This window comes from Heloderma suspectum, chromosome 7, assembly GCF_057233095.1.
Source record: "Heloderma suspectum isolate Gila_16-S chromosome 7, 16-S_ref, whole genome shotgun sequence".
NCBI classification, from domain to species: Eukaryota; Metazoa; Chordata; class Lepidosauria; order Squamata; family Helodermatidae; genus Heloderma; species Heloderma suspectum.
Window position 1 is genome coordinate 41,718,096 of NC_139464.1, and position 144,179 is coordinate 41,862,274.

The following is a 144,179-nucleotide window of genomic DNA, read 5'->3' on the forward strand; positions in this document are numbered from 1 at the left end:
AGCTGCACTTTGTACAAACTACGCAATTACGGCCAGAATTTGCATAAATCACACAAACTGCACCCTGCAATTTGTGCACATTTCCATTTACATACATTTTTAAAACCCAGAAATATCTGTGAGCTCGCCCCACTCAATGCGGATCAAGTCAGGCCAGGGAAATGAGATGAAGTCCAGGGAGCTCAGCTGATGAAAGCTTAGTGAGCTCTACACGAGCTCCACACCTCAACGGATTCCTCCAACATCCCTACAGTTAGTCCATGAAACACAGACTGAACAGATGTAACAACATCTGTAGGTCCCTGCTCCTAATGCATGGATATTGGGGGTGGGGTAACAGCATTGTGTCACATTGGGGTAGGGCCGGAGCAGTTTCTTTCTTTGAATGATTCCCCTCCACACAATGTACAGATGAAGGCAACTATTGTTAACAGTGTTTCTTGCTCCCCTTCCAATCAATATGATAGCTGTGAATTTAGATCGGCTTGTGACAGTGGAGGCTGGTGGCTCCGATTAGGGTGGGGCTGTAAATCCATTCTGGGTTTCAGTCAGATCCAGCCAGAACTCTAAAAGAGCTATCCAAAGTGTTCAACCCTATCCCTAAAATGGGTTCAGCACCTTGCATAGCTCCTTTCGTGTTCTGGCTGGTTCGGATTAAAACCCAGAATGGATTCACAGCCCCACTGAAACTAAAGCCTCCATCATCCACAGGGTTGCAGAGAAGGCAATTTCTCTCCCCCAACCCCCTCCAGGTTTTTCTTCAACTCTTCTGGCTTATTTATTCAGCCCAAATCAGATATTCTTCTATCCCAAGGTTGTTATCCTGAGATAACAACTCCTATTTGAATGAAAAGGGGATTCCTATGAGTTATGGCCAGACAGTATCAGTGATGTTGACTCTCCTTCAGCTCACTTCAACCTTGTATTCACTTCCTTGAATGTGTAAACAAATCAGGGAAGAGTATTGGCCCAGCCTCACTGATCATCAGGGCTGCCCCAAGACATTTTGTTACCTGAACAGCAACAAATGGCTCCCCACCACCACCCAAGTGGTGCCACAATACGTAAGGGTAGCCAATGTGCACAATACATAAGGGTAGCCAAGTTATTTTGATACTTGAGGCAGAAAATCCCACAAACCCCTCTTCCCCCTGCCTGGCAGTAAAAACACAATAACAATGATACATTAAATTTCTAACAATCTGCTGCCCTTTCATGATACCCCAAACCAGCTGTCCAAGGTAACTGCCTCACTCTGTCTAATGGTAGGGCCAGGCCAGCCCTGTGCAGAGTGCAGACAGACCATCTGTCTATGAGAAGCACTCTTCAATCACAGTCCTCAGCCCATTGCTTCAGAGTAACCATATATACTTCAATAGGATTATTCTGAAGTAAATGAGTGGCAGATTGTAGATTTCCACAGCTTTAATTTACATACTGATCACAGTTCCAACTTGAAAGACTCAATAGGAATGCATGTATCAGGACAGCCAGGCTAAGGGCGGGTACCTGAATCCAGACCTCATGGGTGTATTCTAATCCAGGGTCCCTGGGATCAGTTTCTTTATTTGGAGCATGGGCTAGAGCAGAGGTGGCCCTCCAGAAGTGTTCGTGTACACCTCCCATCAGCCCTAGCCAGCTTAGCCAATGGATGATGGGAGTTGTAAGCCAAAACATCTGAAGGGCCACAAGGGGCTCACCTCTGGGCTAGAGCCTGAAGTGCAGAAGGTCTGACAAGGGCATTAGGCCAAGCTTCTAGTATGGATAGCTGTCTTCACTAATGCAGAGGTTTCATATTGCCTGCCAATCACAGGAGCCAATGATACACACCCCTATTCTTTTTCTGTGCATGAAGAGGGATCTGAAGCTTTTTATTAGCATTGTGTTTTTAAACAAGTATAATTTTAATGTGGTGTTTTAATCTTTTTATTATTTTACTGGGTTTTTTGTGTGTGTTCACCACTCCAAAATCTGTTCTAGATATGGAGCGGTATATAAATATTGTAAATAAATAAATAAATAAAGCCTAAATAGGGAGAGCTTTTAATTTCAAAAATGCTGATGCCTGGGTGGGGCCTTGGGTTGGTGGTGGGGTGGAACCCAGAGGTCTCCACTGAGTCAGGAAATAGAACAGAAGTTGATGTTTTTCTATCTGCTCTTTTGACTGGGGCTGGCAGGCATGGTGACCTCTGCCTGTCCTGGGTTCTAGTATGGGATGGAGGAGCTCTGTAGAGAAGCTACATCGTAGGATATCAATCTTACAATCTTAGGATATCACACAAATAGATGTTCTTAGATAGTGAGAATACCTAGAGTCACTCAAGGGATAAAGGGCAAAATCCTCTGGGAAATTCTTCATCAAGAGCCCCACTGAAATGAATAGGATTTGCCGAGAGCACAGAAAGGTGGGAAATTGTTTCCAACGCCTTTAATTAATGGCACTTCGAGGTTGAATGCAACTTCTATGAAGATCCTTACGCTGATCCAAGGGGTGAGGACTCAAAGCTTAGAGCAGCCTTTCCCCACCTGGTGCCTTCCAGGTGTGTTGGATTATGGGAGCAAATCTGGAGGACACCAGGTTGGGGAATGCTGGTTTAGAAGATGCAGAGTGTATTTTATTGTTCCTTCCTTGCAGGCAGCCACAGGCAGAGGGGCCCTTACCTTGCCAGTCTAGTATAAATCCTGGAATGGACTCTCTGTGCTAAGACATCTAGAATTCTTGACCTGGCTCATGGAATGGATCTACCACAAGCATTGCAATTAGCAAGAGGCCAGTGACCATATCTTACTCTCCCCACCTCCTTTTCTGGTTCCTCTTCATCTCCCACCTATTATGGAAATTAAATCCAGCCTGAACTATGAATACTGTTTTCGAATGGGATTGTTTAACTAAAAAACTAGTGACTGCAAGATTCTTAATTACAGCTGGAGAGTACAAGATTTCTAATTAGAGAATGACGTAAGACTTTATGTAGGTGGCATAAGGGCTTTTGAAGTTTCATATTTATAAACAGTAACGAACACTGAGTTATCACAGCCTCCCTCTGCCAGTGATAATACATACAACACTACACTCTTGAACTCTGTCTTGCAGCACCTTTGTCCTCAAAGTTGGCTCATCTGCCACACTGTGAAACACATATTGCATTTCTGCACAATCAGATGCTTGATTTTGAGTGACTAACAAGAGAATGAAACTAACTGCATTTAATAGTTTTGCCATTGATTTGGGAGGTAAACTGAGCCATGAATTTGCTACTTATTGACTTCTTTAATTGAATCAGTATTTCTGACATTCTATCATAAGCAAATCATCAGATTCTATACAGGTAATGCAAAACAACAAACAATATTTTGAGTAGCATACATTACTGGAAGCATTTATTGCAAAACAAAGCCCTAAACAACTTGGGACCAGGATAACTGAGAGAGTGCCTCCTTCCTTACCAACCTGCCCAGTCACTGAGGTCATCAGAGGGCACATTCCTGGTAGTTCCACATGGACCCATGGCCCGGTTGCCATCCACCAGGAAAAGAGCCTTCAGTGTCGTGGCCCCCTTCCTGTGGAACTCCCTGCCTTTGGAGGTCAGGCAGGCACCAACGTTGTGTTCTTTCCAGCACTTCCTGAAGACATTGTTATTTCGGGAAGGCTTCCTTGAGTGACCAGCCGCGGTTTATTAAATTCGGCCTCATTGGAACTTGTCTCTTCTAAAATGTTGTATTTGTTTTAACTTGGTGTTTTCTTCCTTTATCCATGCTGTTCACCACTCTGAAATCTTTTGATGTGGAGCAGGATACAAATATTCTAAATAACAAACAAACAAACAAACACATGCATAAATACTAATACCACTCTCCTTATTTCTAGGATGAGGAAAACTATCCTGTTTTGATCACCATCTGTCACAGAGGTGGGTGACACATGACCCACAGTATGCATGTGGTACCAAACTTCACTGCTCCCCACTACCCCCAGAATTCCTTCACTTTAGGGATTTTTTAATGGCATCCATAGTACCGAAAGGGTCAAAATTCACTTTCAAACAAGCTAATGTTGTTGCTCCATATATGCTACAGGAAACATTTATTTTATTTGGGGGTCATCTGTAGATGGGTGTAGCCTGCAAGGGGTTGGTCCAGGAGATGAAAGCCCCTGGACCTCCTGCAGTTGCTCACTCCTGCTTTATCATCTCTCTACCTCACTGTCATGCTCTAGTATTATAGATAAGTAAAACAGAGTGGGGCTATGCAAATTGGGCTGAACTAGATTCTGCATGATTCCCATTAAGTTCTATGGGACAAAGTAAACAGGTTTCAGTTGGTAAGACTTGAGGGAATGGAATATAATAGCACTGAATTAGTTCATAGACAATATATCAAAAGACTTGAGGGAGGGGTAAAAACTACTGCTTGTAGGAAACTGTCAGGGATAAATCCAAGTGCCTTGAAATGTCTGAAAACTCTAATTCTGAATCAGAGTTGGAACAGCTAGATCAGAGGCTGAGGGAGGGACCCTCCCTAGTGAGCCAAGACACTGGGAGAGATTCCTCTAGGGATGGCAGAGAATTCCGCCATGGATTCTAGTGAGGCCGGATTCTAAAGAATTCTAAACCCCCGGAATCCATGGCAGAATAGCCTCCTGCCCCCCCGCCCCCCCCCCCGTGGAATCCCCCCAGGATGGCACTTACCTGGGGCGGATGCAACGGCTCTGGTGGCAGTGGCTCTGGCGGCTGGTCTCCTGGCTGGCCGCGGCCGGGCTGCTGCCGCCGCCATTGCTGTCCTTGCAGCCGTGATAGGCTGTGTAAGAATTTACATAGCCTATCACGGCTAACCCCCCCCACCCAAAAAAACCCAGCGTATGCAAATGGTGGTGGCTACGGTGGCCACTATTTGCGTTCCCTATTTTTCGCCGTTTTATCCTACATAAATATTTACGTAGGCTAGAACAGCGAAAAATAAAGGAACGCAAATAGTGCCCACTACGCTATTTGCGTTCCCCCTTTTTTTGCCATTTTATCTTATGTAAATATTTACGTAAGATAAATTGGCGAAAAATAGGAAACGCAAATGGAGGCCGCCGTAGCTGCCACCATTTGCATACGCTGGGTTTTTTTTGGGGGGGTAGCCATGATACGCTACGTAAATTCTTACGTAGCCTATCACAGCTGCCTGGCTGGATGCAAATGGCAGCCGCTATCACGCAAATGGCGGCTGGACGCTATCACACAGTAGCCTGTCTGTGGCCAGAAATCCGGCTGCAGATGGCCCTGGCCGGCTGCTCCATGGCCTGGCTGCAGAGCAGATTCTGGGGGGGAGGACCGGATCGCCTCCCCCCTCTGTCGAGGATTCTGGGGGGAGGGATGGAGCACCTCCCCCCCACCACGAAAGATTCCGTGAAAAGGTAAGTGAGTTTCATACATCCCCCCGAAGACCTTGACAAACAGATGGCCCAAGCTGAGTCCTTGCCCCCTTCGAAAGAACTGAAGTTTCTGAAGAGGAGAAGGAAGAGTGGCATGACTTGAGAGATGCTAGGGCATGGGAAAAAGGAAACAGGAAAGGTTAGTGGCAGGGCTCAGACCCTTATCCAGGTTAGCCACTCTTGGAAGCCAACTTAGGAGGGAGCCATCCTGGGGGAGGGGTATCACTGCAGAGCAAGTCTGGCAGAGAGGTTCACGCCCAAACTGTCACTACCCTCTGGTTCATCTTCTCTAAATAGGGATCACAGATTAGTTGTTTAGGGGCCTGAGGCAATCTGAGAGTTTCCTAGAATCTGCATTTGCAAAGACACTAGTCTCTAGCAAAATAAAGTAGTATTAGCCCGAAGCTTTGTCTCCTTGTGGTGTTGATTGTGAAGGGGGAAGGATGATCCATTTCTGACAGAAACTGGGGTTGCACAGACAGGGGACAAATGAAGCCCCTATTCCAATAGTATCCCCAAGTTCATCCACCAATTTTCTCCTATACAGGTGAATGGCTGCCATTCACTCATATGGGGAAAGCAAATGAAGCATTGCCTACTTCAGGATGCTGTTCTGGTGGGAGTAGGAGGGGCATGAAAATGACATCATAGAAGTTTCTTTAGGCAGGAAACCTCCAAAATTTCAGAAAGCTAAGGGTGAGGGGTGGGGAGTTATAATGAATGAAAAGCAATTAAGGGGGGGTGTTTTTTCTTTGTAATGGCCCCAGGCCTGTAACCAAGTCACCAGCAGTTTTAGAGAGGCCTAGAGATCCATAATGCTTTCTGCTTTGGTGCAATTCCCTTGCTAGTGGGACTCCTAGCTGGTAAGATTAGTCAAAGGTCGGTATCGCCGCCTCAGCACATTCCATGCTAACAAGCTCTGAATCTTATCAGGGCCTAGGATGCACCTGAGAAGTGAGGCTATGTTTATCCTAAGCTACAGGTGTCTGTGCTGTGAAAGTTATGATTGTTTTCCTTTTTGTTTTGTTAACAAGCACTGTTAGCTTATGCTGGGAAAGTTGCAGATGAACACTAATTAACACTTGCTTCTGTCATGCTGCCTCACTGCTAACATGTATGGTATAAAACCCATTTTACCCCTTGGCTCTGGGTTCAGAGAAGCTGTCTGATCCAACTATTGGGTATGCCTGTGTGCTGTAAGTACTCAGTAAAGTCTCCTTGTAAGCAAACCTGAATCTGGCTTATCACTGTCTCAGCACCTCCAAACCTTAGCAGCCCATGGCCAGGGCATAAAAAGGTAAAAGATAAAGGTGTCCCCAACCAGTTGTGTCCGACTCTAGGGTGTGGTGCTCATCTCCATTTCTAAGCCGAAGAGCCAGCGCTGTCTGAAGACGCTTCCGTGGTCATGTGGCCGGCATGACTGAACACCGAGGTGCATGGAACGCTGTTACCTTTCCCGCCAAAGTGGTACCTATTTATCTACTTGCAATTTCTTGCTTTCGAACTGCTAGGTTGTCAGGAGCTGGGACTGAAGACGGGCTCACTCCGTCATGCGGCACTCGGGTCTCGAACTGCTGTCCTGCCGACCTTCCGGTCTGCAGTTCAGCAAAGTTACAAGAAAGTGCAATAGGACAGGGGAGTATAAGAGGCAGATGGACCTGAACATATGGCATTTTTCACATAAGCCCCTAACACTACACCCACCCAGCTTCCACAAACTCCACAAAAACTCTTTTAACATCCCTGCTCCAAGAAGATGGACTAGCAAAGAGCACTGAATGCTGAAACAGTCCTGTGACACATGACTTCACCATCCCTGCCCCAAAGTGCTTCAATTGAAGAGCCTTGCTAAAGCCATCCACTCTGATTAGAAGCTAGAGCTGTCAGTTACAAAACTACAATCCCTCATCTCCCTTCCCCCTTGCCCCACCCTGGTATTTTCCTTCTCTGGAGAGGTTGGCAAGAAATGTGTCTGGTTTTGCAGACACAGTCTCTGGGTACTCTGAAACTGAATTGTTAATGAAGCTTTAGGAGTTGTTCAGATTTTGATTCAGTCTGCTTCTCCAAATCTTTCTGAATTGGGAAACATTCCCCAAATCTGTCCAATTTGGTTTGGGATTCAGGATTTGGCTGAATCCACACCCCTAATAAATACCCCAAATGAATATCCCAAATAAATAAATAAATGCCTTCCGTTCCATGACGCCCGAGTTCCTTTGCCAGCTGCTGTCCAACATGAAACTCAAAGCAGTGATTAGATGAAGAGAAGCAGCATCTATGGCAGGGGTGTGCAAAAAGTAGATTTCCAGATGTTTTGGACTTCAACTCCCAACATTCCTGACCATTGGGCATGCTGGCAGCGGCTTCTGGGAGTTGAAGTCCAACGCATCCGGAGATCTACCTTCTGCCCACCCCTGATCTATGAGATAAATACTAATTGGGAAATTGAGAGAGAAGCAAAGTCCCAGTGGGGTACAGATGACATGTGTATCAGAGAAGAAATAGATCGAGAAAGGTCAGGAAGGAAGAAAAGAATGGGGCTGAGGAGGAAAGTAAACCCAATACAAGAGAGGGAGGGCAGCATCTCTACATTCCAGATTGGCTTTATACTATGATAAGTGCCATGGTTTCCTCAAGGTATCCTGGGAGTTGTCCTTTGTGAGAGTGCCGAGAATTCCAATTCCATCGAGTCCAATGCAGGAATCCAAGTCAAAGCATCCCTGACAAGTGGCTGTCCAGCCTCGTCTTGAATGCCTCCAGTGTGGGAGAGCCTACCACCTCCCTAGGTAATTGGTTCCATTGTCATATTGCTCTAACAGTCAGGAAGTTTCTCCTGATGTTCAGCTGGAATCTGGCTGCCTGTAACTTGAGCCCATTATTCTGTGTCCTTTGGGATCCCATTCTCTGGGATGATCAAGAAGAGATGCTGGTCTTCCTCTCTGTGACAACCTTTCAAGTACTTGAAGAGCGCTATCATATCTCCCCTCAGTCTTCTCTTCTCAAGGCTAAACATGCCCAGTTCTTTCAGTCTCTCCTCAAAGGGCTTTGTTTCCAGTCCTCTGATCATCTTTGTTGCCCTCCTCTGAACCCTCTCCAGTTTGTCTGCATCCTTCTTAAAGTGTGGTGCCCAGAACTGGACACAGTATTCAAGATGAGGCCTAACGAGTGCTGAGTAGAGGGGAACTAGTACTTCACAGGATTTGGAAGCTATACTTCTATTAACGCAGCCCAAAATAGCATTTGCCTTTTTGATGCAAGGACATGGGGCGAAAAAGAGAGTTGGAGGGATGAAGAATGCAAGGGGAGAGGCCAAGGTCAGAAGTAAGGGATTGGTGTCATTGCAGAAAACTGTTCAGATGTGAGAGAAATCGAAATTCCACCTGACTTGGATCAATGTGGTGGTGGAAGAGGAAATGAGGAGGCAACAAAGCAAATGCAACCAGGGCAGCCCACCTCATCCCTCAGCCAGCTTGCTTTGCCCCATTTGATTAGCACAGCCTGCCTCTGACAAGTCAAATCCATTTGGGGCCAGGATGGGAGGCCTACAAGCTGATATTGCAAGGGAGGGGGCAGGCCATTGCCTGGCCTGATCGCTTTATCATTCTATCAGCAGCCAGGATGCACAGGGAACATTTGTTTACAGGGTTCACTTTTGACCTTTCTTCTTACCCTCTTTATCTCTAGTCACTGTCTGGCACATCCTAGTTACCATGGTGATCCAGATTAAACACCCTGCATCTCCCCATTCCATCCCAGTTGCTGCTTCACAGTTTGATTAGGTTATGATGGCATTTCTAAATGAGACCCCAGGGACCCATAAAACATATGAATGGGCCCTGGGATCCAGTGGTTCATGCATTTGTGAGCCTCCTAATCATACTATTGTTCCTTCTGCATCAAATCCCAGTGGAAATGAAGAGGCCTGGCTCATTGGTTGTAGCATACGCAAATGACTGCTGCTTCAAGGACCAACTAATGCCCATTGCATGAAGGATCATAAAGAATGGGACACCATTTCACAGAGTTGAAAGAAGTGGGGTTATATTTATTTGTAGCCTCCCTGAGCATCCTTGCTGTTAACTGCCATTTTCTACATAATGGTTAGATTGATGTCCTCTGTCCAATGGGAACTGAGGTGCATTTAGCATTCAAATATTGCAGAACTAAATGTTGTGCCACAATCGGTGCTGTCTTTCAGGTTTGGAGAGTCCTTGAGCAAAACATCCTCAGACGAGGAGGGGGGGACTCTCCTTCCGTGAGTCTACTTTCTTACCAACATTATTGCCAGCTGCTGAACCTCCTCCTTGTCCTTATTATTGCTACCCCTTGCTTGCTTGCCAGTCAGAGAGCCAATGAGCAAGTAGGCAGCGGCATCTCCAGCTCCTCCTTCCATCACACTTCCACTGTCGTCTGGGCCAGAGCAAAACCAGGGTGAACAAGTGGGTTGCACTGGTGAAGAGGAGCAGGTCCAGGAGGCTCTTGTCAGTAGGCCCCCTGCTGGGGTGTAAGCCCTCTGCAAGTGGCCCTTCATGCTGATCCTGGATACCAGCCCTGGCCACAAGTGATGCCCTTCTGGATTCCCCCATTTTCAATTTTGGCCAGATCTGAAACTTTCAAAGACAGCAAGATCTCCCAAGAGATACTTTAACTGGAGGAATGGGACAGGATAGAGGGCTGGGGTTACAAGGCAGGCTGGGCCCTAAGCCTGAGACAACATGTAGATTGCCAACTTTTAAGCTGTCAAATTATCAACCTTGTGTGTCTTCCTGCATCAGTGGGGGGAAACAAGTACAATACTAGATGGCTCATTGAAGCCACATTATAATCCTATGTGAATCATTTTACTTAAATATAAAGTTAGAAAATTGGTCACTAATATCTAGTGGTCTTTCTAACCCCTTATTTTTATGCACAGCAATTTCAGGGTTCAGAAGCGGAAGAGTGACAAAAAGAATAACATGCCTTATAGTTCTATAAACTGTTTCCCTCTAGAGCTCATAGAAAACCTCCTTTTTCTTTTGAAACTGAACTGAGTCTGAAGGCAGGATTAATTGAAGTTTGCCTAGACACCCAATTCTGCCTTCACACAATATGGAAGGAAGGAAGGAAGGAAGGAAGGAAGGAAGGAAGGAAGGAAGGAAGGATCCTTTCTCTCCATAAGTATGTTTTCTACCTATTATTGACAAAGCTCCTGAAATATGAATGAGTCATAAAAAGGGTGGTATATTGTTCACAGAGAGGATTGATCAAATTATATAAATTACATATAAACAATTTCAGACTGATCAGCTTTTTAAATATAATTTAAATCTTTAAACAATCATGCCCCCCTTCTAAAGCTATAGGTCAATAGATACATCCCAAATATAACCAATTTCCAAAACAATATTTTCACATCAAGCATTCCCAAGTTCATCCAGCTTTAGAAATCAGCTCAGTCCAATAAAAACTGCCAAACACATTATGGTGCTGTCAGTGGCTTCAATCCATCATCTTCAGTAGAAATTCATAAAGGATCACCCGTATTGTCTTCAGCCACAGGAAATATAACAACCTAAATAAGGCTTAAAAATTCTGGAATTCCCAGGATAGAACATAAGGAATCTTGTCGATAACACTGGGAACTAAATTCAAAGTTTCCATGTTACCAAAGCATGTTTGCAGCAAGGTTTCCTAAAAAATTTGAACAGACAGCAATCCTATGTGGTGATCTTTTTTTAGAAAAAGTATATACACAAGAACATTTCCTTAAATGGCAGCCAGGACTTGAAAGCTAATAGAACAGACTATTAGCAGAGTATGAAGGAATCATGTGGGGTAGGCAATGTTGACAACTTTCTTGGTGCCCACCAAGGTGCCCTCCCACTCCCACTTTTTATCTTTTGATGGGGACTGCTTCCAAGCAAAGTGAGGTCCTCCAGCCTATGAAGAGAGACTGAAAGAATTGGGCATGTTTAGCCTTGAGAAGAGAAGACTGAGGGGAGATATGATAGTGCTCTTCAAGTCCTTGAAAGGTTGTCACAGAGAGGAAGGCCAGGATCTCTTCTCGATCATCCCAGAGTGCAGGACATGGAATAATGGGCTCCAGTTACAGGAAGCTGGATTCCGGCTGAACATCAGGAAAAAATTCCTGACTGTTAGAGCAATACAACAATGGAACCAGTTACCTAGGGAGGTGGTAGGCTCTCCCTCACTGGAGGCATTCAAGACGAGGCTGGACAGCCATCTGTCAGGGATGCTCTGACTTGGATTCCTGCATTGAGCAGGGGTTGGACTCGATGGCCTTGTAGGCCCCTCCCAACCCTACTATATTCTATGATTCTATGATTCTAGCCACTGCCATCTTTACTTCCCATGAATGCCTCCAGGGTATATATGGGGCTCAGATACATTTTTAGGGAAAGATGCTGATGCATGCCCAGCCACCAAGGAAAAGAAGGGGAAACAAAAAAAGTTATGCCTGTCATTTTTATCTGGTTAAACTGGGGCTGGGGGGGGGGCTTAAAGAGAGGGGTCTAGATAGGATAATGGTAAGCCAATGGGGGTCATGGAAGCCATCAAGAAGCCAGGGGGAGGGGAAAAATGGGGAGCTAACTTTAACATCAAATCACAAGTGCCTGCTGATACCAAAAACAAACCATTTAACCCTGTTTTTGGCTTGCCTGCTCCCTAAATGAACACAGAGCCATGTTTCAGCTGGCCTTTATAAGGAAGGAATTCCTTAATTGGGGTGCTTCAACCAAGAAAACTCCCACTCCACATACAGACAGATTCTGGTGCCAAGAGCCTCGATAAAAAGCTTCATATAGGAGAAGAAGTCACTCCATAAGGTTTGCTGGTCCCACACCATGTAGACGGATCTCATCCATCAATGTGCCTGCATACTTAGGAAAGCTGCACCTATTAAATCACTACCTGTCATGCAACATAGGTATAGTGGCCCAGGCAACGGCAATACACGCCAGTAGAATCAACTCTCTAGCTCCCTGGTAAGAATGCCTGTACGTTCTATATAACCTGGAGGTCAACTCAATACCACTTCCCCCCCCCCCCGCATTAGCAATTTCTCCCAGGAACTGAGCCCCAATCGGTTTGCACGGGAACAATCTCCCATTCCTGTTTTATGCTCGTTCTCTGCAGATGAGAGAGCACAGGTTGCTGTGATTTTGCAGCTGCCTGTTTCTGTCTTGATTTTTCACAAATGATTATTGGAGTCCGATTTTGTCAGCCACACAATAAAAGGAAAATTGAACCTTTAGTGAGTGAAATGTTGATCAACCTTCCCGGAGGGGTGCCTAGGAAAAGAAGTGAAGGGAGGGGAGGAGCAAGGGGAGGGAAACTGAGATAGCAAAGCAAGACCAGGGGAGGAGAATGAACCCCAGAAAACAGTGAAAGGGACAAAGAAGAGGAGAGGAGCTTCAAGGGATCGATAGATGTGCCCTCCAGATGCATTGGACTACAGCTCCCATCACCCCAGCCAGCATGTGCCATGCTAGCTGGAGATGATGGGGTTTGTAGACCAACCCATCTGGAGGTGCCAGATTGGGGCAGACTGAGACAACATATACCACAGAGAGAGAATTAATTGTCTAGTTACACGGACATCTGTAAGAGACCACAACCTGCTTTGTTTATGCCCTATTTTGGGGGTCGGGGTGAACTGAGGACAGGGTAGGCATGGTTGGGCACCTGCCAAGTGCCCATGGACAAGAGCCCCCTGCACTGCTCTTCACCAGTGCAACCTGTTTGTTCACCTGCCTCGCCCTCCGCCCCAGACAATGGTGGTGACGAGGAAGAGCAGATGCCACTGCCCACTGGCTCACTGGCTCTCTTCTTGGCCAGCAAGCAGGTGGTAGCGGTGAGGAGGTGCACAAGTAGCAGCAGAAGGTGATCATGCTGGTGAGAAGGCAGACTCACTGAGGGAGGGGCCCGTTGAGGACGTCTTGCGCAAGGGCCCTCCAAAACCTGGAGCTGGCCCTGATTGAGAAGGTCTCTTCCAGAAATGCATGTGGACACATTGGGGCTGGCAGTCAGCCTCCAGTCCCCCACCCCACCCTGCCTTACTCTGGTTTGAGGGAAAGCAGTTGGAGCCTTCCAACTTCCACGCCCTCTTCCACCCCGTTAGAGACAGACAGAGCTGTTGGAGCTCCCAGAAGATCTTCCCTCGTGCAACAAAACCAGCTCCCCTCTGCTCAGTAATGCTGCATTGCTGGTCACAGTCCTCAACTCTCCCCTCCTCCCCTCTGCACCACACACACACACACACACACCGACCGCACAAGATATTATGTTAGCTACAACAGCCCTCCCTCCTACTGAGGGCTCCAGATGCTTTGATTCATTCCTGGCTGGCTGGGTTTTCACAAGCCCCAAGCAATTTGGACCTGTTTTATTTTTTTATTGTTTGCAGGTAATTATTTCATGCCAGGGGATTGCAGCGATGCAGAAGGAAATAGAGGCACCCGAGCAATTAGGCTGGGGGGGGGGTTGCGGGAGGGGGGTAGATATTGTCAGGCAGCCTGTTTCCCATCCAAAGCCCTCCTGCCCAAATCCAGGCTGGGCCAGCATCCCTCCCAACTTTCCTCTGGGTAGGGACAGAAAGAATGCACCAAGAGCCAGAGACCTCAAACTGCAGGGCCGCCTCCTCGCCAAGAGCACCTGTCACTGCACTTGGGTCGGCTTTGCTCACACTCTGGACTGGGAAAGTGCAGGGCAAGTCATGGCACATTGTCTTGCATCCACGGGGCTTCTGGTCTTTGCACTGGAGACCAGCAATAGGCTGCAGACATGAAGGGAGAACCATGGCCAGAGGAGCCACCATGCTGAAGAGCCGTTTTTTTGTTTTCTCGGTATCGCACTCTCTTTCTCCTCCCAATGTATTGTTTGCATCTGTCATATATTTGCAGATGGTTATCTCATGTCCTCTTAGTCACTCCATAACAGAGCTAAATATACTTCTTTTACGTTGCGCTCATAAATCAGTCCTTTTCATGCCAAACATTCTTCATATTTGTTTCTCATCTTCCCCAAATGCCCTCTTGTTTTACTCTAGATGCCTGCTAAAGCATTGAGAAATAAAAAGGCTGCCCTAATGGTAACATAGCAGCCCAAATTTGCTGCCCTGATGACTGATGAACTCAGGTCTGATTTGCTGTCTGGTATCCCCCATGAGCAACCTAAAAGTCTGCTTTTGCTGATACGATACAGTGACATTCAATATAAGAGGCTATTCTAATGTCAAAACATGGGCAGGAATGGCCTTACCATTAGGGTAGCTTTTCCCCAACTTGGCAGCCTCCAGATGTGTTTTGACTACAGCTCCCATTATCCCTAGCCTGATGATGGGAGTTGTAGTCCAAACACACACCAGGTTGGGGAAATTATATTAGGGTGTGTACAGAGACACATCATTTTAGCAGTCAGCCCACTGTGTAGGCACACTCACCATATTTTGGACCACTGTAGAAGTTCAACCTACTCCCCTTGATCAACCTCAGGAGAAACCTGTTTCTGCAGTTTCCAGCTGAAGTTAGATTTGCACCACTGTGATTGGTTGGCCCTTGTGTCAATCGTCAAGCTACTCCCTCTTCTTCACAGAGCAGAGTTGTGTATGTGTCTGTGCTGCACAATTGCCTTAAAATACAGGTGCTTAGAAAACAAATGAAAAACAATGTGGACAAACCATCTAGAGTTCAGGGAAGATGCACCTCTCCTGGACTCTAGGTGCTATGTATTCAGTTTGGAGCCAGGGATATGTGGCCTCTGAGGAGTGAAGGTGGGTTTGGGAAGAAGGGCTCACATTACAGCAAATGAAAAAAGAAAAGCCTACACCTTTCATGAAGTAGCCAACTTGAAGTAGCCTACACCTTGAAGAAGCCTTCATAGGCCTACATCTTGAAGGCTACACCTACACCTTGAAGCCTATACCTTGAAGCCTACAGCCAACACCTTGAAGAAGCTCACACCTTGGCGCCTACAGCTGACACCTTGAAGAAGCTTACACCTTGAAGCTTACAGCTGACACCTTTAACCCTACAGCCTACATATTGAAGAAGCCTACATCTTTCATGAAGCAGCTGACATGAAGTAGCAGATTTTTGGCAGTATAAATAAAGTGCAGCAAACAGTCTGTTATTTAGCTCAGCATTCCCCAATCTGGGGCCCTCGAAATGTGTTGGACTACATCATGCCCAGCCAGAATGGCCAAATGATGGGGTGATGGGAGCTGTAATCCAACACATCTGGAGGGCACCAATCTGGACTGGGAAAGGCTGATTTAGCTTATTAGTACTGTTGTAAGACTGGGGGTTTGGTCAGAAGAGAGTGAATGGAAGGACACCTGAGTCTTCCTTAGTATTTTGGTGGCAAAATTGCCAGGTACATCTTTTGTTAGGGAGATTGCTGAACAATTGCTGTCGATATCTGGATGTACTTCAAGTCTTCTGAACAGGGCAAAAAGGCATCCCTTCCCCACTCCTATCTAAGGATGATGTCTCTGTCTGAGAAAAACAACAAGAGAAACTGCAGTTTTGAGGTGTGGAGTAAAGACAGGCTAAGAGAAACACAGAGATAGAGAGCTGAGTTTGGGGCTCTGAAACTTAAGGAAGCATTTTGGGCTGCTGGCAGCCTCTCTCTGGAGATCAGATGTGGGGCAGTAGAATAAATTCAAATGGGACAAAACACCTACATTTCGTTTTCCTTGGATGGAGGACACTGAGGCCTAGGACATTTGGGGCACAAATCTATGATGTAGGACTTTTTTTCTGTCTAAACACACATATTTCACCCTTTGTCATATTTGAGTTAATTTGCAAATATATAGGTTGTGCATAGCAGGAGGCACACAGATTAAACATTCCAAAAGCTATATAACCACTGTTGTAGGAGCTTTCTGTAGCAAGCACTCAGAATGACCCAGTCTATCTCTGAGAGGAGGCAGCCCCTTAGATCCACAATGGGGGAGAGGAGAACACCCAGGTCTGCGCCTTTGCTTGTGTGTCATGCCTCATTTTTCTTTCCTGCGCTCTCTACTCAATTTTGTTGCTTTGCCCCTGAAAATTCAGCATAAAGGAAATTGATTTCTGAGCTGTAATTCCTTTTGATTTCTTGAGAAATGATAGTTTCGGAAAAGTTTGGAAGTGCAGAAAATGGATGGTGGCTGGTCTCTTGTGTCGTATCTTTTCTGTGTCATGTCAGCCCTGGACAATGGTCAGGCAAGCTGTCTGTGCAAACAAGGTAAGCGCATGCCTGAGCACAGCACATGGAAAGAGAAAAAGGTGTAAGGTACTCCACTAACACTGCTTGGAAGCACACACAGACAGAGGATTAACACCAGATACAGAAAAGCACACAACGCATGGTAAATAAAGATACAAACACTATTCATATGATCACCCATGTGCACCATAAACATGCATATAAAGGAGTGGACTTGTGGCTCCATTTCCTGCAAGGGTTTTTTTTGTTTTTGTTTTTTGCACATCTTCAGCATGCCTACATACATATAAAACTGTATATGTGTTAGCTCTAATGCACTGTCAGGGACTGTGCTTTTTGCAGCATCCCTAACTGCATGTGTGAACCTGCAGCCATATAGTTTGTACACATGGAAGCATATTCCTGATGTGCAAATGAAAGCGTGTATGCCAGGAACAGGGCTTGCTGTTGTTGCCCTACTCCCCTCTATGTGTGTTTAATTATTATTTTTTAAAATAAAATACAATGTTTTGAACAACATAAACCAACAAAAAAAGGGGAGATCTCAAATAGGGAAAGGGGATATGTAAAAGATGGGTCAAGGTGTGGGGGGGCATGGGGGGTGTTTTACCACAGATTGTCCTCTATGTGTGTTTGCTGTGCACATGGGTATTAGTTGGAAGTGTTGCAGATAGAAGCTAATGTACTCATTAATAAAATACAAAGCCCATGCATATATAGGTTAGAAACATATAGGGTTAAATGACCAATGTTAGTCCAACTTCCATCCCATTCATTTCAATGGGTCGATTCTAAGACTTTCTTCACACTGAGTGGTTGAGATTGTTCCTTCACAGAAGTTTGCGGGCTCTTTACCTGCTGCCATGACCCTGCCGTGACCCCCCAGGGCATCTCCTGCACTTAGGGATGTCAGAGAAATCCGCTGCGGACCCCAACGAGGCTGGATTCAAAGGAATCCAGCCTCTGGAGTCCTCAGCGGAATGGGGCACTCACCTCCACCACTACCCCGGAATCCGCTTTGAAGCTGGCTCCTCTCCATTTATGGCTGCATTTAGGTTAATCTAAGAGCTTTACAGCTGCAAATGGCATAGTGGATGCCATTTGCGTCTGGATTCCTTCTTCCTCAACGATATGGCACGGCAATGGCGGCTGTATCACTGGCTATACGGAGCCAGCCAGTGGCTCCGTGGAATTGCTGCAGAGCGGAGCCAGACCACAAGGATTCCGGGGGGAGGAACGGATCGCCCCCCCTCAGACCCCCCCCAGGATGGAAGGTAGGGGTTTCATACATCCCTACCTGCACTAAATGCCCTTTGTTCTGTTTTTAAATAGATAGCAGATAATGAGCTATCAAATTACCCCTGTTGGGTTCAGTTTCCTCTGTGAAAAGAGTAAAAGTGGCAAGAAGAGGAGTGAGATCAGTGAAAGATAATGGAAGACTCAGAGGGCATTTCTACACTAGCCTAAAATCCCGCATTTAAAACTGGGCTTTCTGCTTCCATTTTAAATGCAGGATCACAGCTGACTACCTTTACATGCACTTCCTTCCCCCCACCCTCCTCCTATCTGAGTCTTCCATTATCTTTCATTGAGCTCACTCCTCTTCTTGCCACTTTAACTCTTTGCACAGAGGAAACTGAAGTGGAACACAAAGGGGTAATTTGATAGCTCATTATCTGCGATCTATTTAAAAATGGAACAAAAGTGCAGGAGGGTCACGGCAGGGTCACTGCGTTATGTAAAGAGCCCGTAAACTTCCGTGAAGGAGCAATCTCAATCGCAAGATAAAAGCCCAGCATGAAGGAGCCCAGATACTGGGAGAAGAGGGGGAAAGGAAGCACGTGAAAAAGGGTGTCATTGTGATCCTGCACTTAAAATGGAAGCAAAAAGCCCCATTTTAAATTCAGGATTTTAGGATGGTGTAGGGATGCCCTACTCCAAGATCACCACAGACGGTGACTGTAGCCATGAAATTAAAAGACGCTTGCTCCTTGGCAGGAAAGCTATGGCAAACCTAGACAGCATAGAAAGAAGCAGAGACATCACCTTGCTGACAAAGGTTTGTATAATCAAAGCTATGGTTTTCCCAGTAGCAACATATGGCTGTGAGAGCTGGACTATAAGGAAGGCTGAGCACCGAAGAATCAATGCCTTTGAACTGTAGTGCTGGAGAAGACTCTTACGAGTCCCCTGGACTGCAAGGAGGTCAAATCAGTCCATCCTAAAGGAAATCAACCCTGATTGATCATGGGAAGGACAGATACTGAAGCTGAAGCTCAAATATTTTGGCCACCTAATGTGAGGAGAAAAGTCACTGGAAAAGACCCTGATGCTGGGAAAGACTGAAGGCAAAAGGAGAAGGGGACGGCAGAGGATGAGATGGCTAGATAACATCACCGATGCAATGGATATGAACTTGAGCACACTCCGGGAGAGAGCGGAGGACAGGAAGGCCTGGCGTGCTACGGTCCATGGGGTCACGAAGAGTTGGACACGACTTGACGACTGAACAACAACAACAAGAGATGCCCTAAGTTGGACTACCATGATTGGGTTCAACCCATGATTTCCAGGAACAACCCCAGTGGATACCTACTCTACTCTACATGGTGTAAAGTTGTCATGATAGTTTAAAAAACAACAACTGAAAAAGCTTGTATATGCACAGTGAGTGTTGTCCGGTGGGCAAAATGTTGGGCCAGAGCTAGAGGGATGATAGGCAGAAAATCCTGGTCATCTGTAGGAATATCTGTCATTTGCAATTCCGGCCCTTTGGGAGCCTGATGATGGATTCCCACTACCCACCTGGCTTGGCTTGCATTTGCAAGCTGAGCTTCAGGTTTTCCCCAGAATCCAGGCACTTTTTCAGGTTTCTATTTACAAAATAGCAACTTCCTATTTACAAAAAAACCTCCTGGAAAATCCACGAGCTTGCCCACCTTGATGCAGCTTGAGTCCGGCCATCTCATTGGGAAGTGAGCTGAAGTCCAGGGCCAGAGCTGATGAAAGCTTGGTGAGCAGCACTCCCCAGATGGATTCCTCTGACATCTCTAGTCATCTATGGAATCACTGGGATGGCCTTAGACGAATTTTGAAAGCTGTATTCAGACAATCCAACAGATACACAGTGAAAGTGAGCGAGTGGGTCAAATGGGATTAGAATGGCATCCCCTGCCCCCCAACTGACACACGTTCACTCAACCATCTTACAGTCTACTCACACACATTTTGTATGTTCGTCGGCACCATACAGATGGCTGGAAAACATACCTAGGTCAGAGCCATGGCTTGCTGCCGCAAATCCTGCTCCCACCCAACACATTCACTGTTCACACATAGTGCTTCCCCCTAAGCCTGAGTTTTCCTCCTACAAAATGAGAACATTATAATGTCACATTCAGCCGGTGTAAGGGGGAATTCTAGCCTCCTGGTTCTCCTCACATGCAATTTTTAAGGATTTTTAAATAAACCTATCTACCGCTTAAATTTACCCAATTGGTGTACAATACAAAAACACAATGACAATTAAAATGCAACATAAAATGTCCATTTCAACATACACATATCTGAAAGAGTAACCAGCAGCATACTCGATCAACAAAAATCAAGCTGGAAAGGCTTGGGTGAAAAGAAACATTTTGGCATGCACGTAAAGATCACAATAATTGGCACATGCCTTCATTCTATGGGCAGATTATTTCAGGGGGCAGGGCCAACTAACTAAACACCCCTTTTTGGGTAGCAGCCAGGTGTATCCAAGGAGCATGCAAAGTGAGCAAAAGGGCCTCCCCTAATGACCAAATGAAGCAGGCAGGTGTGTAAGGGACAAGACAGTCTCCAAAATAACCTAGTCTTAAGTAGCGATAGGTAAACTTACACTGTGTGAATTCATTATTTCCTTGGAAAGGAATCGATGTGAGCTCAGAGTGGAAAAAAGTGCAGAAAAGGGCAACTAAAATGACCAAGGGGCTGGAGCATCTCCCCTATGAGGGAAGGTTACAACAGCTGAGATGGCTTAGCTTGGAAAAAAGGAGGGTAAGGGGAGACATGGTAGAGTTCTGCAAAATTATGCATGGTGTGGGGAGACTGTGGGTAGGAGAAGATTTCTCCTTCTCTCAGAATACTGGAACCCAGGGTCATCCCATGAAGCTGATTGGTGGCAGATTACTGGGGAACATGGGTGGGAGGGTGCTGTTGCACTTGTGTCCTGCTTGTGGGCTCCTGGTCAACAGCTGGTTGGCCACTGTGTGAACAGCATGCTGGACTAGATGGACCCTTGGTTTGATCCAGCATGGCTCTTCTGATGTCTTATGTTCTTAAATGAGAGTTCTCTAATATAAGATCTTGTTCTGTGTATATGAGCTTTTGTGCATGCGCGATAGCAAAGTGCAGCTTGGGAGGTGTAGTTTGGAATTGTATAGTGGGGCATGACATCATGCATGATCATGTTATGTTCCCTGCCCCCTCCTGATTGGTTGCTTTCATGTTGCCTGCCAGCATGATATGATGTTTGCAACAGTTGCCAAGCAACCTTTTGCCAAGAGGACTAGAGTTCCTCCCTTCCACCAGTCTGAACTTCCTCTGATTATGTTTTATTGGACAGTTCTGGTTTGTAGCTGCAATTTTAGTATTGTCTAGGAAAAGGAAAGGTTCCTCCTGTGCAAGCACCGAGTCATTGCTGACTCCTAGAGGGATGCTGCTTTCACTGGCGTTTTCATGGCAGACTATAGCAGAGTGGTTTGCCATTGCCTTCCCCAGTCATGACTACCTTTCCCCCAGCAAGCTGGGAACTCATTTTACCGACCTCGGAAGGATGGAGGGCTGAGTCGACCTGAGCCGGCTACCCGAGACCCGGCTTCCGCTGGGATCGAACGCAGGTCGTGGGGAGAGTTTCGGTTGCAATACTGCCGCCTACCACTCTGCGCCACACGAGGCTCAGATGTTTTATTGCTGGTATTGACCTTTTTTTTTATGATAGTTTGCTGTTTTGTCATTGTATCATTTTTTACTATATGGGATTTTATTGTTGTAAGCCACCTTTCCTGCCCTGAAAGTCAGCCTAGAAATATTTTAAATAAATGAATTGTTGTTGTTGTTGTTGTTCAGTCGTTCAGTCGTGTCCGACTCTTCGTGACCCCATGGACCATAGCACGCCAGGCCTTCCTGTCCTGCGCTCTCTCCCGGAGCGTGCTCAAGTTCATATTCATTGCATCCGTGATGCTATCTAGCCATCTCATCCTCTGCCGTCCCCTTCTCCTTTTGCCTTCAGTCTTTCCCAGCATCAGGGTCTTTTCCAGAGAGTTTTCTCTTCGCATTAGGTGGCCAAAATATTGGAGCTTCAGCTTCAGTATCTGTCCTTCCAATGAGCACTCAGGGTTGATTTCCTTTAGGATGGACTGATTTGACCTCCTTGCAGTCCAGGGGACTCGTAAGAGTCTTCTCCAGCACCACAGTTCGAAAGCATCAATTCTTCGGCGCTCAGCCTTCCTTATAGTCCAGCTCTCACAGCCATACATTACTACTGGGAAAACCATAGCTTTGATTAGATGGACCTTTGTCGGCAAGGTGATGTCTCTGCTTCTTACTATGCTGTCTAGGTTTGCCATAGCTTTCCTCCCAAGGAGCAAGCGTCTTTTAATTTCAGGGCTACAGTCACCATCTGCGGTGATCTTGGAGCCCAAGAAAGTAAAATCTGTCACTGCTTCCATTTCTTCCCCTTCTATATGCCAGGAAGTGATGGGGCCAGATGCCATGATCTTCGTTTTTTTAATGTTGAGTTTCAAACCAGCTTTTGCACTCTCCTCTTTCACCCTCAACAAGAGGCTCTTGAGATCCTCTTCGCTTTCTGCCATTAGGGTGGTATCGTCTGCATATCGGAGGTTGTTGATAATTCTCCCGGCAATCTTAATTCCGACCTCTGATTCATCCAACCCGGCATTTCTCATGATGTACTCTGCATATAAGTTAAATAAGCAGGGTGACAATATGCAGCCTTGTCGTACTCCTTTCCCAATTTTGAACCAATCGGTTGTTCCATGTCTGGTTCTTACTGTTGCTTCTTGACCCTCGTACAGGTTTCTCAGCAGACAGGTAAGGTGGTCTGGTACTCCCATCACTTTAAGAATTTGCCACAGTTTGTTGTGATCCACACAATCAAAGGCTTTAGCGTAGTCAATGAAGCAGAAATAGACATTTTTCTGGAATTCTCTTGCTTTCTCCATGATGCAGCGAATGTTGGCGATTTGATCTCTAGTTCCTCTGCCTCTTCGAAACCCAGCTTGTACTTCCGGTAGTTCTCGGTTCGCATACTGCTGAAGCCTAGCTTGTAGGATTTTGAGCATCACCTTGCTGGCATGTGAAATGAGCGCAATTGTGCGGTAGTTTGAACACTCTTTGGCGTTGCCCTTCTTTGGAATTGGAATGTAAACTGACCTTTTCCAGTCTTGTGGCCACTGTTGAGTGTTCCAGATTTGTTGGCATATTGAATGCAGCACTTTAACAGCATCATCTTTTAGGATTTTAAATAGCTCGGCTGGAATACTGTCATCTCCACTAGCTTTGTTGTTACTAATGCTTCCTAAGGCCCACTTGACTTCACTCTCTAGGATGTCTGGCTCAAGTTCAGTGACCGCACTATCATGGCTATCAGGGACATTCAGATCTTTCCTGTATAGTTCTTCTGTGTATTCTTGCCACCTCTTCTTAATCTCATCTGCTTCTGCTAGGTCCCTGCCTTCTTTGTCCTTTATCATGCCCGTCTTTGCACAAAACGTTCCCTTGAGATCTCCAATTTTCTTGAAGAGATCTCTAGTCTTTCCCATTCTGTTGTTTTCCTCGATTTCTTTGCATTGTTCATTTAAGAAGGCCTTCTTGTCTCTCCTTGCTATTCTCTGGAACTCTGCATTCAGTTGGGTATATCTTCCCCTTTCTCCCTTGCTTTTCGCTTCCCTTCTTTCCTCAGCTACTTGTAAAGCCTCCTCAGACAGCCACTTGGCTTTCTTGCATTTCTTTTTCTTTGGGATGGATTTCGTTGCTGCCTCCTGAACAATGTTACGGACCTCCGTCCATAGTTCCTCAGGCACTCTGTCTATCAGGTCTAATCCCTTCAATCTATTCCTCACCTCCACTGTATATTCATCAGGGATATGATTTAGGTCATACCTGAACGGTTTAGTGGTTTTCCCGACGTTCTTCAATTTAAGCCGAAATTTTGCAAGAAGCAGCTCATGATCTGAGCCACAGTCAGCTCCAGGTCTTGTTTTGACTGACTGTATGGAGCTTCTCCATCTTTGGCTGCAAAGGACATAATCAATCTGATTTCGATATTGACCATCTGGTGACGTCCATGTGTAGAGTCGCCTCTTATGCTGTTGGAAAAGAGTGTTTGCTATGATCAGCGTGTTCTCTTGGCAAAACTCTATTAGCTTTTGTCCTGCTTCATTTTGTACACCAAGGCCATGCCTGCCTGTTATCCCGGTGATTTCTTGACTTCCTACTTTAGCATTCCAATCCCCTATGATGAAGAGGACATCTTTTTTTGGTGTTAGTTCTAGAAGGTGTTGTAGGTCTTCATAGAACCGATCAACCTCAGCTTCTTCGGCATCAGTGGTTGGGGCATAGACTTGAATTACTGTGATGTTGAATGGTTTGCCTTGGATTCGTACTGAGATCATTCTATCATTTTTAAGATTGTACCCCAGTACTGCTTTTCCCACCCTTTTGTTGACTATGAGTGCTACTCCATTTCTTCTAAGGGATTCTTGCCCACAATAGTAGATATGATGGTCACCTGAATTAAATTCGCCCATGCCTGTCCATTTTAGTTTGCTGATTCCCAAGATGTCGATGTTCAATCTTGCCATCTCATGTTTGACCACCTCCAGCTTACCTTGATTCATTGATCTGACATTCCAGGTTCCTAAACAATATTGTTCTTTGCAGCATCGGATTTTCTTTTCACCACCAGACACATCCACAGCTGAGTGTCCTTTCGGGTTTGGCCCAGCCGCTTCACTCTTTCTGGCGCTACTTGGAAATACCCTCTGCTCTTCCCCAGTAGCATATTGGACACCTTCCGACCTGAGGGGCTCATCTTCCGGCGTCATCTCTTTTAGCCTTGTGATACGTTCCATGGGGTTTTCTTGGCAAGAATACTGGAGTGGGTTGCCATTTCCTTCTCCAGTGGACCACATTTTGTCAGAACTCTCTGCCATGACCTGTCCGTCTTGGGTGGCCCTGCACGGCATAGCTTATGGCTTCACTGAGTTACGCAAGCCCCTTCACCACAACAAGGCAGTGATCCAAGAAGGGGAAATAAATGAATAGATCTCAGCAAATCTTTGGCTGCATAATAGCTATCAACAGCTGTTAAGTCATGCCTACGCCTGTGAGCTGCTAACCACCATATATGTCATATGGTGTCTATGGTGTTACTTTAATGTGTTTATTGGCCAAATCAAAAAAATGGCTTGACACATTTTTGCAGAATTTGAGTTGCTCAGCTCTACACTATGTGAGGAGAAAGCAAGCAAATCATGGAGAAGGGTGACAAGAAATTCACCTTTCATCTACTGCTCCAGCTTTTCACGCCTGCACACTGTCCTATTGAACTCCATTTGATGTCAGCTTTTGTAGGACCCAAAGGAGGCCCCCTCATTAAGAAACCAAGGTATGAGAGGACTGACAGAGCTAGAGTCTGGGAACACTCAGAGCTGAGGTGGGAGACAGACTGCCAAGGGATCAGTTTCGTTAAGGTGAATATCAACAAAAAGCTCTTTCTGAGCTGACACGTGTCTGTCAGAGCAACCTGTGTATCTAAGACAGAACTGACAGGGAGCCAAGAAGACTCATTACTAAGGCTAAGAGGAGGCTCCTGTTGAAGGAAAAAATGAGGGAGCTCTTTTTTCTCCCCAGGCAAGAGCACTCTTCTACCTGTCCGTTTATTTTCTTTCCCAAAGCGGTGACTGAAGAGGATGGAAAACAATGAAGGGCAGAGAGGCACCAGCTTTAAAATATGCTGAGAAACTGTGTGGAGAAAGGGCTTAATAATAACTGGCCCATACAAGAGATGGCCACCTAGAATTTGGGGTACCATTAAGGACAGAAGAGCAGGAGAGAGAGAGAGAGAGAGAGAGAGAGAATCTCTTGGGCGAAGTTATCTCCCAAGCTTCCTTGAAATGACTAGGATCTGAGCAAGAGCATGGGAGAAGGAGGTGCCATTTGGATTTTCCATCCCTGGCTAGGGTGGCCACTTTTGAATTGCCAAAAAAGAGGACATGCGTTACTGTAGAAAAATTCTAAAGGTGACAAGTATTTCCGTAACATTTGTGATGGCTAATTTAATGTACAGATGCAAATGTAGAAAGACGTATTATAATTTCCACAGAAATACCATACATCTCACCATAGTGTGGAAGACTGTGACCAGGTGACCTGTGAGTAGGGATGGATGGATCACCCATGCCTGCCAAGTGCGGGTGCTCACCGAGTCACCTCTGCCACCTGCTCCTGCTTGCAGGGCTGTGGGAACCCTGGAGGGCTCAGCGGGTGGTCCAGGACCAGGAGTGCCCTGCAGCTGCCCGCTCCTTGATGCAAGCCACCATTTTTATGGGAGGTGTGGGCGCCATAATTTCCGTATATTTAACATTGTGCAGAAGGGCAACTATACAGGGCCCTTTCCACAACATTAGAGGTGGCTCGGCAGGTGGGGTCCGGGAGTGGGGGAGTCCACTGGACTCCCGGACCCAGTCGGGCACTCACGACATCCCTACCTTTGTGCCTGCTCAGTCTGTTGTCCAGGTGCTAGCTGAGGATGGGCAGCTTCAAGGGCCCTGCTGGCTCTCCCTCCTTATGGTTCTTTACCTTTATGTCAGACTTGGATTGGACAGCCCTTCAAATACAGTCAGGGCCAGAAATATTGGAACAAGGATAACTGTTTTGGCAGTTGGCGTCTGTACACCACCCCATTGAAGATGAAAGGGAACACACCCAGATGGGAGCAGAGTCAGACCTTTCAGCTGTAATTCAAGGGGTTTGACAAAAGTGGGGCACTAACCATTCAGGTTATGCTGGAGGAAAATTCTGAGAGTGCCTTGGACTGCAAGAAGATCAAACCAGTCCATCCTCCAGGAAATGAAGCCAGACTGCTCACTTGAGGGAATGATCTTAAAGGCAAAACTGAAGTACTTTGGCCACATCATGAGAAGACAGGATACCCTGGAGAAGATGCTGATGCTAGGAAAGTGGAAGGCCAAAGGAAGAGGGGCCGACCAAGGGCAAGATGGATGGATGATATTCTGGAGGTGACGGACTCGACTTTGGGGGAGCTGGGGGTGGCGACGGCCGACAGGAAGCTCTGGCGTGGGCTGGTCCATGAAGTCATGAAGAGTCAGAAGCGACTGAACGAATAAACAACACCAACAACCATTCAGGAAGTACAGCCAGTGGCATACACACACACCCATCGTTGGTGGCTCATAAGTAATGGAACTAATGGCTGACAAGCAGCCACATGGCCAGGTGTGGCCTGTTTCCTGGGTACCCCATGACCAATCAAGCAGATAAAAGGCCTGGAGGTGGTTCTGAGTGTTACATTTGCATTTGGTAGCTGTTCACTGGAACTCCCAACATGAGGTCCAAAGAGGTGTCCATGAGAGTTAAGGAGGCCATCATTAGGCTGAGGAAACAAAATAAACCCATCAGAGAGATAGCAAAAACAGTGGGAGTGGCCAACACAATAGTCTGGATCATCCTTAAAAAGAAGGAAGTAACTGGCAAGCTCAGCAACAGGAAAAGGCCTGGAAGACCACGGAAGACAACTAAAGTAGATGACCACAGAATTCTGCTCATGGTGAAGAGGAACCCTTTCACAACATCTAGCCAGGTCAAGAACGCTCTTGAGGAGGTAGGCATGTCATTGTCAACATCTACAGTCAAGAGACGGCTTTATGAATGTAAATACAGAGGCTTCACAACAAGGTGCAAACCACTGGTAATGCTCAAGAACAGACAGGCCAGATTAGCCTTTGCCAGCAAACACCTAAAAAAGCCTGCCCAGTTCTGGAATAAGATTCTTTGGACTGATGAAACCAAGATTAACTTGTACCAGAATGATGGGATGAGAAAAGTATGGAGAAGGGAAGGAACAGCTCATGATCCAAAGCATACCACATCATCTGTCAAACATGATAGAGGCAGTGTTATGGCATGGGCATGTATGGCTGCCAATGGAACCAGGTCACTGGTGTTTATTGATGACCTAACTGCTGATAAAAGCAGCAGGATGAATTCTGAAGTGTATAGGTCTATACTTTCTGCTCGGATTCAGCCAAATGCTGCCAAACTGATAGGACGCCGCTTCATATTGCAGATGGATAATGACCCAAAACATACAGCAAAAGCTACCCAAGAGTTTCTCAAGGCAAAGAAGTGAGATGTTCTTCAATGGCCAAGTCAGTCACCTGATCTCAACCCAATAGAGCATGCTTTTCACTTACTGAAGACAAGACTGCAGGCAGAAAGACCCACAAACAAGCAGCAGCTGAAGGCAGCTGCAGTAAAGGCCTGGCAAAGCATCTTGAGGGAGGACACTCAGCATCTGGTCATGTCCATGGGTTCCAGACTTCAGGCAGTCATTGACTGCAAAGGATTTTCATCCAGGTATTAAAGGCAGTCCTTAAGTTTGAAATGATGTTGGTTTGTTCCATTACTTATGAGCCACCAATGATGTGTGTGTGTGTGTGTGCCACTGGTTGTACTTCCTGAATGGTTAGTGCCCCACTTTTGTCAAACCCCTTGAATTACAGCTGAAAGTCCTGACTTCACTCCCATCTGGGTGTGTTTCTTTTCAACTTCAATGTAGTGGTGTACAGCGGCCAACTGCCAAAACAGTTATCCTTGTTCCAATATTTCTGGCCCTGACTGTACAAGATGCCTTTAAAATAGTGGACAGTCCTCTCGCAGCCCTTCAAATAAAGGCCTGTCCTCTGTAAAAGGGGATGCAGGGCCACCCATTCAAGCCAAACATCACTATATCCCTCTACCCTATGTTTCCCAAATTAATGAGTGGCTATAAGCAAAAGACTTTGAAGTCACTACAAAGCTATTTCCAGAGTGCTTCCAGATGGAGGACTCCTAGAGATAGCAATCAGAAGACATTGTCCAGCTGTTCCATCTAGAACAGTGCACAAATGGCCTCTCAAAATAATCCACCTTAGTTTGGGCAGAGAAATTGGGTGGGTAATTTCACTGAAGTTCTCGGGGAGGGGATTTTCTAGCAGTTTCTCACAGGTGGGACTCAGCGCTGGCAGGGGTTGTAGCACAGCTTCTTTCTTTTTTCTGAAGGATTTTTGTACTGCCAGTGCAAGTGGCCACATCAACCACGTTGGCAGTCTGGCTTCCATTTTGCTTCCTCCACATGCCCCATACCTAGCGCTGTTCTGGGGCAGGGGGCAGGGGGGAAACGGAAGGTGGCTACCACCAAATACATATATATATGGTGAAGACAATTTTGAGAAAATTCTGCAAAACAAGATTTTATTTTGGGGGTGGGGGGCAATAAGAAATTGGGAAAAATCTCACAACTTTACTGAGAAAAGGTCTTCTGGGAATTTGAGGGGCAGTTCTGGATGTTGACCAGGGTCTTCCAAACATTAAATGTCTGATGGCTGACTGTGGGTACATCTTGTCTTTAAAGCAGATGCTTTAAAGCTTTAATAGTATCACTACTTCCCGAAATGTCCTTAGCACATGTGTGAAGGGGGCAATGTTGTGTCCAGCTCGGTGATAAGGTAGAGCTAGTGATGTGCCAAAATCTGAAAGTTTTCTTCCCCCATGAAAGAGGCTTCCATTTTTCTGCCTCCTTCTCAGGGCATTTGATCATTTATTTTGATTTTTGTGTATGTCGTGTTTTTGAGTTTACCTAATCACTGTGAGGTGGCCATGCTATATGCTACCTCCAGTAAAAGGCAGTATGCCTATGTACACCAATTGCTGGGGAACATGGGCAGGAGGGTGCTGTTGCACTCGTGTCCTGCTTGTGGGTTCCTGATCAACAGCTGGCTGGCCACTGTGTGAGCAAAATGCTGGACTAGATGGACCTTTGGTCTGATCCATCATGGCTCTCCTTATGTTCTAATGTGTTCCTTTCTTTTCTTTCTTTTCTCTCCCCATTGCTCTGCAGCCTCCCAGGCTGCCTGTGTTTCCTGATCTGAAAAAGCCCTATGGGAGGAATTTCCTCATGATGTCTCCCCCTGGGCTTTCACTGAAGTGGAGGAAGTGGAGGAGGCTATAGGTGGCCAGACAGATGAGTGAATGAAATGAAAGACAGGCCATTCACACATACTCCTTTGTCACCTTGTAAGTAAGATAAGCGCAAGAGCACTGACCTGAACCCATGAGAATTTCTCTGAAATTTTCTTCTCCTTTGAATTTACTTTTAAAAGCAATTTCTTTTATATGAAATTGAATGAGAATGGTAAAAAAATGTGGGATATATTTTCAGCACAGCACTAGTTCCATCATTTTCTTCTTACCAGATTTTCTGCAGTAAAAGAAACAATGGAAGAAGCTTTAAGAAAACACAGGAGGGTCACGAATAGAAGATGACAACATCTGGACCCCCTGCAAACTTCCATGAATGAGATAGGGTGATGGCACCATAAAAGCCTCATCTGGAAGCACCCCCAGTCTACAGGCTCCATGCTCTTTTTCTGAAGCATGGCAACATTGGTCCCAAGGCATGGTCTGAAGGCACATGAGGCAGCCACCTTGCTGAAACTAAGCAGGTTTGAGTCTGGTCAGTGCTTGGAAGGGAGACCACCTGGGAACCACATGTAGCCACCTTGAGTTCCATGATGGAAGAAAGGTAGGATATAAATGTAATAAATACATAAATAAACATCATCCTGGTCTAATACAATGTCAGTGGTGAGCCGTCAGCCACTTCCAAAGCAAAGCCAGAAAGACAAATGTTGCCCAGCCAAAGTCCCAATCTAAACAGAAAGCTGATATAGGCCTTCCTGCTTATGGGGGTGGTCAGGAGCAAAGCCAGTCCAGAACCTGAGCACCCTTACTATTCAGGGAGATATCCTAACCTGCAGGCATGGTGGCTGTTTGCATGGGGCAGCCACATACAGAGCCATAGGTCCCTGGTTTTAACTGTAGCAGCTCCTAAGAAACAGGAATTAACTTGACTTCAAGATGGCTTGCTTCTAGCACCCAGGGAAGCACCCAGGGAAGTGCTTTTTTTTATCAGGTCAGCTGCTCCCATTGGCATAGTTGCATAAGCACAACATACACCAAACAGGTACATCATACATACTTTAGAGCCTCTAAGTTAGCAACCCTATCCTAATGATCTCTCAACTAATATGCAAAAGAAAAGAAAAAACACAGGAAATGCCTGGACTGGCACTTGATCTATTCTACTATAGTATCGCTCTTGCAGGCAGGCCCCTTTTGATGCTAGCAAGCATTCCAGGTCACTGACTGCTGCCCAGATTTGCCCTGCAAATGTTGGACTATGACCATGGAAATACTGCAGGCTCTGCTTTCCATTTTTGTTGCATTTTGATTACATTCCTTGATCTGGAGAGAATGTGCTTCAAAGCTCTGACCAAGACTGATTAGTCTCTGAGTACCTGGCTGCATCCTTGGTCCTCCATGAGCTGTCAGCACTGGCAGGGTCAGAGGGTGGATGAGCCCCTTGAATGTGACCTTTGCCCATCAGAACCTTTATCGCTGTTCTCGCTGAGTCCAAAGAAATTTCCATCTCTAAATCAAACAAGCCCAGGAAGTGTAGGGCCAGGAAAGGTGACGCCATCCATCAGCACACACTGCTAACGCGCTTCACACCACCAGCTGAGGCATTGTTCAGCTCGACTTTCTCCTTTCCCTCTGGGGTTTCCTCATCTCTGGTGAAATAAGCCCCCTCCAAGCTTCCATGCAGAGTTGCTCATTTTCTTTGCTCTCCCAAAATCCAAATTTGTTGCCAAGGAAACCCAGATGCTACGTGAAGAACACTCAGATCCTGCCCTCAAATACAGGGAGTGCAAAATCAAATGCTGTTTGTGCAAATGTACTTATTTTTGCTTGAAACCTTAGGTTTTTTGTGCAAGGTTTATTCCACACCCAATAGTTGTGTTTTTGCAAAATGTGGAATCTTTGCACAGGGGACAGTGCTTGGTGTCAAGAAAAGATGTATGGGTATGTGAAGATAAGTAGAAATATGGGAAGAGAGATAAGGTTACTGGAGATTCATGAATAAGGAAGAAGGGGATCTGCTGAGCACAATCCTATGTGCGTTTACTCAGAATTAATTCCCATCAGGTTCAATGAGGCTTATTCCCAGGTTGCATATAAGATCCTTGATTCCTTGTTCAGTTCCTTGAACAGTGGAGCATGTCACTCACTAAGAGATCCTACACATTGATTACTGAATGTGATGTTGTATCTTCATATCATTAAGACCCTATCCCAGAATGTAAAGCCTACATTCTGTGACATATACTAGATTTGGCACAAATTAAACTGCCCATCCTATACAATACACTCCAATATTTGGTGCCGGGGGGGGGGGAATAAAGAGCATTTGCTTTATGCAGATTGAAGAAGCCATTCAAAGGTTTCTAGCCAGAGACTGCTTCCATGACATCTTGTGGCATGTTCCCACAAAACAATTTATGAAATTACCTAAAAAGCTGTATTTCCCTACAGCCCATAAGCTATCTTGTTCCATTTAAGATTGATTTAAGTACTACAGCCCCCATGTGAAGGCTGTCAAAATTGCTTCTGCATCATGTTGGCATTCCACGCTGTGGCTAAAATATTTGAAGTTACTTTTTATGTGATTTCTAATCAGATGGAAACACTCCATGCCAGGGACTGCAGCCATCAGATGTGTGTAAGTTTGGCATGCAAAGTCTCCACATGATAAGGTTGAACCATGTGGAAAGCTGGGTAGAGTAACAAAATGTGGAAGCACTTTTCGGCTATCTCCACATGGGATCTGTAATATAAAAGAACATTACCCAGAAAGTTATGAGTCTGCCCTGCAGAATTTCTATTGTCACTTGATGTCTCCCTTGTAAAGTATATGCTAGCAATGCTCAGGACAATTCTGTAAGATCAAAGAATGAATGAATCCATTTCACTCTGTTCAAACTCCAGAGTAGCTTGTGAAATCCAAAACCGATCCTGCAGTCCATTCTGGGTATTCACAGAGAGGCTTATTGCAGCTTGACCTCACTACATATATACGATGAGGCCTTTGGCATGGCAAGGGATTTTTGGCATTTCTAGGCTATGCTAGACCTTCCTGCATACATTAAATTCAGTGTTTTGGAGGTGGTGGGATGGTTTCCATGCTATCTCCAGAGTGGGAACAAACCCTACCAGATTGTACCAAGTCCTGAGTCTGCTCTAGAAATGCTTCTGCCCCAATTCAGAGTCTGGGGTTCTGGTCCAAATTCCAGTGGGGCAGGAACTTCCAGCCTGTCCTTAGTACACAGTAGCAATTGCAGGGTGGCCACTTATACATCATCAAAACAGAGGACAAAAAACCCCACAGTTTTGCATAAAATGTGTATGTGCCAATTTATGTGTATAGATGCCAAGAAATAATTACTATAGTTTAAATAGAAATACAGTACGACTCATCATAGTGGGCAAAAATTGTGACTTGCTCAGTTTGTTGTCAAGGTGCTAACTGTTGATGGGCAACTTCAAAGCCCCTGCTGGCTCTCCCTTCTGATGGCTCTTTATCTTTAAGCCTACCAATAGACGAGGATGCCTTCAAATAGAGGGCTGTCTTCTGTAAAAGAGAGCACATGGCCATCCTAAGAAGATATGTGGGATCCTGTTTCCAGGTTAACCAGAAAAAACTAAACGCAGCCAAACAGGTATGGCTGGCCACCAAGCATTTGGTACACAAACTCACCAGAAACCAGAGTACGCAGTAAGGAGAATATAGGTAAAGTTGGAGAGTATGTTATGGTGTCTGCATGACTTGGCTTGCCTGTACCTGAGGGAGGCTTCTATCTCCTGTGGCCTGGCCTCCCCATTTGCTATCAAAGCCCACAAGATGTCTCTCTGGCCTGTGAGGGGAAGATAAGGATCCAACTACCACAGGATGAGAGGGGAAATTTCCTATAGCTCAGGAGTTCCAGCCTTTTGTTTTCAAGAGCACAAAAGTACAGCGCTCTCCACTTTAGCTCCCTTGTGTGACAATTAAGTAACCTTGCCTGCTGTCGGCAGCTGGCGGATCCATTACAGGAGCACAGCCTGACTTCGCAAGAACATCCACGCGCTGGTATCCAGCAGCCTTTCCATTTGCTCTCCTCTCCTGAGAGACGGCGAGCCTGGGCAAACGATGCTGTAGGCGAGATGTTAGAAGGGTCAGGAGAGACACACGCATACACACACCCATCTCCCCAGCTTGGCTTCTCTGTGATCACATATCCAGGAAGATATGTAGGCCTTTCATGCGACAGCTGATTCTAGAATGGTTAATGACAACAATCCAGAAACTGGTGGTCTTCTCCCCCACCTTCTTTCTCTGTCACTGCAGCATCTGTAGTGATGCTGTGGAAGTAAGAAACTGGCAAACTAGCTCCTTGTTGCTAAAGGACATCTGGCCTTTTCAGCCATGCACAGCAAGGAGCAGGACCATCATGTCACATCCTCACCTCGGCATCAAGTGTACCTGCCTTGCACCTCGGTAGGTGACATCTCTCTGGCACTGGAGGAGGGCAGGTTCCCTGATGGGAGAGCCTTTTGCATGGAAAAGAAAATGCTGCTCCCTCTCTCCAGCTACTACAGAACTGGTTGATTCAATCACAAGGACCATTCTCCGGGGTGTTCATATCACATACAGTGACATCTGCTTTGCTTGCTGCCATCTCACTCCCTGAGGGGTCATTCCAGGTCAAAATGCAGGTGAGGAATGCTGAAGTGGCTTACTCTGGGAGGGCACCTGTCCCCTTCCATCTGTCACTCACTTGAACATGCAAACTTAATGCACCCATGCTTTCCTTAAATGCACTGGACACTTTCCAAAGACAGCCGCTCTCAAGCCCCATCAAAAGCAAATGAGACATACAGTGCAATCCTATGTATGTTTGTTCAGATGCAAGCCCATTAATTTCAATGGGAGTTTTTCCCTAGTCCAGCCTTTTCCATGCTGACTGGGAATGCTAGGCGTCATAGTCCAACATATCCGGAGGGCACCAGGTTGGGGAGGGCGGCACACAGCTATGCACAGCATGCATAGGACTGCAGCCTTCAGCATGTCATTGTGTGCTTACATCCCATCCATTCCAATGGGTTTAGGTATACTTCATGTACTTTAGATTCCACCAGCCAATTAAAATACTTTTACCTTGTTTTTCAGTTCCACAATAAAACTCCCTGAGTGGGTTTATAATAGTCAGAAAAAATAGTAAGCAATAAAATTAGAAGAACCAGTCATAAAACAGCAGAAAGAAAGCAAAAGAAAGCCAAAAGCAACAATCATAAAGGCAGTAGCCGAGAGCCACACTAGAAGTTTGCTAGACGGGTAGCACGCAGCTGCGTATCTTGTTTTTCATTACCAAATTAGAGATGTGAAGGAGGAGCGGGGTGGATCCTTAAAGGGAATGTAGTATGTGGGGTGGGGTATCTCTTTCCTCTCCAGCACATTCAGAACCAAAATCTCCTCCCTCCTTCCTGCAACCATCCCATGCAACCAGAGCAAAAAACCATATGAGCAATAGTGTAATAAATCAACCAGGGATAAACACATCCAGCTAACCTAACCAGACTGTCCCTATATTATCCAAGTCCCTTATCCAAGCAATATCTTACTGTCATTGGTCCAGCTCAGTTCTCTCATTCCAGCAGCTCTGACTCTTTCTTTCCTCTAAGACTCTGGTTGGTGGCTGGATTCTTTCCTTCCTTCTCTCTTCCCCTGTACCTCTCTGCCCTTTTCTTTTATTTTCTAAAAAATAGTTTGTCTCTCTCCCCAGCTCCAACCAATCAGAAGGATAGTTTCTCATTCATTTCTGCAAACTAAGGTTCTGTTTCCTGAGTTAAAATGTGTTTCTCTTCCTCTCGCCTTCTGTTGAATTTTATAATCTCCTATGTCCTGAGCAAAACTTTCTGTCCTTTATATTCTGTTTACTAAACTACTTACCTTTTGGCTGAATCTGACTACCACACACATGACCCCATAATATCCTACAACCAAAATTTAAAAATGTGGAGGAGAGTTCTGTTCCTTCACATCATGATTCTCTTCCTCCACCCTTCTCTCACACATACAAAGTGGCCAGATTACAAGCCTGTTAAAATTTCTGAGCCAGTGGGAGAAGATACAGCCACTGCACCTGCTCTACCCTGACCCACCACACCAATCCCTTCCCCCACAGCAGCTGGTCCAGTAGCTCCAGTTTAACCCAACTGCAACAGGAAAAGGTAGGAGCAGGCAATACAAATGGACCAGGGGAGGAGAAGGGCTAGGGTTCTCAATGTTTCAGTCGGCCTTTACAAGAAAGCTTCATCTGCCAAAATGATCAGGTGAAGATTTTTATGGCATGGAGGTGAATGTCATCATTTGCTAATTCCTGCAGATCAATCTGCCATAAAGAAACTTTTGCAGAGGCCACTTGAACCGTTGGCAGCCCTACACAGGATAAGAGAATCCATGGGTTCAACCTCTTATATTGTTGCAGAAGTGCTCAGGAGAAAGACAAGATCTCCAGATTGCAACCTGGCAAACCTTTTCACTGAGTCATAGTGAGGTCACACAAGATAAAGAATGCAAAGCACTTTGTACATCAAATTTCTATATAAATGACAAGCAATAATACTGTAGCTAGCTACCAATTTCCCCACAAGTGGGAAAATGGACATTTTGTGTTTATGTATGTCACACCATTTAGCTCAATGCAGATTTAAAATTCTCCTTTGCCATGTAGGAAGGTTTTTCTTTTTGTTTGGGTCTGGAAAAAAAGAAAGGGAAAAAAATTGCCAGATGGTAACCATCAGTGTAGCACACTGCATTTTGGGTAAGCCTTTCACAAAATATAATTCTTTCCAAGTTTAGGTTGGTATGACAATCAAGCGATCTGCTAATTGCTGGTTAAATAGGGTTTAAAAAACCAGAGCTACTCTATTGCACTGATAGCATTGCCGTAAACAACTGTGTACATCTCTTCATTGCAGGGCATGTGTTTTAAAATAAACTCTCAAAACAATCAGTGATTTGCCTCTATGCTCGTGTGTGTCCTTAAAATTCAGGAAAAGCTACTGCCTTTATTAAATCTCCTTGCTTACATGTTCTGGGAGGCCACCGGCCATTAATGAAGGTGACTAGGTCCAGATTCTAAGATTGTTTTTGTACTTTTAAGGTCGCAATCCTAAACACGCTTACAATGGGAGTAAGCCCCATTGATCTCAATGGGACTTAATGTTTGAGTAAGCATGCATAGAACTGCAACATAAAAGTCGAAGGTAAGGGACAACTCCCACCAGGTATCCTGCAATGCAGCACTATGCTGGGAAAACATAGCATTTGTCAAAAGTGTCCCTTCTGTGCAATTTTTAAAGGTGCCAAAGCCTTCTCAGGATCTGCAGTTGGCAGACTTATATATAAAGAAACATCAGGATTCTGGATAAGACACTCAAGCGTTCCAGCAACCTTAGCTTAGTGGTAAAGTACTTGCTTTGCTTGCAAGAACTTCCACATTAATTCCTGGCATCTACAGATAAGGCTGGGAAGGAGTCCTGTTTGAATACCTGGAGAGTTACTACCAGTTACTACAGGCAGTTCTAAGATAGATGAACCAGTAGTCTGCCTCGATAAAAGGAAGCTTTCTATGTTTCTAGCAAATGGGGCTGTGGAGACATGACGATGGACTTCTCAGCCACACACACACACAAACCCATAAACCACTCAGTGCTGAGGCAGTTCATGCCAATTGCTCTAGGGAACCTGGAAAAGCCACACCTGAAGACAAGATGTTGAAAGGTATGAATGTGTACTACAATCCAAATTTTGAAGAAGAGACTCATTGAATGCGGTTTATATTCAGGAGGACCTGATCAATTGCAAGATTGAATCGGCAGTTAACTGGGATGAGTTGCCTTATCTGTAGTGTGCTGCTTCCTCTCATGCCTGAGTGATCTGAAGTAGCATTCATATGTTTTAGACCCACAAACTAGGGATGTATGGATTGCATAAAATCCATTCCGTCTGTGTTTCATGAATCATCAGGTGCCTTTTGTCCTGCAGTCCTCCCATTGATGGAATCGAGGGGGCGGGGGGCAAATTTGTGAAAAAACTGCATATGCAAAAATGCACAAATTCCCCCAAAATGCGCAAAATCCCCCCAAATGTGCATTTTCGCACTTTGGCCTATGGGGAAATGCCCATTTTTGGCCAGGTTTTTTGCATATTTTTTAGGGATGTACGAAAGTCACTTACCTTTTCGCAGGGGTGATTCGCGGTGCGGGGGAGGCGCTCCACACCTCCCCCCGAAATCCTAACCCAGCCAGCTCCACTCTGCGGCAACTCTGCGGAGCCGCCAGCCAGGTGCATTCGCAGACGTATGGAGCCTGTGGACGCAAATGGCGGCGGCTACAGCGGCCGCCATTTGCGTTCATGTTTTTGGCCGTGATAGACTACGTAAATATTTATGTAGCCTATCACGGCCTCCGCAGGGACGCAAATGGTGTCCCTGTGTTAGCTGTGATAGGCTATGTAAGTATTTACGTAGCCTATCACAGTCTAAATGGGGAAGCGAATGGCAGACGCAGACGCGGCCACCTTTCACAAAGCAGCACAAATGGCACCAAGTAAGTGCTCCATTTTGCGTGCCTTTCACAGGGTTGTGGGGTGGGGGGCTTTGTTCTGCCATGGATTTCAGGGGGGGGCAGAATGCACTGGCATTTGGCCTCACTGAGATCCATGGCGGAATTCTCTGACATCCCTAATATTTTTTAATGACGAAATTCATGCAAAATCAGAAAGTTAGGAAAATGGTCTGCAGGTCCGTGGGATCTGCCCAACAGGGGAAAAGCTGGTCCACTGTGGCATCTACCAGTTGGATTGATCAAAATCTGGTTTGATCAAAATCTGAACTCATTTGGTTCCATTGCAGAGATTTCTCCAACATCCCCACCACAGACCACTTTCAAAACTGCTATACAATGCCAGACACAATATTACTATTTTCTCCATCTATAGCTATCACTCTGTGTGTGTTTTCTTCATCTCCTTCTCGTCTTTTCTCAAATAAAAATCTTTAGGATGTGATGGTGCTAAGGATGTCCATTGCTGTGGAATCCAGCCATATGAGGGCTTGATGGACTGCCAGTGAGCTCCCGACTCATCTACCATTCCTGGGGCAAGTTGTGGGGCTTTTTTCCCAAAATCAGGAACTTTTTCATTTAAAAAAAAAAAAAAACGTAAATAGAAATGTCTGCAAATTGCAGGGAGCAAATTATGCAAATTACAGCCAACATTCTCGTAAATCATGCAAATTACACCCCACAATTTGTGCACATTTCTATTTATGTAAAAAAAAAAATTAAAAAACCCAAAAAATCCTCGAGCTGGCCCAACTCAATACAGATTAAGTGAGGCCACCTCCTGGAGAAATGAGCCAAAATCTGGGGGGCCGAGCTAATGAAAGTTTGGTGAGCTCCACCTCCCTCCCACCCCCCAAATGGATTCCTCCAACATCCCTAGATGGTGCTACTGGTCATGTGATGCACACATTGAAGATAAATGATTAAGAGCCAGTGATGTGTGAATCAGCGGAACTTGAGTGTACCAAAGTTCTCCAAATTCTAGCTCCAAGCTCATTCTAACTTGAGTCCATATCACATTGTGAGCTTTGGTTGTTGTTGTTTTTCACATGAAAATCCATGTGCATCAGTTGTGCACATCTTTGAAACATATGCATTGTTCTCCCTTTCATTAAAGAGTATTTGTGCATATTTTTTTCAAATGTACGCAGGCTGTAGAACATTTTTTTTTTTTGGTCCACAAATCACATTCCAAGCTTGGAAATCTATGGATTTCGACCTGCAGATTGCGTCCAAGTCTGTATTTGGTCCAGAAGGCATGAACTGGGTAAATCCTGATTAAAAAATGAGCTGAAATGAATTTCTCATACATCCCTGCTGAGGTGATTATTTATTTTAAAATAAATAATCATTTATTTTAAAATAAATAATCATTTATTTTAATGATAAAGTAAAATCCCTATTTTACTTTATCATTGTTGTGTCCCTTGTTATCTCCTGCTCCCCAGCTACGTGTGGGTCAGTCCTTAAGAGATGATGTGAATGATCTTACTTTAGGACTGAGGTAGAGGGAGAGACAGAGACGGGGATGATGACATTTGAGTACTTTCCACTGAACTGATACTCTGGTTCTGAATGAAGCACTTCAAAACCCAGTGAGCAACCCCAGGTACAGGAAGTGGCAGTTGTTGTACCTTTAGGGATGTCCATTGCTGGGAAATCTGGCCCTTTGTGGACTCGCTGGGTTTCCGTGGCACCCCCTACTCGGGTTGCATTTGCAAGCCGAGCCACAGGGTTTTCCAGAAATCCAGGAACTCTCTGTTTTTAAAAATTTGTGTAAATCAACATTTGAGTAAACGAAGGTAATAACTTCTGTAATTTGGGCAAATGTCAGCTGTGATTTGCATGATTTGCACAAATTATACAAATCAGCCAAAATTTATGCAAATTATGCAAATGGCAGCTACAATTTGAGCAAATGTCTATTTCTGCCATTTATTTTTTTTTTAAAGGAAAATCAGCCAGCTGGTCCAACTAGTTGTGGACCAAGTCAGGCCAGTACGTGGAGGACAGGATGGAGACAGAGGGCCAAGCCAATGAAAGCTCATCAAGCTCCACCCCACAACCGGATTCCTCCAACATCCCTATTTACCATAGCTCAGTTGTAGAGCACATGCTTTGCAGGTTGAAGGACCCATGTTCAATGCCTGGCATCTCCTGTTAAAAGGATCAGGTAGCAGGTGATGGTAAACAACTCTGCCTGTGACCTTGGACAGCCACTGCCATGCAGAACTGGCAATACTGGGCTAGAGGAGGAAATAGCCTGGCCTGGGATAAGCCAGCTTCTGATGCCTCTGTGCACTCTGGTTAGCAGCATGGCTCCCCATCGCCAGCTGCTTGCCTGGCTCAGATACTTTTGGAGGTCACTTGGATGCTCCCTCAGATCCCAAGGTGGCTGACGAGTGAAGCTCCATTTCCCCTTGTTCAAGCATTTTCTCCCAGCTCCCATGTTCCCAGCTCAGCTCCTGTTGGTGGCAGAGAGGAATGAGGCTCTGACAAGGCCATCCCACAGCCTGCTTTCCAAGGCTAGCACCATCCATCTCAGCTCTAACTCGTGACTCCAGAGAGGTGGGAGGGAGCCAGAGATCTGCCTCTTCCCTTTACCTGCTTCCTTGAACCTTTGCTGTTGTCAGCAAGGCATTAACATTCTGTAAAAGCATCTGCTCTGGTTGCAGCAGCTCCTGGTGGAAAGGTATGGGTCAGGCTTCTGTGACATCTTCCTTTAGGCTCTTTTCAAGAAAAGCAACAATTAACCAGACCTCCCAGCTTCCTGGGACAGGGAATGACATCCATAAGGTTGTGTGTCCATGCCAGTGGTCCTTGTGTTATTTGTTTGACTTTTGCCCAGCATGGTTCCATTTCTTTTCTATGCTGCTCTTTTTATAGCTGGCAGTCCACAGGCAGAAAGATAATCACAGGAATACTCAGAGTTCTGGGAGGGTCTGGAGCTCAGTAGTTGAGCTTTGCATACAGCAGGTCTCACATTCAATCTAGAGATGGGTGAGAATTTTGTTTCAGTTTTGATAAGGATTTATCAACATTTGCAAATTCCTTCATATTAGGGGTGGAAAGAACTTGACATTAAAAAAAAATGGGGGAGAAACTGAAACGGAGAGATTCAGAGCCTTTCTACACGAGGCTTTTATTGTGCACTTGTGATTTCTCACTCAGGCTGGTTTGTGGGTCCTTTACATGATGTTGTCATCTTTCAAGTCCTCTCCTGTGCTTTGCAACCATTACCATGTTTGTTTGTTTGTTTTCCTAACAAGGAAAGTCTAGTATTTTTTTCTGAATGGCGTTATAGAAACCTAGTGTACTTGTGCAATTCCACTATACCACATGACCACCTAGTGGTTGTATAATGGGACATATAGAAAGGAACAGAGAGAGAAAAAACCCTGTGGTGGGGGAGGAAACCATGTGTAAAGGATACTGTCTTAATCCCACAAAGAATCCAGAAGCAGAAGCCTCAGTAAAGGTTAAAAGCCTCATGTAGAAAAGCCCTCAGCCATCCAGAAAAAAGGCTTTCAGTGCTTACCTCTTAAAAGCCTGGGTTTGAATCCCTGTGTGTTCAACCAGGTGGTGCTGAATCAGGGTAGCCACCTCATTTTTCTAACAGACTCCTCATCTTTAATAGTTAAATGACAGGCAGGTAAAACATGGCCCTGTCCACACCGGGAATAGCTGTACCTGCTGGTGCAGATGGGTGAGAATTTTGTTCAGTTTGTTTTCAATAAGAATTTACCAATATTTGCAAATGTCTTCATATCCTCAACAGAAAGTACTTGATATTTAAAACATTTGAATGCAGGAGAAAGTGAAACTGACAGATTTGTCCATCCTTAATTCAGTTCCCAACATCTCCAGTAAAAAGAATAAGGTAGCAGGTGATGGGAAAGATAGAGAGACCTCTACCTGAGAGCCCTGGAGACCCACTGCCAGTCCAGTCAGAGCAGGAATGTGTTAGGGATGTCAGAGGAATCTGTTTGGGGGGTGGAACTAGGCAGGTTTTCAACAGCTCAGCCCCCCAGAGTCCGACCCGATCATCTGTGAGTTGGCCTAACTCGGCATGTGACAAGTTGGGCTAACCCACAGATTTTTTAGGAGGCTTTGTAAAATTCATGATTTGCGCAAAACCGCAGCCTTAAATAAAGCAATTCGCACAAAATTGTGGCTGTAAAAGGTCTAATTTCTGCAAATTAGACCATTTACAGCCACAATTTTGTGCAAGTTAGACTATTTACTGCCATGATTTTGCACAATTTACAGGCATGATTTTGCACTAGTTTCAGCCACGACAGGCCCACAATTTTGTGCAAAAAAAACTTGGTAAAAGTCCCGGGTCTTGGGAACTATTGCACAGCTCGGCTCACAAATGCAAGCCGGGCCAGGTCCATTGTGGGGATCCATCAGGCCCCAAAAGGGCCAGAGTTCCCCAGGATGGACAACCTTGCAATGTATGAGAAATTTCCTTCCATTCATTTTTTATCAGGATTTATCAGGTTTACCCCTTCTGGACCAAACAGAGACACATACATGATCTGTGGACAAAGTCTGTACATTTCAGAGCTTGAAATGTGATTTGTAGACCCTTTCCCCCCCCCAAGAATGTTCAACAGCATGTGTACATTTGAAAAATGCACATGCAAAACTGAGTACTTCTGAAAAATGCACACAAATATGCTTTAATCACTGGAAGAAGAATGTGTACATTTCAAAGATACCGCACAAATGATGCATACATTTGGGAAAATATGCACAAAAACAGGCACGGATAAATAGTCTGACCTGGTATAAGCCAGTTTCCAGTGAGTTGCATCCTATGGGCTGTATCCAGTCTTAGCCTATCTTAGGCACCATTCATTTCCATCGGCCTACTCTAAGTAGGACAAACATTGGATATACCCTCTGTTCGGCATTCTAGCCTGTTGGTTATAATGGCAAGTTGAATTGCTTACTGATGAGCAGATCTGCTTGAGGGTACGTCAGCCACTACACTTGACAGCCTGAGAAGCACTTGTTCATGAGTAGACCCACTTTCAAGTAGGTGGTGTACCAACCTATTACTTACAGCCAGTTGTGTCAGCTTATTGCTTGAAATGGAGGGCCCGGGAGGAGGTAGTGTGCCAACTGAAACAGTAGGCTGGCATGCTTACTCATCGTGACTAAATCCACTCAAGGGTTGTCATTTCAGTTGGCCAGTTTTTGTTTTTGTTTAAAAAAAAATCCTCAAAAGCTTCCTTGCTGTTCTGCCATTAAAAATATGCTTAATATGGCTTACAATCTCTGATTTAAAATAACGTCTCAGTTCAAAATAAATTGAAACTCCGTTCAAGGCAGCAGCACAAACAGTGTCAGATAAAACAACCAAGTAATAATATGTGAGCAATAAAAACAAAGCATCCATATTTAGAGGTCACAGCAGGATCCAAGCGGTGCAATAGCTAAAGGTAAAAATGAAAATCCAAACAGTGAAGACTAGAAGTTAAAAGTATAAAGAGTTAAATGACTGATAGAACAAAAACATCTTTACCAGATATCCAGAATAGTACAGACTAGATACCTGGCAGGTCTGCTGGAGCTGTGAGGTTGGATCCAGACTTAGTCATCCTTGGAGTAGACCCATTGAAATCAATGGGGCTGAAGTTAGTCTTGTATAAGTTAAGACCCATTTATTTTAATGGGTATATGGTAAGTATAGCTAAGCCTGGATCCAACCCATGATTTCCAAATCAGTGGGTTCCAAAGCATGGATCAAACTGTACATGGAGGGGGAAACCAAAGCAGAACTTAATCATTGGACTTGCATGAGAGAATGTTGTTGACAGTGTCTGCCCAGGCTATGCAAAGAACAGTGCAGGAAAAATCACTCAATCAATACTGTATATCAGTACTGATTTTCCTGTAATAAAGCCTAGACATGGAGCCCACATAAGGGACACCAGCTATTTAAGTCCCAGGACTTACTTTCAAAGTCTGCAGGAGGATATGTGGCAATGGAGAGGCATGGAAACAGGAAGAGAGGCACATGTGAGGAGGATGACAGGAATGTTTGAGGCTGGTTCAGTAGGAACAGGGGGTAGGAACAAAGAGTTTTCACAATGAAAGGAAGTAAGCAATCAGGTCCTCCAAGGATCAGTACTAGGAGTAATGCTATTTAACTTGCAGCTAGGGATGTCATGAGAGCCCATGGGGGGGGCGGGGGGACTGGAGTCCGACAGACTCCCCCTTGCCTGCCCTCCTGTAGCCTGCCCACTGAACCGCAGGCCACTCACAGCAAGCGCCCAGCAGTTGCCCCATCCTCCTACCGAGCCGCCATTGTGCACCACAATGGCAGCTCAAGCATTTCTCGGCAGGTAATGTCGTGCAATTGGTGGCCATGAAGGGAATTCATGCCTGTAATGTTGCGTCTGTGGGCCTTTCACAGCTGCCAATTACGCAACATTACCAACCTGGATGCACCCGAGCCGCCATTGTTGCGCACAGTGGTGGCTCACCAGGAGGATGGGTGGCCCTGCGGCTTTGTCAGGCACTTGCCGGGCTGTGATGAAGATTGTGTGGTGCCATGAGCAGGGGCTCGGCAAGCATCCGACTAAGCCAAGCGCAGGTGAGTCCATCCATCCCTACTTGCAGCCCGGTCCTATATATTTAAAAGTAAGCTAGCTCCTAAATGGAACCAAGTGCCAGGATGAAGTCGGATTGGTCCCATTGGACATATGTCACATTGGGCATACGTCAACTGCGCTGCCTCCTGGTCCATTTGCCATTTATTGTTTGTCTGTTTATTTCATTTCATTTCTATACTGCCCAATAGCCGAGGCTCTCTGGGCGGTTTATTATTTAAGTTTATAGCCCACTGTGAAGAAACTGAGGTAAAAGTTTAACTGTCATGTTTTGTCATGACTAAAAGAAGGAATGGGTTAAAAGTAGAAGGAAAAAATGTGTGCCTTACCAGAAGTTTATACCTGAAGAGACATAAAGTGTAAATATGGTCTGCTGGTGGAGTGGCAGTTACTGTTACCACTGAGAGGTGAATATGAGGCCAGGTCTTATATATGGGAAGGTAGGATCGAAATTGATACCCGTTGATTGGAGAAAAACTGAACATTCTAAAGATGTCTATTGGTCCTGATTATGGACGATGGAATGTTAGCCACACCAAGGCTGATTGGCTGGAGGGTTCTGACTGGAGCAAATATAAGGAGCTGTTGAGAGGGGAGAGTTTGGCTAGAGAATTTTGCTTGAGGGAGAGTCATCAGGAGGTGTCTTTGTGAGATGCTGGAGATCCTGAGGAAGATGTCAGCCAGGCAGAAGAGCAGCTGCAAGACTAGGAAGCCCATCTGAGAGCACATGAGGCTGAAGCTGAAAGAGGTCTTCAAGCAAGGAGAGGAAAACTCCTGGAGCAGCCTTCAGAGGAAAGAGCTGAACCATGAATGTCAGCTGCTGCTGCTGCTGCTGCTGGTCTGAAGACAGAGCAGCTGCTGGACCAAACTAAAGACTTCAGAGGAAGCCTGGTGAACAGCCTTAAAGGTTTCAGGTAAAAGTTAAACCCTACCAGAAAGAAGACTGCCTTTCAAGCCCTCATTGCTAGGCCTTTGAGGCCACTGTGGTGGAGCTTGATAAGGGAAGTGAGTTAAGTTTGGTTAAGGTTAGGAACCGGGGCTTCTAACACCTGATTGGTGGTAACAGTAGCAATATAGAAGCCCTATTTTTAAAGTAACAGTATAGAAACCTTGTCTGTAGAGTAACAGCAATTGTAAATAATACGCTTTCTTGTTTTATTTCTTTTAAATAATATACTATATATATTATATATATAAAATATATGTATTATATATATATATATATATATATATATATATATATATATAATTAATATATTCACTTTCCTTGTACCTCTGTCTGTTTTGTCTTGTACCTTAATGACCAGCTACCTAAGGCGTATATTAATAAAGGGGTGTAGTTTTATGGTGGCAGTAGAAGGGAAGGGAGGAATTGCCCAGTGGTTGAGGCTCACCCTTCACAAGTGGTGGCTGTAGCAGTGGGAATGACCCAGTAAGAAGAGGCATTCCTCCACTTTGGTGTTAGCAGTAGAATTGCCCTAGAATAGAGGGTCCCATCTAGGCTAGTTCCTTCACTGCCACCATCACCTTATAGTTCCAGAGTGGGGTATATACATATCAATAAAACAATAACAACAACTTAAACCCACCAAAGACTTAACTCAATAAAACAGTTTCACCGCAAGGAGGAAAAAAATGATCTCATATCATTCATCCACTTCTTTAGGCCTGGGTAAAGAGTTGCATCTTCTAGACTTGCTGGCAGAATGCATACAGTGAAGGCACCAGATGCACCTCAGACAGAAGGGAATTCCACAACATGGGGCCACCACAAAAAAGGCCCTTTCGCATGTCACTGCCCCATGAAATCTCCAAGGGTGGCATCATTATCATTATCATCATCATCATTATATTTATATCCCACATTTTTCCTACTACTGGGACTCAAGACAGCTTTACAACATTAAAAAACTCTACAGTAAAACATATAAATAGAAGTATACAAAAGTTAAAAATATAATTAAATCATCAATAATATTATAATTGTATAAAATATCAAAATTTTAAAAGACAGCAACAGTATAAACAATAGTATCAAGCCATCATATTCTCACAGGTCCAGACTATCTATCCCCAAAGGTCTGCCAGAACAAAAAAGTTTTTGCCTGCCTGCAGAAACATACCAAGGAGGGTACCACTCTCACCTCCCTGGGAAGGGAGTTCCAGAGTACTGATAACAGGGACTCTCTGTGCTGATCATAAAACTCAGGCTGGCCTATAGAGGGGGAGGCACTCTTTCAGATATTGGAACCCAAGTCATGAGCACCTTGAATTGGTCTCAGAACCAAATTGGCAACCAGTGCATATCCTTTATGATTGCAACCCTACCAGTTCTGTCAACACCCAGGCTGTTATGTTCTGCAGCTTCTGAACCACCTTCAAGGGCAGCCCCACAAAAAGTGTATTGCAATTTTCCAGTCTGGAGGATACCAGAGCATGGATCACTGTGTCCAAAGCATCTCTGTCCAGGAAGGGCCATAGCTAGTGAACCTGCCAGAACTAAAAATAGGCACTCCTAGCCACCAAGGCCACCTGGGCCTCATGACAATGATGAATTAGGGAGATTCCCCAAGCTATGTTCCTGCTCCTTCCAGAAGAATGCCACCCAGTCCAGAACAGACTGTCTTACCACCTCCTGGACTCAAAAGCTCAGAACACACAGTACCCCCATCTTATCTGGATTCAAGTTCAACTTATTGGCCTGGTACCACCATCACACGGAACGTCCATCTGACATACAGGTGTTCCCATCGGGCACAAACTTAAGGTGCCCTGAAAGAACTTTTTCTTCCATCTCCTTTTTCATGCCTTCAGACTCTAGGTTTGGTTCTCCTGTCTCCTCCACCTCACCTTTTCTCCCCAATGGTTCAGAAAAGGGGGAGTATTATCCTTTCTGAGCCTGTGTGGTTTACACAGCCCAGAAGCCTATAATTAGCCCTAATTACCAGAATCGCAGGTTCATTTCGGCAGATCTATGTCACGGAGCACTCAACAGACGGTGTCAAAAAATACCAATTATCTCTGTGGCGGCTGCTCGTGTGCTAAAGAGAAAGATGGGAGATCAGGCGGATGGACAAATGGACAAATGGGAAAAATAATGAGTAAAAGGAGGCCAAGACAAATCAGTTCAGCTGATCTCTCACTTCCTCAGCACTCTGTCCTGTCCTGACCTCCTCTGGCTTTCCTACTGCTTCCATTCTGCCTTGTGCCACTTTACAATTGCCTCCCTGGGAAAGGAAGGAGAAAGGTCAAATACCAACAGTATGTTTTCCCTCTGATTTGAAGCCCTTTAGGGTGGCCATGTGTCCTAAACTACAGAGAACAGTTGTCTACTTGAACAGCTGTCAGAGGACTGTTGTCTATTTGAAGGTGTCCTCTGTTTGAAGGCCAGGCCAATCCAAGTCTGATTTAAAGAACCAGTGGTGTGGTGGAGCCAAATCTCACATGGATGCAACACCAGCACATTTTGATTAGCAGGGAAGCTGATGTCATCTGCCACCCCCCTCAGAATTCTCTGTTCCCTCTGAGCTTAGCGGCAATCCTCACAGTAGCTGGGGAAAATGAATTTTCACAGTAACAATATATTGTTCCCTGTTGAAATACAAAGTATTATGAGGTTGCTTGCTTTTGAATGGGCAATTAAGCTTTACAAAAACCTGTTCTAGGTGGAGATGAAAACTGCAAGTGGATTGCTGAAATGGATCAACACACCTGCCTGAATTTTTGGACTCTCCATGGGGGCGTGGCTGTGGCAACTATCATGATGAGCGTCTGTACTTCAGAATTTACCACTACATCATTTTAAAGAAGAACCATAAGAAGGGAGAGCCAGCAGGGGCATTGAAGTTACCCATCAGCAGTGAGCACCTGTATTGTATTTCCATGTAAATTATATTCACTACATCTAAGTTAGCTTATGCGATTCTTTTGAAAATCTGTGTCCTCTTTTTTTGGTAATGCATTTCCTCTGTTTTGACATCGTGGAGGTGGCCATCCTATCCAGCCACCATGGGGATATGGAACAGAATATCGACAGAATGGACACATGGAGCCAGTGTATCCAGAGTCTAGGCACCTCCAAATGGCTTGAGGTTTCCTGAAAACATGCCCTCCTAAATCCATCCATCTGGCCAGTTTTTCTGGCTGACTTTGTATAGGACACACAGGCTGTTTTAAAAACTATTTGGTGGTAGCTTAAAATAGGATGCCATTGTGGGCCAGTCAGTTTTATTTATAAAAGAGAGAATTCAGCCCCTGAGCCTGCCAGGAAGCTATGACCTTTGACATGGAAGCTCTTCAGTTACGTTATGTTATTGTTCAGAGTTCTAGTATTTAAAGGTATGGTATACTATCCTCATCACGCCTTCTAAGCCTACCTGGGCTGCAGTTACTTAACTATGTTGGAAGTATATTCTGTACCTGCTCCAAAGCACTACATTACTTCACATATTTCAAGGACTTCAGTCAGTCAGAGCAAGTTGAAGGGCAGAACCCTATTTACTCCTGTCCCAGATTAAGCCCTGGGATCATGATGGAGTCAGCCTGAGTTCAATCCCACCCCCAGCCAAGGATTCAGTGGTTGTCTATTGGCCAGACAAACTGTCAGTTTCATGATTAAAAAAATAGCAAATTACTTGCTTCACACATTACATTGAGGATAAAGGTGATGAATTTTTCACATTTATTATTCATTTATTATTTAAAATATGGATGTCCCACCTCTGATTGCAGGCCTCCAAGGTGACTTACATACAACAAATGTAAGGGTTTTTTGGGTTTTTTTTAAAGGCAAAGGTGACTGGAAAAGGTGGTATGCTCCAATTGCTGTGCCTATGGCCACGTGGCAAAATACCACCCCCCACCCCCACCCCCATGATTTCATCTCTGGTGGTGGAACACCCTCTCTTGGACATCTGCATAGTCCACAACTCCTTGCTTTTCCTGGCAGAGGTGGTAACTGAAGCAGTGAAGGGGTGACGGTGTTTTTAATTGTCCACTCATCAGGCTTTAGATTGCATACGGGCTGCAGTCCTAAAGCCACTTCATATTATGCCTAAGTAATCATACTTTGGACCGGATTGTGAAAAAAATGCTACCTGCTTTTCAGCATTAAAAACAGGCCACCTCACTGCTGAGCTGTCTACAAATGTACAAATTGACTTCTGGGTACAATCCAAAGTGCTGTGATTATCTATAAAGCTCTAAAGGACCCGGCTCCTGCACATCCCAAGCAACACCCACCTCTCCGCATGGGTGCCCATTGAGATCCGACACAGGGACCTCGGTTTGGGACCCCATCGCAAACAAGAAGGCCCTGCTCCAAGATAACTAGAGTTGCCACCTCACAACCGGGACTCCGGACATATTCCTTTACATCTCCTAATGCAACAGGAAAGGAGGCAGCCATCCTTGCCCCTGTCTGTTCCTTCCAGTCTCCCATTAGCCCCCTCCTCCCCATGCTGTGCTGAGCAGGGATTCAGGAGTGCTGAATCCCTGCTCAGATGACAGGTGACAGATGGCAGGAAAGGGGCCACAGCTGCCTTGTTTTTGGCTGCATTAGGAACATCTCCAGGTCCAAGTTAGAAGGTGATGACTCCAGTTATCCTGGAGCAGAGCCTTCTCTGAGGTGGCGTCATCCTTGCAGAACCGATAAGCGATGACATCAGCCTTGGTAGGTGCCTGCAGTCATTCCATAGAGGCCATGAGATGTTCTTATTCATATGAGTGGTCAACCTGTAACCTTTGACTTGCTCACAATGTTTCTGACCCTTTTTGCTATGGCAGGTTATTGTTTTTGGATGCTCTGGCCCTCGGGCGGACCTGCTGCCATGTTTGGGGCCTGGAAGGAGGAGCTTCCCTTCATCACAGATGGCCCAGCCATCCCAGGCATGACAGAAAGCCCCCATCTACAGCAGCCTCCCCCAACCTGGTGCCCTCCAGGCTGGCTGGGGGATGCTGGGAGGAGTTGCAATCCAATACATCTGATCTACTGTGTGAGGCTCAACGTCCTTCTCTGAGCCATGTAAACAGTTTTACCAAAAGCCCTCGGCCTGCGTCAGCCTTGTCTATTCCTGCTCTCCCTTTGTGGCACATAACCCGGATGAGGACTGCATGGAGAGTTCTGAAGGGCAGCCAAGGATCTCTTTCCCTCCCAGGCTCAAGACTACAAGAAACAACTCCTTGCCTTGGCATTTCCCTGTAACTAACTGTGCTTAGGAAGGCCTGTGCCATTTGGCACCGCTGAAGATGTGCAAGCTGGGGTAAACACCCATGTAGAAAAATTGATAGGAGACCACTCTTTCCTGCTTACCTGGCTCTCCCCTTCCTTCTTCTCCAGGTTCTGCTGGAAAGCTCTAGGCCTACATGAGCAAAATGGAAGAAACTGCATAACCGAAACAGTGCCGATGGCTGCTGAAGATGATGACAAAGCCCCTGGCTAGCAGAAGTCCAACAATCAGACCTCCCCCCCCCACCATTCACACACAGACACTAAATTCCAGCCCCCCCCTCCCCCACACACACCCTTTGCATTCGGAGACCCGCATCTGCACATCTGAAATTATTCATATCCTGACCCTCTGGCCTCTGCAGCATTCTGGGCAACATCCCTGTCTCTCCCCTCTTGCATCGTCAGTCAGAAGCCTGAGCAAAAGCGAGGCAAGCAGGACAGAGCACTGGGCCGGAAAATTGGGTACAGACGCAGCAATGAATTCTTAATGTCATCTTTTCTGGCTAGACATATTTTGTTGTTTGGTATGGTTTTCTTCATTTTCATTATTTTTTTGTTAAAAAAAAATAAAATGCTGATGCTCTCAATTCATTTCCTGAGGCGGCGGCACTGACCAGTCTGTGTCACGCTCCCAGCCCATGACTGCCTCCAGGCTTTGGCAGTGACAGCACTTTAAAGCCACAACGAAGCATGTTGTTGGCCCTTTGGGACTTGGAGTGTATTTTCCCCGCCTGCATAAACTCTTGGAAATGCGTTCTTTTCCCCCAAGTCAGGGGTGGGGAACTGTTTTTTCTACCAAGGCCCATTAACCAAAAGGGGGAGAGGGGACCCAAAGTCAGGAGCCGCCCCCTTACATTAACTGAATTAATTACTAGAATTAATTGACTGTCTTATAAATACCATAAACATATAAAAGCACTGTAATGCTGTGGAAAATTGTGCTGGGGTTTGCCATCTTCTGAGGCACTGGCTACTCGAGTTGGGATTCACTGTCAAACACGTACAATGCTATAACTATCCCAGGAGAGGGAGGGCGGTAAAGACACACACCTGTTCTTTCATCAGGGAATGTCTGTATCTATAGATATAAAGTTTTCCAATGTTAGTTAATGGAGTAGTTGGTGCCAGTCACTGGGATCTCTGCAAGCAAATTGTTGCCTCACCCCCTTTTTAGTAGGATTTCATTCCAGGTAAACTGAGCGGGACCTTGAACCTGGGCTTCCACAGTCCAACATTCTAACCACTACTCCACACTGGCTCCACTTGCTGGACAAGATGACCTCCAAGATACCTTCCAACTCTACCATCCTATGATCCTTCACCATGAAATCAGGGTCATTTTGGGTTTTGTAGCTGCTTCACCCAGCCAAGTTGATTCTGACCTGGAGGGAAGAAATTGAATTGCTGGAATCAAAGAAGAGTGGCTAATGTCTCCAAGCAGCCCAGTTTGTGACTAGAGAAAGCCCAGCAAGCATCATACGTTTATTGTGGCCAGACCCTATGCATATGTACACAGTGATGGGCCCATAGAGCTCTAGGGCAGAGTGCATGTGTTGCATGGAGGAAGTGTAATAAAAATGTAACCTAAAAGCCATTGTATGTGTCTTAAGCAGCATGTAGTATTGTAAGAGCTGCGCATGCCTGGAATGAGTGAGCAGTAACCCTAAGATAAAGTAGCTAGGCAAACTGCTAGCAACCAACCAAAGTGACACGCTAGCTAAGGAATGCAAGCTGAGATGATAAAACTGTAGTGCGGGAGTTGCCCAGGGTCGACTCTGCTTTTGGTCGTGAGCTCCTTTGTCGAACTGTTTGCAAACAATAAAATATAGTTGGACCCAGCCTGAAGCTGACTTTCCTCTTTGGGGCAAATTGGACTAGCCTCCAGGGGGCGAAACTAGCATTTTGTGCAACAATCTGGCAAGCTAGTCAAGAGTCCCCTTGGATCACCCTGGGGTTGAATGACAAGACTGGCGAGGGTGCCTGTGGGGCGTGCCGGACCGCCTTTGAGGTCTGCCACGGCTAGGGATGTATGAAATGTACTTACCTTTCCACGGATTATGTTTATGGGGGGGGGAGGCATTCCGTTCCTCCCCCCTAGAATCCTCGATGGCCGGCTGTGCTCCGCGGTGGCTCCCCCCCCGTCGTACGCAAATGGCGGCGGCTACAGCTATTTGGCGTACGCAAATGGCGGCGGCTACGGCTATTTGCCGCCATTTGCGTTCCCTATTTTTCATTGTCTTAGTCTACGTAAATATTTACATAGACTAAGACAGCAAAACTGAGGGGGAACACAAATAGAAAAGCGGATGCTATTTGCGTTCCCCCTTAGTTTCGCCGTCTTAGTCTACGTAAATGTTTACGTAGACTAAGACAACCAAAAATAGGGAACACAAATGGCGGCGGCCATAGCCACAGCCATTTGCGTACACATTGTTTTTTGGGTTTTTTAACCCAGATGTGATAGGCTACGTAAGTCTTTACGTAGCCTATCACGGCTGAATACAGGGACACAAACGGCAGTGGCTACAGCCACCACCATTTGCATCCCTGCTAGCCAGCGGCCGGATGTCTGGCTGCTGGCGGAGCCGGCCAGCGGCTCTGCGGAATCCCCGCGGAGCGGAGCCGGCCAGCCAGGATTCCGGGGGAAGGACGGAGCGCCTCCCCCCCCCCCCGCGGAACCCGGCAGAGCTATAGTAGCCATAAAAAAGGGTGAAGCCCCCATATGAAGCTTCAACAAAAATATTACCCACTAGAAGTGGACAATTAAAATAAAAAAGGCTTTTCTTAAATTGAAGCAAGCCTTAATATCACCAGTTAGCCTTATCAGACCCCAGATCATGAAATTTTTAGATGCTTTGATGAAGCCAAAAGAAGTAGCTATGGTTAGGGATGTCAGAGAATTTTGCCACGAATCTCGGGGAGGCCGAATGCCAGTGCATTCAGCCCCCTGAAATCGGTGGCGGAACGGTCTGCCCCCCCGCCCCGCCCGGGACAGGACTTACCTTGGGCGGATCTTCCTGGTGGCAGCGGCTCTGGCGGCGGTGCAGCGGCGGCGGCAGCAGCTGGTCTTCCGACCGGCTGCTACCACCGCCATTTCCAGTTAAAACAAAAACAAAAAAACATGATAGGCTACATAAAGTTTTACGTAGCCTATCACGGCTAGATTTTTAAAAAACACCGTGATAGGCTACGTAAATGTTTACATAGCCTATGCCTATCACGGCTGATTTAAAAGGGGAAAAAAAACGCGCGTACGCAAATGGCGGCACCCATGGGCGCCGCCATTTGCGTTCCCTATTTTGGCACATCTTAGTCTACGTAAACGTTTACGTAGACTAAGACGGCGAAAATAAGGGGAACGCACATAGCGCAGCATCTACGCTATTTGCATTCCCCTTATTTTCGCCGTCTTAGTCTACGTAAATGTTTACGTAGACTAAGACGTGCCAAAATAAGGAACGCAAATGCGTACGCACGTTGTTGTTGTTGTTGCTTTAAGTCAGCTGTGATAGGCTACGTAAACATTTATGTAGCCTATCACAGTGTTTTTTTAAAACCTAGCCGTGATAGGCTATGTAAATCTTTACGTAGCCTATCACTTTTTTTGTTTTTTTAACCTGGAAATGGTGGCGGCGGCAGCCGGTCAGAAGACCGGCCGCCACAGCTGCCGCCGCCGCCGAACCACCGCCGGAGCCGCCGCCGGAGCCACCACCACCAGGAAGATCCGCCCAAGGTAAGTCCCATCCCGGGGGGAGGGCCGTTCTGCCACCGATTTCGGGGGGCCGAATGCGCTGGCATTCGGCCTCCCCGAGATCCGTGGCGGAACTTTTGTACATCCCGAGTGAGCAGTAACCCTAAGTTAAGGTAGCTAAGCAAACTGCTAGTAACCAATCAAAGTGACATGCTAGCTAAGGAATGCAAGCTGAGGTGATAAAACTGTAGTGCGGGAGTTGCCCAGGGTCAACTCTGCTTTTGAGCGTGAGCTCCTTTGTCGAACTGTTTGCAAACACTAAAATCGAGTTGGACCCAGCCTGAAGTTGACTCTCCTCTTTGGGGCAAATTGGACTAGCCTCCAGGGGGCGAAACTAGCATTTTGTGCAACAAAAGTGCCAGGCTCACTCCCTGGGATATCCAGCTAAAAACCACCTCAGATCTGCAAAAAGGCCTCTCTCTGCCCAGGAACCCAGAGAGCCACTGCCAGTTAGAGTAGACAAAATGTGGGTGAATGGACCAAGATGCTGACTCAGTATAAAGCACATTCATTTGCAAAGCAGGCTAAATCAAGAGTGGCCTAGCGGCTTCTGTTAGAACCCTCCTGTGACAGGAGGGTGGCCGCTTACACACTGCCATAAAAGAGGAAATGCATCCCCCAAAATGAAGAGACATTTGCATAATATTTGCATATGCTAATTAATATGTTTGGATGCAAATTTATACATAATTATTATAATTTAAATAGAAATACAATGCATCTCACCATAGTGGGGGAGGTTGTGACCACACGTGCCTGCTGCTCAGTCGGCTGTCCAGGTATTAAGTGCTGGTGGACAACTTCAGGGTCCCTGATCCCTTTCCTTGTGGTTTCTTACTTTTAAAGCAGACTTGGACTGGACAGCTCTTCAAATGTAGCACCTGACACACCCTGCTGCCCCCTGCAATGTGTCCCAAATTATTTTTGTTTTTAGAAACAAAATGGTTGTCCATAGCAGCTACAGAGGGCTAAAAGGGACAGATTTAGCTTGCTATCAAGCTAAATTTGCCTGTTTCAGTGCTTCATAGCTGCTACAGAGCACTCACGGGGTCAAATTTATCTTGATAGCAAGCTAAATTTAACCCTTTTAGCACTATTGAGTGCTATGCAGCCGTTTGCCACTGAATTTTGCTGGCAACTGGTCATTCTATATCCCCCTCCCCTCAGTGTGGCCTGCAGGGGCAAAAATGGCCACAAACTTCCCACAGTTCCTCATCCCTGATAAAGAAGATGCCTTCAAATAGAGGACTGTCCTTTTAAAAGCCAGACACATGGCCACCCTATATGGCACTCAACTTTCATTTCAAAAAGAGCACAGGTGTCTTGAGGGAAATGTGTGTGAGTGCGTGTGTGTGTGTGTGTGTGTATGTGTGCAAAAATGAACAATGGCCTCACAGGTCAAATAAGAAGCCATCACATTTCCTGTAATGTCTTGATGCTTATAACTATTTGAAAATAATGATATGTTAATATAATATAGCCCTTCCGGAAACAGAATTCTCTGTAAAGGACAGTCTTTGAGTTGTTTTCACCAGACCAGTGTATTTCGTTTGGATATTCTGATAGTGTTTCCTGATAGCCTTTTGATTTTCTGCCTTTAACAGATCAAAGGGTGTGTGTGTGTGTGTATGAAGTCTTTATGCAAATATAAATAGGACATGGAAAGAACCAGATAATTGAGGAAGCTGCACGTTGGGTCATTTTCAAATAGGGCACTCATTTAAAAAGACTTTATATCTTGCACACTTCAAAGGGGGGGGGGTAGTTTCACAATATGACTTTCGAAGAAACTTGAGCTATATTAGCCAGTCAAACTTAAGACATGAATGAAACAACCAGCTGCCCTCTGCTTCTGAGCTTTTTCTTTCTTCAGAGTTTGTAAACAACCATGCTTCATGATGGTCATGTCTCCCCAAACCATATCTGCATTTCCATGATGCCTCACTTCCTCCGTCCACACACCAGGTTGTTACTAGAGGCAGGCAGACTATCAACAGGCTGCTAGATTCCCCAAACACAGTACCTATCGTTAAGAAGAAGAGCTCAAAATGTCAAGCTTACATTGTTAACGTCTGCTTCCAGAAAGATTTAATAGTATGACTTGCCCCAATAATCATGTTTTATAGGGTGTTGTAAATATGCAGGCATCAGGCATTTTATATCCCATGATTTGTATGCCCATCACATGTCTTTCTTGTTTATGATTTTTAATGCATGCAATCTTCATGTCCTCTTAGGGCCAAAACAGAGATTATTTTACATCCCTTTCAAGCAGCTATGCCTTTTTTTCATTTTCACTCTAGAGTAGGCCTATTTTGGATCTTAAAAGCCCCCTCATCACCCATGCTGAAATGGAGAAATGGAGTAGCACTCATAGTCAATAAAAGGGTGGGAAAAGTAGTACTGGGGTACAATCTCAAAAACGATAGAATGATCTCAGTATGAATCCAAGGCAAACCATTCAACATCACAGTAATTCAAGTCTATGCCCCAACCACTGAGGCCGAAGAAGCTGAGGCTGATCGGTTCTATGAAGACCTACAGCACCTTCTAGAACTAACACCAAAAAAAAAAAAAGACGTCCTTTTCATCATAGGGGATTGGAATGCTAAAGTAGGAAGTCAAGAAATCACCAGGATAACAGGCAAGCATGGCCTTGGTGTACAAAATGAAGCAGGACAAAGGCTAATAGAGTTTTGCCAAGAGAACACGCTGATCATAGCAAACAGTCTTTTCCAGCAGCACAAGAGGCGACTCTACACATGGACATCACCAGATGGTCAATATCAAAATCAGATTGATTATGTACTTAAAGATGGAGAAGCTCTATACAGTCAGTAAAAACAAGACCTGGAGCTGACTGTGGCTCAGATCATGAGCTTCTTGTTGCAAAATTTTGGCTTAAATTGAAGAACATAGGGAAAACCACTAAACCATTCAGGTATGACCTAAATCATATCCCTTATGAATATACAGTGGAGGTGAGGAATAGATTTAAGAGATTAGACCTGATAGACAGAGTGCCTCAGGAACTATGGACAGAGGTCCGTAACATTGTTCAGGAGGCAGCAACGAAATCCATCCCAAAGAAAAAGAAATGCAAGAAAGCCAAGTGGCTGTCTGATGAGGCTTTACAAGTAGCTGAGGAAAGAAGGGAAGCGCAAAACAAGGGAGAAAGGGGAAGATCTATCCAACTGAATGCAGAGTTCCAGAGAATAGCAAGGAGAGACAAGAAGGCCTTCTTAAATAAACAATGCAAAGAAATGGAGGAAAACAATAGAATGGGAAAGACTAGAGATATTTTCAAGAAAATCAGAGATTCAAGGGAATGTTTTGTGCAAAGATGGGCAAGATAAAGGACAAAGAAGGCAGGGACCTAACAGAAGCAGATGAGATTAAGAAGAGGTGGAAAGAATACACAGAAGAACCATACAGGAAAGATCTTAATGACCTTGATAGCCATGATAGTGCGCTCACTGAACTTGAGCCGGACATCCTAGAGAGTGAAGTCAAGTGGGCCTTAGGACTAGGAAGCATGACTAACAAGAAAGCTAGCGGAGATGACAGTATTCCAGCTGAGCTATTTAAAATCCTAAAAGATGATGCTGTTAAAGTGCTGCGCTCAATATGCCAACAAATTTGGAACACTCAACAGTGGCCACAAGACTGGAAAAGGTCAGTTTACATTCCAATTCCAAAGAAGGGCAACGCCAAAGAGTGTTCAAACTACCATACAGTTGCACTCATTTCACATGCCGGCAAGGTTATGCTCAAAATCCTACAAGCTAGGCTTCAGCAGCATGTGAACCGAGAACTACCGGAAGTACAAGCGGGGTTTCGAAGAGGCAGAGGAACTAGAGATCAAATCGCCAACATTCGCTGGATCATGGAGACAGCAAGAGAATTCCAGAAAAATGTCTATTTCTGCTTCATTGACTACGCTAAAACTTTTGACTGTGTGGATCACAACAAACTGTGGCATATTCTTAAAGAGATGAGAGTACCAGACCACCTTACCTGAGAAACCTGTACGAGGGTCAAGAAGCAACAGTAAGAACCGGACATGGAACAACGAGTTGGTTCAGAATTGGGAAAGGAGTACGACAAGGCTGTATATTGTCACCCTGCTTATTTAACTTATATGCAGAGTACATCATGAGAAACGCCGGGTTGGATGAATCACAGATCAGAATTAAGATTGCCGGGAGAATTATCAACAACCTCAGATATGCAGACGATACCACCCTAATGGCAGAAAGCAAAGAGGATCTAAAGACTAAAGAGCCTCTTGTTGAGGGTGAAAGTGGAGAGTGCAAAAGCTGGTTTGAAACTCAACATTAAAAAAATGAAGATCATGGCATCTGGCCCCATCACTTCCTGGCATATAGAAGGGGAAGAAATGGAAGCAGTGACAGATTTTACTTTCTTGGGCTCCAAGATCACCGCAGACGGTGACTGTAGCCATGAAATTAAAAGACGCTTGCTCCTTGGGAGGAAAGCTATGGCAAACCTAGACACCATAATAAGAAGCAGAGACATCACCTTGCCGACAAAGGTCCGTATAATCAAAGCTATGGTTTTCCCAGTAGTAACATATGGCTGTGAGAGCTGGACTATAAGGAAGGCTGAGCGCCGAAGAATTGCTGCTTTTGAACTGTGGTACTGGAGAAGACTCTTATGAGTCCCCTGGACTGCAAGGAGGTCAAATCAGTCCATCCTAAAGGAAATCAACCCTGAGTGCTCATTGGAAGGACAGATACTGAAGCTGAAGCTCAAATATTTTGGCCACCTAATGCGAAAACTCCCTGGAAAAGACCCTGATGCTGGGAAAGATTGAAGGCAAAAGGAGAAGGGGACGGCAGAGGATGAGATGGCTAGATAGCATCAGCAATGAATATGAACTTGAGCACACTCCGGGAGAGAGCAGAGGACAGGAAGGCCTGGCATGCTATGGTCCATGGGGTCACTATTCTGAAATAAGCCACATCAAGTTCAATGGGGCTTACTCCCAGATAAGTGAATAGGACTGCAGCCTGAATGACTAAGGACACAAACCTATGCATGTTTAGACAGAAAAAAGTCCTACAACTCCCAGCTTCCCCCAGCCAGCCATGCAGGCTAAGTGATGCTGGCTGAGCGATGCTGGGAGTTGTAGGACTTTTTTTCTGTCTAAACATGCATAGGAATGAGCCCTAATTTGCTTTTAGGGCTGGGTGGTGGACTTAAGAGAGCTAAATACCTACTATTCAAATGTCTATCACTTGTGACAGGGAACACCATTGCAAACACTCCATACTAAAGATCTGTTTGCAACATAAATTGAAAGTGTGATGTTGTGGTTAGAGGGCTGGAGGTCCAGGCTATAGTCCCCACTTGGCCATGAAGCTCACTGGGAGACTTTGGGCCAATTATTGACTCTCAGCCTAAGTTACCTCACAAGGTTGTTGTAAGGAGGAGGACCCTGTAAGCCACCTTGGGTTCTTTGTAAGATGAAAAAGGGCAGGGAGAATGATGGTGATGATGATATAGAAATGAATTTAATACAAAATATTATCTAGCATAGAACATAACTTGATTAAGTTCATTAACTGAATGGAGTTAAGTTCTTAATTAAGTGTGTTCTGAATGAAGAGAGCTGGTATGGTTTTAGTGGGCAGGGTGCTAGATTTACACCAGGGAGACCTGGATTCAAATACTCCATTTAGCCATGAAACGCACCGGGTGACCCTGGCCAGGGTTGCAGAACTTCAGGCCCAGAGGCCAAATCCAGCCTGGCTGGGGTCCCAATCCAGCCCACCGTGGGGTCCCCAGTTGGCCATGCCCCTTCCCCCTGGCTCTGCAGCATTTCCCCATTGCTGCCTATCCTTTGGTGGTTTCTGAACTGGCGCAGTCTTTACCCCATTCAAAAAGGTTGAGATGCCTCTCCTAAGGCTTAGTTACTGGCAGGAAGAGCTTCAAGCTAAAATAGGTTGGGATTTTTGGTCCCACACCCACCATTGGAATGCAACCCCTGAGAGCTTCTCCAAAATGGTCCCTAGGTTGAAAGAGGTCCAAACCCCTGCCCTTGCTCAGTTACCATCTTCCATTTTCCAGAGCAGTATATATCACACTGAATCTACATAGCATTGTGATTCTGAGTCTGTGTCAGTCAGTGCAAGTTAGCCTGACTGACTGCAGCTGCACACCAGTACAGGGAGAGGACAGAAAAGTAGTTTTCTGGTTATTATTATTATGAGGTCCTTCTGTTCCTTTTGACTGAGATAACTTCTTAGGGTGTTTTCACTCTTCCTGCTGCTAAAGTAGCAATAACAGGAGGTGCACACAAGCCCCTTGATAATGATCCGGTTCTCTGACCTCAAGACTAGGCCATACTCTCTCAGAGCTTTCACCCAATACTACCTTTCTGCTCTCTTTCTCATTTCCCGAAGTCAAAGAGGCTAAAGTGGAAGAATTTATTAATGCTGTGTTCTTCACATTGTGTGAGCCTCAAAGGAAATGCCTCGGCTTCTTCCATTTCCCCACAAGTTGAGACATCTTTGCAATTCTTGCAAATACAATTTAGCAAGAGTAAACTGTGAAGAAAATCAACAAAATTTAGAGATTTAAGGGGGGCAGAAACCACAGAACAACCAAGGAAAAATTTCCAGGAGTCAAAATATATCAAAAGAAGCAAATATATTTATGGATAGTTTTTTAAAAAGCCCTCTTAGTGTAATTATTTTTGCAATTGCCTTTTGTCCTTAAACCCTTTAGCCTTGAGACTTGTCTCTTTGTTTGTTTCTTTGTTAACTTACCTAACAATAGTGCTTACCATATGGATAGATATAAGAAGTCAGGATCAAGTTTCTCTCCTTTGCTTATGAGTACCACTGTACATTTGCTATTCATTCCTTCTCAACTGTCAGGCAATTGAGGTAATTGAAGATGTGCTTCATCACAATCTCCATTGATGTTGAATGCACTGAGTGTAGGGGGAGACTAACAAACAGTTGTCTTTCTCATCATCAGGGGTGTTGACAATATTTCTCAGAGCTTAGTCAAGCCTAGGTGAGACAGCAGTGAGTGATCCAGCCAAGTTGTAATATTAGGCCAGGAATCAGCATGCAACATGCTTGGACACTTGCCAAAGTTGGGCTCCATCAAGGCCCAATGTTAGATTGACACCAATCCTGCCTCTCTGCTCCACACCAGGTGACTCAGAGCCACCATCTTAATTGCCCACAATGCTCTACACTGATGCTATATCAAGAGCATTGTGGAAATTCAAATGGGAGTTCCAAGCCACCCAGGCTACTGCCCACCTCTACAGTACTGTTTGGGCCCATTAACATAGGAGGGAGCCTACCAGAGGGCACTTTGTCAATGGACCCTTAAATCTGGAGCCACCGTGGTTAGGCTAATGAGGCCTGAATGTTAATCTACACAGACCATCCCATTCATATTTCTTTTTCTGTCTTGGAATACTGTTTCCAACTGTGGCAGTCTGTAGGGTGCTTTGATACCAGGGCCAGCCCTACCATTAGGCAAAGTGAGGCAGTCACCTCAGAAAGCAGATGCTTGGAGGTTGCAGCCAGCAAGGTGTTGGAGAAGAGAACTGTGTGTCACACAGCCTGCCATCTGTCCCCTAAGCTAGCCTGCTGCCTTCAGGTGTGGTGAACACTGTCCTATCATCAATGTTAAGGAAAGATTCAACTGCCAGTCCAATCAGCTTTTGTACAAGAAGTGGGAGAGGGATGACATCTTGTTCATTGCTTCAGGCAATGAAATATCTTGGGCTGGCCCTTGGTTTAATTACTTCTGTTAATGTAGCCTGAAATGCCACACCTGCCAAAATTATCCTTACCTTGCAGCTGTTAAAGGTGTAGTAGACCTTTTTGGGTCAGGAGTTGGCAACCTTTGTCTCCAGAGTAGAATTCTGTCTGCTTCACTGATGTATCAAAACCTTCAGCCGATGCCCTTCCTCTCTGCAGCTGGCTTCACCTTTGACCTCCTCCCAAAGGGAATGCTTGGTACTAATTGTGCCATGAAGGGTAGCTCATGAGAAAGTAGGGTGAAATGTACGCTTCCGGTAGGCCTTCAGCAAGCTCTCTGGAGAGCAGCAGTTTCTGGAGATATTGAAGCAGAACCAATTAACAGCTCTCAGATGGTCAGTCCACTGGCCTCGCAAAGGCAGCCTACTGACAAACCCATGGTCATCCTCTTCATTCTGAGCTCATCAGGGCAATATACAAACAGCTCTCAAATTGTGAGTCAGGTTTCTTATGGTGCACTTGACTGGGCAGCTCCTAGAGTGGACGTGACATAGTCCCCAAAAGTAGAAATTCATCACCCAAAAAGAAAACAAAAGAGCATACAGTTTTGCATAAATTTGCATATGCTAATGTATGTGTGTAAATGCCAATTTAGACAGAATTACTATAATTTAAATCCAATACATCCCACTGTCCCAAGGAAAACTGTGACCAGGTGAGCTGTGTGCCTGCTCAACCTGCTGCCCATGCAGGTGCTGACTAGAGATGGACGATGTCAAGGCCACTGCTCTGCCTCCCTTCTGATGGTTCTTTAAAACAAACATGGACCCTTAAATATTTGGAGCATATTTCTAAGATTTGTACAAAATTGGGCAATAAATGTGAAACTCTTATAACTTAAGTATTAATTTATTCACAATGTCCTGAATGTTGTTACTCCTTTCACTGCAAAATAGTGTATTAAAAAAAACAAAGGAAAAGAGTAGGACCTTTTGTTAACTAGATGTTATCTTCAAACTATGCAATTTTCACCATTTTATTATTCTGTTACATCTGATTATGGTCTTCCAGATTACTTTTTTGCATTATCTGTTGGTGCGATGAGGAGCATTTACTGCTTTGAGATGCCAAACAATGCCTACAGCACATTTACAGGGGAAATAACAATGAAATTCCTGTAAATGGCCATTTATGCATTTGTGGCCAGGGAGAAGTAGAAGTCATTGTTCATTATGTATTGTATTGTTATTTGTATAATTCCCCTAGGGATTGGTTTTTGAAAGAGATTCTTGAGAGAGTTTCTTTTCTGAACAGTAGGGAGAAAATGTGTTACTTATTGGGTGACAGAGATAGATATATTACATTTAAGTTTTCTTTGTTTGTCCTAGCAGCCCAACAGATAGATATACATTTATTATACAAAATGGGGTTCAATGTGCTGGGGATTATCTATGCTAAAATGTATCTCTCAGCTTGATTGTGCTGTGTGTCTGTGATGACCGATGGCTTTTGGCAAATAAATGTTACTGTCTGACTTGAGGATTGTCCCCTGACAGCGCTTGAAATAGAGGACTGTCCTCTGTCAAGTGGAACACCTCCCACTGTCACTTCCTGTCATGAAGAAGTGGCTGGATTCTTGTTGAAAGAGGAACCTGCTTTGCAGTATCCCACATCCATCTTGCTCCCTTACTGACTTCTTGGAAGCAATCCTTCAGCCAAATGACTGACAGCCACAGTTTCAGTGCCAGCACAGACTGGGTAACAGAACGATTACTTTGCTTCAGGTGGGATTAAGAGAGTTAAGTACCTCCTAGCCAGCCACTCAAATATGCACAGCATGTCACAGGGTCCAGTACTGCAATCTCTGAAATGTTAAAGTTTTGTTCATGGCATAAATGAAATTGAATTTAATATGAAAATGTGGTTCATGACCTGATCAACAGTTATTGATAGAGAGAGCCAATGTGGTGTCAAGGGGATGGAATGTTGGATTTAGAGCAATCCTGAGTTCAAATGACCACTCTGGCATGGATGTCACTGGGCAACCCCCAGGCCACTCCCCATCTCTCAGCCTAACTTACCTCACAGGGTTGCTGTAGAAATAAAATGGAATAATCCTGTGTAGGGTGCCCTGCCCTCTTTGAAGATGGGTACGATAAATGATCAGATTGTTGTTGTTGTTGTTCAGTTGTTCCGTCATGTCCGATTCTTCATGACCCCATGGACCATAGCACGCCAGGCCTTCCTGTCCTGCCCTCTCTCCCGGCGTGTGCTCAAGTCCATATTCATTGCATCGGTGATGCTATCTAGCCATCTCATCCTCTGCCGTCCCCTTCTCCTTTTGCCTTAATCTTTCCCAGCATCAGGGTCTTTTCCAGGGAGTTTTCGCATTAGGTGGCCAAAATATTTGAGCTTCAGCTTCAGTATCTGTCCTTCCAATGAGCACTCAGGGTTGATTTCCTTTAGGATTGACTGATTTGACCTCCTTGCAGTCCAGGGGACTCATTAGAGTCTTCTCCAGCACCACAGTTCGAAAGCATCGATTCTTCGGCGCTCAGCCTTCCTTACAGTCCAGCTCTCACAGCCATACGTTGCTACTGGGAAAACCATAGCTCTGATTATATGAACCTTTGTCGGCAAGGTGATGTCTCTGCTTCTTACTATGCTGTCTAGGTGTGCCATAGCTTTCCTCCCAAGGAGCAAGTGTCTTTTAATTTCATGGCTACAGTCACCGTCTGCAGTGATATTGGAGCCCAAGAAAATAACATTTGTCACTGCTTCCATTTCTTCCCCTTCTATATGCCAGGAAGTGATAGGGCCAGATGCCATGATCTTCATTTTTTTAATGTTGAGTTTCAAACCAGCTTTTGCACTCTCCACTTTCACCCTCAGCAAGAGGCTCTTTAGATCCTCTTTGCTTTCTGCCATTAGGGTGGTATCGTCTGCGTATCTGAGGTTGTTGATAATTCTCCCGGCAATCTTAATTCCAACCTGTGATTCATACAACCTGGCGTTTCTCATGATGTACTCTGCATATAAATTAAATAAGCAGGGCGACAATAAACAGCCTTGTCGTACTCCTTTCCCAAATTTGAACCAATCGGTTGTTCCATGTCCGGTTCTTACTGTTGCTTCTTGACCCTCGTACAGGTTTCTCAGGAGACAGGTAAGGTGGTCTGGTACTCCCATCTCTTTAAGAATTTGCCAGCGTTTGTTGTGATCCACACAATCAAAGGCTTTAGTGTAGTCAATGAAGTAGAAATAGACGTTTTTCTGGAATTCTCTTTCTTTCTCCATGATCCAGCGAATGTTGGCGATTTGATCTCTAGTTCCTCTGCCTCTTCGAAACCCAGCTTGTACTTCTGGTAGTTCTCGGTTCACATGCTGCTGAAGCCTAGCTTGTAGGATTTTGAGCATAACCTTGCTAGCATGTGAAATGAGCGCAATTGTACGGTAGTTTGAGAACTCTTTGGCATTGCCCTTCTTTGGAATTGGAATGTAAACTGACCTTTTCCAGCCTTGTGGCCATTGTTGAGTGTTCCAAATTTGTTGGCATATTGAGTGCAGCACTTTAACAGCATCATCTTTTAGGATTTTAAATAGCTCAGCTGGAATACTGTCATCTCCGCTAGCTTTGTTGGTAGTAATGCTTCCTAAGGCCCACTTGACTTCACTCTCTAGGATGTCCGGCTCAAGTTCGGTGACTACACTATCATGGCTATCAGGGACATTGAGATCTTTCCTGTATAGTTCTTCTGTGTATTCCTGCCACCTCTTCTTAATCTCATCTGCTTCTGTTAGGTCCCTGCCTTCTTTGTCCTTTATCTTGCCCATCTTTGCACAAAACGTTCCCTTGAGATCTCCGATTTTCTTGAAAGGATCTCTAGTCTTTCCCATTCTATTGTTTTCCTTGATTTCTTTGCATTGTTCATTTAAGAAGGCCTTCTTGTCTCTCCTTAATATTCTCTGGAAATCTGCATTCAGTTGGGTATATCTTCCCCTTTCTCCCTTGCTTTTCTAGGGATGTACAAATCCCTTCCCTGGTTCCGGTCTGGGCATCCGCTGGGGGGGGAGGTGCTCCGTCCCTCCCCCCAGAATCCTCGACAGGGCGGAGCCAATCTGGTCCCTCCCCCCAGAATCCTGCCCGGCCAGCTCTGCTCCACGGTGGTTCCATGGAGCAGCCGGCCAGGGCCGTCCGCAGCCAGACTTCTGGCAGTGGACGGGCTGCTGCGGACGCAAATGGCGGCCGCCGTAGCGGCCGCCATTTGCATCCTTCCAGGCTGCCATGATAGGCTACGTAAGTATCACGGCATGCCCCCCCAAAAAAACACGGCGTACGCAAATGGCGGCGGCTATGGCGGCTGCCATTTGCATTCCTTATTTTTCGCCATTTTATCCTACGTAAATATTTACGTAGGCAATTACAGCGAAAAAAAAGGGAACTGCAAATAGCGTAGTGGGTGCTATTTGTGTTTCTTTCCCTTTTTTTGCCGTAAAAGCCTACATAAATATTTACTTATGATAAAATGACGGGGGGGGGGGAGAACGCAAATAGCACCCACTATGCTATTTGTGGTTCCCTTTCTTTTCGCCGTAATTGCCTACGTAAATATTTACGTAGGATAAAACGGCAAAAAATAGGGAACGCAAATGGCGGCCGCCATAGCCGCCACCATTTGCGTATGCCGTGTTGTTGTTGTTTTTTCTTGACTTGCCGTGATAGGCTACGTAAATACTTACATAGCCTATCATGGCAAAGACCAGAATGCAAATGGCGGCTGTGGCAGCTGGTCGAAAGACCAGCCGCCGCCGCCAAAGCCGCCGCTGGAGCCGCCGTCGTCCGGAACATCCGCCCCAGGTAAGCCTCGTCCTGGGGGGAATCTGTGGGGGGGAGGGGAACAGGCCATTCCGCCACAGATTTCAGGGGGCTGAATGCCAGTGCATTCGGCCTCACTGAAATCCATGGCGGAATTCTCTGCCATCCCTATGCTTTTCACTTCCCTTCTTTCCTCAGCTACTTGTAAAGCCTCCTCAGACAGCCACTTTGCTTTCTTGCATTTCTTTTTCTTTGGGATGGATTGAGTTGCTGCCTCCTGAACAATGTTACGGACCTCCGTCCATAGTTCCTCAGGTACTCTGTCTATCAAGTCTAATCCCTTAAATCTATTCCTCACCTCCACTGTATATTCATCAGGGATATGATTTAGGTCATACCTGAACGGTTTAGTGGTTTTCAAAATCCTGCTCACAACTTGTCAAAAGCAGAGGCAACAGAGAAATGGGGCTGCAGAACAATTTGTTAAGTAACAATTTACATACACTTGAGAGGAAGAGTGGTGTAATGGTTACAGTGTCAGACTAGGACCAGGGAGACCCAGGTTCAAATCCTGACCCAGCCTTGAAATTCTCACTGAGTGATCTTGGGCCAGTCAGCATCCCTCAGCCTAACCTACCTCACAGGGTTGTTCTGAAGAGAATAATTGGTGGTATGGAGGAGCTTCCAAAGATTCTTGTGGGAGAGGTGTGATACAAATGTCAGAAATCAACAAATAAGCCCTGCTGGGATTCTTCTGACTGCTAGAAGAAAGTTAGGCTAGATTGGAGGCAACTGGACATGTTTTCAGAGATCTGAAAGGAGTTTAAAAGAAGGATGGCTCCTCATAGTATGTACACCTCCCACATTTGTTCAAGTATATACATTTTGTAGGGTTTTGTAAATTTAAAGTGCCCAACAGCCGAAGTTAAAGTATTGGTCTCAACTCTTAAAGAATTAAATGGTTTGGGCCCAAGTTACGTGAAGGGCCACCTTCTCCTGTACCACCCTGCCCACACTCTTGAGGTGATCAGCAGAGGCCCTTCTAACCTTCCCACCACCAAGGTTGGTTAGGATGATGAATACAAGGGAGAGGGCTTTTTCAGTGGTGGTCCCACACCTCTGGAATTGGCTTCCATCAGGGGTTCATCAGGTCCCTTCTTTACAGGCCTTCAGGACGCAGTCTGAAGACCCACCTGTTTTCACTGGCATTCCCATAGTCTGTGGGCTGCTGGTTTTTTGGTGTTACCTGTATTTAATAATGTTTTCATTGGATATATATTTATTGTTTTGAACTGTGTTTGCTTTCTATAGCCTTGTATTGTTTCTATCTTGTATGCTGCCTTGAGTGGGTTCTACCCTTAATGGCATCCTTAAAACCATTTAAAATACATTATATTAATTGTATTGCTTTAAAAATCCTGCTCGAGTAGAGATGATAGTGCCACAAGGGAAATTTGATCATATCCCATAGCCTCTCTCAGAACACTCTCAACTCTTGAGTAGGGTGATCATGTGCCCTGTTTTACAGAGGACAGTCTTCTGTTTGAAGGGCTGTCTGGTCCAACCCTGGTTTAAAAATAAAGGACCATCAGAAGGGAGAGCCAGCAAGGGCCTTGAAATTGCCCATCAACACTGAGGACCTGTAGACATGGTCACAGTCTTCCCAACTCTGGTGAGATGTATTGTATTTCTATTGAAATTAGAGTAATTCTTTCTGAAATTCCACCTATACATATGAATTAGCACATGTCAGTTGATCCTAGTTTTGTCCTTTTTTGCCCTCTTTTTGGGTGATGTACAAGGGACCACCCTACTCTTAAGCTCTTATCTGTCTCCAATTTGAATGCCAATGACTGAAGGAAAAGGTCTCACGAAAACATAGGTGAGACTACTGCTGAAGGTGCTTGTTTTCTCTGGAGGTGGGGAGGGAACAGAAACAAAAGCAGAAGAAAACCAGTCTCTCGCTCACTGTGAGAAGCTTTGGTCTTAAGCAGGGGTGAGCAATTTGTGGCCCTCCAGATGTTTGGATCTACAGTTCCCCTACTCCCTCACCATTGGCTATGCTGGCTAGGAGATGTAGGCCAAAACACCAGGAGTACCACAAATTGCCCACCCCTGCCAGGGCCAGCACCAAGGATAGGCATGGTTGGGCACCTGCCGAGGGCCCACACCCCAGCAGGGGTCCACAGACAAGAGTCCACTCGAGTTGCTCCTCCTCTTCACCCTTGCAACCTGCCTGTTCACCTGTCTCTCTCTCTGGTCCAGACAATGATGATGGTGAGCAGGAGAAGCAGGGGATGCCACTGTCTGCTTTGTCATGGGCTCTCTGCCTAAAAAGCCAGCAAGTGGTAGCAATTAGGAGAAATGATGAAGAGCAGTAGCAGCAAGGTGGGAGAGCGCCCATTGAGGATATCTTGCCCAAGGGCCCTCCAAAACCTGGAGCCGGCATTGCCTGCCTCAGAGGAAGTGTTGACTCAGTTAACCTACTATGGGATGTGCATCTAGTTCACACATCTCTACACACTGGGGATGTGCCTGCCAGCTAGTGGGAAAGGATGTGCAAGTCACACAGGCACACTCTTTTTAGCATTTCCCAAAAAGCTGTCCATAGAAGCTCTTCCACCCTCATTTCTAAATCCTGTCACATAGGCCTGGAACCAAAAGACTTTTCAGACCTGGTGAGATTATCCTCAAGGCAGCTCAGGGCTGCCTGTATCCAGGCAAGAGGCCAGTTTTGTGTTGCAAAGTGAGGCCTGAGCCACCTGGATCAGCATAAGGCTTATACTGGGGCTCAGACTGAAGCTGGTTGTGCCATCATTGATGCGAGCAAGTCTGCCACTGAAATGCTAGATTAGCCTCCCCTAACCTGTTGCCCTCCCATTACCAACTCACATCATCCCCAGCCAGCAATGGCCATCTTGGCTGGGATGAGTTGTAGTCCAACACATCTGGAGCAGTAACCAGGTTGGGGAAGGCTGGTTTCGATTATTGCTGTGTGTCTTTCTGTGTGTCAGGCACAAGACATTTTCCTGCCTGAAGTGGAGCAGTAAATGTCACCCCCACACACACACTCCACCCCAAATCAAGGTGCATAGTCTCCAAAGCCAGCCATGTTATTTTGGTTCATGAGGCAGAAAATCCCATAAGCACCTCTCCCCATCCCTGGCAGTAGAAATACAATAACTAAGTAAATAACTAAAAATTTGCTGTCTGTTCATGACACCCAATATCTGCTGCTTGAGGTGACTGCCTGGCTTTGCCTCATGGTAGGGCCGGCCCTGGTGTTAGTGTGTTCCAGAAGTGCCCATGGCATGCTCTCCTGTATATCATAGAAATGGTTTTTGGTGTGCAAGGCCAGATTCAGTGTTTATCATCCCAAGAAAAGCTTTCTTCGTGTTCTCTGACTTGGGCGCATTTTCTCTAGTGTGAAATATGCATGTGCTGTTTGTGGACATTTGCTGAAGCCAGTGTGTGTGTGTGTGGGGGGGGAGCACTTTTGTGCTCAGAGACACCCCATTGCTACTTGATGTGTTTTAGGGATGAGCAGTGCACTTTCAACAGAAGGCTATGCCCTGGTGAGTTCTGTTTCAAGATAATCCCTGCCACTGCCTCTCAGATTGAATCATAGAATCACAGAGCAGGAGGGGACCTTGTAGGCCATCCAGTCCAAACCCCTGCTCGGTGCAGGAAATCCAGAGCTAGCATATCCCCAGGAAATGTCTATCCAGCCTCTCCTTGAAGATCTCCAAAATATGAGACCCCAACCTGTCCAACCCCCCCCCCCACACACACACACACACCCCTTGGGAATTGGTTCCATTGTTAAACTGCTCTTATGATCAAGGATTTTCTCCCAGTGTCCAACAAAAATCCATCCTCCTGTAATTTAAGCCCATTAGATCAATTCCTGCCCTCTGGCAAAGATTAGATCTTTGCCCTCTTCTGTGTGACAGCCCTTCAGGGATTTGAAGAGTGCCATCATGTACTGGTTGAGCTTGAATCTAGATAACATCTATTTGTGTGATTGGATCCTTCCATTTTGTGAATAATTTTTGGAAGATCAAGTGTGTGTGTGTATCTGTGTGTGTAGAGTAGAGTAGCTAGATCAGACCATAGGCCTGTCTGCTCTAGCTTTCTGTTTCCACAGATGCCTATATCTGTGGCCAACCAGATGCCTATAGAAATCCCTCAAGCAGGACATGAGTGCAATCGCATCCTGTCATCCATCTTCTCCAGCAACTTGTATTTTGAGGTGTAGTGCCTCTGATACTGGAGTTATCATATAGCTATGATGACCAGTAGCCATTGATAGCCTAATCCTCCATGAATCTGTCTAATCCCCTTTTAAATCTGTCCAAGTTGGTAGCCATCACAACATCTTGTCATAGCAAATTCCATAGTTCTAACTGTGCACTTGGGGTCACGAAGAGTCGGACACGACTTAATGACTGAACAAAACAAAACAAAACAAAACTATGCACTGTGTGAAGAAGTCCCTTCGTTTGTCTGCTTTGAATCTCCCACAAGTTACTGAGAAGAATCCTGGCCAGAGGAAGGACAGCAACAAATGGCAATCAATCTCAGACATACTCTTCATCAGCTATCTTTTTTTTAATAAGAAATTTATTGCAAATATAGAAATTGATTTTCTCCATACAGGAATCTCCGATTCAAGGAAAACAATTTCGTGCCATTCAGTTTAAAATGTGGAGGGAAAGGGGAAAAAGAGAGAAATCAAATCAAAATCAAACCTAAAATAAAATCAAACTTCAAAAATAAATCTCCATACACAACCAAGGTTCACAGGATCGTTACAGGAGGAGGGAACCCGAGTGGCTGGTGAGGACCCAAACCGGCAGCTGCCTCCAAGTGTGTATTACATTCAAGGGGAGCAGAAGTGGAACTTGAGAAGGAGACTCGGGGGGGAGGGGTACTACCCCCCACTCATGTACCCCAATTCTGTGCTTGTGGGTGGCAGGACTAAGCTGAGATTCCACCCCTCATACAACTGGCTCCTCCTCCTCATGTAGGGGGTTGGGAGTATAGGAGTCACCTGAAAGCAAGGCCTCATATTGGAATCAAAGGCCAAGAATGGAGGACGTTGGGGATGGGGCAGATAAGGTAGGATCTAAGGATGTTCATACCTCCAAAGGATGGGAAAGGGGAGGGTGTGTGTATGTGTGAGTGTGTGTGTTTAGGAAGGAAGGACCTCCCATTTGCAGTCTACTTCCAGGGTAGATTTGCTGCCCTGGGGTATATGGAGGTTAACCTTTTTCCTGAATGAGATACAGCAGATGGAAAGGGATGGAAGCTGCCCTTTCCCCCTGGTTTGCAGCAGAAAGGACCACCCATGAAGAGACTCCATGGTGGATAGGATCTGCTTCATGGAGTAAAGCTCCACAAAGTATCTTAAAAGTGGGATTTTTTTTAAGAGCAAGGAGCATGGTGGAGGATGAAAGTTTCCTCAAAGCCCCCCCAAAAACCCCTCTGGAAAAAGGGGGGGGGGGAAAGCTCAGTACAAAACATTTCACAGTGAGATTCATTAAAGAACAACTTCCCAGTGTTGTAGTTTATACACCATGACTAGGGAGGCTGTTGTCCCTGATCCTGGAAGGGTTGCACTTTTATCCATGTGCAGTGTCATGGCTGTCGAGCAGTGGGTGATGGCCACGACATAAAAAGGGACTTCCAGCTGAGAAATGGACTTGTGAACACTACCCTTGCTCCTCCTTTATATCTCAGGCCAAGAAAGATGGAGCAGACTTCATGGTTCTTGACTTCCTTCCATGGTTGCCTTCTTCTCAAGGAGTTTTGGCTGAATTGGACTTTCTGGTGCTTAGCTCAAGGAATGTTCTGCTTGGCATATGGTCTTGCATACTAACCTTTGTGTTGTATCATGCAATGCTGATTCCAGCTACCATGGTCAACAGATGAGATTATACTTAAGGAGTGTCCAGAATTGGCCACTGGCCTTCAAGAGTAACTTCTGCTCCAGCTTGTTCCCTTGTTCTCTCAAACTCTGTTTCATTATTTTCCTGATCCTATCTTCTTCTCCTCCCAGTCTCTTCCTCCATCACCTCATCTCCCCAACACTCCATCCTTTCCAGTTTTCCCATGGCGCTCTTATTAAAGGGGAACTTCCCAGTTCTGATATTCTGACACTTTAACAGCAGAGACCACCCAGAGGGCTGACACATTATACAATATTCCCCTGTGTAGACATCTGGCACCGATGTTACTCTCCCAAGGTATCATGGTGTGGGGTTCAGCAAACAGATCGGCACTTATGGGGATCATATGCTCTGAATAAGTACATCCATGTCCATTGTACTTGCCATCCATTCATCTCTCCAGACATTTTCCATCTCCTCTATATTTCGCCCTCTTCGTTCCACCCGTCTCACTCTTTTGTCATTATCCCCTCCCATTATATTTGGTAATCTCACATTTTACTATTCTTAGTATTAATCCATCCCCAGAACTGACATAGTAATAACTATGGGAAATCTACAGTAGGGATGTTGATGAAATTCTCCAGGCTTAGGCTCAGAAATGACCTTTGCGGACTCATAGAAGGCCAACTCAAAGAAAAGCTGAGATTTACAAGTCCTGAACTTCTTGTCTGGCTCAGACCAAGCCGATGAAGAATTCCCAGCTTCCATCTGCCCACCCACCCAAGCACCTGCACACAAGAAATGCCCTTCAGCCAGCTCCCCACCCACACTTCCACAAAACACCCACACTTCAGCCTTCCCTTTGCTTCTCTTTGAAGCAGCAGCAGGAGCACCAGCAGTGGTGGCATGCAGGGAGAGGAGAGGAGGTTCCCCCACCCTCTGTTACCCGGACATGGTGATTAGTGGTGCGCTGAGATGGAAACACCCAGAGGGCATGGGAGATGCAGGTCTCCCACGGGTTGCTGCAAGTGCAATGCGACAGGGTGATGGGAAAGAAGGGAGAGAAGGGAAACTCCTCCCTTATCTCCTCTTCCCATGTGCCACCACTTAAAAGATAATCGGAGGGAAGGAGGGGGTATGTTTGGAGGGGTGGCTGGTGAGAAGGGCTTTGGGGGGCTACAAAGGCTGGTGGGGATTTTTCTGAGCTCTTGGACTGGCTTGAAAAAAATGATCTGGGATTTTCAATCTCTCCCCCCACCCCCCAAAGATCTCAAATAATTTCCAAGTTAATTCAAGGCAAGCTTGAAAGTACTCACCCACGTGTGAATTTTCAACCTGGGCTAATGAATTAGGCTGGATGGCTGCAGTGATTCCTTGTGGTCTAATAAGACCTTATCCTTGCTATTTCTACGTTATCTGTTCTCTGTTTCTCAGATGTCCTTGACTACCTCCCAAACCTCCCCTATATCTCTCTGTCACCCCACACACCTTTAGGTGATCAGGAATTAATCCTGGCTTCTCAGTGATCGGGTGAAATTTTTTTTCTTCCCATCAGGCCTTCCCCATTAGCCCATGAACATGTAAAACTTGGCATATGCAAGGTGGGGCAAAGCAGTCTGCATTTCATCCCATGTTTGTATCTGACCTGGCTGGCAGGAGAGGAGTTGGAACAAAGTGCTTTGATGAAAAGAGAGGTTGACAAAAGACAAAGACATGGCTTGTTAACTATGCAGTGTGGCTTAACCACCCTGAACAACCCAACAACAAGCCATGGGTTCTCAAGGTGGCTTGTTTGAGAAAAATATGCCACACTGCATGGTTAACAAGTCACCCTGTAGAAAATGTCCTGGGTTCAGACAACACACTAACTGTTAACACACTAACAGTTCAACAAACAACCCATGGTTCAACAACAACCCACACTCAACCAGTGAGTGCGTGGGTTAGCGTGTTGTCTGAAAATATTGCACTTTAAAAGTTTCATTTTGTTGTGCAGCTGTTGCATTGCCTTGCATCCTATCCTATCCTGTCCTATCCTATCCTATCCTATCCTATCCTATCCTATCCTATCCACCTGTCTTCCAATATCCTTAACAAACTCCCTTCAGTTTACTATCATAGGAAGCTCAGAGTTGTGATGATCAGAGAGCTGATGCCCAGAAAAGGGCACTGGGAAGTTGTCTGATGCTGGTTTGGGGAGCAGGAGACCTAACCAGGACTTCACTACTGAACAGCTGTGTAACAGCCATGCATCTAGCTTTACTCCTGTTGTTTGTTCAACATATCCATACCTCCACCTTACTTTATTCCAGCCTTCCCCAGTCTGATGCCCTTCAGATGTTTTGGACTACAACTCCCATCAGCACCAGTCAGCATGGCTAATGGTCAGGGGTGATTGGAGTTGCAGTCCAAAACAACTGAAAGGCATTGGGTTGGGGGAGGCAGTTTTAGTCCTATCCCACAATCCCTTTCCCTCTTTCATACACCTTCCTTCCTCTTCTATTGCCATCCTTTTCTTTTGCCACCACCCTTCTCCTTCTCCTTCACCTTCACCTTGCCTCACCTCCTTTCTGTGGGGTCCCTTCCCTATTGCCTCTTTCCCACACCCTACCCCACTGCCTCAACGAGCCTCCAGTAAGGATTTGGGCTCATTAGCATTGCAAACACATCGCCACTGCCTCCGCCAAGATTCCTTGACATAAATTTTCATTTGTCGTTCATGAATATTTCACACCCACCTCAGGAGGAATTATCTGCCATCAGATGCAAGATAGCAGAGAGTGAGGCAGGGACAGCACTGCAGTATTTGCAGCGGCTGCGCCTATGGCATTTTCCAGTGGGATCAACATTTCAGCGCATTGTCTTTTTCACAGGTTGTAGGTTCAGTATGAAAGCCCACGTCATCCATGATCCTCCTGATCCTCCTTGGAGATTCTCCCCAAGTCAATGTGATATACTTCAGGTTCTGGTTCATCTTCAAGCCAGCCAAAGGAGGATGGGCTGTATCCAGAATCCATTCCATGGGGCACAAGAGTCCATCCTTCCAAAGTGCTATATTCAGAAGAGTCTCTTACACTATCTCTTTTAGGCTCTTCTCTTCTAGTGAAGTAACCAGAGGCCTGATCAGAAGGGAACCGGAATCTAACTCTGGCTTTCCCTCTTCTTTTCAAGTGGATGAGCGGGATAGCTCTGTAGTCCAATGACTGCTAGGTTCACACCCAGCAAAGCAAGCAAGCAAGAATTCCTCCAGAATAAACATCTGGCTTCTTCTTGCCTGAAATTCTGTCCCCAGAGATCTTTCAGGACTCAGGGGGTGAGAACTATAGGAATGCGAGATGGGTCAGATTACTCCAGGGAGGCTCATTTAGTGCATTACTCGACTATAAAGAACTTGTCAAGATCATTGTGTCAACTACACAGTGGCCAGTAGTTTTGTTACCCAGTGCCCTGCAAACAGATGAGGGAAGTGTCTTCGCCAGAGCCTTCTGGAGTCAAGAGGAGATTTTTTTTCACCAAAACCAAATTGCTTTGGGATGAGACTTTCAAATTCTCAAGGTGCCCTTAAAGCTAAGGGTTTATTTTATTATTATGATATCCCTGAACAGAAGTTCTGGCTCTACATTGGAACAGCCAACCCACTGACTGTTGGGCGAGCAGTCAGTGGTTGGCCAAGAAGCTGGAGTCCCCTTGGTCTGACAGCATTCCTAAGCATTTCTTTGAGTTCAAGGCTCAAGGTGGTGAATAACCACCACAGGATGAGTGCAGGTTGAAGGACTGGGGCCATCACTTAGACCTCAGGAAGCCACCCAGGCCCAAACCAGCACATAGGTGTTCACAAAAGGGCAGGGCAGCCTGCCTGTAAAGGTGGACTGGATTGGAACGGGGAGGATGTGCTGTTTTGCTGGTGGCACTGGGTTTGGGTTCTCTTTGGAGTCCGCTCCCTCCCAACATTTTCAGATCACAATGGTGGTCAGGGGAGTATGGGGAATTGGGGGGGCAAGGTGGGAGGAAAGAGCAAAGGAGCGTGGTTAGGTTTAGTCTCAACAAACCAGCACATACACAAAAGATGTTTTTGCTCAGAAAAATACAGTAAAATCATCATGCAAATATAACGCTTAAATGTCCTCTTTTCAGACTGTGTGGGTGCATGGGCATGTGTACTCTGTCACTGTTCTGAGTCTCAAACTAGTTGCAGGGAAGGGGTCGATAAGGGAGTTGAGTCAAGCCTTCTTTCCCCATTTCCTCCCCTCTCCACTCCTCCCCTGTTGGAACAGTCCTATCTTGTGCAAATTTCATCAAGAGACTAAGGTAGACATTGTAGGGCTTAGGACGGTCATGGATCACTGGTGCCCTCTAAACACCCCTCCCCTCCATCAACTCTGGAAGAACCTGGGCTTGCTATTTCTCCACCATCACTACCACCACCACAAGTACCACCACTACCTGTGTTCTGGATCCTGCTTTCTACTTCCCTTTGCATCAAGCTGGGGAGAGGGAACAGAGATCAATGTCAATACACAACCCCCAACCTCTTATGCACACTCTCAACCCTATCTTGTTCCTCAGCAGAGATCATGGGATGGCAGGGGGAGACTGGGGGAAGCAATAGACGTGTTTGTTTGCCCCTTCCTGCCACCTTCACCACTCTTTACCCTGATTCCGAGTCAAAAAGCAAGTTATCACATTTTCCAAGTGTTGCAAGGGGGTGGGGGGAATCTATCTGGGAATGGCATTCATGTGCCTTTTAATAGCTACATAAAATGGAAGGATTTGGTCGGTGCAGGTGAAGTTGCCAAAACTCATCCATCTATACAAATATTAAAGGCGTTGTTGCCCTATCCTAGATGGATTTGGGCAACCCCATGACACTGGGATGATCCAGCAACCCTACCCTTCTATGGGGGTTGAGGGATCATCATTCAGACCCTCAATAACCCAGAAAATCCAGCGCACACATCCCTCACCACATTTGAGGCATGCTGAGAATCTCCCTCCTGCTAATAAATTCCCACCTCCCTCATTGTTTTAAGGACAATATGGGTGTGATGGTCCCTATCTTTACTCAGGCTGGAGTGATTTGCGGGAGTCATAGCCCGTGCTCAGTCCTGCTCTTATGTCTGTCTAGGATCACTGCATGGCAAAACAGCCCACAATACAGGAAATATGGTGGCATGCAAAAGGAATTTTGCAAGATGTCTGGGTTTTCTTCTCTAAATCACTGAGACTCTAGCCTCAGGGTCTCTCTCACTGGGAATGGATTTTGTCTCCCTCCAGCGGGATCCCTAACAAATATGTACATTTCCCTCCTAAATCTCTGAAGATCCCTCTCTGTTTTTTTTTTGCTTAAGATTCCTCAGGTTTCTCTCATGAGGTAAGATTCTCACCGTGAACATGCCCCTATGGTCACCTTTTCCTCTTCGGGACTCCCGGCTAATTCTCGGAAAGAACACATTCTAAACATCTCCGCTGGAAATCTAAGGGGGATCTACCTCTAGTATTTCTCTTATCCACAGAGAGGATCTCCACATCCAAAGTAAGTATTTACTCCTGGGATTTCCCTTCAGAATTCCCCCCATCAGGAATACACTTCTGGGAACCCTCAATTGGGGTTTCCCAATTGGACCCCACAGAAAAAATCTCCTTGACATCTCGCCCTGATTCCCACCAGGAACGCATCTCTAGGATCTCAGTCTCCTCTGGTTTTCCATAGCAAACAAATCCCTGAGATTTGGATGGCATGGCCAATTGCTACCAACCCAAACTACTTTTGCTATCCACGTTGTTGTTCAGGCAAGAGAAGAAGGAAACTTCTCTTCTGTAGTTGCTGCAGAAAGCTCAGTGTATACCAGAGGTCAGGGTGGAGGAAAGAGTTCTGCTCACTGCATCCTAGCAACTCAGTAAACACAGAGCATTTAACTGCTGGCTTTTCACAGGAAGGATCTTTCTGTAAAAGACCATCAACCGCACCCAAACCCAGTGGCACTACACTACCAGCCTCTTGCTTTGTTTGTCAGGTACCCTAGATCAGGGTTCTTTTCCTCCCGTCCAGATTTACACATTCCTGCTACTGTTCCTTCCTGCAGGTAGACAACTGGGAAGAAGAAATGCCACAAGACACAGAAAGATTAGCCCTGATTGCAAAGCATTCATCCTCACCTAGACTATGTACATCTGTGCCCCCCTGTTGGGAGAAGCAAGGTGTCTTTTCTTGCCATCTTTTCTTGCCATGGAAAGGGGAGCTGGTTTGGAGTCTTGGAACTAAAACTCCTTCGGCTCAGCTGTACTCACAGGCCAACTCCACCAAGGTAAAAATCTTGGGAAGAGAAGTTTCCCCCAGTGATGGCCCTTGCCCTGGCATCATTAATCCTTGAAGAATAGCTAGTGTATTCCATGGCTGCAGTAGCTTGTGCTTTGTTGGTGTGTTCTGAGACAGGCAGGCACAGAGAGGGGGACTGCTAGCTATGGATCTTTGCTGCAAGACAGGGATGTGAAGAAGCAGGAGGATGGTGAGCTGAGGGAGGATATGCCTTATCAGTTGGTATGATAAGGCATATCAGATGGCAGAGAGAGTGGGAAGAAGGAGGAAGCTTTAGGAGGGTGGAGCTCCTTCTAGATTGGCACAAGAATAGGGGTTGGATCCAGACTAACTTAGCTGCACTTTGGTCCTGTTGAAATTAGGGATGCTGGAAAAATTTGAAATGGACTAAAATGAGCTCGGATTTCTAAGAATCCAACCTGCAGAATCCACTGCAGAGCAACCCCCTCAGGCTGTGCAGAGTCCATGGAGTTTTGGATGTGTTTGTATGTGTGTGTTTTAACTTTCCCAACTTTTACACCTATTTATTCATAGGAAAATATGCAAGTATCTGCTGAGGAAAAGTTGCATGGAATGCGGGACAATACACTAAATGTTACCTACTAAGGTAAATTATGTAAATTGTTATGAAACCTCTTATGTAATTATTTGCGTATTTTTCCACATGAAAAAAATGCATCTGTCTGTGAACGGACGATGGAACAAAAGGTGTCCGACAAGCCATGAAACACAGACGGAGCAGATTTTACACAGTCTGTACATCCCTAGTTTGATTTGAATCAATGGGGGAAGTTAGTCATGACTTAAAGTTCCATTGATTTCCATGGGAACTAAGTATGGATGGATGAATGTGTCAAGTTCGACTCGGCTCAGTTTCTTATTTTTCTAACATTACATTCATTCCATCACATTTCTGTATCCATTGGCAATCTTTTTCCTAAAATGTCTGCATGGACATTTGTATGTATTCTTGTGCACATATCTCAAAATGTATGCATTTTTACACTTTTTTCCAAATACACACACTTTTGTATGCACTCTTCCAAATATATACATTTTTCTAAATGATTTTCCCTCATAAAACACATGCGGGGGCTCGTTCTCCTATTATATACATTTTTGTGCACACTTCCCCAATTGTGCACATTTTGCGTGCACTTTCCCCCTCCAATTTTATGCATTTTTGCATGTATTTTTTAAAAATTTGCAAACTACTTCACAAAATTCTGCAAAGTGCAAATATTGTCACATAATTGCATTCTGGTTCAGGAAGAGTGAATTTGGTAAGTTCGCATTAAAATGTGAACCCAATGAATTTCTTACTCATTGCTAGAATGCAGTACATCATATTTAGTCTGGATCCAACCCTATGCCTTCCCAGCCAAATGAGTGATAAACTTTCAGCTCCCTGTTATCACCTCTATAAATCAGAGTCCTCATAGGGCAGCTCTGTTATATAGATTAGCAAATTGCCTATAATGTGGTACTATGCCTGCTTACCACCCCAGGTAACCAATCCTTACTCCCTGACCTATATCAGCTCCTTGGTTATAATCCCTATTCGTATGGCCTCCTGAGGCCCCATCAGAGCTGCTGAATAATTCCAACTAGCTCACCAAGCCTCTGCCATTTTTGTCCCTTCACCGTTACCTTGGGATCATTCTCTGCCGCTCACATTGGCCACTGGCACCCTTCTCCCAGCTGCGTAAGGAAGTATGGTGGTCAGGTGTGAGACATCAGCAGTGCACAGAAGTGATGGGCAGCAGGCAGGCACTGGCACCAAAGTTGCAGGTCAGGGGGTGACGCTGGCTTTCCTGCCAATGTAGGTCACTGATGCCTATGCCTTCCCCCCTCGACCCCACTGCTATTTTGATGCTTCATTAGCTAGTCTCCAAGCCAGTCCACTATACATTGCATTGCCCATTGCAACCACCTTGCCTGAAGGCCTTCCTAAAGCACTACACCTCCTCTTTGCTTTTCTCCAGGGCCGTCCCATTGTTCCGTGGCAAGACTCTCCTAAACTGTATAGTCCCAGCTCCCAAAAGTGTTAGATTTTTCTCATTCCCTCTCTCCCCACTTGGGCCAAACTCATCATGGATTTCATCCATCCTTCCAAAATAAGGATCCATGGATCAGAGCCTGCCTTCTGGTCTGTCACGAGACTCTAATCCACAAGGGCGCACAATGTATGCTGGGAGGGAGTTGTGTGCTGCTTCCTAAGTCATGGTGCTGAGGTCAGGACAGGACTCCTTGAGATCTCAGAGGTGGTTGCAGTTACTGTCCCTCACGTTGGGGGTCCCTTTTCCCCTAAGTTAGACAGCACAGTCCCCCTCTCTTCTTGGAAGACAACTGAACGTTCTACTGAGGTTCGGGGAGACTCCTCAAGTGCTAGTGCTCCCTCTCTCTCTTCCTGACAAATGGGGTTACAGAAAAGTCAGGAGACCCTGTTATCGGCCCACTCCATCTCCCAGCCCCCTCTACAGTGAAGGAAGCCAGTGTGTCCTGCGGCAGACAATGTTCATGGGCAGCTGAGGATATGCCAAGAAAACTTCCCACTTCTGCTCTTGTTTTTCTTGCACAGATTTCAGCAAGGATATGGGGGAGGTGGGAGCCTGGGAGTAGGCCTGGGAGACCCTGAGCACAGAGGGGGACATTCATTTGGGTGATGCCACTTCTTTCTCTTGACTTTGAGGTCCTTTACATGTTATCCCACATGCATGGGGGTCAATGGGTTGGATCCAGACTTAGTCATACTTAGAGCAGACCCATTGAAATCCATGTGGCTGAAGGTAGCCACGGTTAACTTGATTTCATGACCAACTTAAGCCATGACAAGTCCCATTGATTTCAATGGGTCTGCTCTAAGAATGGCTTAAAGACTTGATCCAATCCATTGTTCTATGAGCAGCTCCACTGCAGCTGAGATAACATTCATATGGCTGAACCATGGGCCCTGTTCGTCTTTGCTGTAAATTTGGCACCTGTGCTCCCAGCATAGTGCTAACTCCATACTTGGCACCCACACAATTGGCCCCTGATAGCATGGCTGGGTCATTTAAATGTTACCCCCAGCTATGTGTGAACCACTCATGGAAAAGCAACCCTCATGCACAAGGATAACATTTAGAGGACTCCCTTAAGTCCTCTAAAATCCCTTCCCTTTCCAGGACAAACTAAAAGGAAGAGAAAAGTGGTGGTTAGTGTCTTAGTCTATACCTGGTTAGCATCCTTCTCCTCCCACCTATGCTACCTACAAGCCCAGTATCTCCCCTAACAGTCATCTCCCTCTGTTCACCACAGTATAAAAGCAAGTGTCTCCTCCCCACCATCTGAAGGAGTAACTATGGTCCCCATAACACAGTAGAGACAATTCATTTCACTTGGGTTTTTTTCCTGTTCTTTTTTTGTAAACTTTAAGAAATGGTTTTCAGTTTCTTTTGTCGGGGTTTTGTTTTTTCACAGTCAGGTGGGTATATTTGTGTGTGTATGGTTGGTTTTTCTTCCTTTTAATGAGAGAGTCACAACTTCTGTTGAGCAGAGACGCCTTTCCAGTAATCCAAGATATCGTGCAGATCTTCATCCTTGGCAAACTGAACTTTCTTCCGCAGGGCGTGGCCAGCCGCCATGTAAACCTCCTCCCGGTGGTGCTTCTTGTAAGGCCGGAAACGCTCCCAGATCTTATGGGTGCTCTCTGAGGAGTACTCTGGGCTAGAGGAATAGCCCGAGAAGTAATGTCTAGGTGAGAGCTGAGAATATGTGGAGTCCCGCTTGGAACGGGAGAGCGGCTTAAGGAAGGACACCCGTTGGCTTAAGGTGTCACCACTCTCCTCATAATAGAGAGCTGGGAAGGAATGCCGGTGTTCACTGCAGTGATAGGAAGGTTTCACCTCCAGGTGGTGGATGGCACCTGGGGACACGAGGGGAAGACGATCCAAGGGGCTGTTGAGTGGGCTTCCTTTCTCAATGTACTTGGAGTCTGCCTTACTCAGTTGCGGGTGGTCAGGTACATCAAGGCTGAAGACCTTGGCACTCTTGATAGAGCCACTAGAGGAGACACTGCAGGCTTTCCTGGTCACAGCAGCATCTGCACTGAGCTGGCGCTGCAGTGGATGGTGGGAGCTCTCCTTGTAGGGTGGTGAGAGGAAGCTTGGCCGCTCCAACCCACCAGAGGAACTGGCTGGTATGGACTGGCATTCATAACCCATGTCAGAATCAACACCACCCCCTCCCCCCAAGAAAGAGGCTGTGTCCAGCTTGAGGGCATCAATGCAGTTGTTGATTATCTGGTTCACCTTGTCCACTTCCTTGGCAATTGTCGAGATTTCAGCAGCTGAACCTTGCCCATTGTCCAGTTCATGCAGGTCATCATCCCGCTGTGACCTGTCCAGCCCATCCCCACCACCTGTCCGAACCTCAATGTAATTTCCCTTGGTGGTGACCTTGGGAGTCTCCATACCAGCTTCCATAGATTTGGATGAAGGCATTTTCTCCCCAATCATGGATGGAAGAGAGGACATCCGTGAGACAGGGATGACAGGGGGCTCTCCCAACTTCTGTGATGGATGTACAATTGAACTGGTATCGATATCTGAGCCATAACGCATCTCCAGAATTGTTTTCTTGACATTGAGGGATTTTTGCTTCTCCTCTTGCATCCTACGCTTCCTCAGGCAATAGTAGACGATGCCAAGGATAATAACCATCCCAAAAAGGCAGCCTAAGATGGTCATGATGTAGTGGGTAGTAGTGGAGGTGTTGGGCATTGGCTCTGGTTTCCCTTTGCTCCTGGTGGCAAAGGAGAGGCAGGTGTGGTTATAGCGTTTGGAGTTGCGTATAGAAGCCACACAGAAGGTATAATCTGTGTGAGCCTTCAGGTGAGTGAGCGTGACCACTTCCTTTTTCTTCTTCAGAGTCATTACATCAGAGATGTAGCTGTTATTGTACTGGACCAGCACATACATCTTACTGAAGGGTGATGGGATTGTCACCACCAAGGCAGCTGAGGTGATAGTCACCTGCTGGAGCTTGATGCTGGGGTTGAAGGAGGAATCCGTGGTGGAAGACGCAGGAGGTTCAACAGAGAGGAAGTCTCCTGGGCTAATGCCCGAGTTCTCTGCATTGTCATCTGGGTCCCTCTGAGGATCCGTGATCAGCTGTGTGGGTTTGATCCTGGAGATGGGCGGGAAAGTGCCATCCCCACACATTGACTTGAAGATGGTGATGGCATTGCGGCTGTGGTGTGGCCGAGGCATGAGAAGTGGGTAGCCAGCAAACTCCCGGGGAGTCTCGCACTGCAGGCGGTCATAGTTTTTTGTGACGTTGTTGAAGGCCACCAGCCACATGAGGAAGCCATAAAGGTTGCAGTCGCAGTTGAAAGGGTTCCCAGCGAGTTCGCACACCATCAGATTGCTCAGGCTGGTGAAGGTGCTCCCCTCAAGCCGGCTGAGGCGATTGGAGGACAGGTCGATGCTGATGAGGCTGAGACATTCGCTGAAGGCATTGGGGGTGACCACCTCGATCAGGTTGTGCTGCACAAAGAGGAACTGGAGGCGGCCCATGCCACGCAGCATGCCCTCCGTCAGGTTCGTGAGCTTGTTGTAGCCCAGCTGCAGCACCTGCAGGTTGGACTGCCCCATGAAGGCGCCATCCTCGATGTAAGAGATCTCATTTTTGGTTAGGTTGAGGTCGGTCAAGTTCCCAAAGCGGTTGAGCGAGGAGTAGAGCACCACCTTGAGCTTGTTCTCATTCAACCGCAAGTCATGCACCGTGCTGTTGATGTGCTGGGGGATAGTCTCGTACGGAGGCTGGTTCTGGCTGCAGATCGCGAGCCACACATAACCTTTGTCTCCTTCAATCAGCCAGCAGTCACTGCGGACAATGCCAGGGCCGAAAACACAGAGCAGGGTAGCCACCCAGAGTCCCAGACGGAGCATGTTGGGCTAGGGTGCCCCCTTTAGGCCAAAAGAGGTGAAAAAATGCAGCACAAAAATATGTGGGGAGAAATGGTTAGAGGGTGAGTGACCTCCTTGCAGCTTAGCAGTTGAAGGGCAAATGAATCCCAGTTCTATGTGATGGCACCATCATCACAATGTGCCCCATTCCACATACACACAAGATGGTGATGAAACTGACTGGCTCTGGTGATCAATCAGGGTGAAAACTGTACTTGGTGTGGGGTTGGCGGTGGAATATAGTTGTGCTTCTCCTTAAAGCCAAACAAAAGCAAAACACTGGACAACAAATCTTCTTTGTGTGACTCCTCCACCACACCCTCCCTTCAACAACACCATGACGCGATTGGGAGAACAAGGCAGAACTGCCTTGGTGTTGCTAACACTCCTCGGGTGCCGCTCCCTCCTCCTCCTCTCGCAGGTTCCCTCCAAAATGCTTCAGAACTTCAGATCAAATGTGTTGCAAACACACACACAAAATATAGGGAGAGGAGTAGAAAGTGGGGTGGGGAGGGAGGGAGGGAGAGAGAGAGAGATCCATCTGTCGCTGAAATCTGGAAAGGAAACACACAAGAGACAAGAAGAAGCATCAATTGGGGGGCTTTGAAATATGAAAAAAGACAGCTACATTTGTTAGTTTCACAGGGATGGGGGGAAGCTGAGCAGAGAGCAGTGGGAATGGGGGGGGCGTGTGTTGCATTAGTATTGGCTGCTATGTTGACAAGCTTTGGCAGAGGGAGCCCTTTTAACATAATTGTGTGTATCAGTGATAGCCAGAAGGGTACTTGGGTTCTGTTATGTAATAAAGTCATAGTCTTGTTGTGAGGAGGGGGAGTGGAGAACGTGGAAGAAGCAGGAGAAAAAAGGAGGATGTACAGCTGTGTTTCGATCAGCTTAGCATACCCTCTCCCTTCAACAGGGATTTTCAGCTCTCCCTATAAAGAAAATATCTCTCTCTTTCTCTCTCTCTCTCAATCTCTCTCGGTTGTGTGTGCATGCACACATACAATATAAATAAATAAGGCTCCTAACAAAATGCTTTTCTCTTCCTTGATGCAAAAAAGATAAATAATTCATTTGTTGTGTAACCGCTCTTGTTCTGAAAATAATTTTCTCGCCTTAGCAGCGATGGGGGGTGGGGGGAGCACTATGGTCTTGGTGAGTACAGACTAGAGAGGAGGGTCATCTTTAATTGGTAGAGAGAACCATACAGCTGTGATGGTCACAGCTGGGCTGGGTGCATGCTGAAGCAGAGAGGTTGTGTCAAGGTACATAGCTAGCTTTCCTTACGGCTCGACTTATCCCCTTTGGAACCAAGAATATCACCGTCATTTGCGCATGTGTGCTTTACCCAGGTGAGTCACAGAAGTTCATCCACATGCATTAGACCAGGGCTATCTGTATTTTAGAAATTTGGTGATGATCATGCTACAGCAGTGTGGAATTTGGTATTGGGTGCAGAATTTGGCATGCTGAGGACCTGAGCTTTTCTCATCGAAAGACAAACAAATCCCATGTTTCTAGCCCTCAAGGCTGCAGAGATAGATTTGAAATGGCATAAGTGTTGCCTGGTGAAATCTGGAAAGCTAAAGCAGCCTCCCCCAACCTGGTGCCCTCCAGACAACTCCCAACATTCCTGACCATGCTGGTTGGGGATGATGGAAGTTGAACTCCAAATTTCTGGAGGGCACCAGGTTGGGGAAGGCTGAGCTAGAGCAAGAGCTACAGGGGCTGAAGAAGTTTCCCAGTGGTCAGGGGTGAGGTTTCAGTGAACTGAGAATAGCTCTTTTTACTTTGCCTTTCCTAGCAGAAGCAGGATGGGTTACAGAAATGTGCTAACTTACATAATTGGGACAGGTTGCAGAATCTAGGTTTTCTGAGTGCAAAATTAGGTTACCGTGCTGCAGAATTTTGATTTCTTTTCCTGACGTGCCGAGTATACACAGCTCTAACTATGCCACTGTTTTCCAAACACCAAACTATAACCTGGTGCCAGGACTTTGACTGTGTCATACTGATCTGTGAGACAAAATGACAAGAACATAAGAGGAGCCCCGCTGCATCAGATCAAAAGTCCATCTCAGTCCAGCAGCCTGCTTTCCATAGTGCCCAACAGGATGCCTCCACGATGGTATAGAGAGGTACAGAAGAACACAGGAAACTGCCTTATACTGAGTCAGACCATTGGCCCATCAAGCCCAGTACTGCCAACACTGACAGGCAGCAGCGGCTCTCCAGGGTTCCAGGCAATAGTTTTTCCAACCCTACCTGGAGATGCTGGGAATCAAACCTGGGACCTTCTGCATGCAAAGCACAGGCTCTACTACAGTACCTATAGCAGGTACACTGCCACTGAACAGAGAGGTTCCATTTGGCCCTTAGGGAAAATAGCCACAGATAGATCTCTCCTCCATGAATTTGTCTAACCCTCTTTCAAGCTATTCAAGCCATTCAAGCCAGTGCTGGCCATCTCCAGTTCTTGTAGCAGTGAGTTCCATAAATGATGCCTTATCTGAAGAATGACTTGCTTCTCTGTCTGACCAGAAGAACCTGCTGTCAATCAATTTCATGGGGTTCAGCCAGGTTCTAGCGTTTGGGGAGTGAAAGGAAAAAACTCTCTCTCTCTCTTTCTCTCTTTCTTCCTCTCCGCTTTCTCCTCACCATGCATTATAAACCTCTATTCTAAACACATTGTAATTTGTATTTGATCACCCTAGCTATACTACAAAGCTAATTTCTCCCTTTGTTAATTCAAGAGTTTAAGGGTGTAATCCTATGCATATTTAGACACAAAAAAATCAGAGCTGGCTGGGGAATGCTGGGAGTTGTAGGACTTTTTTTCTGTCTAAACATGCATAGGATTTCACCCTAAAAAAGCCAAAACAATAGCAGTGACAAAAAGTGGCTCCTAAACAGATTGTAGAGACAAGGATCTGATCTATGATTTTTGCAGCTGGATTCTACCCAACCTACTGCGAATTAAGTCTCATTGAGTTCAATGGGGCTTATTCTCAGGTAAGTGAGTGTAGGCTTGCAGCTGGGCAGAGTGGTGTGTGTGTGTGTATGTGTATGAAGTGGCAGATAATCCACCACTTCCAAAGCCCTGCCAGTTCATGCCGGGGGCGGGGGGGTGAGAGAGAATGAGAGAGAGAGAGAGAGAGAGAGAGAGAGAGCTGTCCAGTAGTTCTCTCCCTCCCTCCATCTCCCCCTCCCTACCATTAGTTTCAATGGAAAGGAATTTAAGTATTTATTTATTTATTTATTTAAAGTATTTTTATCCTGCTCCTCAGCCAAAGAAAGGCTCCAGGAGCAGCTTACAATCAAGACAGACAGACAGACAGACAGACAGAGTCCCTGCCCCCAGGCTTAAAATCTAAAAAGACATGACATACAATGAAGGGAACAGGGAGGGAAAAGGAAAAAAATAAGTAGACTGCCAGCAAGGCTGGTGGAATGGCCCTGCTTCCCCTCTCATCTCCTGGGGACGGGGAGTGGGAGGCAGGCAGTCCAACTGGAGCAGGCCCTGATATTTCCTTTGCCTCCTCCAGTCTCCCTAGCTCCTTCTTTCCCACAGGACAGTTGAAGTGTCAGTTAGCCCTGGGGGGTGGGGGGACCAACCGGATTACCTCTGCCAGCTCCTGCCTGATGTAGAGAATGGCCCTAATCCTGGGGCCTCTGGGTGGAATGGAAGGGCGGTGGATCCAGCAGATCCAAGGCTGCCCCTGTTCAGTCCTCGGAATGCCCTGTTTCAAGTGCTACTGCTGGTGAAACATTATTGCCAGTAAATCTATGCCGCTGAGCTTTCCACAGGCGCACTGGAAGCCCGGCATAGCTCCTCTCCACTGGCACCTCCTCCTCTCCCCCTCAAAGCAGCAGAGTGCTCTCTTAGACATCAATGCTGGTAAAAATAATAAAAAAAAACACTGAGGTAAAACCTAGAGCTGTGCGCAAATGGCCTCTCAAAATTCTCCACCCTATTTGTGGGCAGAGAAATTGGGGGGACAATTTCACCGAATTTCTTCTAGGGCAGGAGAAGTTCTCCAACCATTTCTCACAAATAGGGCTCACTATTGGCAGAGGTTGTAGGTTCTTTCTTTTTTCCTAAGGGTTTTGGGTTTACTGCAGAAGTGTATTGCTTCTGTAGGTGGCAAAAGCATCAACTGTGTTGTGTCAAGGCTTCCACTTTTTTGAGGCAGAATTTTGAATTTATTTTGGTGATATTTTTGAGCTTACCTAATCACTGCAAGGTGGCCAAGGGTGCCGTGTGTGTTTCCTCTCACTGTCACACATCTTTTCATTGCTCTGCAGGCCACCTGCACTTTGTGAACTGAAAAAGCCCCATGGGAAGAATTGCCTCACAACGTCTTCGTCATGATGGCTTTAACGGAAGTGCAGAAGCCAAGGATGCTACAGGGTGTCACAGAGATTACTGTACAATTACAGACAGGACACTCATGCACATTCCACAGCCACCTCATAAGTAAGGTAAGCACAAGAGCCCCAAATCCAACCCATGAGAATTTCTCTGAAATTTCTCCTCCTTTGGATTTCTTTTTGAAAGCAATTTATTTTCTATTAAATTGAATGAGAATGGTAAAAAAAAAAAAAAAAATGGGAGAAATTTTCGGCACAGCTCTAGTAAAAACCACAATGCTGGTAAACAAATATCAGACTCAACATGGCAGAGTCTTTCTTTCTCCAAGTTCAGTCGTGCATGAAGTTCATGTCATGCTTTTCTTTCCCCCTCTCCACCCAACAACTGAGGACAGGGGCTGTAAGATCTTGTATCGTCTAGGAATTCAACCTCTCTAACACGAAAAGGGAGGGCCGGGTAGAAAAGGTGTTCATGAAGCATGTTAATGATGATTCCACAGGCATCTTCTATTCAGGCTTGTTTTATGTGTAATACTTCTGAATTCTGGGTGACAGTAAAAGTGACAAGGAAAAGTAGGCTAATTCAATGAGAAGGGTTTTGTTTTGAATTCTTCCATGGGCTAGTGTACACCAGAGTAAAGTAATGTTGCCAGGATGTGGTGTGTGTGCTGCTTTAAATAATGTTGTCTCCTCAAAAGGATATGAGCTATTGCATTATGCATTGCCCCTGGGGTCCTGAGGCCTGGAGAGGCTTAGATCTTGGTATACACATTGCAGTCCTGAGTTTCAAACTGCTGTTATTAACCTACAAAGCCCTAAACAGCTTGGGGCTAGGTTACCTGAAGGACGGTCTCCTTGCACACTTAACTGCCTAGATGCTAATATCATCCTCAGAGGCCTTTCTCTGGATGCCCCTGCCAAGGTGAGGCAATTAGCTACTAAGGAGAGGGCCTTTTTAATGGTGGCACCTTGGTTATAGAATGCCCTCTCCAGAGACTCTCCTGGCACCTGCATTGTAGTCTTTTCAAAGCCAGGTGAAGACCTTTTTATTTCCCAAGCATTGTTTTTATTCTGTTTGAAACTTATGGTTTTCATATTAGGTTTTACTATGTTACTGTATTTTATGGTTTTAACTTTTGTCTTGTAAACTGCTCAGAGAGCTTCAGCTAATGAGTGGTAGAGATACGTAATAAATTAATAAGAACATAAGAAGAGCCATCTGGATCAGACCAAGGGTCCATCTAGTCTAGGGATGTACGAAACTCATGTACCTTTGCTCCGTCCCTCCCCACGGAATCCTCGACGGGGGGGGAGGCGATCCGGTCCTCCCCCCTGGAATCCTCTATGGCTGGCTCCGCTCCACGGCCAGGCTGTGGAGCAGCCGGCCAGGGCCATCCACAGCCGGATTTCCAGCCGCGGACGGCCTGGTGCGGACACAAATGGCGGCCGCCATAGCGGCCACCATTTGCGTCCAGCTAGACAGCCGTGATAGGCTACATAAGAATTTACGTAGCCTATCATGGCTAACATCAAAAAAAAAAAAAACCACGCAGCATACACAAATGGTGGCAGCTATGGCAGATGCCATTGCGTCCAGCTAGACAGCAGTGATAGGCTACGTAAGAATTTATTTACATAAATTACGTAAAAATATTTGCGTAGGCTAGAACAGCAAAAAATAAAGGAATGCAAATAGCGTCCACTACGCTGTTTGCGTTCCCCTTTTTTCCCGCCGTTTTATCTTACAAAAATATTTACGTAAGATAACTCGGCGAAAAATAGGGAACACAAATGGCGGCCGCCATAGCCACCGCCATTTGCGTACGCTGCATGTTGTTGTGGGGTTTTTTACGTTAGTCGTGATAGGCTACATAAATTCTTACATAGCCTATCATGGTCCAAGGATGGCAATGGCAGCGGCAGCAGCCCAGTCGCGGCCGGCCAGGAGACCAGCCGCCGCCGGAGTCACCGCCGGAGCTGCCGCCACCACCGAATCCACTGCCACCGCCACCAAATCCTCCGCATCTGCCCCAGGTAAGTGCCGTCCCGGGGGGCTTCCGCATGGGGGCGGGGGGGCAGGAGGCCGTTCCACCACGGATTCCGGATTTCTCTTCTATCAAATTGAATGAGAATGGTCGAAAAAAGTGTAGGAGAAATTTTCAGCACAGCACTCATTTCTTTGATCTTGTCTGATCTCGGAAGCTAAGCAGGGTCAGCCCTGGGTAGTACTGGGATGGGAGACCACCTGGGAATCAGGCTTCCTGCACTGAGCAGGGGGTTGGACTCGATGGCCTTGTAGGCCCCCTCCAACCCTATGATTCTATGATTAGTGGTGGGAATTACTTGGAGAACAGTGCTAAGGGCTGATTTTTTCAAACCGTTTTCATTATGCCATTTTTGAATATCTGTTCTAAGACTATCCTCAGCCTCAGAAGATCATGAGGGCTTGCGCAGCCAATCAGAGATGGAGGCATCCAAGGTAAGCATGCCCATGGAAGCGAGTCAAAACCCAGGAGAACAATTTGAATGCTGTCCTGGGTTTTCACATTCCATAGGCACCTCCACTGCTGCTGCTGACATGAGCAGCTTTTTACAGACAGAAAAATTGCTTGCATTAGCAGCAGTGTGTCAGCAGCAGAATCCACTGAGTCAGGATGCACAAGGGAGCATTCAAGTTACTTCCTAAGGTGCCTACACTAGGCCTGTGTATCTGACTGGGTGTGTAGAAACACATGATCCAAGATGAGGATACCCACCTGGACTGCATACTTTCTAGGAAGCAGCTTGAATGCTCTTTGGAGATACTGTTATTTAAAATATAACATATAAAATATATAAATTTTATATAAATATATAAAATATAACAGTAAAATATTCTAGGAGGGCTGCAAAAAGAAAAACAAAACTGGGGAACTGACAAAGGAATATTTTTTCAATTGAATAGGGAATTAAAATGTCACTAATTTGGTTCGCCTTTATTCACAATGCTCCATAAAATATCACCTTAATTTGTGATAAGTTTATGCAACTTATTTATAAAATGTTTTACATCCCTCATTGTGTCGCATATGTCAAGGTGTGATCTCCCCAGAGGTCCTTGCTTCAGGAACTTCATTTGAAACTTCACATTTTAAAAAAAGACTTTTTAAATGTTCCTTTAAAGAACGGGGGGGGGGGGACCTAAGGGCTGAGAGGTGCAGGGTAGCCACAGAAAAAAGTGTAACATGTGGTGAGTGTGTATAGTATGGGATCCCAGAGTACAAAAATACCATAGTTCAAGGTTTACACTTTAAACATCTGTGTTGTGGTTCCAATGCAACCCTGCCTGAAAAGCAAACCCCCTACTGATCATAGGGAAGTATTGTCAATGTAAAGTAGTTTAAAAATATTTATAAAGAAAATGGAATGTTTCTTTTTAGTTGCTTAATGTAGATCTCATTATGACTCTTTTGACTTCTTTTGTTTTCAGAAGGGCTGTTACTAAGGCTATCACTAAATCCCTTTCTGCTATAGCAAAAAATAAAATAAAATCCCAATATAAAGATGCAAAAGGCAGAGAACAGAATGCAGGAAGGAATGGATGGTGAGAGAAGAATGCAGGCGCTTGAGGAACTTAAATTAATCTGTGCAGAGAGAAATCTGAGCTGTAGAATTACTAGGACAGCTGGATTAAAGGATCACAGATCAAGCTGGAGAAAGAGGCAGTTGAATATTCAGCAACCCGAAACAGAGACCCGAGATGAGGAGGAGGAGGAGGAGGAGGAGGAGGAGATAGATAGATAGATAGATAGATAGATAGATAGATAGATAGATAGATAGATAGATAGATAGATCAGGAGAGATTGGAAGATTGAACCCAGCAAGAAGGGTCACAAGAAACCTTGTGATTCCTAATCCTAAGGATGACAAAATCATTACATATGTGATGGGACCTGGTTTGATGACATAGCAGTTCATGTTGGCCAGAGGGTTGCCACAACACATTGCCAAAAAAGAGGAAATGCCATCACCAAAAAAGACAGCAAAAGAGGTTACACATTTACATAAAATTTGAGTATGCTATTTTATGTATAGATGCAAACTTAGAAATAATTATTATAATTTAAATATAAATGCATTGCCTCTCACCATAGTGTAGAAAATTGTGATCTCAATCTGCTGTCCATGTGCGACCACTTGATGGACAACTTCAGGGCCCCTGCTGGCTCTCCCTGCTTATAGTTCTTGATCTTTAAACTGCACTTGGGCTGGAAGGCCCTTGAAAGAGAGGACTGTCCTCTGTAAACTAGGACACTTGGACTTGTAGTTGGCCAAAATCTACAAAATGGCCTGAAGGCATATGATACAGTTCAACTGCTGAAGCAGGGAGAGGAGCTGAGCGAAGCAATGCCTAGATGGGGACCTGCCTATGTAACTCCATACCTGACCTTCCAGTGGTCACACCTGCCCAAGAGACCCGTGTCTACCTTCCCCTGGCTCACCCTTCCCTGCTGGTTTTCAGCCAAGACTAATAGATGGAGGTAATTCCTCCCTTGTTCTATCCCAGTAAGTCATCTGGGAAAAGTTCATAGCAGTTATGGAGTAAATAACTACACAGCAGTGCCTGTATCTGAGGCCCTGTGGGTCTGACTAGGGCTGTGCTTTCTCGGGCCAGGCCAGCTCAAGCAGAAGGCATGCACACGCACACACGCACGCACCCTCTGTATCTTTATATTGGCACTTCTTTGTTTTGAGTTGTAGGAAGGTCTGTCCCTAGGTGGCCCAGGAAAAAGAAGCGGGAGGTAGAGAGAGATGATGGAGAAAGGAAGAGGAAGTGACTGGAAGGAAAAACATAGTAAATAAGAATTTAGAAATAAAGGGAAGTTCCATTTGCATTCAAACCTCGTTTCTAGGCCCTCCTTGCTGAGAAGAAAATACAACCCATTCACCCATCCTTGTCAAGCTGCAGAGGCTAAGTTACTTTGGCACCGGAGGGGGGAACAATCCCACAAGCACCTTTTCCCAATCATGAAAAATGTAACAATACTAATAAATTAAGTAACTAAGAATGTGCTGCTTTTTCGTGACACCAAAAAGCAGCTGCCTGGGGCAACTGCTTCACCCTAATGGCAGAGCCGGTCTGTTCTTGGGCATTTTGATCCTGTATATCAGAGCTTTCCAAACTGTGTGCCGCGCGACACATTAGTGTGTCGGCGGCAGTGTGTAGGTGTGTCGCGCGAAATGCAGAAGGTCGCACATGATTGGCAGTGTTGGAGCAGTATGGCAAGGTAGAGGCGCGGGGCAAAGAGAGGGGAGGGGAGACACCGCCCTGGGAGCAGAGCTTGGCTGATGCCGGCGCAAAGTGGCAGCAGCCACCAGCCCTGCGAGATTTCCAGCATGCCCTTCACGGACTTCTGCACCACGCTCCTGCACGGCCAGGCCAGAGTAGCGCGCGGGTGGAAACGCCGCCTGGGACAGGGACTGCACCAAGCAGGCCGTCCGCCATCTTGGCCAGTCGGAACAGAGCTCAGTGGAGGCCAGAAGCCTCAGAATCACCGTGCTCCCAATCACCCGGGCGGGCGCAGCTGCAGGCTGTCACCCAGTCAACCCACCTGCTGCTGGCTGAAGGGAGGCCACCCTCCCAAACCCAATGTGGCAAACAGCAAGCCACCCACCACGTGGCACTTATAATTTGATTTCTGCCATTTATTTTTATTTTTACTCTGCTGTAATTGTGGATTAACCACCCACCGGCAGTGTACCACCGGAGAGTGCTGGAACTGGACTCTGGACATAGGCATTGCAAATATTTACAGCAATATAGCCTTGTAGTGAGACATATATATTTACAACATTTTTGTTGGACTTTTGCTTCTCTACTTCATGTGTTTTTGCAGCTGAGCTCCTACCTGGGCCTATGTGTCCTAATATGTATTGTAAATACTTTAGTTAATTTTGTTTATTTTTCACATTTTCTTGCACTTATTTACATACTGTTACTCATGAATGACAACAAGGTATGTTATTATCTTACAAATCATATATTTTTTAAAATATAAAAGAAAGGTTTTCATGAGATATGTTCTATCCCCATACATTTCATTATTACAATTTATGTATGTGTCTGTATCTCTTATAACGGGTTAGTTTAACCTCTGGTTTGCTAGTAAAACTGAATTACCGTGTCACGGAATGATGCATATCTAAAAAGTGTGTCACCAACATGAAAAGTTTGGAAAGCTCTGCTGTATATAGTCATAATAGGAGTATGCTCTGATTATCTTCCAAAGCTACTGAATTCATGGTTGAGGCAGAATTTGAACCCCAGGTCCAAATTACTACACCTTGCTTTTCCTCTGGCCCCTGGTTCTGTGGGGTGAGGTAGGAATAAACAAAAGAAGGTATCTTCTCCAATTCCTCTCTTGCTTGACTTGCAGAGATTTCTTATCCAGTGCCAGTCAAACTTTTGTGAATCAGCACATCCGGGAGGCAAACCTCATTTACCATCCCAATTCTCCTCAGTGACCTGGACCCTCCTCACGCTCTGGGCTGAGTTTTGAGATGGAGGCCTGCAGGAGCATCCTGCCTCAGCTCAGAGACCATCCATCACTTGAGGGAGAGGAAGGAAAGCAGGGGAGTGGGGGAAGAGCACTGCAGTCCTCCTCCAGCCAAGACAGTGGAGTCTCTGCCATAAATCATCAGCCAGCCAAAGAGAGAGACTGGTAATAAGAGGAAGCAGCCGGTGCCCTTAGTACTGGCCAGGAAAGACATGCTGACTCCTGCGTTTTGCGACAACCTTTCTCTCGCTTCCCAGAAGCCACTGGCTGGCAGGGATTGATAGGCAGTGTGGGAGGTGGGAAGGCAACTGTCTCCATTCCAGGGAACGTGAACATGATCAAGGCTTACTGTGGCGAAATATGAGCCAGGCCCGACACAGCTGTGAAGCTGCCCATAAACTGATCTCTCCGGGTGTAGGATAGAAGAATCTGAGCTTAGCAGCTCCCTCCGTTCCAAGACTGCTTTCCTCCCGTTAAGGTAGGGCTCCCCTCTGCATGTGATCCATTCAGACCTCTGGCAAACATGATCTGTCCCTTCCCTGGCAGCTCAGTAGGCTGGAAGGAAAAGGGTGAGAGGAAGAAAAGGGGGTGGCAGAAAGAGAAAGGGGGTGACTCATCCACTTTTGGCTCTGGCCCTGTCCAATTGCTGACTTTGGCTCCATCCTACATGGGCCCCAACAGATTACCCAAGAGGGACTGCAGCCATCAACAAAAAACTAGTTGCCCACCCCTGCATTAAAGTCAAGCTGTAGATCCCAAAAGGCCAGGGAAGAAGATGGAGCCCGGTGAAGGCCAGAAATTTAATGTGCTGGATTTTTGCTTTCAATGCAGTGCAAACTCATGGGTAAAGGAAGGGTGGTAATCCACCTTAAATGATGTGGAATGAAGAACCAAAAGGTCAACAATTCCGGGTTAATACCAAGTACAAGGGGGTGATTTGATGGACATGGTATCAGCCAGTGCTGGCTCCAGGTTTTGGAGGACCCTTGGATGAGACACCCTGAGTGGGCCCCCTCCCTCAGTGACCCTACCTTCTTTCCACCATTGTCACCAGCTATTACTGCTCCTCATTCTCTTTCTCAGCATTGTTACCACTTGCTTGCTGGACAGGCAGAGAACCAGTGAGCAAGCAGGCAGGGGCACCTCCAGCTCCTCCTTCTCACCATCTCTGTTGTCTCAGCCAGAGGGAAAGGCAGGTGAACAAGCAGGTTGCAAGGGTGAAGAGGAAGAACAAGGGGGATCTTGTCAGCAGGTCCCTGCTCAGGTGTGGGCCCTTGGCAGATGCCCAGCCACGCCTACCCTCGACACCAGCCCTGGTTTCAGTATTTTGGTTGATATGATTCAGTAACAACAAGCTGTTAAGTTCATGCTGGAAGACCAGGGTTAGCAATGCATTTGGGGGCTTACCTACCAGGCTGGATACTTACATATAACCAAAAGGGAAGACAAAAGACAAAAGATTTGCATGAAATTTGCATATGCTTAATTTATATGTGAAAGTGCAAATGTAGAAAGAATAACTATAATTTCAACAGAAATACAATAAATCCTGCCATAGTGAGTACTAGGCTAGCCTATCGTGGGAAAAACCACAGACACAAATGGCGTACCGGACACCATTTGTGTCCATAAAGCCCTTAGTTTAAGCTAATTGCAGCCATTTATGGCTGCATTTAGCTTAATCAAAGAGCTTTACAGCCACAAATGGCATAGCATTCACTATTTGCATCCAGAGTCAGCCCTCACTTAGCCAGCTATATGACATGGCAATGGCGGCCGGCCGTATCACCAGCGATACAGAGCCAGTGGCCGGCTCCATGGGATCGGCGTCCAGCTTCACATGGATTCCAGAGGGAGACAGAGGTGAGTGCTGCATTCCGCCATGGACTCCAGAGGCTGGATTCTTTGGAATCTGGCCTCATTGGAGTCCATGGCGGATTTCACTAACATCCCTAGTCCAGACCAGATGCAACCTAACTGTTGGTGCGCAACTCCAAGGTCCCTGCTGGCTCTCCCTTCTTATGGTTCTTTATCTTTAAACCAGACTTAGACTAGACAACCCTTCAAATAGAGGAAGATACCTTCAAACAGAGGACTGCCCTCTGTAAAGTAGAACTCATGGCCACCCTATTACCTACATAGCTCACTGAAACCAGCTTTAACCCCTGGGAAGTGTTGAGGCTTTCTCCCAAGGAAGTCTGGGGGCCAAATCTTTCATGATTTGTTTCTAATTTCCTTATCAAAGTATAATCTCCATAGTTCCTTGCAGGAGTGGAAGCCATGATGCTTAGAACAGAATAAAACAGCTCCTACTTGATATCTTAAATTTCTGGAATCTTCAAACACCGTGTGATACCTGTCCACCAATTGCCCAGGAGATGGGGGCAATCATATGTGTGCAGTGGATGGATGCACAACCCTCCATGTGACAGATCACCCTTCCTTCCTTTCTGGTACTACTTCCTGAACTTTCAAGCATGCACTAAGGTGCCAAAGACCTGGACCAATGGGATGCTTCTACTGAGAGATGCCTTTCAATATATCCCATCCCTTACAAACTCAATGGCACAAGTGTTGGGGAAGCTTATGGAGACTAAACTCATTATCGAAGACCTGCACATTTGGAAGTGCATTATTTGCATGCAGCTTTCAGCGTCTCTGCCCCCCAGGGAACAAAGCATTAGGAAACAGGCACTTATTCTACCATCACATAAATGGTGCTAAGACCCCCCCTATTAGATATTTATGCTTGACAAAACTTGCCCAGTGTTCAATGGATGCCTTAGGAATGTCAAAACAAGCAAGGAGATAGCAACGCTCTTTCCTTCTGCTCCTCTGCTCCAACCCCATTCTCAAATTGCACACCTGCCGCCAGTGCTAGAGGGCAGCGATGTCACCTATGGCAGAGGAGGGCACAATTCAGGTTTGTGGGATCTACTTTGTTTTTTACTACAACTCCAAGATCAACCAACACAGAGCCTAGGTGCAAAAGACATTCACTTAGAATTAAAGCATTCTGAGCCCATGAATTTATTTGGAGTACCAGAAAGGAACTGTGCTTACAGTCCTTGCACCCATTTTGTTGTGGAGTCATTTTGTTGTTGCCATTGTTAAACAACTGGAAGTTGGAAATCCTTGCTGATCTACTTCAGATCACCCAGAGATCTACCAGTAGATCCCAATCCAGTGGAGGCTGCTGGCTCCAATATTGGTGGGGCTTTGAATCCATTCTGGGTTTCAGTTGGAACCCGCCAGAACCCTAAATGAGCTATCCAAGGTGCTGAGCCTATTATGGGGATAGGGTCAGGCACCTTGGATAGTTCCTTTAGAGTTCTGGGTGTTTCTGACTGAAACCCAGAATGGCTTTACAGCCCCAGTGAAATCAGAGCCACCAGCCTCCACTGTCCCAAACTACTTTCTGCTTACTCCTGATCTACAGTTTACAGGCTACCGAAGGATGACACCTGGATCCTTGACTCCTAATACTCTCTGGGTCTCTCTTCCTCAGGGCAGGCTGTCTGCATTGTAGATCCTCTCCCACTATAGCACAGCTATACCACCTGTGATGCCAGGTCTCTGGCAGTTTTACAAGCTTCCCAAATTTGCCAATGGTTTTGCTCTGAAGATAACGACTTCTGGAAATTCTAACCATAGTATTTACCTTGCTATTTGTCAGTTCTAATTTAAAAATAAATAAATACATCACTTCATAAAGTACTGTTTGTTTATTCATTATTGGTGCCTTCCTATTTGTCAGTGCATTGTTCTTTATTCATTGGTATGAAATTTCCAACTCATCAGCAGCCTTGTTTTCACCAATTTGCTGCAGTTCACTATTGATGGGTTTTTCTAGAGAAGCATGGATATTTTAAGTTCCATTGACCTCAGTGCACAGTTAAGCTCTTGAGACTGCAATCCTATCTACACACACTTACTTGGGATGGAATATGCCCCACTGGACATAGTTCTGAGTAGACACGTTCTAGTGAAGAACAAGGTAGATCTCGTAAGCCTAAAATCTGCCCAGCTCTGGGCTAGATGGACCAGCAAAATAGGTGCAGTTCTCTGATTCATTCTCATATAAGCCAAGACACAGGGTCTTATTAACTCTCTTCATCCCAGTGCAAAAGAGTAGAGATTTTGGCAGAGGCTTTTGGCTGCTCAGTGCTCACTATCATTGACCTATATCCTGGCTTGCACAAAGGAGTGAATACACAACAGACAGAATTCTTACAGAACCTTGGTTATTCTCATTGAGGAGAGGAGACTGAAGAGCTCTTTGCATGTGTGTCAGCTTGGAAGAAGGCAACTGAGGTTACACATTAGTGCACATATGCATGTCAGGTCGTTGAGATCAGGGTCTACGCTGCAGACCAGATGGGAAAGGCTTTGGGGGTGGGGGATGGATTTTGTCCCCAGACAAAATTTGCCTATATCCAGAATACAAGTTGGGTGGGTATACTTAAGGATTTTTGTGGGATGGAGGACATGGAAGACCCTATTCAATTTAGAGTGGTACTATTTCATAACTTTTCACTGCATCCATTCATCATCATCATCAAACGACCTTTATCTGTGATCAGTTTAACTGACCATTTCTCAGTTCAGGGTTCTATAATTTGCTTCATACAACAGCTTTCAGTTTGTTATTTTCCCATTCAGAATATGCTATCAGATATTCATTGCCATTCACCTTTTCCCATCCTTGTATTTATTATTCCTCAATTCCCAACTTGATTTGGATTATCAGTCAATTCATTAACTTGTAATTTGTGGTCATTATTCATCTTAACCATAACTGACTATATGGAATTGGCTATACTTGATCAGTCCATGGGCAGTTTTGTTTACTGTTTTTTGCCAGTTCCCTTTACTTTTTGTATCATTATTTTTTGTATAAGCCTGATTTTCATGACCATTTTAGATACAGTTTTCTTGTCAATTATTCGTAATCTACTCTTAGGGATGTACGGATTTTGTAAAATCTGTTCCGTCTGCATTTCACGGATTGTCAGGTGCCTTTCATTCTGTCATCCACTGATTGAAGGAATCACTTGCAAAAATGTGCAAATCCCCCCAAACGTGCAACACCCCCCCAAAAAAAAAATGCATTTTCATGCTCTAGCCAATAGGAGAAATGTGCATTTTCAGCTGATTTTTATTTAAGTTTACATATTTTTCTACAATTAAATTTGTGTAAAATTCTGGAAAGTAAGAAAAGTGGTCTGCAAGACTATGGAATCTGTGCAACTTGAGAAAAGCCAGTCTGCTGCAAAATCCATGGGCTGGATTCATAGCAATCCAAACTTATTTGATTCCATTGCAGATTTCTCCAACATCTCTACCTACTCTGAATATTTTGGGATGAAGGAAACTGGGGGGCGGGGGGCGCTTTGGATCTAATAAATACAAAGCTGCCCCCTGTTTGGGGACCCACTGCCACTGATGGATGGATGGATGGATGGATAGACAGACAGACAGACAGACAGGAATGCAGTCATAACTCCCAGACTGCATAGTGAGTTAGGATTATGTATAACAAGAGTGTAATCCAAACCCCTTCTAGTCCCATGTAAGGCCCCATGATTGGGTCCTTTACATATGCCAGCCTCATGTTAGTGTAGGTATTTTCCCTCTCATTGATTTCAATGGGAAGTAAAATAAAAGAAAAATGGAGAACTGGTGGTAGAAAAACTGGCACCATTACCACCACCTTCCGTCCTGGCTGCTTGCTGGCAGGGCACTGGATGCTCCATGGCAGATCTTCCCTTTCATCCCACTTAGGTTTGCTCTGCCTTGCCTTGATGTGCATGTCCCTTTCTAACAATTTGTCAATGAGTGTTTGCGATTTCTCCATTATGCAACTTTCTTATGAAAATGGGGGCCAGATGACATGTTTACAGCTAGACAAAAGCTGGAACAGATGAGTTGTGCTCATTTGAATTCAACCAGTTAAGCCAAGTCCCTGTAGCTGAATGGAATGAAGGTGAATTGAAGGGGGGCCACATTCCCAGTGAACTTCCTTGAAGAGAATGAACTAGAATTTGAATATTTGGGATAGGAGGCTGAATGTTCAACTCTGATTGGAGTCCCCTGATGCAGAGGGACTTTTTGGGGCTCCAGCCACACCCTCCCAGGGTTTTACTCAATTGGGAGCTTCAAGTTCCCTGACTGGTGCTAGGGATGGGAGAGAAATTAAATCCGTTCACATTTTAATGCAAACTTACCTAATTATGCACTTTCCAATCACTATGTGAACCAAAACTCAGCTATCCTTCAAAATCTGCACTTCTCTAAATTTTGCAAGGGAGTTCTCCAATCAAAAATGCATACAAAAATCTATCTATTAGAGAAAATAATGTTCAAATATGCACCGTATTAGGAAAACGGATTGCAACAGATGTGTATATTAGGCAAAAATGTATACCAAAATGCAGGCTTTCAGAGAAACGTGCACAAAAATGCTTATGAATTTTCATAAGAACTTTAAAAACCAAAATTCTCAAAGTTTACGATGAAAGAGAACTTAAGACTGAAAAAATTCAGAAAGTTCAAGATGAACCAAACTGAAGACTGGAAAAATGAGAAATGGAGAGAAACCGAAATGGACAGGTTTGTCCATCCCTAATTGCCACCTGCCTGAATTAAGATGGTTCCAAACAAGGAATCAAGGACATGGTGACCTACCCAAGTACCCCCAGAGCAAGCCTCAACAGGAATCATATATAGACATACACTATTCAGACTAACACACAGTGCCCAGCTTCTGGGTTGACTATGAACACTATTTTGTGGTCTCCTCCACAGTGGAAGTGACAGCTTTGTTTACCCTCATCCAACTGATCACAGCTTGAAATTCTGATTTAGAAGAGATAGTGACTGATATACAGAGCAGGGCATAATCAGCATACTGATGGAGAAAAGAAAATTAGCATCAAAAAGAACCAGGAAATTCTGTCTCCTGAGAGTTGGACTGCCTTTCCAGACTTTCCTGATCTCTGTTGTTTCATTGCCATTCCTACTTCCCATGGATCCCCTTCTTTTTTGGGGGGGGGGGGGAATGCCCAGTGGAGGCTGGTGGCTCTGATTTCAGTGGGGCTGTGAATCTATTCTGGGTTTCAGTCGGAACCAGCCAGAACTCTTAAGGAGGTATCTAAGGTCCTGAACCCTATCCTCAAAATAGGTTCAACAACTTGGATAGCACCTTTAGAGTTCTGGCTGGTTCTGACTGAAACCCAGAATGGATCCACAGCTCCATTGAAATCGGAGCCACCAGCTTCTGTTGGCCATGCCCCTCTAGTGCATATCCCCAGAAGGCTCATCAAGCCTTGGTTAGTGAGGGATGGCCCAGCAGCAGCAGGCAGCCCAGCTGCACTGACAGGATCATTGACTTCACACAGCTGGAATCCCCCCTGCGCTTGCCATTTTCATTCCTCCAATATGCAGTGCCCCACATTACTGAATTAAAATGGTGGCAGTGGTGAGTCAAGCTGCATGGGGCCAGTGCTCCTATCCGTGTTGGACAAGTAAAAAGAGGAAGGCCTAGACTGGGCCCAGCTGGTGTCAGTAGCACTGGACCATGTGTGGGGCCTGGATCCATAGCATTTGCCCAAACATACCATGTGCTGGTACCAGGCCAGGTGAGACAGCCCCCCTACTGGGAACTCATGGGATCAGTGTGGCTGGAGGATGTGATCATGGGGAAACTCACAGCATTAGGATTCATGCTGCATAAGCAAGGCAGTTCTGCGAAGACACAGCATTCTCACCTTGCTGCAAGGATAATCTTCAGAGCAGAAATGAGTTTGAAAAAAAATGAAATAAAAATAAAACAGCATTTGAATCAGCAAATTTGCATGCTATAATACAAACACACATGCGCGCGCACACACACCAGAAGTTATCCTACAACCTCTGAATTACATTACATCAATGGGCACAACATTCCACACACACACACCAGCATTTGGAGAGGTAGCAAAACTCAACTTTTGCCCAGGGGGTGGGGAGGGGATAATTTTACTCATAGACTTTACATCCCATAAACATCACACCCATTCAAAAAATGACAACAGAGCCACTGAATAGAAATTTGGGCTCGGGTTTGGGAAGACTTGCTGTTAAGTCCATCTCTGCCATGGGACTTCCTTTGGCCTCTAGTTGCCGATCACTAATTTAGGGTGAAATATTACCCTAATTAAAAACTTATTTATTTATTTATTGCATTTATACCCCGCCTTTTTTCCTCTTGCAAGGAACCCAAGGCGGCTTACATTATCCTCCTCCTCTCCATTTTATCCTCACAACAACCACCCTGTGAGGTGGGTTGGGCTGAGAGTCTGTGTACAAGCATCAGCACTATCACTGCTGCTCATTTAGAGTGAGTTTTTTTTTTAATAAAAACAACAACAACTGCACAGGGCATCATCATCATCTTTTATTGTGTTTGCCCTCACAACAATCCTTTGATGCAGGTCACTGTTTTCTTATTTTGCAGATGGAGAACTGAGGTTGGAGTTACCTGAGGGTTGGGTGTGGGTGGGGCTGTTACTCCTGAGGCATGTGGTTAAGTCATTCAACTTTGGTTCTCCATTTGCAAAACAAGCATAACAATGACCTGCCTCAAAGGGAAAGACTTCCTTCCCCCACCCCCCTAACTCCACCTCTTCATGCACGCACATATTGCTGGAGGCATAACAAGGAATATGCACTCCACCCCTGAGCCTAGGAGAAAATCATTGCTAACCCATGATTTTCAGATCCAAAGGTAACTGCACATAAAACAACACAATCATGTAAATAAGTCCCCTATAATGATTAGATCCCTAATTTGTTCAGCAGCAAGGAAGAGAGAAAGGGAGCACAAGCCCAAAGGAGATAGATCCGGAGCCATGGAACAGAAGCAAGAGCTTTAAAAGGGAAAATCTCATTTGTGGCACATATAAGCACTGGCACGGGGACGGGGGACAGGGAGTAGGGGAGAGAAAAGTGTCAGCCACTTCCCAGGCAGGGCAGAGGGAGGTACCCCTTTGTTTTACAAAGCAAAAATAGTGCCATGCATATTAATATCATTCTTAAAGATGAAAGAGGATTTGCATTTGTCCTGGTCCAGTCACAGTGCCTGCAGCCACTGTCAGCAGGCGAGTGGTAAGGGAGAGCAGGAGAAGGGGCAGGATGGATCACAGGGGATTACAGAATCCATCCCCACCATTATCAGTGATAAATCAGTGTGCGTCACTCTCTCCCTGAAGGGAGCAGGGTACTTAGCAAGCTTGCTCTGTCCTTCGCAGCAGCCCCCACCAAGGAAGTAGAACAGATTGGCAAAAGGTTTAGTCGGCTAAGCAAGGGGAGCTCATGAGAGCAAAGTTAAGGCAGGGGATGGGCAGAATTCAGGCTTGCAGGCTCAATTATGTTTTATACAAGAACCCCAGGATCCATCAACTGGAGCCGGGTGCAGAATAGTGGCTCAGGCAGGCACACATATGCTAAGAATTAAGGAACAGGGTGCCTCTGAACACATGCTCAGCCCAAGATTTTTTTTTTATTGGTACCAGAACCAAGCTTGCAAGTCCTTTCACACAAAAATCCACTCCTGGTTTCCCCCCAAGCATTCTTTTTCAACGAGCTAATTTAGGGTCAAAAGGCTTTTCAGTTGTTGCTATTGTTTGTTTATTATTACATTCATATCCCACCTTTCTCCCTCTTGCGAGGTACGCAAGGCAGCATACATGGCCCTCCTCCTGTCCATTTTATCCTCACAACAGCCTTGTAAGGTAGGTTAGGCTGACAGTGACTGACCTCAAGTCAGCCCGTGAGCATCACAGCTGAGTGGGGACTTGAACGTGGATCTCCCGAGTCCCAGTCCAGCACTCTAACCACTGCACCAGACACTCTCAGATAACTGGAATACCTTGCCCATCTACTGCAAATCACACAGAGTTCCACTCGTACATCCTGATCTACCTGCCCACCCTTGAGTTAAAGGAACAAGGAATGGGCAATGTGTGAGGAATGGGGAAAGAGCAGAGGCCATGGGCGTGTGTGGAAGGTGCCCACACTCCTAGTGTCCCCCTGCAGTGCAATACCAAAAGTGTGGGAAACAGCATCCACAAAAAGAGAGATTTAGCCTGATCAAAGAAACTCTTGCAGATGTGGCACCAGGGAACACATGGAACTCCTCCATTTGCAGGGGCTTCAGTAAAGGTGGAAGCTCCATAGACACAAAACGATGCACACCTAGGTGCCCTCTTTGTTGATAAGAATGGGGGAACCTGCTAAAGCGCATGCACATGAAAGTGTACATAGAGCTGTAGGTCAGGACAGCAATGTGGTGCTGGCATTTTGCTGAGTGGGTGGGTGGGGATTGGTTTGGGACATGGATAAGTTCCATATAGCTCACAGTGATCAAGAGCACTCTAGCCCAGGGGTGGACAGAAAATAGATCTCCAGATATTTGGGACTTCAACTCCCAGCATTCCTGACCATTGGCCATGCTGGCAGGTGTGTCTGGGAGTTCCAGATGTCCCAAACATCTGGAAATCTACCTTCTGCTGCAGACAAATAACCAGAACATCTCTGCTCTAGTCTAGACAAGTTACCAGGCCACCTCTGCTCTAAACAAGTAACCATAACACAAAGCTTTACTGAATGACCTATGGGAAATTAGTCTGAAGGAACCATGCAGGAATACTGGCAAGGGACAGAGAAATGTGACAGAGAAAGAGGCCGGATAAAATGGCTACAGAGGGGCAGGATACTAACCAAAGACGGTGATTTACAATGCAATTCTATGCATGTCTCCTCAGAAGTAAGACTCCTTGAGTTCAATGGGGCTTACTTCCAAGTAAGTGAGTATAGGACTGCAGTCTACATTTATCAAATTAATGTTTCTAGGTCTAAAACTAAGTGCAATATTGAGTTGTTTGAGGTGGAAATGCATATTATGTGTACCTCAAGCAGCTTCCCCCGACCCCTGGGAGATAAAGATGTGGTCATGTTATCTTTTCTCTCTCCAGGAGAAAAGCAACTGGGGGATTACTTTGGGGTCAACACACAGCTGGGATGGAAAGGATAGCCCCTCCCTCCCGTACACACACACATCCAGCATTGGTTTTCTGGTAAATCTGAAGCCAGCCACATTTGCTTTACCTAGAAAAGGAAGCCCTTGGGAGAGAAAAAAGTTTATGGAACTATATGTAATGCCATCCTTTTAAATCTGGTTAGGGATAGGCTTGTAAGAAATAGAGTAGGTAGGAGCTACTCTAAGACAGCCAGTGGAGGCTGGTGGCTCCAATTTCAGTGGGGTCGTAGATCCGTTCTGGGTTTCAGTCAGAACCAGTCAGAACTATGAAGGAGCTATCCAAGCTACTGAACCCATTGCATGCATCACCTTGGATAGCTCCTTCATAGTTATGACTGGTTCTGACTGAAACCCAGAGTGGATTCACAGCCCCACTGAAATCGAATCCACCAGCCTCCACTGAAGACAGCCCTCCCCAACCTACTGTCCTCCAGATGTGTTGGACTGCAATTCCCATCATTCCCAGCCAGCATTGCAGTCCAACACATCTGGAGGGCAAACAGTTGGGGGAGTCTGCCCAAAAGATCAGTCCTCCATTGCAGCATGCTACTTGCCTTGCCTTCTTGAGCTAAGCAGAGCCATTTGTTCTGCATGTGCCTTCCTGTGGTACTCTTGCAAGCCAGCCATGGCCCATGTGGGAGGCTGACCTGGGGGTGGTTCTGTCCAGGCATGTGCAAAATCTGCCAGGATCATGCCACTCCCTGGGTTTGGTGCAAACAGAGTGAAAACATCCTGAGAATGCCTACAGCATGAGCAGGTTAAATGACTGCATGTCTACAGATGGCCAGGGATGAAAAGCTTCAAATATCATAAAAATGCAGATAGCACAGGACCCTTAGATGCTCATTTGTGTAAGTGGATTCATCATTAGAGCAAATCTGGATATTAAGTCTAATCCTGTCTTGCTTCTGAGGGTAAGAACATACAGTCTTTTCATCCCATTCATCTATGACAGGGGTTAGGCAACCTGGTGGCCTCAAGATGTTTTGAACTACAATACCCATCAGCCCAGCCACCATGGCCAATGGGAGGGGATTATGGGACTCATCATCTAAAACATCTATTGCAGGGATGGCCAACCTGTGACTCTCTAGATGTTGTTGGACTGCAATTCCCTTCAGCCCTAGCCAGCCTAGCCAATGGTGAGGCATGATGGGAGTTGCAGTGCAACAACATCCAGGGGGACACAAGTTGCTCACCTCTGATCTAGGGTGCCAGGATGTTTACCCCTGACCTATGACTTTATCAGCTTACTCAGAAGTAGGCCTTACTGAGTTTAATGGAGCTTGTTCCAAACTATGTATAGGAGTGCAACAAAGTATTGTGAATCAGGGGGAATTGTAGGCTACTATGCTGATGGACCTCATCTAGCTAGCCCACATGTAACATCTATCCACCTTTCCATCTGTGCTCCAAAGTAATGCTATTAATGCCGACAGACATGCCGTCTTCCCCCTCCTTTCTGTCCGCCATCTTCAACACCTGGATGGCGAGAGCTTGTACACCATTCAAGGACTCCCCGTCATGTGTACTCCCAGCACCCACCAGAAAGTGAGCACCTGACACATGTTTTGACACAGTCCTACCTCCCCCCGCACACCTCAGCTTGCTTTAGAGCCTGTTTTTTCCCCTCCTTCCATTGCCAAAACACAATGACTGTTATAATTAACAGATTATCTCAGCGCGACAGCTGCAGCCCTTTTGAAAATTAGGTTGAATAACAGGATCCTGGCGTATGGTAATTTCTTTTCAGCTCCAGAATATTTCACTCACTAACATTCTTTCTTTCTTTCTCCCTCCCCCACTCTCTCCCCCCACCCTCTCTTGCTCTTTTTCCATCCCTCTTTCTCCCCTTGTCAGTTATTTCTTTGCAGCTAGAAGGGCACTGTGGATGCTTTCGCTCTTTGCTGGCATCTTCCGTTTCATTTTTAAAAATAAATAAAAAATAAATAAAATTTCTCTTCTTTCATTATGCAAGAAAATGGTGGTTGCTAACCGGAATGTCAACATCACAGTTAACACAAGCACAAATGGTTCTGGGATGGTGAGGCAATGGAGGCCTGAGCCTGACTAAGCCCTGCTCCAGAAAGAAGGTTCCTTGTGACGCTTTGCGCTGAACAGCAAGGCGACTCAGGTCCCAGGCTGAACTCAATTTGCCACCTGGAGACATGACTGTTTACCTTGCGGGGAGACATCAATACCTGACCTCCATCGCACATAAGCAGAGGCATCACTTAGTTAACAGCTGCCTTTTTCACTGTCTGATCCCACTGAATGTATTCCTCACGCCCCCGATCCAATGCCCTCTGCTTGTTAAAATAATAGATCTGCCATTTAATACCCTTCTTGGCCATTATCCACTTCTTTACTCCATCTCTTGTTCCATCAAACCTCCCTGCCCTTATTCGGTTTCATCTTCCTCACTTCCTCCAAGGGATAAGAGGTCTCAGGGCAACCCTTGACTCCGTAAACTCCATTGTTACAAGAGAGTATTGGAAACGTAACATGTATGGATAGATATAGACAGATAAGATAGACAGACAGAAAAGAGGGGCGCAACCAGGAACACAGAAAACAGTGCTAATCCATAAAGCAGTATCAGTCCCTCAAATCTACAGCATGCCCCTGCAGCTTCTTGCCAGCCAGCTGCAAACCTTAGCCCTCCCTTTCTTTCATTGATTACACTCGAACAACTAAATTGCTTCCATCAGCCCCTACCTGCCATGTGGGGGCGTCTGGTAGCTGCCAGCCATCAAAGGTCATTAAGCAAGCACCTTCAGCTAGCAAACTAGACAAAAGCTTTGAAAGAAAAACATTTTGCAAATGCAAAGAGCATGTTTGCAACAGCATTCCCAGCATCCACCTACATATCCCATGCCCTCTGATTGTTAAAAAATACAATAGCTCTGCCATGAATACTTTTCTCAGTGATTATCTACAGCTTTCCCCAGCTCTTTTTCCATCAAGCAATTCTGTCCTTTACTCCCCACACCAAAAAGGCTATTTCTGAATGCCCAACATCATTCTTGCCTTTCAGGAAACATCTCAATGCCCTTCTTTCTTCATAGGCATTACCACCCAAATATTTATGTAGAAAGAAATATGCTTTTCTTGGTACCAAATTAATAGGTTAAAGAAATATGCTTTTCTTGGTACCAAATTTGGGTTGCCTGACAGCAGAATTTTGGTTATTTCTTTTAATTGCAGAGTACACCCACCACTGGCTATGTATCATGTTGTTGTCATTGTCATTATCATCACTATCATCTTCGTCATAGTCTTAGGATGCAATCCTATGCATGTTTAGACAGAGAAAAGTCCTACAACTTCTAGCATTCCCCAGCCAGACTTTTTTCTGTCTAAACGTGCACAGGATTGCACCCTTACTCTGTCTCTCCACCCACCTAAATCAATTCAGTTTCTAACAGACTACTACAACATCCACTTGCCATGTCCTTGATCTATTAAGCTTCCACTGCTAAACTAAAAACACAGCTCCATCCTGTACAAATATCCTTCTTGCCTCAACTCAATGCAAACAGCTGTTCTCAGGTATGCTCTATCGTTCACTCCTGTAATTTACACTGTGATTTTTTAGACATAAGAGATCTTCGTTGAGGAGTCCTTGAATCTGATCCTCTGGTTAGAACAAGTCGTACTCAAGAATTCTTGAACTAAAGTGAGAGGCCTTAGGGTGGGAGCAGGCTCTATCATTCTCTGCTTAACAACTGACATTTGGTGCACGCACACACACACGTGCACACACACCTTGGATGAATCTCTCATCCCCTGAATGTTGTTTGAGGCGGTGAAGCTAGGCGACCCATTAAAATACAGCTAGCAGAAGCTACAGGTCCCATATCTATTGGGAGTTGTCATTCAACACATCTGAAGAGCACCAAGTTTAAGAAGACTGGTCTACTCTGACTGGGGTGGCTTTCCAAGCCCTCAGATAGAGGTCTTTCCTGCAGTAGTTTAACTGGAGATGCCAGGGATTTAATGCAGATGTTCTACCACTGAGCGATGGCTGCTCCCTAAAAGAGGATACAGAGAATTGAAATCTACATAATATGAATTATGTACAGCACTGGCAGGACTTTGAGGCTTGAACTAGGAACTTCATGTCATCTATGGAACTCTTCTTCTTGAGACAGGAATTGGGTGGATGTCAGCATTGGTCTGGATTGTGTAGGTGGACTGGTGAACAGGAACAGGTAGCTCCCACAGGGGATCTGCTGAATACTTCCCATTTTGATTTTTGAGCCAAACACAGTGCTTTCTAGGGATAGGGAAAAAATCTCAAAAAACTATCTGTGAGAATATTAACACACACAACCCAATAATGTTCACTGTTCTTGAACACTGTCTCTGCTGCTACATCAATAGCATTTCCCCCCTATGTATAGTTTCTTTCTGGATTAGCCCCATCAGCAATCCCAGAAAATTCAGGAATCACATAATGAATGGGATGATGTCACAGCACTATGTTGCCAATCAGATTGGGCCATGTGGAAAAGACAGACAGCAAGAGAGGGCTGACTTGGCTGAGGCTTGGGAGCCAGGCCAACAGCTCAGCAGGCTCAGACAGTTTCCAGACAGTCTGTAGCAACTCAACCTGCACTAAGCCAAACACTTGCTCATTTTAAAGAGAAAGGCCAGAGTCAGCTGTTATATGAGGCCAACTGGGTCTCTATTCACCACCTAGGCCACTTGATCCTGTTGGGCCTAGAAGCGGTAATGACCTGCTCCAGCCATTTGCAGTGATGGTGCTGCAGAGCAGTAGAGATCAACCCCCACCCCCAAGCAGGTCCATCTACCTACAAAAGGGGTGAGGAACATGTGGCCTGCCAGATATTGTTGTTTTACAACTCCCATCATCCCTGGCCATCAGCCATGTTGTCTGGGGATGATGGGAGTTGAAGTCCAACAACATCTGGAGGGCCATAGGTTTCTCACCCTGACCTAAAGCTGCCCCAATGGCTCAGGGGCCAAGGTTCCTTTGGCAGAGTCCCTAGTTCAAAACCTGGCAAAAATGTTCCCCGGATCCAGTGAAACAGCCTTTTAATCCCTTCAGTTTCTATGGACCCAGGTAGGAATGGACTGACTATGTAAAATCCATCCCATCTGTGTTTTGCAGATTGTCAGACGCCTTTCTTTCCATCATCCACCCATTGACGGAATCAGATTTTTTTGAGTTTCCGAATTTGTACAAATTCACACTAGTGCAAATTTGTGCTTGCAAAAATGCACAATCTCCCCCCCAAATGTGCAAATACTCCCAAAATGTGCCTTTTCATACTTTAGCCAATGGGGGGAAGGCGTATTTTCAGCCATTATTTAAATTTCTTGCATATTTTTCTACTACTAAATCTGTGCAAAATTCCGCAAAGTTAGCAAAATGGTCCACAAGTCTACAGAACCTGCCCGACTAGGGATAAGCTGGTCTGCGGTAGAATCCAGATTCATAAAAATCTGAACTCATTTGATTCCATTGTGGATTTCTTCAACATCTCTAGTCCCAGGCCCTCCTAAATGACTGAAGTCATTACAGTTCCACCCCCCAGTTCCTTCTCTCCCACAAACTATAATTACAGCCCTCAAGTGTGTCCCTTAAATCCTAAACATTTGCATCCTTGGATCAAACTATGATGCCAATATGATACAATATTGCTGCAGGCAGCACTATCAGTTGTACCCAGTGGTGCAACACTGAGCTGGCCTTCCTGTTGGGATGTCCCATCCTGACCCATTTCAGTGCTGCCCCAGCCAGTGCCAATTCACACATCCCTGTGTGCACTGGTTGCTGAAGAAAAACACTTCCCTATTTTGACTCCCCAGTCACATCATCCCATGGCAAGGAAGTCTTGTGGGTCTGGCACTGTATGAAGTGTTGTGTTGTAATGGTTGATATTGCCCATTATGTAAATAATTTGAAATGTTATGATGTTAGTATTACTGAAATGAATTGTTTAGGTTGTTTATTATTGCAATGACGTACTATTGCAATCGATGTATAGGCATGCGTTCTTGATTTTGTATTGTTGTTGTGTTGTGAGCTACTTTGGACACATTTTGTGGGAAAGTGGCAAACAAATTAAATGATGTTGATGTTGTTGTTGTTGTTGTTGTTGTTGTGCCAGAAGCTGAATTCTGCATGGGGGGTTCTGCCTTACCATTTCATTTCATTTATTATATTTTATTTATTATATTTCTATATCGCCCCATAGCCAAGGCTCTCTGGGCAGTTTACAAAAATTACCGTGCCTCTGCAGTGTTGCATTTACTGGGCATGTTTAGCCTTGAGAAGAGAAGACTGAGGGGAGATATGATAGCACTCTTCAAGTACTTGAAAGGTTGTCACAGAGAGGAAGGCCAGGATCTCTTCTTGATCATCCCAGAGTGCAGGACACGGAATAATGGGCTCAAGATACAGGAAGCCAGATTCCGGCTGAACATCAGGAAAAACTTCCTGACTGTTAGAGCAATACTACAATAGAACCAATAACCTAGGGAGGTGGTGGGCTCTCCCACACTGGAGGCATTCAAGACGAGGCTGGACAGCCATCTGTCAGGGATGCTCTGACTTGGATTCCTTCATTGAGCAGGGGGTTGGACTCGATGGCCTTGTAGGCCCCTTCCATCCCTACTATTCTATGATTCTATGATTTCCCTCTCACTTTGGCACATTCTCTCTTAGGGATGCTCTGTTTATTGAGTCAGGTATTCCTGTTCTTTCAGGTACTCCACTTTTTGTTTTCATTCTCATTACGCACACTTTTGATTCAATAATATTCTCTACTCAGAGTTTTGTGCTATCCTGTTCACTCATCCAGCTACAACAGCTTCCTAATCAGTGACTCATACACCACTTTTCCAGCATTTGGAAGTCTCTCTTATTCATTAAAACACATGCTTATTCATTTCCCCTTCCTCATAGTAAGGATTGCCTAGTCACTGTGCCCACATCCCCTTCCACAAGCATTCGAGAAATTGATTCTTCCCAGTGCTACCTATTCTATCAACGATAGACTATGTGAGGCAGCAAACAGATTAGATTAGTGGAGGCTGGTGGCGCCAGTTTCAGTGGGGCTCTGAATCCATTCCGGGTTTCAGTCAGAACCAGCCAGAACTATAAAGGAGCTATCCAAGGTGCTGAACCCTATCACCAAAATGGCAGCCTGCAGGCTTCTCAGCTACCTGCACTGTAATTAAAGCCCAGGGGAAGACATCATGAGGCGATTCTTCCCATAGAGCTTTTGCAGATCAGGAAGTGCAGGCAGCCTAGGAGGCTGCAAGCAATGAAGAGATGTATAATAGAAAACACCACACACACACACACACACACACCTTGAATGATGCTAGGTATGGGGCATAGTGAAGGATGCAAAATGGTGACCAGGATGCCACTACATTTGCTCCTGTTGCCACTTACAATGGCAGCACAAAACACACACACACCCCAAAAACTTGCAGAAAAAGGAAGACGCTGTGCTACAACCACTGCTAATGGCAAACTCTACCTCCAAGAAACTGAGAATTTCTCCTTCCCTTGGAGAAATTTGGTGACATCTCTCTGCCCACAAACTGGGTGGAGAATTCCAAGAGGACATTTGGCTCACAGCTGTAGTGGAAACTATGCCAGGAAAGGTTAGTCTAACATCCCCTGGTTGTAAATCCCCTGATGTGGAGCCTACAGCTGTTAGGTTATTTGCTAGGTCTGCAGAAAGATGGGAGCACTGAATGGCACACCTCTCTTCCTGGACCTGTTCTTCTTCTACAGCTATCGTTGTACTACCGCTGCTACTGTGCCGGCAGTGACTTCAGCCTTGATCTTAAGGATATTTGTGCTGGGTTATTAATTTATAGCAGGCTGCCATTTCTTTGAGAATAAAAACAAGAGGAGAGAATGAAAATGGCAGTTTAAAACCATCTGTAATGTAACAATAAATGGAAGTAAATGGAGATGGAAGTTAAGTGTATTTAAGGTTAAGGAGAAGCTCAAAGCTCTGCATGTACTGCTCTCTGAGGGTCAGATGGATGAAACACCGAGATCCATCAGATAGGGCCATCAGTTGATCTTATTGGGTTTATTTGAACCAGACATAAAAAACAAGACAGACATGACTACCATGCATCTTTTATGCCGAACATGGGGAGGTGGGAGGAACCACCAGCCCATGAGCTAGATCTGGCCTGCAGCTTCTTCTCCTCTGCCCCCCACCCACACACACCAATTCTGCTTGTGTGTGTGTGTGTGTGTGAGAGAGAGAGAGAGAGAGAGAGAGAGAGAGAGAAAGCTCCCACTAAAGACAATGGGAGCCTTTTTTGAGCCTAGTTTCTGCACTGGTGGTGAGGATCTTCATGGATATTGCACCTGCAGACAGCAAGGGAGCCCCCATCTCCTAATGCTGTGATTCATATACCCCCCACACACATCCACAGATCCATACAAAACACACACACACACACACATCCATTTTCACACAGTATACACCCATACACACCCATAAAGGACCCCACCCCCAATTTCCATGGCAAGGAGGGTCTTCATGTGCATGTGAATAAATGAATAGGGGTTTCCATGTGTTGCATGTGGATGTATATGGATGTATCTGTGTGTCTATCTGTGAGTATGCTTATAAATGTGTGTGTTTGCATGAGAACAGGAAAGTGTGGGGTGGGGATCCCACCCACTTTTTGATCCCCCCCACTTTTTGATCCCCCCCCCCAGATTACAAGCAAAATCTAGAAGAGAGGCACCAAAACTAGAGTATGCAAAAACAAAACAGAAATGTACTTTGGAACAAAAGGAACCAATTTTTCCAAATCGCGTTGGGCTGCAACAAATTTTCATTGCTGGCCCTTCTGAGAACTAGCTTCTTTTTTTGCATTCCCCCCAGAAGGTTAGCCACAAGGGAATGCAGCCTTCATGATGTAGAACCGGGCTTCTTGCCTGACTCATCTGAAGCTGGATACCAAAGGCCTATGCAAAATAGACTTGCAGGCATATAGATGGGTTTAGGGTTTCAGCTTGCCTATGGCATAAATCCATTACTATGTGCCTCTATGTCAGGGGTACTGATCCATTCTCAGTCCAAGGGGTATTGAACCCTCTCATTTCAGAGAAGCTCTTGGGTGCCACACTCCAGTGTCAGACAGGGCTGAAGGCAAAGAAGGTGGAATCAAATTACCAAAAATACCAGCATATTTCAACTTAAAGTTCTTACTGCCAATAACTAAGCCTTAGGAGAAGCAACCTTTTAAAGTGTGTGTGTGTGTGTGTGTGTGTGTGTGCAAAAGCCAGAAAACCACCAAACAGTTGGTGGCTGGGGGAAAGGTGGTGATCCAGGGGAAGAGAAACTGGCCATCTGGGGAACCCCAGAGGGCTGGATTGGGACCCCAGGCAATGTGGATTTGGTCCACCAGCCTAAGGTTCTGCACCCCTGCTCAATGTAATGGCTAAAGGTTGCAATATGTTATCCTTTTTTTTTTTCAGACTCGTGCATTCACTACTGAGATACCACCAAGCACAGACACATACTAATGCCTGATTCAACTAGTTGCACATGAAAAAGTTTCCCATGCAGCATTCCATGTGCCCAATGTTTCACACCATGTGCAGTGCAGCACTAGAATGGCAAGGATCTGAGCTCTAGGTTGTGTGTCTGCACATATGTGCTTTCAACTATCTTCATAGCAACTGTGGGATCCATTTACTCATGAAGTGAGCCATGGGGAATGCTACAGGTCAATTGTTTGTGTTGTCACACTTAAACCAAGCCATTCTTTAAGCAAATGAGAGCTTTCATGAAATGGCACATGATATTAGCTATAAGCATCTCTTTTAAATGCTAGTTCCCAGAAGGTCTTGAATCCTTGTATTATTATTTTTTAAGTGTTACCAAGAATACAAAACATCTGTAGCTACATAAATTATTATGCACAGTTGTATTAACTCACTTTATTTGCGCAATTCATTCCAGTTGCAAAAGATTTACATTTCTTTAAAAAATGGATTTTTGCCAAGGTCAGCATGCTGGAGTGGAATGACTCACTGAAAATGGATGGACAGCACAATGCAGTGGCATTCAGGATGCAAGCCAAAGTTCATGCAGGAGGGAAAGAAAGATGTGTGGTTTTAAGACATCTTTCCCCTCAACTGTTAGGCATTCCACATAAACAGCTTCTGGCTTTTGAGTCTTTGGTAGACATTCATCCAATCCAATGTCCTGTTTCTGCATTGCAGCTCATACAATGCTTCTCCCTCAATGGACCAACACATTCAATTCAGGGAGGGAAAGGTCCACATGTGACTTCCTGGGAACATCCAGAGCTTCCCCACTGGAATGAATGGGGCTGCCCTTGCAGGAGGCAAAATTTTGTATGTGCATCCCATTTTACTGGAGCAGATTGCAGGGTCTGGGCTATTGTTTACAGTAAGGATTTCAGGCTTCTGGGATCTACTACATGTTGTTGTTTTTTTACTAGAATCCCAAGATCCCTCAAGCAGAGCCAGATGCAAAATAGTTGCTCAGGAAGACAGACATATGCTAAGATTAAAGGAACATGGTGCCTCTGAAACATGCTGAGCCCAGGAATGTTTGATCAGTTTTGATCAGAACCAATTCCACAAGTCCTTTCACACAAAAATTGTCTCCTGGTTTTCCCCTAAGCATTCTTTTTCATCAACCTAATTTAGGGGGAAAAGACTTTTTCGTTGCTGCTAGCAGCTATTGTTACATATGGAGGTTAGAAACCCTTGCTGATCTATGGCAAATCACCCAGAGATCTACTAATAGATCCCAATCTACCTTCTGCCCACCCCTGGCTTATAGGATCAAGATTTGTTTGTTTTTCTTTGTACCATGAGAGCAGCATGCCTCCTATTTTTAATAGAGATGTTACCACTACCACACACAAAAAAACAATCCAGGCCCCAGACATGACGTCCGCTTTTAGTTCTTTTGATATTCTCTAATCACCATCTTGAATGGTGTTAGTCATTCATCTTCCCATTTAAAATATTGCTGTCTCCTTCTGCTTTTCTTTCTTCTTTTTACTGCAGAATGGACACTCTGGTATATAATTTCACCTTCCTGCTCTTAGGGTCCCATGATCAATAAAACACTGATGTTTCATTCCCCCAGTTATGCCAAAAATATGGAATGTTCTCTCAAAATGGGAAGCTTGTGTCAGGGCAATGCTGCCCATGGTGCTGAAATGGAACAGTGATGATGGGAAGGCTACCGGTGTCCAGGTCTCCAGGGGCGTAATGTGCACTCGGTAATGGCCAGAAACATGAATCACCATTAAAAATGACAACTCCCTCTTGGATGTTTATTCCCCTAGCAGGCACTTCTACAATCAACTCTGTTTTACAAGTCGAAATGAGATTCTACTTTTCCTTCCCAGCTGCCAGCACTGCTGCCTGAAAACTGAAATCTACACATCAGCAGCGACATTACAGATTGGGGGGGGGGCTGCTGCTTTTGAAAGAGGCATAGCAAAGGGGGGGTGCTCTTTCACTGTGAGGTTGCTGGTGCTGGGCTGAGAGGAGGATGGGGTTTCTTTTAAAGCATGTCGTTCTTAAATGTAAACCAAGCAGGTGGCATTCAAGAGACCAAGGAGGAGAAAAGCAACAGATGGAGAAACATTCATGACCTGGTTGGACAGCTTAGTCTCAGTAAGAAGAGAAAAATTCCTCTTTATCAACAGCTCAGTATGGGTAAGGAGTCAAAGAGCATGTGTGAGAGAATGGACAGTGTGAGAAACAGAAGGAGTTGTCTAACAAACCCATCACTGGGCAAATGCATTTATCCTCATCTCCCTAGATAGCTATCTTAATGTTTTCCTTATTCTGTCTGTCTGTCTTCTCCTTTGTTCTCTCTCTCTTACTCACTCTTTCTGCCTCCCTCCCTTCCCTTCTCAATACTATCCAAAAGCAATCTAAGTGGTGGTTAAACAAGTCTAGCTGTTCAATTGATGACCACTTAATTTGTTCCTCGCCTTGCTGGGCGACCTGTAGTAGGGAAAATGCATGTTTGAAAATTGGCAGTGCTGCGTACACCATTACCAGGCTGGATGTCTGAAGACTTCTACAGAGCCAGGGAAGAGAGATGGAGCAAAAGAGGAGGTAGAGGAAACCAAAAAATAAGCAGAAAATCTGAGGGACTTTGGATCCTATAACATCCAGATATAAAGATTATGACATGCCACAAATCAAAGCGAAAGAGAGGAAAACAATAAATATATGTTGGGAGAGTGGGGAAAACATCCTGTTCATAATACTGATGCCCACCTTCAATATGGTCTTCTTACATCTTACCATCTAAAGCAGGAGTGGGGAACCTCTTTCAGCCCGAGGGTTGAATTCAGTTTAGGAGAAGCTCTCAGAGGCAGAATTCCAGGGGTGGGTGGGGCTGAAGGCAAAAGGGGCAGGGCCCAAAATACAAAAAAATACCAGCATATTGTAGCTTAAAGTGCTCACTGCCAGTAATTACACCTTGGGAGAAGTATTTTAGCCTTTTAGAATGGGGGGGAAATGCACTAAAGCTAGGAAACAACCAAATGATCAATGGCCGGGGAAGTGGACATGGACATCTGGGGAACCTTGAAAGGCCAAATTTGGATCTTGGGCCTGAGGGTCCCCACTCCTGGGGGTTTTAATAATTTAAGTTCGAAACAAGCCTACAAGGCTGGTTAGGTTGAGACAATGAGTGACTTGCCAGAGCCACCTGGTAAGCTTCAGCAGTAACCTGAGTAGAGATTTGGGGATGGGTTTCCCCTTCTCAACCCTGCCATGCTATCCACTACATCTGACCAACCCCCAGCATGCCAACGAAGAAACAATAAAGCATTCAACAGCCAATTTTACAAAAAAAACACAGCCAAGAGACGATCCATCTTGAGCCCCTTTCTTTCCAACTCTGGTAGGATGGCCAATGCTTGGCCATGAAGGACACTGCTGTCCTATTAGCAGCTCCATTGCAAGGAAAAGTTCAACCTGGGTGCTTTCCCAAATGAGTACAGCACTTACAATTTTTGAGGGCACTGGAGTCCTTGTTACATTGGTAGCTGAAGGCCAGAGTGGCCAAGGAAAACCTGCTTTATGACATATGGGAGTGATATCAGCTACAGTGACACACATCCATCTTTGACCAGGCCTGGACCTAACAACAAAATTAGCAGGTTACCATCTAGATCTGGATCACAATTTATTCATTGACATCTAAGAAGTCATTATCCCCAGTGCTTCTTGCTGGATCATAAGTATGCCATCTGATTGGTTATTCAATAAACTGATTTGATTGGGTCCTAGTTATAAAGCCCGTCATGGGCTTGGGCCTTCCTTCCTATATGTTCCTGCCTGTGCCCTGAAATCATCATCCCTGCTCCAAGACCCCCACATACAGAGGTTCAATGGGTGGCTACTCGTGGATGGGCCTTTTCTATAGTGGCCCCCAGATTGTGAAATGGCCTCCCTAAAGTGGTCCACCTGACACCTGCTATGTTGCCTTTTGGCAGCAGACAAATACCTTTTTATTCTCCTAGGCCTTTAAAATATTTTTTTTTTTACTCTTGCTTGTTTAACTGTAATAATACATTTAAACATGCATGTTACAATTCTTCTTTTTCATGTTTTAGCTGCTTCCTTTTCAAATTATTTTTAAATTATTTGTTGTTGCTGCTTTTAGATTATTTTTTATCTGTTTTATCATAGGTTTTATTGTATTTATTTTTTATTATGTATGTCACACTGAGAGCTTCAGCTATAGGGCGACTCATCCATTGAATAAATAATAATTATAGAAATACTGCCTTACACTGACTCAGACCAATAACATATCTAAGCTGATACTGCTTCACACTAAACTATGGTTTAGCAAGAAATGAATGAGGGAGGCTTACTTCTCCTCTTCCCATGGAGTCTGGAAGCCTTTGCTTCTGCTTTTGTTTGACCATAGTGTGCTGTGTCATCTGAACCTGGAGCTGTGGTTAACATTCACTACGGTTAGTTCACACAAGCCAATTTCAGAAAACATAGTTTCAAGCTGGCTTGTTTAAACTAACCATAGTTAATAGGTGCCTCCAGATGGACAGCTCCTAGCACAACCAATAAAAAAGCATTGTGCAGTTAGTCTGTCTTTCCCTCCTTAATGGATTTTTTTGTGGTAAGAAAAACAGGAGACATTGTCTGGACCCCCCTACAATTCTGTATATGAGGCAGGATGGTTGCACAGGAAAAGCCAATGAAAACACCCAACGGTAAGCAAAGTCCTAGGTTTAGATGACATGACAAACTGCAGTTAACTATAAGTAGGAGCAAAAGCTTTGGTACTTTTCCTCTCCTTGGCCACATGGAAGAGGAGCAGATGAGCACAGGAGGATAACCTCATTCATATCTCACTAAACCATAGTTTAGCATGACATCCAAATCCAGCTATTGTCTGGCAGCACCCATCTCAAGTCCTTCCCAGCTCTGAAAGCCTTTCAGCAGAGGTGCCAGGAGCAGAACTCGCAGATACAAAACATGCACTTTACCCCCGGATTATGGAAACAACATAGCACACTACATTTATTCAGTCTGTCTCTGAGTCCCTGGGTGACACAGTTTACTCCTGGGCTAAGAAGGTGGAGCTATCAGCCCGTTTTCCTACCAAGGGTATTCCAAGGGAACTTCCCATTTGGTGCATCACCAAGAGTGATGGGCTGAACAGGTGAAACAAAACATGCTGATAGATGGATCTGTGTAAAGTGGATTACAGCATTTGAAATCTTGTTACATCCCCCCTCCCCCGCCGCCGCCCTTACCCAGGTAATGAGACGTTCCAGCCTGGATTTTGGCTTCCTTTGGAGGAGAAAGCACTGGCGCTCATGGCACTGTTTTAGTAACATTTTCATTATTTACAAGTATACAAATAGAGCATTAGTGGAGGCAAGCAGCATGTCCATCCCTCCCAGGCAGCAGAACTGCTACTTCACATCAGATCCCCAGAGAAAGGGGTAACCTGCACCCTAAGATGCTGCCAACCTTTAACCGAATCTCATCTCTCTCTGCTTCTGTCTCTGCCACTCCCAAAATTGCCTCTTTTGTTCCTGCACACACACACACACACACACCTTCCATTTGTCCTTACATTGGGTAGAGGGAGCTATGTCACCTTCCAGGCTCTGATAGTTCTCCCATTCAAACACATATGAAGGATCTCCAACTATTTCTTAACCATTCGTGCCAATTGAGGAAATATCAGCCAACCATCCTGGGCCATTAACCAGTAATCTGCCTATCACAACAAATGATCAGCCAGCAGCCATAACAATATTGTTTTCTACCAGTGTGCTCACTGTTTCTCTACAATGGCCCTTGTTTAAGATCACTATAGTTTCTTAGCTCAACTGAAATTAGTTAAAATGCAAAGAATGTCCTATTGGTGGACCTGTGTATGAGGTCCCTACTATTTGGCGGGTTCAGAGGCTCAAAAAAAGGTTGTCCACCTCACTTTGGCTTCTCCATTTTAGGGGACCGTGTTCCAACCTGAGGCATCCACAAGGTCTGTGACCTAGCTAAGTGACATCTATGACTGTTCAAAGGTTGCCATGTTCTTTAATCACTGGACCACCACACCTTGTGTGCATAACAATGAAGCATACATGGGAACCTAATTATCAACACACACAACCCTACACTAAATATTATACATAGCTTAGCTCTGAGTTCATGCCACTAATTTCACACCCATCAAACCCAGGTTGGGTAGAAAATAGCCAGATGATAAGTCACCTCATGGAAAGTGTCATTCATCTACTATCTGATGATAACCTATATATCAGAATGGTGCAACATGAGATCCATAGGTGGCCCAGTGTGTAAAATATTGGACTTGGACCAAATTGTGAGCCACAAATTTACTCTGTGACATCTCTGTTTCTGTTTTGATCTGTGAAATGGGAGCAATCATGAACAGTTTCACATGGTTATTTTGAGTACACATAAAAGAAACACAGCAAAGGATATTATGCTTATAAAGAGCTATATTAATAACACCCCCACCGTGGTTCTTGTCTAGAATTCAAGGTTCTTTTTTAGACTCTTAAGAATGCCAGTTTTCTGTTTTAAATTAAATTTCTAGCCCTTTCGTTTGCAATGATGGCAAAAACTCCAGTTTAGCCCTCAGTACTGAACAAATTGCTCACTCCTCATCTACATGCAGCAAAGATCCCTTCAGAAACATCCTTCTAAATGTAAATATGTGTTCGTGTTAGTTTTCAGAAAAGCTTAGTTGCCCCTGGAAAAAAACATATTCACAAAATGCAAATCAGTATGACTTGCATTTCTTTGGGAGGGAATAAAGGATAAAAAATTGTGTGTGAAAGAAGGAACAAAAATTAATTTAGGAATGAAAACACTGAAAATGCAATTATTTCTGAAAAAAAGAATCATATAGCAATAGCAGAAAGAACCACTTTTTACTGAGCTTGTTAACATTTGCAAATAAACCCTAAATTTATGCCATTAATTTGCATATATTAGTTTTTTCACTGCCACTGGTTTATAGCCTCTGTGAAATCTTTGCAAACGTGTGTTTTCCCCTTTCACTTGTGTTAATTAACACTTGTGATATATGTATATATAGTTTTCCATGGTTGCTGCATTCTGGATTTAAATCACCAAATTGTTTCTACCTGTGCCTATATAAATGCCCATCCAGGTGCAATGCTACCACAGGTTATGCCTTAACTTCAGTGGTGCCTGGGCAACTAGGTGTAAGACTGCATTGTCACCTTCAGGCACGCTAGGAAGGCAGGAAGCCTCTATCTTACAGCTATATCTGGCAGATGAAGAGTTAACAATTGCAAACCACTCAAGTTGTCACATTGCCATGCTGACACACACTGTGTTTACACATCAGCAGTCACTGGGGAGCCTAGAAATGAATTCCTGGGGGAAAGCCAAAGGCATGCTGAATTCAGGTACCTAGCTGGAGAGAGAGAAACCAGCATTTGGGCTGCAGCAACTTTATTGTAGAGGGCAAAAATAAATTGTTAACAGCCTGATCACTAGTGGTCCTCTAGTGGGCAGAAGGTAGATCTTCAGGTGCTTTGGACATCAACTCCCAGAAGCCCCAGCCAGCATGGCTAATGGTGAGGAATGCTGGGAGTTGAAGTCCACAATATCTGGAGATCTACTTTCTGCCGAACCCTGTTCTAGAGCTGCATTGAAAGCCTGGAGAACCTGGAGAATAGAGTGTGATCTTGGGTCTGGGAGTCAAGCAAGCAAATCACAGCATAGCCAATAACCCACACAGTGGCGTTGAAGAGGTCAGCATCTTTTTGCTTCAATGCTCCATTCGTGGAATGGCAATAACAGCATCAGCTGTGAAATCGAGCAAGTACAGTCAGGTGCTGAGAACCAGCATAAGGTTTAACAGTGGTATGGAGTACTATCATAAACATAGGTGTTAAAATTTTGGGCTGTTCTCAGAAGGCTGCCCAGAGCAGTGGAGTGATGGCAGTGCTTACTTTTTCCTTTCTTTTTTTAAAACGAGGAGGCGGTGCTCCTCTTTTAGGAGGCCCCTTTTAGGAGACACGTAGACATTCAGTTCCAGTTGCTTGCCCTCTTACTGGAGAGCTGTACCCCAGTTCTGCATATCCCCCTCTACCAACATTTCATATTACTGGGTTACATACTAAGGTCAGGGTGGCCATGTGTCCTGCTTTACAGAGGACTGTCCTCTGTTTGGGGGCATCCCCCTCTATTTGGAGGCCTGTCCAATCGGAAGCCTGTTGAAGATAAAGCACCATAAGAAGGGAGGGACAGCCAGGGCGGCCTTGAAGTTGCCTGTTAACAGTCAGCACTGGGAAAGCAGCTGACTGAGTAGGCCCACGGGTCACCTGGTCTTCCCCTCTGTGGCAAGGTGCGCTGCAGTTCTATTTACATCCTGGCAATTATTTTTAAATGTGCATCTATACATATTGACTAGCATGTGCAAATGTCATGCAGATCTGTGTCCTCTTTATTGGTGATGCATCTCCTCTTTTTTGGCAGGGCCTAAGTGGCCACCCTAACTAAAATTTGCAGCTTCTCTCCAGCAAGAAAGGCATATCCTGCCAATCCAGGAACTGCGCAAGGAGCCATTCTCCCAGATGCTTGCACCCAGCATGTCAATGCTCTTAGCTGCCTGAGCAAAGCAAATTTGGCTTGAAAGCAATGAAGCAAACAAGAAGCAATTCCAATGTATTAACTCCTCCCTGCTCCCATTTTCCAGGAGAGGCAGCAGCGCTGGCCGTTGGAGCCAAGAGCTCTGACAAATTCTGCACATCCTGTTTTCATGTTGCTGTTGGCAGACTCCCTAGCAGGAGCCATTCTTGCTATGGGCCCTTTCTCCCATTGGCCAAAAAATAAATTAAAACATATCCCAAGTGTTTTGAAACCAGGCCACCCTCAGAGAAATTAGGGCATGCAACATCTCTAACCCCACATTAATAGAGAACAGCATGTTCCAGCTCTGCCCAGGTGACCGTTGGTTTGCCAAAGGCTCCAGAAAGAGCCATTTATTGGTTAACATTTTATTTTTATTCTTTAAAAGGTCAGGTGCAGGGCTTGAAGACTGTCTGGAGCAGAGATGCAGAACCTCCGGCTTGCAGGCCTCATCCAGCTTTCAGAGGTTCCACATCTGGCTCACAGAGCCTCTTTGGGTTCCTCCAAGCCCTGGACCCTGGAGGAATCAGGAAGTGACATTTCAAAGTCATGGGGATAGATTGTCCAGGCTCTGGAAGATCCATCCCTATGACCTTGAAGCCCCACCCACTGATCCTAGATTTTTGGGAGCATGCTGTGGTTATGCAGTGTTAAGAAAACCACAGCCAGCATATGCTCAGAGGAACTCTCAGCTTTTATTATTTATTGCTTATCATGTTCCACACCAGAAGCCTGGCACTGAAAACCAGCTCTCAGCCTGAGCCCTGGCTTAAGTTCACATGCAGACCTCACTCCAGACCTGCACCCTTGGACATCTGCCAGGACCTGGAAGTCATATCTGCCTTGGACCTGTGGTGGTGGGCTTCCCTGGCACTGGCAGTAGCATGCAGCCATTTTCATTGTCCACAATGTCCCAGAGTGACATTATGTCAGGGGAGCATTGTGGGAAATTAAAATGGCTGCCCACAGTTGCTGCCACCAGTAAGCCTACAGTCAGGGGCCCACTGTAGGACACTTTGCCAAGGGGTCCCTCAAAGATGGAGCCAGCCCTGACTCATTCCCACACAACAAACTGCCATTTGAGCAATACAGCTTTCTAACTTCTAAGTAAGCTATTTGGGCATTCATCTGAAGAGGGATTCTGAACGAAAGCCTGCCTCTCCCATCAGTAGGACTTAAAAAACAAAAGCAGGCCTTGCTTGTCTTTAACAGCAGCCAGACATGCAAGAATTAGGCAGGTGAAGCCTTTTCTGGCATGAAGATAAAAGTGATGGGGAAAGCTTTACCAGCTAAGTTCTTACGTGTCAGGCTGCCATGAGGAGCACAGAGTCAGAGTCTACTTGTCTTGGTCAACCAAATGTCATCAGAGATTAGGTTAGCTGGAACCACAATCACACCATGGAACTGTATGCAGGGCCGGTGTCAGAGGAAGGCATCACTGGGCACCTGCCAAAGCCCACATCCCTGGAAGGGGTCCACTGTCAACCCTCCTGGTCCTGCTACTGCTCCTTGCTGTCAGTCCTTCTTCACCTCCCCTTTCAAAGCATGTAAGCACTGACCAGAGTGAGGAGATACAGCAGCATCCTTCATTGGCCTTGTGCTCTCCCTCTGGGCAGTTGTACAGGTCAGGTCCAGAGGGAAAGCACAAGTGAACAGGCACTGGGGACAGAAGCGAGGAGTAGGTGGTCTCACTCAGGTAGGGGCCCACTGAGGGGAACGTGTGCAAGGGCCTCCCAAAACCTGGAGTTGACCCTGGCTGTGTGACCTATCTGATGCATAAGACTCCGGAAAAACAGAGCAGATTGCTGTTCTGTGTACAGTCAGAGCAAAAGAACAGTGGCCCGGCTAGTCACTTCAGACTATATCCATCACCACCACCACCCCTCAACCTAATTCTTCTTTTCATCAGACTGAGACTGTCAGACACTTCATTGCTTTTTAGGGAGAGGGAGGGTGTCTCAAGTGAATTAGAAGGGGGTGGAGCAAGCTAGATTTCTACTCTGCCATTACTTTATTGCTGCTTGGGGGTGTTGAGTGCTGGGAGGATATTTTCGTTTATTTGCTGGTTCTTCCATTGCCTTGGCAACATGAACAAAGAATTCAAATCAGGAATTCATCTTCTGTTGCAGTTCAAATAGGAGATTAGGGCACTTGCTTGTTTGGCGGTTTTTTTGGGGGGGTACAGGGAAAGAGACAAGTAAAAACCACTGAGACCATTAACTCATAACCAGGGCCAGTTCTACACTAGTGCTTTCAATTGGTACTGAAGTGCACTGATAACCGTTGGGCCACATTACATATTCTGCATACTGCTTTTCTAGCGTCGTTTCCCACTTTTTATTCCCTATTGTTCAAAATACCACAACAGCTACCATTGCGTGTGCTATGAGGTATGATTGCGCAAAAGGGATACAGCATCACCATAATAGGGTCATATCACTATGACAGGCAGTGTAGATCTGGCCGAGCTCTACATGTGCATCACAGCCATTGTGCTCATGCACTCAAAGAGATGTACAGTGAGCACATATTAGCATGGTGTGGAAAAAGCAGATAGTGAGACGTTTTTATCCCTCTCTCAGAATACCTGAATTATTGGGTCATTCAGGGGGTCATCCATTGAAGTGGAGTGGTGGGAGATTCAAGATGGACAGAAGGGAGTACTTCTTCACACAAGGGATTAGACAAATTCATGGAGTTTAAGGCTGTCAAGAGCTTCTAATTATGGTGGCTATATGTCCAGCATGTTCCTGAATACCAGTTGCTGGGGAACAACAGCTGGAGAACACTGTTGCTCTTGTGTCCTGCTTGTGGGCTTCCCAGAGGTATCTGGCTGGCCGCCGTGGGAAACAGGATGCTGAATTAGATAGGCCTTTGCTCTGATCTAGAGCTGTTCTTTTGGTCTTAGCAGCATGAAGAGGAAAGCACATAGGAAGCAGCTGTCTCATGGTGAGTCAGACCATGGGTCTATCTAGACCAGTATTGTAGATACTGACTGGCAGCATCTCTCCAGGGTTTCAGGTAGGAATCTTTCCTAGTCTTACCTAGAGATGCCAGGGATTGACCCTGGGACATTCTGCATGCAAAGCAGGTACTCTACCACTGAGCTATGACCCCCCACATACACACCTTATGTACATTGCCTTATCCATATGCATAATCTCCAAGAGGCAATGGAAACTGTGAGAATTTCGCATGTGACAAAGAGAAGATGTAAGTGATTTTTTAAAACAGAGTTACATTCTGCCTTATCATATATAATTTTGAAGCAGCTATGCGTAGTGGTCATACAATCTATACTGGGTTCATGCAGGCAAGTTGTGCATATTCCCCCATATCATTTGGAGCCTATGCACATTAACTGGGTAATATGTAAAATCCCATGTATGCTGTTCATTTGTGCACAACATCCAGTGAAGGTGTATAATGGCTGTGTTGGTATTCATCTTATTTTCAGCTCACATGGGCCACAATGTACACAAATGCATAGGGTCTTGCCAGGCCATTGTACTTCCTTCCACAGATTAAAAATGCACATTTGCTACTCATGTGCTGCATGGGATCTAGCTGTCTTTCCTCGATGTACATGTTCTGTTACAGAATTTGCATATTTTTCCAGCATTCAAACTACAAAATTACTGTGGTTGGTAAAACATCACCCCACCCAATCCCCCAATTATCATACCCATCATGAGGACCATGTAGAATATGGCTGAGTGAGTTTCACTGGCACGTCTTAGACAGCTCCTTTGGCAAGCAACACTGCTCGCCCACACACCATTTTGTGGTCTTTAAAAAGTTGTATTTATTACCTCTTTAGCAGCTGAGCGCTCCCCTTTTACCACTTAAGCACAGGAATGCTCATGTAGTCCTTACAAAAAACAAACACTCCAGCACATTTACCTCTTCCCTCACTCATGTGCTGTCATTTTATGAACGTTTCTCTTTTGTTTGTTGAAATTCAATCTTCAAAGATTGTATACTTCCCTTCTCCAGTGCTCAAGCATAGTCAAATATTGGCTTTAAAACAACAACAACAACAACAACAACAACAACAACAACCCAACAAGAATATTGCTCTTACCACACCCACCACAAGTTTATCCTCCCTTTAGGGTAAGCCACAGTATTAGCCCCATGGTACTGGCTCAGCATTCATATGAATGTGTGTAGCACTTAATAGAAAGGTGTGTTGGAGGAAGACCCACAAGGTGGTCCGACAAACAATTGAAATCCAAGTTCAGCAATGGACCAAATGAATTGGCATGGGCAAGTCACTCTCTCAGTTGTAGTTCCTATTATGTACAATGCAATAATCATGGCCTACATCACTGGGATATTGCTAAGATGATCATAAGAACTATTAAAACACTTAACACAATATGGAACTCGAGACGTATGGAAATCTCATTAATGTTCGCCAATCATGCAAGCATCCCATGTTCCCAACCCCAAATATGAATGTAAGCAGGAGAGCATGCTCTCCAAAAATGCTCACAAATCCCCAAACTCATGTTTAGGGTGTGCTCTTTTGAAAATGTGCATATTCCCCATTCGAAATGCCTACTTTTCCTAATAATGATTCACACATCATCTGTATACACCTGTGCCCTTACTCTTGCCATGACTTGTATTCTTGCCCTTTCATTCGCCTATAGCATGCCAGGTTCAAGCTCGGATTCCTGCCAGGTAGGTTGTTGAGAGGGGCATCTCCAATAGTTATACCAGAAAGATTTGCCATGCCCAATCTATGCCAGAACAGAAGTAGTTCATGATACTTCATGCACAAACCCTTGATACTGACTCTCACTGGAGATAAGGGAAGTTGCCCACTCAGCCCTTCTTCTTCTTCCTCTATTGGGCAGATGGTACCACAGCAGGTCTTTCAGGAGCTGCAAATATGATATTGACTTCTTTGAGTGACAGGCCTTTTCCTGAGATGCCGAGCACTTATGAGTAAAAAGAAACCCCAAGCCATCCTAGGACTAACTTCAGAGAGGCCTAACGAGAACACTAAAGATAGTTTAGTGGCCTTTTGTATCTCTGCTTTGTTTCACAATCAGTGTGGTTAAATTGTGATAAGAAAGAGGACTTTTATGACATTTCCAAAGCATATGAAAAATGTTGGGTGGTTATTGTTAACTTTCATAATGCTGAATGGTGCAAAGAGTTTGTAAATCACTTGTATATCTGTTAATCATTGGCACAATTTTGTTTGACTTGCATACTCTGGTTGCTATGTTTTATTTATATACCTCCATACATTCATTGCTACAGCTTTTGGCTTTCATAACATAATCTGATTTAGCTGCAGTGGTGATTCTGAGAAAAATCTTGAGTTAATTAACCTGCAATTAAAGGCTCTGATAAACAAAAATTGTTATGTGAAGCTCTCATGTATTGAAAAGGTGTAGAAAAATAAAATCTCATTTTTCCCAGCCTTACTGTGTAAACAAATCAATGATGAAAGAGTAAATAATAAGAGATTTTGAGAAACTGATCCAAAATATTGGCTTGTGTTCTGATTAAGTAATAGAGTGCAATAATAATTAATTAATCCAGAACAAAAAAAAGTGATATGAAATGAGCTCTGAAGTGAAATTTCCACACAATACAAAATCTGGGAGAAAAAACAGAATTCATATTCCAAACATTTTCAAATTAATCTTTTCTGGGGCACAAAGTATCTAAAGTCTTATGGATTAATTCAGATGCCATAACATTAGGTTTCAGGGTTAAAATACATGCTATGTTAAATGCATACAGTGTAGCTGATCCTAACTTCTTTTTTACTTTAGTGAAAGCATGCAAGGCTCCAATCTGAACCAGGACCAGTTAAATCTTCCCACCCCTCCACTCTCCTCCACTAAATTCATGCCCGTACCAGTGCAGGGGCTAAAGAAAGAGAAACACTCCACAGGTGCCAATTGAGTTTTCTTTCATTCTCCTCCCCCCCCACACACACACACACCCTACCTATGTGCATTGGTCCTGATCTGGATCAGGGCTTGGAACACTTACACTAAAAATTTTAACAAAAGTTAGGATCAGCTACAACAAGCCACACATTTATTTATTTAGTTATTTATTTCATTTCTATACCGCCCAATAGCTGAAGCTCTCTGGGCTGTTCACAAAAATTAAAACCAAAGAGCACACAATAAAACAATATAAAATATATAAAACATTAAAGCCACAGTATAACAATACAACCAGACTAAAACCAGAATAAAACACATTAAATTTAGCACATAGCTTAGCCCTGTGTTTGCATTAGGGATGGACAAACAAGCGATGTTCAGGACAGCTGGGATTCTCCCAACGTCATCTTGCCATTCATCTTGTGCCCAATTCCCATTCGAGTTTGTGATTGCTGCTTGGTTTGCACAAATGGGAAACTTACAGAAATCGAGCAATGATCAAACAGAGGAGTTGTGCAAATCTCCCCCAATTTGCACAAGTTTCCCCTAATTTGCGCAAATTTCCTCCATAGGCTACAGCAGGGCTGAATCAGTCTACTGAGGAAATGTGTGCAAATTAGGAAATTTACACAAATCAAACTGGGAATCAGGAAGGAGATGAACATGAGCATGGGCCTGACAATTTGTGGATATTTTTGGTGAACACATGCTCACACTTGCACTCGCATTCAGGGCTTAAAATGGGGCATGTGCGAGCAAAAACAAAAGTCTCATACATCCCTGGTTTGCATACCCCACAAGGTTTTGCATCATGCTTTCCCCCAAAACCTACAGTTTCTGGGAAGGGACTATACGTGAGTGATAGAGCACCTGCTTTGCATGGGGAAGGTCCCAGGTTCAATCCCCAGCACCTCCAGTTAAACAGATCAGGCAGAAGATTATGAGAAAGGTGGCTCTGCCTGAAACCTTGGACTGCTGCTGCCAGTCAAAATAGACACAGTGGTGCAGCTAGGACTGGACTTCAAGACCAAAATCCAGGGTCCTTCATCCCACAGGCCCCCTAAATGCCCACCCACAGAAGCAGGTGATGGGGCAGCAGCAAACAGGCCCAGTATCAGCACCTGGACTGGCATGAACATGCCAGAGCCCACAGGACCGGCGCTGCTCGTCCATCCCTTCCTCTTCTTATTTTTTGAAACAATCGGGGGCAGCTGGCTGGGCATGTACTTGGTTGCACATGGACATTTTATTCTTGCTTTAAAAGTGTATTTAAACTGAACATCAGGAAAAACTTCCTGACTGTTAGAGCAATACAACAATGGAACCAATTACCGAGGGAGGTGGTGGGCTCTCCCACACTGGAGGCATTCAAGACGAGGCTGGACAGCCATCTGTCAGGGATGCTCTGACTTGGATTCCTGCACTGAGCAGGGGGTTGGACTCGATGGTCTTGTAGGCCCCTTCCAACCCGACTATTCCATGATTCTATGATTCTATGATTATCCTTTTCTGCAACAGAATGGTGCTTACTGCCATACAAATGTGTTAGCACCAGGGCAGCAGAAGCAAACTCCACTTTATTTGTGCAGTTGAGACTTGCTATGATTCAAGTGAATTTGAAATGCAAAACTACACTTTTTTAAAAAATCAGGGTTGGCAAATAGTGGGGGGGTGCTCTAACATATTAGAAATATGTAAGCAGTTATAAAGCATGGAATGCTGAAGGGGGGCAGGGGAGAGAAGAGAAATTTTAGCTGGGTGCTTCACTACTGAAATAATACACATGGCTGCCCAAACAGGGGAGGCATAAGACCTTCAAGTTCAGGGTCTAAAATTATCTAGCTGCACCACTGTGTGGAACAGGAGTAGGCAACCATTTGGGGCCTGTAGGCACATTTGGCTATTTTAGAAACTGTCCTGGCCATCACTACAAGATAGCTGCCAAAGGAGGCATAGCAAAGGGCAATTAACCTGCCCAAAAGACTGAGTACAAGGCAGAGGTGGGGTCTGAGCCCCAACACATGAAATAACTCCTTTGAACCCACAGTTTTCAGCACCAACAGAAACCTATTTCACAATTATCCCAACTGCTCATAAGAAAAGGTGTTATTTTGTTTAAGTGGGACAGGTAGGGCACCTTTGTGGGTAGCAAGGAAGATGTCTGGGGAGCATTAGTGCTACTGGACCAGAAGAACAAATAATCTGACCTGGTATGAGGCAGCTTTCTTTGTTCCTTGGGGGCATTATTTAAAAGGCTGCCTCTTCCCACATAAGCCTGCCTCAGAGGCCCAGCTACAGGTCACCCCAGTGGAGGCTGGTGTCTCCAATGTCAGTGGAGTGGTGAATCTGCTCCGGGTTTCAGTCAGAACTCTAAAGGAGTTGGATAGCTCCTTTGGACAGCTCCTTTAGAGTTCTGATTGCTTCTGACTGAAACCCAGAGCACATTCACTGCCCCACTGTCATCACAGCCACCAGCCTCCATGGGGTCACCCCTGCCTTCTGAAGTTAGGCAAGTAGTGACTGGAGAGAGGCTCAACCTGGTGTCCTCCAGATGTTTGGGCTACAACTCCCAGCATTCCTGATCATTGGTCCTGCTGCCTTGGGCTGATGGGAGTCGAAGTCCACAACTTCTGGAGGGCACTAGGTTGGAGGTGGCAGCAAATGAAAAATTAGCAAAGCACAGAGAAAGGTTCAGTCATACCTCTCTGCCATCTGTACTACTGACAATGAAGGCAGCATTCAAAACTGTGATTCCTCACCCGCAGCCCTCAGTGGTACAGACTGTTCTATTCCTCATCCTGCTGCATGGGCAGGCATAAGTGAGGGGCACCCCCCACCCACCCACCCTCTATATGCACACAGCGCAGTGAGTGATGGATGTTCCAGGGCACGTGTGCAGAGCTCCAGCCTACAACATTTTGCCTGCCCTCTGACTTGCACCAAAGCAGAGGGTGGAAAGGATTTTCCATTCCCAATTAGGCTTCTTGGCCGCCTGTCGTCCCGTGACTCCAAAGTCTCCATCTGCTCAATTATGAATACCAGAAGAAGAGAAAACAAACATTTAATGTCCAATCTAATCAGCCCTCCTCTCGCTAATTAACACCCTCCGAGTGCACACACAGGCTTCCAGAGGTATTTGTGGAGACGGTAATGACCCCCAACCTGTGTGCACATATGCTGCAGGATGAGAAGGGGAAAACCAGTCCCAAAACGCTCCATAATATTGCTGTGCAGGCCGAAGGAGTGAGGAGGAAGCATTATTTGCGGTTTATTCCCCCACCCCTTTACTTTATTAAATTCTCTCTGGGCTGTGTTTTTCCCCTTCCATGCTAAGAGAATGGGATTGTGGGGCAGCATCTCTTCTTGGCAGAAATGCCCCCCCCTTGCCATGTAAGGGAGGGAGGGTTCTGGCACCAATCCCACACCAAAACACATGCTAATGTGTGCCTCCTGAACACTCCTGTGTAGTAATGAAGGGCTCTGTTCAGGACATGCGGGACGTTAATTAGGGGCCTTCAAAGGCGGCATTCTGCAGCACACGTTCTTAAAGGGAGGTCTGGGGGAAGAGGAAGACAAGACGGGGTTGTTCTCTGTTCAATGGAGGCGTTTTGGTTCCTATCTCCACCATGGCTGTAAAGATTCTTTCATCCCCCCACCTCCCATCACTGCCACCCTGGGTCTCCCATGGCAACTCCAGCATGGTAGCTAGCTAGTTACAGGCATCTGGCAGTAAATACAGCCTCCCCACACTTCGCTCCAGCAACCCAGAGAGCAAGGCAGGGATGAATCGTAGGCATCTGATACTAGGGAGTGAAGAGGCAGGGCCTGTTTGTGATTTTTAGGAGAGGGATGGAAGGGAACAGGGAAGAGGAGGCCAAAAGACAGCCACAAGGAAAGACAGACATTTGCTGAGGAACTGAAGGAGGAAAGCTACACGTGAAATGCCCAGAGAGATTCAGCATTTGGGTGGAAGAGAAATGTAATGAATGAATAAATGAATCAAAGAGTCTCAGTGCCTTAACATGCATTCTCCCTTGCTTCTTCTTGTTCTGGAGCAGGGATATCCATCGCTGGGAAATCCACTTCTTTTTTGACTTGGAGTTCCTCAGCATGTAAGGCTTGATTTATGTTTGCGAGCTGAGCTGAGGGCTTTTCCCTGAACTATGCGGACTTTTTTGCACATTCTGTTTTTTTGCAGGTTCCACAATTTGCACACATTTCTGAGCAATTTGCACAAGTTGCAGCCTAATTTGAGCAAATTATGGCCAAATTTGCTCAAATTGCCCGAAATTTGCACAAATTGTGGAACCTGTGAAAAAATGTGCAAAGTGCTTTGACAGTCCATGAACTGGCCCAACTCGCTGCAGATCAAGTCAGAGCCACAGCAGGAACTGAAACAAACTCCAGGTGGCTGGGAAAACCTAGGAAAACTCATTGAACTCCACCCCCCAAACAGATTTCTCCAACATCCCTACTCTGGTGTGGATTCAGCCATGGTGGCTTGCGCTTTCTGTGAGCTCTTCAGATGAACATGATTTAATCTGGGCAGGGGAAATAGAGGCAGACAGATCACCCTCTAGGAGTAAATTGGAATAACGTGCTCTTGCAATAAGGTTCCCTCAAGAATTAGGGTACCTAACTCCTCAGTTCTAGCTTGAGTAGAGCTGTTCCACACAGTACTGAAGCATGGGGGATGCATGAGAAAGCCTTAATTGAGGGGTATTTTGTGACAGAGATTAAACATCTGTTTGTTCAGCACTGCCCAGGAAGCACTTGGGGAAAGTGACCTACTTTGGCTCTAGAAATATCCCAATATTTTGCATAAATTGCATAGGTTGGTTGCTTAAAATCGATATAAACTTTGAATCATGTGCCTGTTCCATGCAAGGTGTCCCCTGCCCTTGGTGGGTAAAGGCTATACCTATGTGGCCACCTGCTTATTATGACCAAAACTTTCTAACATGGGCAGTGGGAGGGGGAACAGCGGCATTGACAGAAGGTTCTTCCCAGCACGTCCCTCAGGACCTTTCACCACTTTTGTTGTTTCTCCAGGGTGCAAGTCCTTGCTTCTGGAGCATTCATTTGGAAGAAGAACACTGTGTACATAGTGTGCTGGAGCACAATTAAATCTCCCTCACCCCCAAGCTGGAAGGCCAGTGAACATGATCACACCTTTCCATGTGAAGGAATCAAAGCATATAAATTCTGTACAAAACTTCTGTCCAAAAGCCAGGCAGGAGTATCTGGCAATGAGAGCTGTTGCAGTGAGAGGAAGGACAATCTGTCCTCAATCATTGGTGGCTGGGGGACCCAGAACTGCTTGGAAGTAGATGTAGGGTAGTCATGTGCCCTCCATCCTCCATTTGAAGGTGGCAACTGTTTGAAGGGCTGGCCTGTTCAAGTATGATTTCAAGATAAAGAACCATTAGAACTGTTTCCCGTAACCAGTTAGCAGTTAGCACCTGAACAGCAGACTGAACAGGAAGGCACGCACACAGTCTTCCACACTATGCTAAGATGTACTGTATTTCTATTTAGATTATTTCTAAATGTACGTCTATATGTGTCAATTAGAATATGCAAATAGTATGCAAATCTGTCCTTTTTTTTTTATTATCCATTTCCTCTTTGGGGGCAATTCATAGGTGGCCAGCCTAAGGTAGAGGTGCGAAGGTCCAGAAAACTGGAAGAAAAGCAGAAAATATCAGGAAAACATGGTGTTTGTTTTTGAATTTTCCTGGGTTTTCCACATTTTTTCCAGGCCTTCACATCTCTACTTGGAGGTTACACACATGGAGACACATACACAGAGAGAGAGAGAGAGAGAGAGAGAGGGAGAGAGATCACTTCCATCAAGAGAAACATTGGCTTGGCTTAAACTGGGTTTCAATGCTTGTTTAAAGTTCACCTCTCCACTCAAGCATTCCCAAACTGATTTCTCCTTCATTCCCTTTCCTACTATGTCTATCTTGGCTGTAAGCTAGGGGGATGGCCTGTGTCTTTATTTTGTTTTATGTACAGGTCGAAGTTACTGCAGGCACTTTAAAAATGATAAATAAGAAGAACAGATCAAACAGTAAAGTACTCCTGAGGCAGTGGAGGCTGGTGGCTCCGATATCAGTGGGGCAGTGAATCCATTCTGGGTTTCAGTCAGAACCAGTAAGAACTCTAAAGGAGCTATCCAAGGTGTGAAGCAATTTGGATAGCTCCTTTAGAGTTCTGGCTGGTTCTGACTGAAACACAGAGTGGATTCACCGCCGCACTGACGTCAGAGCCACCAGCCTCCATTGTCTCGAAGTAAAATCTGCTAACAAGAATAAAAGGTAAGTGACTTTTTAATATCCTAGTCAGGAGACTATCATCAAAAGGTGTAAAAACTACAATGCAGATTAAACTATAAAAATATAAATTAAAAATAAACACAGCTTCTCTCTTTAGGAAAGGAAGGAAGTTCCCTAACTAGTGAAAAACAGCAGCTGAAAAGGAACTCAGAGGTGCCTCCCCATAATTCTCTTACTCAGAGCTATGCTGCCTTATGCTCAAAATAAGATCTTAAGAGGTGGGAGGAAGCTTATTCCCTTAGCTGAGTTGCTACTAGTGCTGTTCTCCAAATCTACACACCAAGTGTTGTGCCTGGAGGACACCACCCATATAAATGAATACATTTCATCATTGGCAGCAGAAGTTGTGGTGCTTAAGATCAGGCAAAGGCTACTAGTTTTCATGCCTTCAAACATCTGAAGGGCTGTCACACAGAAGATGGAGCGGGCTTGTTTTCTGTTGCTCCAGAGGCCAGGACCAGAACTAATTGGTGGAATTTTCAGGGAAGTGGATTTTCTCTAAACATTAGGAGAAACTTCCTAATGGTAAGAGCTGTTACACCAGGCTTCACCAACCTGGTGCCCTCCAGATGTGTTGGACTACAAGTCCTAGCATCCCTGGCATTGGCTCTGCTGGCTGGGGATGGTGAGAGTTGCAGTCCAACATTTCTGGAGGGTGCAAAGTTGGGGAGGCTGAGTTGCACAGTAGAACAGACTGCCTCAGAGGTGGTGGACTGTTGCAGGTGTTTAAGCAGAGGCTGAATAGCCATCTGTGAGGGATGTTGTAACTGCAGGATTACTCCATTGAGCAGAGGGTAGAACCAGGTAACCTCCAAGGTCAGTTCTAGCTCTAAAATTCTATGATTCTGTGATTTAAATTAAATATCATTATTTGCAATTTAGGGCATGCAGATTTCCAGAGCATCTGGTTTAGGGCTGCTCGATTTCACGAATCCACACAGGCAATCCTTCTGTTACCCCGATGGATTTAGAAGGAGGGGTAAAATTAAGCAAAGACAGAGGTGGATGGAAACTTCCTCACAATTGTTATCTCCTCAAGTAACTACCTGGCCTGCCTTTAGAAAAAAATAGAGGCTTGTTTGAGGTTATAAACTCACATGATGACCCTTTCTACAAATGTGCCTTCAGCAGTTTCTCAGAGATGAGGCGACAGAGATCACATGCTGCTCTTTAAGCTCCCTGGTTGGATGACACGGAAACATTTTTGACACAGGCAAAAGACAGCAAATGTCAAAACAATACACCCTCAAGGATGCATTTGCAGTGGTGTGAAAAATTTTGTGAGCCTTCTGGGATTTACAGACATTTTCTCTGATACCCAGTGGCTTCTACATATACTGGTAAATAATGAGTGCTAGGAAGGGTACAGCCAAAGGATAGAAAATGGGTACTGCTGTCCAAAAAGGATGCCAATTAAATAATTCATTTTATTTTGCATGGGGGAAAACCAGGAAAGTGAAGTTGTAAAGTGACGCAACCTAAAGTTGTGAAGTGACACAACTTTCGGAAATAATTATTTTTTTCTTTCATGTGGAAAGTATCTTTGTGGAACATGATGAGGCCTTTGTCATGCCCCAAGGCCTGGTAAAATATTTATTGGAGTCTAGTACTGGAACATTCACAGGAGCAAGTTTATGTCACAACAGTATCTGTGCTACAGAAAAGACTGAGCAGCATAGATGGAAAAAATATGTCTGTTTCACTTTCTACAATGCTTGCATTTTTTCAAGCACAAATTCCGTCCTTTTTCTGCATTAGTTGAAAATGTTTTTCTCAAACATCCATATGAAAATTCATATACATTTCCATGCATATTTTCATACACATGAAAATTTGTGTGCATTTTTGTATGCACTTTCCCTATTATACACAGTTTTGTAAGCAATTTTCTCCAACATTTGCCCTTTTCTACACTATTTGCCCTAATGTACACCATTTTGTATGCAATGTTCCCTAATGTACACATTTTTCTACACATTTTTCTAGCTGAGAACTGCATCACAAAATTCAGAGAAGTGCAAAAACCAAAGGATAATTGCATTCCAGTTCACATTCCAGTTAATTCAAAAAGTGCAAATTAGATTGGTTTGTATTGCCAAACGAATTTCTCCCCTATCCCTACTGAGCAGCTCTAAGGTTGAATAACCCTAAACAAATTCTAGGCAGAGTGTGAAGAAGAGAAATAGCAATGGAGAAAAATACTCAATTAGAGAAATTAAACCAAAAGAGGTGAGGTGAAGGTTATATTTGACATAGAAAGAATGAGGAGAATCTAAAGAATACCAAGGCTCAGGATGAGATAGAAGTGAGAAAAAGTGGTATGAACCCACAAAATAAAGTAACAATACAGCAAAAAAAAAAAAAATGTTTTCACACACAAGCAGCTGTTTTGGTGGTTGCCTTATGAGCAAAATATACCTCTAAATTCAATGAAACTTGTATATTTTATCTCCCAAGGCATCAAGATCTTGCTCACCTTAGTGCTAGTGCTACATTGTATAGTGGAAGCTTAGTTTGTTATGAAGTCACCAATTTTTTAATTTAATTTTGGTACTGTGCATTGTGAAAGATCAATAGAGAATCCATATAGATATGTCTGGGATAGTTATTGTCACCTACAGAATTCACATGCACATTAAAACCAGAATAACCTGGGCTCAAATTATGTGGGAGAAAGTATTTGTGAATTGCCAAAAAAGAGGAACTGCATCACCGAAGAAGAGGACAAAAAAAGAACACTGGTTTGCATAAAATTTGGTTATGTTAATTTGTGCATATATAGATACATAAATCAACAGATGCTGTTGATGGGCACCTTCAAGGCCCCTGCTGGCTCCTTTTCCTGGCAGTTCTTTATCTTTACACTGGACTTGGACTGGACAGGCCTTCCACTAGAGGATGCCTTCAAAACAGAGGACTCTCCTCTGTAAAAGAGGGCACATGGCCTCCCACCAGATTCATTGGGGCTGTGGCAGGGTGAAGAAATTTTTTTCTGTGGGGGCTACATTCCCTCAGAGGTATCCTATTGGTGGCCACATGCCAGCAGTGGGAGGGACCACCCTTTTCTCTCCCTCTCTCCCTCCCTTACTCTCTCCCTCCGTCTCTCAGGGTGGCCATGTGTCTTCTTTTACAAAGGACAGTCCTTTATTTGAGGACTGTCCTCTATTTTGAAGGCACCCTCTATTTGAAGTTCTGTCCAGTCAGTGTCCAGTATAAAGATAAAGAACCATCAGAAGGACAAGCTGGGCCTTGAAGTTGCCCATCAACAGCACCTGGACACCAGACAGAGCAAGGCACACAGGGCACCTGGTCATGGTCTTCCACATTATGGTGAAATGTACTGTATTTCTATTTAACTTATAATAATTAAGTCTAAACTTGCACCTATACATATAAATTAGCGTATGCAAATTGGTGTCCTCTTTTGTCCTCTTTTTGGGTGGCGCATGTCCTCTTTTTTGGAGATTCATTAGTGTCCACCATCCTCTCTCCCCGTTCCTCTCTCTGCCAACTCCTTTTCCTTCTCCACCAAGCAGATGCCAGGGGAGGAACAGATTGCTCTTGCCAGAGTTGTGAACTGACTGCATGCAAGAGGCCTTTTGGAATGAGACCAAAGGCTGCATGTAGCCCTAAGGCTGCACTTACCCACCTTGGATTATGTTCTCTGGGACTATCCTGGTTTTTGCTTCTGCCTTGTTGAGTGATCTTTAGCCAGCCACTTACTCTTCTTGCTCATTGTCTGTGAAACAGACACACGTCTCCATTCCTTGGGCCTCCTGTGCAAACCTAGTAAAGTCTAGATCATGGGTAGGCCTTCTGGTGCCCTTCAGATGTTTTGGTCTACATCTCCCATAATCCCTTACCATTGGCTATGCTGTCTGGAGTTTATAAGAGTAATCATCCAACGCATCTGAAGGGCAGGAGGCTGCCTACCAGGGATGAGTGAACGTGCAATGTTCAACCTCACTGAAGTTCTCTGAATTCTTCCTCAAAGCTGATTTTGCTTCATTTGAATTTCCAAACATGAGCATTTTCCCCCCATCGAAAATGCACATTTTCCCCATAAGCTAAAGGGTGAAAATGTGGATTGATGGGGGGGGGGGATTTGTGCATTTGTTGAAGTGCACAAATGCATGTTTTGGAAGTGTGCACTTGCACAAGTGCACACTTTCAAAAATGAATGCAAGTTCAGGAAATAGTGAAAATTTCCCAAGAACTGGGTTCCTGCTCATGTTTGCGTTTGGGGTTGTGAGCAGGACATGTTGCCGTGATTTGTCAACAGGAACAGAATTCTCATATATCCCTATTGCCTATCCCTGCTCCATGTGGTACAGATGCAAAATTCCTTTGAAATAAAAGATTTTAAAAGAAAACCTCACTACGCATCCCCCGCTGTCCTGCAGAGTAAAGCAAAAACTAAATGTTCCAAAAGTTTGAAATTTAGCAAATTTTTTCAACTTCCTTCAAACTTTGAAAGTTAGTTTGAATTTTAACTAGTTAAAGTTAATTTGAATTTTGAGTGTGAAACTTTCCTCAAAATTTCACAGTCACGTGCTTTACACTTCTTGGCATCTCTTGGTTGATTTGACTTTGGCAGATCCCAAATATGAACTCTTATAAGCTGTCAGGTAGAACAATCCTAAAGCTGGCCAAAGACCAGCGAAAGTGCCATTAGATACAACAAAAGGCCCCCCACTGAAATCTCCTTGGGCACAGATGTACAGCTGACCATGTTCCTGCTGCCAGCAGGGCCCAAAACGCAGTGTTCCAAGAGCATGTCAGGGGTGTGTCTGGGATGGCCTTGGAACCACAGGATCTAAAGCCCCCTTGTTCTCCCAGCATGCTCACCAGTGGAGGCTGGTGGCTGTGAAGTCAGTGAGACAGTGAATCCACTCTAGGTTTCAGTCAGAACCAGTCAGAACTCTAAAGGACCTATCCAAGGTGCTGAAGCATCTTGGATAGCTCCTTTAGAGTTCTGACTGAAACCCAGAGCAGATTCACCACCCCACTGACATCGGAGCCACCAGCCTCAATGATGCTCACGTATCAGGTTTGCAAACTACACCAGCCTGGAGTCAGCATAGTTATTTCCATTACTACACCTAAGCCTGAGCTTACCAGGCTTAGGAAGTGGTGGTTCCTCTTCCACAGAATCTCCCACCACCACCTTAAGATTGCTCTGTAATTCTGTCACATAACAAGTACAATTGCATGTCAGCCAAATTCCACATACAATTGCCTGATGACTACTGAATACTTTAAATATATGAAATGCTAAAATATTCTATCATTCTATCATTAATAGGGATAAATGCCAAGTTCTGCACCTAGGAAAAAGAAACTAAATGCACAGTTACAAGATGGGGAATACTGGGCTCAAAAATACTACAAGCGAGAAGGATCTTGGAATTGTTGTAGAGCACAAGCTGAATATGAGCCAACAATGAGATGTGGCTGCAAAAAAGGCCAATGCACTTTTGGGCTGCATTAACAGAAGTATAGCTTCCAAATCCCAGGAAGTACTAGTTCCCCTCTACTCAGCACTGGTTAGGCCTCATCTGGAGTACTGTGTCCAGTTCTGGGCACCACACTTTAAGAAGGATTCAGACAAGCTGGAGAGGGTTCAGAGGAGGGCAACAAAGATGATCAGGGGACCTGGAAACAAAGCCATGTGAAGAGAGACTGAAAAAACTGGGCTTGTTTAGCCTTGAGAAGAGAAGACTGAGGGGAGATATGATAGTGTTTTTCAAGTACTTGAAAGGCTGTCACAGAGAGGAAGGCCAGGATCTCTTCTCAATCATCCCAGAGTGCAGGACATGGAATAATGGGCTCAAGTTGCAGGCAACCAGATTCTGGCCAAACATCAGGAGAAACCTCCTAACTGTTAGAGCAATACAACAATAGAACCAATTACC

At 45.3% G+C, this 144,179-nt stretch overlaps 1 protein-coding gene and 1 long non-coding RNA gene across 2 annotated transcripts; both read right to left on the reverse strand.

Moving 5' to 3' along the window:
• Window positions 1-3,254: 3,254 nt before the first annotated feature.
• Window positions 3,255-56,023, reverse strand: LOC146339596 (uncharacterized). Its single transcript, XR_014784564.1, has 4 exons — window positions 55,812-56,023; window positions 52,385-52,716; window positions 51,416-51,464; window positions 3,255-3,805 (listed from the first exon to the last, which is right to left on the reverse strand). It is a non-coding gene; the product is annotated as an uncharacterized LOC146339596 (long non-coding RNA).
• Window positions 56,024-83,380: 27,357 nt separating this feature from the next.
• On the reverse strand, window positions 83,381-85,795 carry ELFN2 (extracellular leucine rich repeat and fibronectin type III domain containing 2). The gene has a single exon (XM_084811743.1). The coding sequence runs from the start codon at window positions 85,793-85,795 to the stop codon at window positions 83,381-83,383; it is 2,415 nt and encodes an 804-aa protein (XP_084667869.1).
• Window positions 85,796-144,179: the final 58,384 nt, after the last annotated feature.

Excerpts from the sequence above, each read along its gene's own strand:
- ELFN2 (XM_084811743.1), bottom strand. The coding sequence starts at position 85,795 with ATGCTCCGTCTGGGACTCTGGGTGGCTACCCTGCTCTGTGTTTTCGGC.